This window comes from Suncus etruscus, chromosome 3 (assembly GCF_024139225.1).
Source record: "Suncus etruscus isolate mSunEtr1 chromosome 3, mSunEtr1.pri.cur, whole genome shotgun sequence".
NCBI lineage: Eukaryota > Metazoa > Chordata > Mammalia > Eulipotyphla > Soricidae > Suncus > Suncus etruscus.
In genome coordinates this window covers 39,175,209-39,296,057 of record NC_064850.1, presented here as the reverse complement: position 1 = coordinate 39,296,057, position 120,849 = coordinate 39,175,209, and the positions used below count along the sequence as shown (strand labels likewise).

General features: G+C 49.2%; 1 protein-coding gene and 2 non-coding genes across 3 annotated transcripts; 1 reads left to right on the top strand and 2 right to left on the bottom strand.

Moving 5' to 3' along the window:
- Positions 1 to 6,677: 6,677 nt before the first annotated feature.
- Positions 6,678 to 89,576, top strand: SYNE3 (spectrin repeat containing nuclear envelope family member 3). The gene is made up of 19 exons (XM_049769815.1): positions 6,678 to 6,733; positions 36,989 to 37,105; positions 52,241 to 52,410; positions 52,988 to 53,160; positions 54,500 to 54,809; positions 66,957 to 67,118; positions 68,749 to 69,156; positions 69,956 to 70,095; positions 71,187 to 71,361; positions 71,653 to 71,835; positions 73,476 to 73,619; positions 75,225 to 75,359; positions 77,376 to 77,537; positions 77,606 to 77,778; positions 78,045 to 78,177; positions 78,528 to 78,689; positions 80,470 to 80,619; positions 82,559 to 82,597; positions 87,650 to 89,576. The coding sequence occupies exons 3-19, from the start codon at positions 52,267 to 52,269 to the stop codon at positions 87,848 to 87,850; spliced, it is 2,994 nt and encodes a 997-aa protein (XP_049625772.1). The 5' UTR covers positions 6,678 to 6,733; positions 36,989 to 37,105; positions 52,241 to 52,266; the 3' UTR covers positions 87,851 to 89,576.
- Positions 22,471 to 22,661, bottom strand: LOC126005396 (U2 spliceosomal RNA). The gene has a single exon (XR_007494502.1). It is a non-coding gene; the product is annotated as a U2 spliceosomal RNA (small nuclear RNA).
- On the bottom strand, positions 70,948 to 71,024 carry TRNAI-AAU (transfer RNA isoleucine (anticodon AAU)). The gene has a single exon. It is a non-coding gene; the product is annotated as a tRNA-Ile (tRNA).
- Positions 89,577 to 120,849: the final 31,273 nt, after the last annotated feature.

The window sequence follows — 120,849 nt, the reverse complement described above, 5'->3', positions numbered from 1 at the left end:
TAAGCCTTTGTCCCCTATGAATAGGGGAACGGGGATGATTGCTGGTTGCAGCAGCCCCTATGTTTTAAGCAAGGCAAGGGGGACCCAAGAGTTGGAAAAGGTATCACCATAGAACATGTGCCTGCCAGGAGCTATTTCTGAGCAGATAGCCAGGAGTAACCCCTGAGCACTGCCGGGTGTGCCCTCCCCCAAAAAAGTGCGGTTTGGGGGGCCAGAGAGATAGCACAGTGGTAGGGTATTTGCCTTGCAAGCAGCCCATCCAGAATGGATGGTGGTTCGAATTCTGGCATCCCATGTGGTCTTTGTGCCTGCCAGGAGCAATTTTTTTTTTTTTTTTTTTGGTTTTTGGGCCACACCCGGCAGTGCTCAGGAGTTACTCCTGGCTATCTGCTCAGAAATAGCTCCTGGCAGGCACAGGGGGACCATATGGGATGGCGGGATTCGAACCAACCACCTTGGGTACTGGATCAGCTGCTTGCAAGGCAAACACCGCTGTACTATCTCTCCGGCCCCCAGGAGCGATTTCTAAGCACAGAACCAGGAGTAATCCCTGAGTGCCGCCACTGCTGCCGCTGGGTGTGACCCGCTCCCAAAAAAAGTGCAGCTTTTGAGAACTCTGGGGTCTTCTCAGGGTCAATGTATGTAGTTTCTCCTCTGTCCCCTGCTCCTCCATATTTCCAGAAGCCCTGGTAGCCACAGACACTTCCCATAGCTGCCGACATGTCAGCTCTTAGGCCCAGCTCCATAGACTTATTTAATTCTCACAAAAGATACAAGCCAAGCTGCAAAAAATCATGGGTACATTGATCTTGCAGTTGAAAACTGAGACATTTTTGGGAGGAGAGGTGGACCAAGACTCCACCTTGCTAAAGCCTCAACAACTGCACCAATAACCCACGAACTGCCATCAAGCCAATGGCCCTACTTCACAGCTTTACCACTGATCTCTACAAAGATGCCCAATAGAAACATAGTCCCGGTACACCTGTATTTGGATTGAGAAATTTGGGTCTTTTCAGAGGGAGGGCAGCAGCCTCTTGCTACTTTTTCTACTTCTGGAAGCCCCAGCAGTCAGACATGTCCCATAGCCACAGTCATGCCAACCACAGAACCTGGAATTCCTGGAGCACATGGCTGTGACATCTTCAAATTTTTCAATGCTGACATCCCAGAAGAAAGAAAGTTAATGTTGGGGTCAGAGACATAGCACAGCGGTAGAGCGTTTGCCTTGCATGCAGAAGGACAGTAGTTCAAATCCCAGCATCTCATATGGTCTCCAAGCCTGCCGAGGGTGGTTTCTGAGCGTAGAACCAGGAGTAGCCCCTGAGTGCTGCCGGGTGTGACCCCCCCCCCAAAATAAAGAAATGTAATGTCAAGATAGCATAGAAGCCTCCTAAAGTCAATCACAAAACCAATTAACACAGATTGACCAATGAGCAACTTAGTAAGCCTCTGACAATGACTTACAAACCCTATTTCACAAAGTGTCATTTACAAAAGTTTTTAAATATATATATAATTACCATATTACTTAGTTGTACACAAGCAATAGAAATTATGTTATGTCTGCCAAAAGGGGTAGAGTGTAATGGAAAACCAGGGACAAGGAGGGACAGAATATTTTACTAGTATTGAGATTATTGTTGGGACACAGAATGCCAGGAACAACCATATTGTGAGCAACTATGTAAACTGCAATGTTTAAAAAAAATAATAAAAATGTTTGTGGGTTATTTTTTGGGGTGTGTGCCCACACCCAACTGTGCTCAGGGGTTACTTTTGGCTCTGCCCTCAAAAAGCACTCCTGGAAGCTTTGGGGGCATGCTCAGGTTCCTAAAATTCTTGTTTTTAGGGCTGGAGAGCTAGCATGGGAGTAAGGCGTTTGCTTTGCATGCAGAAGGATGGTGGTTCGAATCCTGGCAACCCATATGTCCCCCGATCCTGCCAGGAGTGATTTCTGAGTGTAGAGACAGGAGTAACCCCTGAGCATTGCCGGGTGTGATCCCCCAAAATTTTTTTTTTAAAAAAGGAAGGAAAATGTGCAGCTTTGCTTCTGCCCACCAAAAATATCAGTGGTAGAGGTCTGAAGTGTGAGTGTCTGCACAGGGTGGACCCCACAGTGTCAGCAACTCTTCTAAAGCTACCTTTATTTATTTATTTTTTATGATTTTTTTTATTATTTAAACACCGTGATTACAAACCTGATTATAGTTGTATGATTACAGTCATGTAAAGAACACCCCCCTTCACCAGTGCAACATTCCCACCACCAGTTTCCCAGATCTCCCTCCTCCCCACCCCCCCCACACCTGTACTCGAGACAGGCTTTCTACTTCCCTCATTCATTCACATTGTTATGATAAAGCTACCTTTAAGTGTAGAGACCCACTTGGATCAAGTGCTAGGAGCTGTTTCCTACACATGGATGACTGAGACTGCGGTGCTCAGACTAAGAAGAAGATATGTACTTTGCAGGAAAATGAAAATTCAGTCCTGATCCCCTATGTCTTTTGTATGAAAAAATAGTTTTATTGGGCCAGAGTGATAGCACAGTGGTAGGGCATTTGTCTTGCACATGGCCGATTTGAGACAGACCTGGGTTCTATCCCCAGCATCCCATATGGTCCCCCTAGCCAGGAGTGATTTCTGAGCACATAGCCAGGAGTAACACCTGAGCTCACTGGGTATGGCCCAGAAACTAAACACACACACACAAAAAAAAAAAAAAAAAAAAGAAAGAAAGAAAAAGAAAAAGAAAAGAATTTTATTTAAGACATGTGAGTATGGGCTGGGCAGGTAGGGCATTTGCCTTGCACATGGCCCACCTGGGGACAATTCACTGCATCCCTATGGTCCCCTAAGTTTTCCAGGAGTAATTTCTCACTGCAGAGCCAGGAGTAACTCCCGAGTGCTGCTGGTGTGGCCACAAAAAAAAAAAAAAAAAAGCAAAAAAACAAAAAACTGTGAGTGAAGAGACTGGAGCAATAGCACAGTGGGTAGGTGTTTCCCTTGTACGCAGCCAACCTGGCTTCAGTCCCTGGCTTCCCTTGAATTTGCCAGCAGTGATCCCTGAGCATTGCTGGGTGTGGCTCAACCCCACCACCACCACCTCCCCTAAGTGTGAATGCGGAAAGTGAGAGGAGAAAGCATCAAGAAATAACATGCCCTGAGTTGGATGTGTGGGTGAATGAGGAACAGGGTACAGAAAGTTGCCTGGGGAAGCTTATTGTATTAACCATTCCCTGCTCCCTTACTTTGTGGTTCTAGAAGATAAGAGTTATTTCTATGGAGTTGGAGCAATAGCACAGTGGTAGGACTTTTGCCTTACACGCAGCCAAACTCAGGATGGACCAGATTTGATTTTCAGCAACCTGGATGGTCCCCTGAGCCCAACAGCAGCAATTTCTGAGCAGAGTCAGGAGTAAACCCTGAGTGCCACTGGGTGTGACCCAAAAACTAATGAAAAAAAAAAAGAGTTATTTCTAGGGTATTTATTATCGAAGACTTTGAAAATAAGAGTTATTGCTAGCAGGGTCGGAGCCATAGTACAGCAGGTAAAGCACTTGACTTGCACACAGCCAACCTAGATTCAATCCTTGTCATCCCATATGGTCCCCTAAGTCCACCAGGAGTGACCCTGAATGTACAGCTAGGAGTGTGACTTCCCACCTGAAAAAAGAGTTATTAATAAATCGTATTATTATTCTTAATTATTAATAAAGTATTGCCAGGGAACTTTGAACTCTGACATTCTTCTTTGTTCAACATCTTATCTGTGCCTGTTTCTGCTGAGTTGTGTCTTGTGGGCATCCTGCCCTGGGCTGGGGATGGGTCACCTATGTCTTGCAGTGAAGGGCTGGGCAGGGTGGGGTAAGGTCTTTGCAAATCACATCTTAGTTTTATGACTTTTTTGTTTGTTTGCTTTTGGACTGAGTTCAGAGCCAGGTAAGCTCTGAGTAGTGCCAAAACATTAATTTTGGTTTAGTGGGCTGTACCTAGCAGTGTTCTGGGACTATTCCAAGTTTGGCATTTGGGGTTGCTCACAGCGGTACATAGGTGACCAGGCAGTACTAAGATTGGACCTGAACTTCCAGCATGCAAAGTATTTGCTCCAACTCATCTAGACATTTCTCAGTCAGTGCTGGGCCTCTTTACCTGCAAGTGCATCAAATCTGTTATTGCCAAAAAATAAAAAAAAAATTTTTTTTTAATTCCCTGGTTTAGGCAACCAGGACTCAGCCAGCAGCATGCTTGGGATTGTCTCACTGAGCAAATCAACAGACATGCCTTATGCCTAGTTTCCTTAGTAAGTTTACCTCAAGAAGACTTTGTTGATTGCAAAACCTCTGACAAGATTTTTGTGAGGGGCATGTGAGAGCACTGGGGAAAGAGAAGAGCTTTGTGGAGACACTGAGCACTTTAATACTTGCTCATGACTGTCTACTTGCTACTCACTTGTCTTGGAACTGTTGATGAGTCAGGACGATTATGGGGCTTGTGAAGCCATCCCGGACAAGTTATGGGAGAGGCCCTTTGTGCAAATGTGCACTGACCTGAGAATAATTAGAGCTTCATAACCAGGTTCTAAGGAAGGAGGCGCCGCTGACATTCTGACATCTTCATTCACACAGGGTCTGCCCTGGTGGCAGACCTGGGCTTCCTTGCTCTGCCATACAATCCATACACACATTCAAACAGACACGCATACACACACTCACACATAACATATTCACACAGTCATACATACACATTCACACACAACACACAAACTTCTTACATGGTCTTGTTTATAATTTATTTAACTTATATATTATTAGGGGGACATTTTGGGCCAATGCTCAGGGGGCTATTTCTTTTTATTTGTTTGTTTGTTTGTTTTTGTCACACCCGGCAGCGCTCGGGGGTCACTCCTGGCTCTGTGCTCAGAAATCACCCCTGGCAGGTTCGGGGGACCGAATGGGATGCCGGGATTCAAACCATCATCTATCTGCGTGCAAGGCAAATGACCTACTGTTATGCTATCTCTCTGGCTCCTGTTTGGTTTTTTTTTTTTTTGGGGGGGGGGTCCCACACCCAGTGACGCTCAGGGGTTACTCCTGGCTATGCATTCAGAAATCGCTCTTGGCTAGGGCACCATATGGAACGCAGGGGATCGCACTGAGGTCCTTTCAGAATCAGCTGCATGAAAGGCAAACACTCTATGACTGCACTATCACTTCGGCCCTTTTTGCGCGCGGGGGGGGGGGGTTTGTTTTGTTTTGAGGCCGTACTTGGTGCTACTCAGGGATTAATCATGGCTCCGCAATGAGGGGTCATTCCTGGTTGTGCTTGGAGGATCACATGAGATGCTGGGAATTGAATCCAGGTTGGCCTTATGCAAGGCCTGTGTGATATTCCTCTGGTCCCAGGGGCGGGGGTTGGGGGCTATTTCTGGTTCTGTGCTTAGGACTGATCCCTAGAGATGCTCAGGAGACAATATATGGTGTCAGGTATTCAAACCTGGGTCACATTATGCAAGACAAGTGCCTCACCTCCCAGATTAGCTCTCAGCCCATTTTTTAATTGAATCGTTTGCTTCGGACACATTCATCACTTTCTTCAGCCCAGAGGAGGTGCCTGCCTGCTTAAGAAAGATCATAGGAGGGGCGGAGAGTAGGGAGGGAGTTTGCCTTGCAAGACCCGGGTTGGATCCCCTGCACCCTATAGGGACCCCCAAGCCTGCCAGGAGTAATTTCTGAGCTCAGGGCCAGGAGTAACCCCTGAGCGCCACTAGGTGTGGCCCAAAAACAAACAAAAAAGGAAAATGATAGGACACTACAGTGGTAGAAGCGATGTTGGGCCTCCACTGACCCACTGGACTCAGCCTCAGTCTCCTCGTCTGCAAAACGGACAGAGAGCCAGAGCGCTGAGAAGAGAAGTATGCGTGGCACAGGTCTGAAACTAGGTTCGGTTCGTTTTCCCGCGTCCCTCTCATCCATCCTCGTTCAAAGCATGCAAGCAAGTAGTCACTTGTGCTGGAGAGATGCGGGCTTGAAATGCAGGCTGCCAGCACCGGGGGCCAAAAAAAAGTACCGGGAGCTCCGGGCTGGTCCTGCCCGGCGGGCGGCTGATAAGATTTAGACTTTGCGCTGCTGGGGCAAGATTGAAAGCGCTTCATCTAGCAGCCCCTGGGCTTGGTCCTCCCCTGCGGGACGCGCAGGCAGGGGCGAGGTGAAGCGGGAGGGAAGACTTTTGGGGGGCTGCGGGTTTGTAGGCGGTTCCCGGGATAGGTGGGGTTCACTTTCTCGGTTCCCCACCTCTCCACCTCACCGGGGCCTTGCAGCGCCTGTGCTCCCAATCTGGTGCTCAGGTGCACGGGGGGGCCGGATGGGGCTCCCCAACTGTCAGGCCGGCAGGGGTGTCACTTCCTCCGAGGATTTGGCGCCTCCAGCTTCTAGAAAAAGGGGGGTGGCCCTGCATTTCACCCGTCCTAGGGCTCGAGGAGGTCCCCCCCGGAGCAACCCCCAGATTTGACTTTCCAGGGGGAATAGAGAGGGTGCAGGGCGCGGAGGGTGGCGGGGTCCAGGGCGGCTCCCTTGGCAGCTGCGGGGGGCCGGGCCGGGCCGGGCCGGGGCGGGGATGCGGGCGACTATCCCGGCCCCGCCCCAGCCCCGCCCCGCCCGAGTCGCCCGGGCCACCCGGAGGGCCAAGACCCGGCTCGGAGCTGCCCAGAGTCCCGCCGCGCGCACGGCCGGTAAGTGCGCGGGCCCGGGAGGGCCTGGCCGCGGGCGTTCGGCTTCTGCAACCCCACGGTCGTCCTCCACCCGCCGGGGGTCGGGGTCGCCGCAAGTCGTGGGGGGACCCGGGAGGCGCGCCGGGGCGGGGACCGAGTGACAGCTGCGGGCGGGCGGGTATTTTTAGTTTGAACCAAGCGGATCGGCCGCCTGAAAAATCCTCCCTGACTTTGCGCCCTGGCACCGGCCCTGGGAGGTTGAGGGTGTTCTGTCCTCTCCCCTCCAACCCTGCAAGAAAGCCCCTCCAGTCCAGGCAGCGTCCCCGCGGCCGAGGTACCTCCTCCGGCCAGCGGACCTGTCAGCGCCGCGTGTCCCGCGCGGTAGGGAAGGAAGTGACTCCGGTAGGCGGGCCGGGCTGCACTCGGACCCGGTGCTGTGCACTTCTGGGGCTTGTGGTTCAGCTTCTCTGAACCGTTTTCTGCATCTCCACAGGGAGGGAGGTCTGAGAACCACTGCGGGGGTCTGAGCGAGTCCCAGATGGGGGCTGACACCCCTTTGGGTCCTGCACCTTGATCTCAGACCCCCTGCTCCCCATCTCCAAGTCAGGAACTTCCAGAGGGTTGGGATTTCATGAATATTAATGACTATTCTATCAATTCTGCCCTCAGGCTGGAGGTGCTTGAGTCCTCTCCCAGGTTTCTGGGTTTCCCCTAGGAAGGGTTCATTTATCTCCTTTCAGCCTTCTGTGACTGTGACTTTCACTTGGGGGCCTTCTGTCTTCTATATCCATCTCCCCTGGTTGGGGACACAGCGCTGGTGGCTCCTCCCAGTGAAAGGGGCATCTGTTACAATGGCTGGGGCCGCCTTCACCCCTGTCCCAGGAGAGGAAACTCTGGTGGCGGATGACCTGTACCAAGCCATAGGCGGGAACAGACACCCCTGAGTTGGGATGGGGGCGCCTTGAGCTTTGCTGTTTTGTGCCTTTGTAGTGACTGACCAGGTGTCCCATGGAGCCCTGTGACACGTGTGGACATGTGGTCTCCACATTCTTCAGCAGGGACAGCCCTGGGGTGCCCCCTCAGCTGTGCTGCCCTATCAGTGTCAGCTGGAGGGTCCCTCCCGGTGGGCAGCTGGAGTGTTGTGGGCAGGGCGGGGCTGATTTATTTCTGGAACCTGATTTGCTCCCTACGGGGTGGGGGGTTCGAGGCAAAGACCTGAGGATTCGTTGCTTGCCAGGAACTTTGGGGTTCCTGAGTGCCCCTTGGGGTGGCCGCTTCTGTTTGAGGGTCACACTGTATGTAGGTGCTCAGAATGGAATCTGGGGCTCTCTCCTACAAGGTGCACATGCCCACCCTTTGAGCGTCTCTCCAGCCCAATTGGGGGTTGGTCTTAAGCGCTATCCTTATCCAGGAAACACCCCTCTAACTGGGTCCCCCAGCCAACTCTTGCCCATAAACAACTTGATACTCTGCTCCAGCTTGCGCTCCAGACTGTCTGCTGGGACAGTCTACTGGTCACCTCCACATTGGGCAGGTGAAACTTGGCACCTCCAACACACCCAGATCTTCATTGGAGCCTTGTGTTACCTAGATCTAAGAAATAGGGGTGTCTTGTCCTCCTGCCCAGTTCTGCTTTTTACTGTGGGTCTTTTAGTTCCTGGCAGAGGGTACCTTAGCCCCCATATCTTGGGAATGTGGAACTTCCTGTGAAAGCTGGGAGCTGTGTTTTATGGGGTACCAGAGGTGGCCTCAGGGAGCAACCCCAAGGTAGGGGTTGGGGGATACCCATGTCTCCACTCTTTCCTTCCCTCTCTGCCTGGGGTGTCCCCCCACGTGGGCTCTTAGCTCCGGAAGCTGGTCCTGTATCTCAGGGGAGCTGTGGGTGGGGCCTGGGGACACCTTGTCTGTGACTTCCTGCCTGTCACCTCCTGCTAATGTGGTGAGACAGACAGATTGGTGATTAGAACCCATGCTTTGGACCTAGCATGCATCCCCTGACCTGTTGCTAATCAAGCACAGTGTTCCGTGAGCCACCCAGAACCAGCTCCTAAAGGAGATCAAGTCACCCCCTGGGGAAGGGAGGTCCAGTCATCTTTCCACCCCTGTAATGTCTGACAGTTACCGCTTGGGCCTCCTATGGAGGAAATCATGGGACTGGTACAGGTGGAAGTTAGGGGTGTGTCTGCCTCCCTGGGAATCTTGGCCTTGGGAAGATCTTAGGGGGCTGTGCTCAGGGATGGGCAGGAAATAGCTGGGGGATGTCTTGTAGGCTGGGATCTCAATTTTGTCTTTTCCCCATGGGAGATAAGGAACCCCACCCTCCCTGCAGGGGTGCTGTGAGAATGGACCAGTGATAGCACAGGGCTGTGCTCAGTAAAAGAGCTTCTATGGGGGTTTCTATGACACAGTGAGTAGGGCATTTGCCTTGCATGAGGCCAACCTGAGTTCGATCTCTGACATCTAATATAGTTGGTCTCCTGAGTCTGCCAGGAGTGATTTCTGAGCACAGAGCCAGGAGTTACCCCCTGAACACCACTGGGAGTGGCCCAAAATCCCCCCAAATATAAAAGTTTCAAGAGGCTCCTTGCTAGAAACCCCACCCTCTCCTACCAATGCCGCATCTCATCTGTCTGTCTGTCCATCTGCACCCAAGTCTGGACCTCTAAAGACAGATTCACATGGACTATCCCAGCAGTGTTGAGTGATCAATAGGAGTGCTAGGATGTGAGGCCGGAAACACTAGTTGACAGCAGAAAGCAAAGATGGTGACCTTCCACAAGGGTCAGTTGCTCCCTAAAAAGGGCAGTGGCCAGAGAGGACAGAGAAATGGTACAGCAGGACAGGGAGGAAAAAATTTTGACCTCATGATTCTTTGTGAGAACATGGTTTGAATACATGTCTCTCTACTCATATTCTGACCCACTCAAGGCGAAAGCACCATGAAAGAGAGAACAGCAAAATCAGGCAGGCAGCTCAGCCATTGGTGGGGAGCCAGTGTGGGGAGGCATGACAGCTGGGTTCATAATGGTCTGTCTCTTCTGTGGAATGGGGGACATTATTTACAAGTACTACTTTTTTTTTTTTTTTTTTTTTTTTTTTTGGCCTTTTTTGCAACCTGTTGGCACTCAGGGGTTACTCCTGGCTCTGCATCAGAAATTGCTCCTGCCCAGGGCTCAGGGAACCATATGGGATGCCTGGGGACAGAACCTGGGTCCGTCCTGGGTTGGCTGCATGCAAGGCAAACACCCTAAATTGTGCTATTGCTCTTACCCCATATTTTACAAGTACTTTTATTTTTACAAGTATTTTTAAGGCCAGAGCTATAGTACAGTGGGGAGGACACTTGCTTTGCATGCAGTCAACCCAGGTTTGATTCCTTGCACCACACATGGTCCTTTTAGACTGCTGTGAGTTATCTCTGAGTACAGAACCAGGCATAAACCCTGAGCACAACCAGGTGTAGCCCCAGGACCCCCAAAATATTTTCATGCATCACCATTTACTGATAGAAGCTAATATGGGTTTTTTGGGGGAGGACATACCTGGCAGTGCTCAGGGGTTACTCCTAGCCTCCTAGCTCTGAACTCAGAAATTATTCTTGGCAGGGTATGTGGGACCATATGGGATGCTGGGATTGAACCCAGATTGACCGCATGCAAGGCCAGTGCTGTACTATGGCTCCATCCCCTCTATACAATGTTTATAACTACATGGTATACATTGTGGGTGGTGGAATACATACAATTATATGTATCACATCTCTAATGTTACAAACCCAAAGTGCAAGTGAAATGGAAAGATAATCTGGACACTTTTCTTTTTCTTTTTTCTCTTTTTGGTTTTTGGGCCACACCCAGTGACGCTCATGGGTTACTCCTGACTATGCACTCAGAAATTACTCCTGTCTTGGGGAGCCATAAGGGACGCCGGAGATTGAACCAGGTCCCTCCTGAATCTGCCGTGTGCAAGGCAAATGCCTTACCACTGTGCTATCGCTTCAACCCCTGGACACTTTTCTACAGCTCTCTCACAAAAACCTGTTCCTTGCAATGAGACCCCCCCATTAATAGGGTTGATTTAAGAAATGAAACAGAAGCTGAAACCATAACCTAGCAGGGAGGGTTTTTGCTTTGTATGTGCCTAAACCAAATTCAATTCCTGGCATCTCATATGTTCCCCGAGCCTGTCAGGAATGATTTCTGAGCACTGAGCCAGAATCAACTTGAGTGCCACCAGGTGTGACCCTCCCCCCCCAATAGAAATGAAACAGGAACCAGAACCATAGCATAGTGTGTAGGGCATTTGCTTTACACTTGGCGTACCTGGGTTTGATCCTAGGCGTCCATAGGGTTCTCCCAGCCTGTCAGGAATGATTTCCAAGTGCAGACTCAGGAGTAATGCCTGAGCACTACCGGGTGTGGTCCCAAAACAAAACAAAAACAAAATTATGTTTTAAAAATGAAACTCACATCATAGCCCCATGGTCCATGCACATAAGCCCGCACCCTTTCCTCTTTCGAGAAAAGTCACTTCCCTGTGCAGAAGACTCTGTGTACTCTCATGAGCTGGAACGGCAGCCTCCCTGCAACAGAGCTTCCCAGGCCAGGCCTAAGGTTCTCTGCCTATGATTCACAGAGCCCTGGAATGTTGGCGCTGGGAGGAAGTCCAGGCGGCCCTGGCCCAGGTGCTGGTTTTACAAACTGATGCATGCCCAGGCCAAGGTCACAGGAGGCGCCGGCCGGAAAGAACATTCCTCTGGGCTGTCAGACCGGTGTGCCACACCTGTGCCAAGGCTTTGCACACAGAAAGGCTGGATGAGAGTGCCATGTTGGGTGTGTGCTTCTCATTAGGGGTCGGTAATGTTGGTGCTTAGGAGGCAGATTTACAATCATGCTCAAGTTCCTGGTATGCAGGGTGACTGCACACAAATAGGGCACTGAATATGGCCTTGACCCTCCACCCCGTCCCTACGTCACCTCTGTCCATCATTTCTTCCCTCCCCACTCATCCTCTTTCCTCTGCTGATTGACAGTTCGGGGTTGGGGGCAGACTGTTTGCACCATTCTGTGCTCAGACTCCTCCACCGATGTCCCTCAGTCCCTGCCAGTCACTCCTCTGTTCTCTTCACCCCACAAACTGGCACCTTCGAAGCCTGTATTCTAGTATCTGAGGATTATTTTTTGTTTGTTTTTTACTTGAGAATATATTTTTAGGGCCCGGAGAGATAGCACAGAGGTGTTTGCCTTGCAAGCAGCCGATCCAAGGACCAAAGGTGGTTGGTTCGAATCCCGGTGTCCCATATGGTCCCCCGTGCCCTGCCCAGGAGCTATTTCTGAGCAGACAGCCAGGGAGTAAACCCATGAGCGCAGCCGGGGGTGTGACCCAAAAACCAAAAAAAAAAAAAAAAGAGAATTATTTTTAAATTATTAATTATTGTTATTGTTGTTGTTGTTGTTGTTGTTGTTGGAGTGGTATGGATCACACTCAGCCTTGCTCAGGGTTACTCCTGACTGTACTCGGGAATAATTCTTGGCGGGGACTTGGAGGACAATATGGGATGCCGGAGATGGAAACAGTGGTCAGCGGATGCAAGGCCAAAGCCTTCCCCTTGTGCTATTGCTCTGGTTCCTATCCAAAGCTTATTGTAGAGTGTATTATCTGCACTGTTGGTGTTTTTCACTATCCCACAGATGAGGGAAATGATTTTGTGTTTGTCCTTTTGTGCCTCTGGTTATTTTGCTTGACACAAGCCTTTCCAATTCCATCCACGTTTGCCTTGAATTGCATGACTATTTTTTCTTGGGGTTGCATAATATTTCATCATGTATATGGGTCGCAATTTATCTATCCACTCATTGATCTTCCCTCTCCTGGCTATTGTGCAGAGGCAAGTGTATATCTTTAAGTTAATGTTTCTATCATTTCATATTAGAACAACACAAAATCAAACTGACAATGAGATGTCACCTCACATTGGTGAGAATGGCAGATCTTGGAAAAACTTGAAAACCTAGAATGTTAGTGAGAGTGTGTTAAACAGGAGCCTACTTCAATGCTGGTGGCATTGTTATCAGGTTCAGGTTCTGGAGTTTTCATTTTAAAAGTAGAAGAGGGGCCAGAGAGATAGTTCAGTGGGTAAGGTGTTTACCTGGCTTGTGTTAACCTGATTCAATCTCTGGTATCCCAAATGGTCCTTTGAACATTGCCAGGAGTGATCCCTGAGCACAAACCTAAGAGTAACCAGGAGTAACATCTGAACACTGCCAGACTGGAATCACACCCTTTCAGAACTCGCTAGAACAGAAAATATGGGGTAGGGAAGCCCCAAAGAGTGTGGATTCCCTTTCTTACATGGAGCCCCCTGGATAGAGCCACTATTTCTCTGTATATCTCTATTCAGGATAAGCACTAGGATCCAGTTTGTCTTTGTTGTTGGTGGCTTTTGTGGGTTAAATAACCAGCGCTAGGTTACGCAGGCAGGAGTTTTATCCATGAAGATTAAAGTCAATGTGAAACTGTTGAGTGTAAATGAAACTTTCTGAGCCTAACCATGGCCCTGACCCTGACCCTGAAGACCAGCCCCAGTGAATGCTGGGAAAAAGGGCATTCCCAACAGTCACACTTCCTATCTGGTATCTAGGACCTTGGCTCCACTGGCCACTAGGGCCACTGTGCCCTGCATGTTGGGGAGTCCCAATATTTCCAACCCTCTGGGGTCCTGATAACTGGTTCCTAGTGCCATCCTCCTTTGCCCAGCTCAGAGATATCCTTTGCACCTTTTCTCTGTCTGAGGACATTCTCCCAGGGCCAAGGACACACAGAGGGGGATACTTCAGGAATGATGCTGTTTGGCAAGGAATCTCAGGGTCCTCTGAGGTGGGCTCAACGCTTCCAAGTCCCAGGTGTTCCACTAGCCATGGAGCCCACACAGAAACAGCTAATCCCAGATCCACTGGCATCTTGGGGTCTAGTTAGGATATGAGAGTGTATCTTTGGGGTCCGTCCCTTCCAATCACTCTTTTCTAAGAATCTATTTCATGAACGGTGCATGGAGGAAAATTGAGGAGGCTGGTCTGTGAGGTAGGTCAGCTTGGAAATCACCTAGGCAAGGTGGGGACACTGCTGGCTGGACTTGCATGAAGCCAACTGTTGTTTGAAATCTGAAAGCATCTAAGCTATTTGAGAGCCCCTCCCCAGTGACATTTATTGAAATAATACAGCGACTGACTCACACTGCTCGTCCTGTTGTTTCAAAGAATTTGACCTTTCAGGATGAGGGGCGGGGCCCACAGCACATCCATCTCTTTCTCTGCTTTTTTTTTTTCTTTAATGGTTTTTGGGTCATACCCAGTGATGCTTAGGGTTTACTCCTGATTCTATTCTAAGGAATTACTCCTGGCACTCTTGAAAGACTATATAGAATGCCAGGGATCAAACCCAAGTTAGCTGATACTAGGCAAGAGTCCTACCCACTATACTATTGCTCTAGCCCATCCTTCTGTGCTTTTAAAAATAAAGTCACTATTATTTATTTGTTTTGTTTTTGGGGCCACACTTAGCAGTGCTCACTCAGGATTTATACCTGATTCTGCACCCAGGGATTATTCCTGGCAGTTTCTATTTTATTTCTGCTAGGGATTGAACCCCAAGTGCAAGGTGGTCTTTCTCTCTCTCTCTCTCTCTCTCTCTCTCTCTCTCTCTCTCTCTCTCTCTCTCTCTCTCTCTCTCTCTGTCTCTGGATTTGCTTCTGGCAGTAATGAGGATCTATTCAGTGCCAGAACCAGGATCTCCAACCTGTGAAATGCATGCATTTCATCCCATTGAAACATATCCCTGGCCCGTCTAAATGATGACTTAATAAAAAAAAAAAAACATGTAAATGAAGAGCGAGGAACCAAATGATTAGGAGCAATAGGATGGCAGGTAGGTCACTTGCCTTGTACATGGCCAACTTGAGTTTCATTCCAGGCATCCTATATGGTCTCCCAAGCCCATTAAGAGCAGCCCCTGAATGCGGAGCCAGGAGTAAGTCCTAAACATTGCTGGGTGTGGCCCCAAGCCAAAAAGAAATGAAGTAAGGGCCAGAATGGTGGCACAAGTGGTAGGACATTTGCCTTGCACTCACGAACCTGGGATGGACCACAGATCAATCCCCTGTGTCCTATATGGTCTCCCAAGCCGGGAACGATTTCAGAGCATGTAGCCAGGAGTAACCCCTGAGTGTCACTGGGTGTGATCCAAAAACCAAAAAAAAAAGAAAGAAGAAAGAGAGAAGAGAGAGAGAGAGAGAGAGAGAGAGAGAGAGAAAGAGAAGAAAGAAAGAGAAAGAGAAGAAAGAAAGAAAGAAAGATAAGAAAGAAAGAAGAATAAGAGAAAGAAGAAAGAAAGAAAGAAAGAGAGAAAGAAAGAAAGAGAGAAGAGAAAGAAAGAAAGAAAGAAAGAAAAAGAAAGAAAGAAAGAAAAAGAAAGAAAGAAAGAAAGAAAGAAAGAAAGAAAGAAAGAAAGAAAGAAAGAAGAAAGAAAGAAAGAAAGAGAAGAAAAAACAATTCTCAGGCAGAAAAGACGCAAAATAAAGTGAATCTAAAGTTGGGATTGTTAGGGGGAAGAGGGGTGTGGGCACAAGATGTGAGAAGGGAGGGAGAATATTCAGACTCAGGCACAAGCAACCTTGTACATTATTATCATGTAATAATATGTTACATTATAGATAATATGTTACATTACAGATAATGTAACATTATTACTTGCATTTGCTCTGGGAGTGCCGTTGCAGTGGTGAAATAAGATCGGATAGCACTGGCTCTCTTGCCCAACTATAAACTGCACAAAATATAAACAAAAGCAACTCTCTAGAGACTTGTGAGTCTATAGAAACACAGGCAGACAGAAAAGGAGGTTCCTATTTAGAAAAGACATGGTCTCATGTCTGACAAGAGGGCAGGACCCAGTCAGCCCAGAGTGCTATTGAAAAGTGCCTTTCCAAAAGCTAATGTGCCTTTAGAAAACTGGGCAGCTCAGGCTGGAGCTATCAGACAGTAGAGCATTTGACTTGCACACTCTTAACTTTGGATTGATTCCATCGTTCTATAGGAACCCCAAGAACTACCAGGCATGATCCTTGAGCATAGAACCAGAAGCTCTGAGCACTACTAGATATGGCCCCAAAAAGAAAAAAATGTTAAAGATGGGCATCTTTTGGGTTTTCAAAAATTATAAGAGAGCGATGTAACTTGACCCTTTCGAAAGTGAAAAATCAAAGCAGTTATTTCAGTAATCCAAGAGCTAGGAAATAAGGATAATTATAACTAATTTTTTGTGTAAGTATACCTCACGGTACGACAGGCCCCTAAATTTTATACCCGTGAGTCACAGTAAATACCCACTGAACAGAACTTTGCTTTTCTGCCCAAGAGACAGACTTTGTGGTGTGATTGAACAGAGTTTACAATCTGAAAATAAATAAACAAAAAGTGTATTTTTTTTCTCCAGAGGAATAAAACAAAATTCAGAGATTCAGAATAGAATGTCTAAACTACCTGAGATATTATCTAAATTATTTAGCAATAGAATAATTAGGACAACATGACCCACTCTCAAAAAAAAAAAAAAAAAAAAAAAAAAGGAGAAAAAAAGGAAGGAAGGAAGAATAAAAGAAAAGGAAACCAAACCATTAACTATGGGCTGGAAAAACAACTTCAGTAGGCCGAGTACAGGCTTTACAAGTTTGGCACCACATGGTCCTGAGTGCCACCAACCACTGAGAGACCCCCAAACATTGCTCAGGGTGTTGTCCCATCACTATGGGTTTGCACTTAACTTTGGATTGATTTCATCATTCTATAGGGTCCCCGAGCACTGCCAGGCATGATCCTTGAGCATAGAGCCAGAAGTTCTGAGCACTACTGGATATGGTCCCCAAAAGGGAAAATATGTAGACGAGAATCTTTTGGGTTTTCAAAAGATTCAAATATAAATAAAACCAAATATAAATAATTAATATAAATATAAGCCAAATATAAATAAAACCTTGATTTAAGCCAAATGTTGAATTACACAAAATAATACCAAACAACCCTTATGATTTTATTCAATGATAAAGTGGATACAATGCTTGCAAAAAAAGAGGAATGAAATCTCAGCAGAAAAATAAGTTATGTTTTAAAATAACTAGATATGAAAGAAATGGAAGATATGATAACTGAAATTTTAAATGCTCTAGATGTAGCAAAATAGAGATAACAAGGGAAGAGTCAGTAAAATCACAAATAAAAAGCCCCCACTATTGGGGCTGGAGAGGTGATGCTAGAGGTAAGGTATCTGCCTTGCAAAGTGCTAGCCTAGAATGAACCGAGGTTTGATCCCTCGGCGTCCCATATGGTTCCCTCAAGCCCGGGGCGACTTCTGAGCACATAGCCAGGAGTAATCCCTGAGTGTCAATCAGGTGTGGCACAAAAAAAAAAAAACAACAAAAAAAAAAAACACTATTACTTCCCTTTCCCTAGGAGTCTTGCTGCTTCCAAGTAGAGTTGCTTTTCCTTTTTACATATGCCCCTTAATTATTTCTTGGTGGCCATTTAGTGGAGATGAATTCTTTTACCTGTTGTTTGAGAAGTTTTGGTTTCTCTGAAGAATCTGAGGAATCTCAGTGATAGCCTCATCAGGCAAAGTATTATTGGAGTATTTTTTCATTCAGTGCTTTGCATACAGCATACCACTTCCTTCTGGTGTCTATAGAGAAATTCTATATATAGAGTTTCTATAGAGAAGTTTGCTGATTATGGGAGTACACTGCATATAAATCTTTACCTCCGTTGCTTTTAAGGATTCTCTCATTTTATCTATTTTAAGTATAATGAGTCTAGGTGAGTGTCTGTTTGGGCTATGTTTGCTTTTACCTCTTTCTGGATCAGGATTCTCTTCTCTAGTTTGAAAAAGTACTCAGCTATTGTTTTCCAAATAAGAGAACTTATTTATTTGTTTGTTTGTTTTGGGGCCACACCCATTGGCAATGCTCAGTAGTTCTGGCTCTGCACTCAGAAATCACTCCTACAGAGTGGAAATGGTCTAAATTTGAGGGTAAGGCGCCTGTCTTGTATGCGGTTGACCCAAACAGACCTCGGTTCGAATCCCGATGTCCCCAAGGGTTCCCCGAGCCTGCCAGGAGCGACTTCTGACTGCAGAACCAGGAGTAACGCTTAAACAAACAAACAAAAAGAACAAAGAAATCACTCCTGGCAGTGCTGGTGAAACCATATGGGATGCTGGGGATTGAACCCGGGTTGACCATATACAAGGCAAACACCCTTCCTGCTGTGCTATCACTCCAGTCCCTCTCCTTCTGGACTCCATATGATGCAATAATATTATTTCAACCTCACTGCTGCCCCAGAAATCCCTGATGTTATCCTTATTGTTTATAATTCTTTTTTTTTTTTTTGGTAGGTATTTTTGTTTTGGGGCCACACCCAGTTTCGGTACTCAAGGATTACTTCTGGCTCTGTGCTCAGAAATCGCTCCTGGCAGGCTTAAGGGACCAGATGGGATCCTGGGATTGAATCCTGGTCAGCCATGAGAAAGGATAATCCCCTACCTGCTCCATCCCCAATGATCCAGTTTTGAACTGTCCATGTCAGTGAGTCTCTATCTCCTGTTATATCTGGACAGAGAAGGGGGGAACTTGTAGTCATAAATTTCACCCCTGAGTTCAAGCAGGGTCAAACTAATAACCCTCTGGGACCCTCTGGGGCACCTGATTTAAGGACATTGGGGGGGGCATGCAATTTTATGCAGTTATGCAGACTTGGACAGCGACTGGAGAATTCATGCTGGGAGGAAGAAATAGCTTTTCTTTTGGGGTTTGGGGCCACACCACATTCAGTGCTCAGAGTATCATATTGTACTGAGCCTCAACCCCGAGCACCCTGCATGCAATGGTGTTTTCTAGCCATGGAGCCAACTCTACAGCTCCTGGGGTAGGATTTAAAGGAAGCTGGAGCATTAGTTGCCCTGGTGACAGATCAGGTGTGCTGAGCTACCAGGGGGCACAGTCTTGTTCTGGGAGGTCAACTGGGACTTCCTGTCTGCTGGGAAGCTGCTCCTATGCTGGCAGGTGCTATGGATGGGCAGAAGCCAGGGCTGTTTGTCTGCATGGACTCAGCACCCTGGTGAGTGTCTGCCCCAGCTAGCTCAACTATTTGTTTTTATTTTTGGTGTTTTTTTTTTGTTTGTTTTTTGGGTCACACCAGCAGCGCTCAGGGATTACTCCTGGCTCAATGCTCAGAAATCGCTCCTGGCAGGCTCGGGGGACCATATGGGATGCTGGGATTCGAACCACCGTCCTTCTGCATGCAAGGTGAATGCTCTACTTTCATGCTATCTCTCCGGCCCATAGCTCAACTATTTGTGAGAGAGAATGTCCTGTTACTATGATATTGGACTAACTTGTAGAATGGCAGGATCTCATGTTGTGAGTGTAGGAGCACAGGGCTGGGGGTGTGAAGTCAGTGCTCATTGCAATCGCCTCTGCTCCCCTGAGCAAGTTCTGGAACTCACCTTCTGCCTGCATCTTTGTGGAGCTGTCTGGGCTTTGGGGTTCTCTATAGGTTGCCCAAGGTTGGGGTGTTCATTTACTCTAATGGAGGCAGGAGGTCTACAAGGGCTGTCCTCCTACAGCCTAGCTCTTTCTTGGTTTTGTTTGTTTTGAATTTCAGTCATACTCAAGATGCTCAGGGTTTACTCCTGACTGCACGCAGAAATCATTCCGGGTGAAGTTCGAGGCCCCTATGGGATGTCAGGGGTTGAACCCAGGTCAGCAGCGTGCAAGGCAAATGCCCTCTCCACTGTGCTATTGCTCTGACTCTTGAAGCTGCTCTTTCAAATGAGAGATTGGACTACAGTTGTCAAGTGCTCTGAGATCAATGCTCTCTCCCCTCGAAGAACACCACGTCTGGGAAATCTTTAGCCTGCCCACTGTCTCCCTACCCCTCTCCCAGCTGTGAAGTGCTGCCTTCCCACTGAGCCCCTCCCATGCTGCCCCTCCCCCTCCACCCCTGGCCTTCCCCCCCCACCAGCTTCATGTTTCCTGCAACATTGGCTGCCTCCAATCTCACCCACTCATCCTTCCTCCTGCTGACTAAGTGATCCCATCTGAGCAGTCCTCCCCATCCTTCCCCCATGATACCTTCTCCTAGGAGTCCCCCAGAACTCTGTATGGGTTGGTACCTTCTGTTATGGCGCTCCTGTTGCAATTGGTATGCGAGTTCATCTCCCGTTTTTTGTTTTAGGGCCAACAAAAACGGGATCCCGACAGCCAAGAGGCCACTGTTATCATGATACAATGAAAAAGCATTCAAATGGGGTTCGTAGCTAATTCAGGGAAACCGAGGCACACCAGGCCCTGGAGGAAACAGGCAGATAGAGGCAACAGGCCCTTGGGGTAGGCTGGAGGGTAGAGACAGAACTCCCTGTGTAAAACTATCTTCGTTTGTTTGTGTTTGTTTGTTTGTTTGTGGTCATACCCAGTTGTGCTCAGGGTTACTGAGTTCTTCATTCAGGAATCCTCCTGAGTGCTCAAGAGACCATCTGGATGCCAAGGATAGAACCTGGATCAGCCGAGTGCAAGGCAAACACGCTCCAGGCTACGCTATTGCTCCTTCTTCAGTATTAAGTTCATTTTTGGGGGGACACTTTTTAACTCCCTGCCTGTTTTTGCTGGACTCTCAGGGCCAGCTCTAGAACTCAGACCATGTTCCTGGTTCTCTTGAGGACTCGCTTCTGATATTCACTTTCTTTGTGAGGGGGGGAAAGCCAGGATGGTTGATACCTTCAAGCCCAGACTCCCCTGCAGAGTCTCGCTGCTCTCCCATATGGGAATGGCCGCTTTCTAGCCAGTTGCCTCTTTTTTCCTGCTCCATTTCTGCAAGAATGACACCCCATCCTCCCCCAGTCCTCAGCCTCTGATCCTTCTCTGCTTCACAGAGATCTCAGCTCTTCATAGTCAGTGGATTTGCTGCCTGGCTCCTGTCCTATCTCTCAATTGTTCTCTTATTATCCAACTGATAACTGGGACCTTAGAGCCTGTGTTTCTGATTTGCTAGTGGGTTTATCTTCATTCTTCTCAATGAACCTGCCAGTGCAGGTTTTCTAGCCACAGAGCCTGCACGATGGCGGCTGCACAATGGAGCAGTTAGTGAGGGAGGGTTCATGCAGGCATGGTTAGACTGGCTTAGTGGGCCCTGAAGCCCGCTCTCTTGCTCATTGCAGCTCTGCTCTTTCAAAAGACCAACCTGGTGTGAAGGGCTCTGCATTTTTTCTGACAATGCAGCGAGGTGTGTCCTGATGGCTGCAGGAACTGTGCGGGTAGGTAGATGGCTAATCCCTGATCTGAAAATGGAGCCAGGAATGGAACCCAAATGATGGCACCTCCTTGTGGGCAGCGGTGTGGGTAGAAAGTGGTGAATCAGGTGCAAACTTCGACCCTTTCTTTGCATGGGGCACCTGGTTCTTTTTCTGCCTCCCCGCTTCGTTGCCCACCCCTGCCACGCTATTCCTCATGGGAAAGCCTTCCTGTGTAATTGCTGCCTGAGTCTAGCAATGTCCGTCTCTAGAATGTCCGTGGTGTCCTGGCGTGCAGGACCCACCCTGAGTCTCCACCCTAACATTCCCTTTCTGATGGTTCCAGGGAACTTCCCACGAAGCTGGAGGCTGGCGCACTCCGTGTTGGCAGGCTTGGAGACCACAAACTGGCAGTTGTAGGTTGGCCAAGAGCCAGGCTGGGTTGAGGGTGGGGAATGTCTTGACTCAGAACATGAAAGATGAAAGCCAGTAAGCTTTGCTGTTTGCTGAATTTAAATCAAATATGAATTTGGATTTTGGTGGTGTGTTTTTTGTTTGTTTGTTTTTTTGTTTCTGGTTGTTTTGTATGGGAGCTTCGAGTCATGGTGCACAAAGGCAACTCCTGGCTCTGTGTTCAGAGACTCTGCCATGCTGGGGATTAAATTGGAACATCCACATTGCTAAACCAGAGCTTCTGCACTTCGAACCAGCTCCTGGCCTCTGATACCAGCATTTTAGAAAGTGGATTTTTGCTTGTTTTCTTCTTTTGGGGCTACACTTGAATCTGAGCTCAGGGCCATGTGCAAAGAGATTTCCCTACTGTTTTGTCTCTTTAGTTTTATCAATTGGTAATTTTTTGGTGTTGTTTTGGGTTATATTTAAATGTGCTCAGGGCTTATTTCTGCCTCTGCATGGTCCTGGAGGGACTTGCAGGACCATATAGGATGCTGGGACTCCAACTCTGGTCGTCGGCGTGCAGGGCAAATGCCCTCCCCTTCTCTTCAGCCTGAAAGTGGATTTTTTTGTTATTTTGTTTTGTTTGGGGGCCACACCCAGCAGTACTCAGCAGATACTCTTGGCTCTGTGCTCACAAATCATTCCTAGGGCCGGAGTGGTGGTGCAAGCAGTAGGGTGTTTGTCTTGCACATGGCTGACCCAGGATGGACTGCGGTTTGATCCCTTGGTGTCCTATATGGTCTTCCAAGCCAGGAGCGATTTCTGACCACATAGCCAGGAGTAGCCCCTGAGCGTCACCGGATGTGCCCAAACCCCACCCCACCCCAAATTATTCCTGGCAGGCTCAAAGAACCATATGGAATTCTGAGATAGAACCCTGGCCGATCATGTGCAAGGTCAATGTGCTATCGCTTCAGTTCCTTTGGTGGGGGTTTTAGTCCATCTTGTGGTCTTTTTTTTTTTTTTTTTTATTGTGCACCGTTCCTGGAAGTACTGCAATACCAGGTCGATGAGTGGAATGGACGGAGGAAGCTCCTATTCCAGTTTCTAGTGCCAAAAATCCATTTAATATATTGTCGTCCTATAGATGACGTATCAGATATCAAACTGATAAGAACAGATACTACACTTGATCTTAGCCAAAAGGCCGAGAAGCGATATTGTGGTCTTTTTTGAGGGGGGTTTGAATCACACCTGGCGGCGCTCAGAGGTTACTCCTGGCTCTGAGCTCAGAAATCACCTCTGGCAGGCACGGGGGACCATTTGGGATGCCTGGATTAGAACCAGTTTTGGTCCTGAATCAAATGCATGTAAAGTAAACGCCCCTACCACTGTGCTATCTCTCCAGCCCCATCTTTTTTGGACTTCTTATTGTCACTTTCTTCTGGGTAAAACCTGGGAGAAGGTCTGGGGTTGTTGTGATCCTTCTTTGAATCCTTCTTCTGTTGGAGGAGTGGGGATCTGGTGGTGAATTCTCTGCCTGGCCACTCCATAGTAAGCCCGAGTTTCCCTTGGGGAGCCAAAGAAATGGGGCTGTGGCTGGGTTTCTCATTCCTTCCATGCGCTGACAGTGACCAGAATGAGGATGAGTCACAGGGGGGAAGCTGTGGGCAGGCCCTGCTCCGGGGGTAAGCTTGGGTGGGGAGCAAATCTACATGAGAGCCTCAGGGAACAGACAACTGAGAAAGGGCAGTGGAAGAGCCCCTGGTTTTGCAGGGAGCATTGTTCCTCCCAGGCTCCCCACCTGTCCCCCACTCACCACACCATGTCTGACTGAGCAAGGTTGTAACCATTTGGCCTCCCAGCATGAAGTGGACCAAGAGAAGCAAATTTCCTCTCTGCTATGTGGGGCCAGACCCTCCTGGGCAGGGACTTGGGCTCTGCCACCTTAGTTGAGATCATGACAAACAAGTAACACCAATGCCTGAGCCTGGCCTACTAGTAATGGGGAGGTTATTCCTTCCCTGAAGCACCTCTGAGGCTCCTTGTGACCACAGGTAGAGGGACACCCCCTCAGCACCATCAGCAGTTCATCTCTTCACATCCATGTTCTTCATGGGTCACTTAGAAGAGGGAAGGACACTGGTACTGGGTCCAGCCTGGCTGCTAAGGGTTCAATGTGAAGTTGGGTGTATGCGGGGTCATGGTCCAGACCTGAACCCTAGAAAGTCTATGGGATGAAATGAGCAAGAATCTCCCCAGAAAAATGTGCCCACCTGTTCACGATTCTTTTGGTTTGTTTGTGGGGGTTTTTTGGGGGGGACACTAATCTACATTCAGGGGTTCCTCCTGGCTCTGCACTCAGAAAATACTTATTAGGGATCAAGGAGACTGTATGTGATGCTGGGAACTGAACCCAGGTCAGCTGCCTGTCAGACAAATGCCCCACCTGCTATGCTATCCCTCTGGTCCAACCTCCTCACAATTCTAATCTTGGGGCACACAGGACACAAGCCTCCATCACTCTTCACTCCCAGGGGTCCCCCTCACAGCTAGTGTAAACCTTTTCCTTCTTTCTGACCAGTCTGTCTCCTTCCCAGACTGGGGGCCTTGGGAAGGGTCAGAGGTTCAACTGGGTCACATTTGTGAGTTTGGACCTGGAATGAGGAGTAAATGACAGGCTGTGTGTGTGTGTGTGTGTGTGTGTGCGCGTATGTGTGTGAGAGAGACACAGAGAGAGACAAACAGAGAGAGGAGAGAGAGAAAGAGAGAGACAGACAGAGAGAGGTTACAAGCTGTGATTGAGGTGAAGTCACTCCCCATCCTCCATGTTTTGTTCTGGATCTTTCTGATCACCTGACCCGTTTCTCATCATCACCTGAGCTGTGGGTCAGTGGGGTGAACTGTAGGGCCTGCGGGATTCTGAGAGAATGTGGGCTGGTGTGCACTCTAGCTTTTGTCAGCTGATGTCTGTTGTCTGTAATGATGCTAATCTGGTTCGACCAGCTCCCAGCCCTATGTTCTGCTAAACTCTCAGCACCCTCGGGGCACACGGCAGGAACCAGCCCGTGCCCATTATTCTCCACATTCTGTGCCTGGGTGAATCCCCCTACTACCAGCTAGTTAAGGGCAAAATGAACAATTTTCTTTTTTCTTTTTTTCCTCTTTTTAATTTTTTAGCCATACTCCATAGAGCTCAGGGATTACTCCTGGTTCTGCACTTATGAATCACTCCTGGTGTGTTCGGGAGATCATGGGATGCCAGGGATTGAACCCGTGTTGCCCATGTGCAAGGCAAATGCCCTATCTGTTGTACTATTGCTCTTGCTCCTAAAAAAATTCCATCTAAAGTGAATTTAAGTGTAAGTGGATTGCAATAAAGCAACCACCCCTCCCCTGCAAAGTAATTTGAAGTAATATTTTGCTCTCCTCAAATGTGACCAAATCATTCTTGTGCCCAAGCTGTGACAACACAAAATGGGTGAATTTCAGGCGGCCTGAAAGGTACCACCCTTAGATGATCATCCAGGAAGTAGTTTCCAAGGGGCTGGGACCCCTCCCTCCAGCCTCTTGTTGAGACTGGGCTGGTTTTTGTTTCTGGTTTTGGGGTCATACCCAGCAGAACTCAGGTATTACTGCTTCTGGCTCTGCACTCAGGAATTGTTCAGACAAACCCTGGGGGGTTTAGGGGATTATGTGGGATGTGGGAATTGAACCCGGGTTAGTCATGTGCAAGGCAAAAGTCTTCCCCATTGTGTTATATATCTGGCTTGAGGGCTTATTCTTGGTTCTGCACTCAGGAGGTCATTCCTGGCAGTGCTCATGCTTGGGGGACCCTATGGGATGCTGGGGATCCAACCCACTTCAGCTCCATGCAAGACAAACATCTTCCTTGCTGTCCTATTGCTCCAGCTCAGAGATGGGCTGTTTTGAACCAAGTTGGTCTCATCTATTTCATCCTGTGGGGCTTGCCTGAGATGTCTTTTCTTGGGGTAACACACTGGAGCCACACCCACCCCACCGAAGGAGAAGAGGAACTGGAAGACACCAGTTCAGGATTAAGTTGTGATATTTATGCTGTCAATGTGGGCATCGGGCTCCAGAATCTTTCTGCTAGTTTGGATAAAACCTTTCCTTCCTTCAGATCACTGCCAAGCTTGGTCTGGTGAAGAAGCTCTTTTTTCTATTTTGCATCCCTCACACCCAGGGGTGTTGTGCTAATAGGACAGGACGAAGATGAGGGGTTTCCCTGCAGCTAATCAGTACCATGTCACCTTGGTCTTGGAGAACAGAGGGCAGGAACATTTTTCTGCAAAGGGAAAAGCAGAAAAATTTTTGGCTTTTTAAAAACTGTGATTCAGGAAAAAAAAAAAAAAAAAAAGAACTGTGATTCAGATCTTCCTTCCATTGTATCCCAAGAAATCTGTAGCTTAGCAGCTCGGGACTCAGCAGACAAAGGGGTGTGGTGCCCATTCTCCATCTATGCATCCAGGAAGGAGACACAGCTCAGGGACAGAGCTCAGGTTTCATGGCATTGGGCCTGGGTGCCAGCATCTGGCACCACACCCTGCCCAACCCAAACACAATTGATGGACACTGGGATTGGAATTTCATGTCATTACATCTGTCACAAACCATTCCCCTTCTCTGGGCTTTACACAACCACTTAAAATTGGTTTTTGTTGTTTGTTTGTTTGTTTGTTTTAAATAAAGGGCCAGAGCAATAGCACAGCAAATAGGGCATTTGCCTTGCACACAGTCAATCTGGGTTTGATCCTCAGCATCCCATATGGTATCCAGAGCCTGTTAGGAGTACTTTTTGAGCACAAAGCTGGGAGTTACCCCTGAGTACTGCTAGGTGTGGCCTAACTCCCCCACATCAGTCCTTAGAATAGGAACTAAGGATGAGGATTTGTGTGTCATCCCAGCCCTCTCTGGAGAGCACGCTTGGCGACAGAATGGGTAATTATGAGGATATGAGCAAATTACACTGCTAATTATTTCTGATTTTACAAATGTATTTTATTATTTGTTTGGTATTTTTATTTATTTATTGGTTTGGGGGCACACCTGGCAATCTCTAAGGGGTCACTCCTGACTCTGTATTCAGACATCGCTCCTGGCAATCTCAGAGACCATATGGGAATGCCAAGAATCGAACCTGGTCTGTCCTGGGTCAGTGCAAGCAAGGCAAATGCCTTACAACTGTGCTATCTCTCTGGCCCTTTATTTATTTGTTTGTTTGTTGTTGTTATTGTTGTTGGCTACTCCCAGCTGGACTTAGGGCTTACTCCTGGCTCTGTACTTGTGGATCTCTCCTGGTGGGGGTTTGGAAACCATATGGGAGAGCCAGGGATCGAACACAGATCAGCCGCCTATAAGTAACTGCTTCATCCACCTTCTCTCTCTTTCTCTCCAGTTTTTAAATATATAGTTAAGAAATAGGTTTTGGAGGCTGGAGCAATGGCTCAGCACATAGAACACTTACCATGCACAAGACGACCTGGGTTTTTTTTTTTTTTTTTTTTTTTTTGGTTTTTGGGCCACACCCAGTGACACTCATGGTTTACTCCTGGCTATGTGTTCAGAAATCTATCCTGGGGGCCGGGCGGTGGCGCTGGAGGTAAGGTGCCTGCGCTAGCCTAGGACGGATCACGGTTCGATCCCCCGGCGTCCCATATGGTCCCCCAAGAAGCCAGGAGCAACTTCTGAGCGCATAGCCAGGAGTAACCCCTGAGCATCACAGGGTGTGGCCCAAAAACCAAAAAAAAAAAAAAAAAAAAAAAAAGAAATCTATCCTGGCTTGGGGGACCATATGGGATGCCGGGGGATCGAACCACGGTCCATCCTAGGTCAGGTGCGTACAAGGCAAATGCCCTACCACTGGGCCACCGCTCCAGCCCCCAGAAGTGATTTCTGAGTGGAAGGTCAGGAGTAACCCCTGAGCACATTTGGGTGTGGCTCCAAAACAAAACAAACAAAAAAGAAACAGGTATTTGTCTTGTGTCTGCTAGTTAAATGAGAGGATCTAGTGGGAATTCATTCATCATTCATTATTCAGCAAATATGATGAGTCCAGAAATTGAGGGGCAGAAAATGAGGGAAAAGATGTGTCCTCCACAGTGCTGTGCAGCCCTGAGCAAATGGCTCCATCTCCCAGGGCCTCAACTCTTTGGGGTGGGGGGCACTCCAGCACGACATTGCTCAAGGGTAACTCCTGCCTCTGTGCTCAGGAATCACTCTGGCAGTGCTTGGGGGGGGTTATATGGGATGCCTGAGATCAAGCCTGGATTGGCCACTTGCAAGGCAAATGCTTTCCCCACTGTGCTATCATTTTGTCTCCCTGATCCTCGACTCTTGAATCTGTAGAGAAGCAGTTGGAGTGGGAGTGGAATATCAGTGACACAAGAGTACTGGCAGGGGCTGTCACCCCTCTTTCTGCAGCATGTAAGGATGAAGGTGCTGGGAAGGCCTGTCCTATTGTCGAGCAACTCTGCCACTTAAGGGTTTAAAATCGGGGTGTTTATTTTCTGTGTGGGGAGGCAGGTTCGGTGTCCCACCTGGTGATGTTCAGAGACCAAAAGTGGTACCGGGGATTGGATCAGAGTCACCTGCAGTGCCTGATGTGTCCATTACAGAGGAGTGTTGAAAAACTCTGAGCTTGTCCGAGGTCGTGGGTGAGGAATGAATGACAGAGCTGGACAATGGCTGACAGGTGATTCTCGGAATGTTGGTCTCTTGCAGGGACCCCAAGCAGAGATGAAATTGGTCCTTATCTAATTGCATCTTTCTGATAGAGCCAGGTCCTTGTAACCCCTCTATTGTGAGCCCAACCCTAGGGCAGCAGAATGCTTGGGGGGGGGGGGCACAGACCCCTGTTGCTTGGGCATACAATAAGTTTAGGAGTTGAGGCAGTATCTCTGTTGCTTTGTTCTGGTTTAGAAATCCCAGCTGAAATGGGCACCCAGGAAAGACAACACTGGGAGCCAAGCTCTGTGATGATTCTGAAGGGCTGGTGCTAAAAGGTTCTAGAAGACTCTAGGGAGTTCTAGAATGTTCTAGAGGCTTTAGAAAGCAACCGTCAATGCAACTACTTTTCAAAAAGAACTAATTAGGGATTAGTGAAGCAGACCAGAGGTACGCTCTGGCCCAGATTTTTCTGCTTTCTTATTTATGCCGTGTTAGATTGAAATCCAGCATTTCACACACACATGTCTCACACCCCCACCCCTGGCCCTGCCCACGGGTAGGCCTCCCTCAGTTTTGCCTTCTGGAGAATGGGGATGGAAAGCCACAGCAGCCCACTTGCTTGGGCTGGGCACTTGTTTTGGGGGCACCCGTGAACGCTGTGAATGCACAAAGGCAGGTAGTGGGATAAAACTGACCTTGGAAAAGAGAGGCTGCCGAAATAAAGCCCAAAGTCCTGCTTCCCTGCAGGACTCCCAGGTTTACCATTTCGTCAGTTAGTTGGGATTCTCCTTTGCAGTCACCAAGGGGAATCTGGGAGCCCCATTTCTGAGCGAGGGAGAGGAAGGGAGATCCTGTAGGTCACAGTGCATGGGCCCAGTAATTCTTTCTTTTTTTTTTTTTTTGGTTTTTTTTTTTTTTTTTTGGTTTTTTTGGGGGTCACACCCGGCAGTGCTCAGGGGTTACTCCTGGCTCCAAGTTCAGAAATCACTCCTGGCAGGCTCGGGGGACCATATGGGACGCCGGGATTTGAACCGATGACCTTCTGCATGAAAGGCAAATGCCTTACCTCCATGCTATCTCTCCGGCCCCAGGCCCAGTAATTCTTAATTTGGAGTTTCTGGGGACACTTCTGACAACCAAAGATGCCTGGGCCCAACTCCAGACCCCAGTCTTGAGTAATTTGGAGTTGGGGCCACAGGACTCAGGGACCTCTTCTGAGCCTTGAAGCCCACACTGAATTAGTTCCCTCTCCTCTGGGCCCCGATGTGTAAACAGTTTTTGATTTTCTCCTATTAAACAGAGTTGGGAAGTGATCCTGGCTATCTGGGACCTATAGGAGACACCCAAATCTGTGGGCACCCTGGGCCCATGTCCTGGAACCTGGAGGCAGCAGCGGGTGAATGAATGAAGGCAAGGTTCAGAGGTTTCACACATGCTGTCCTCTGAGAACATACCCTTGGCTGTCTCAGACGCTCTGAGTCTCCTTCCTATCACAAGCACAGCACCCTGTAGAGACAAGATTTCCAAATCTCCAATGAAACCATGCTGAGTTCCCAAGTCCTTGAGCATGATGAAGCAGAGAGGCAAGTGTTGCCCCTGAGGGCAGACTAGACCTGAGACTTTAGCTGGGTGGGTGCAGAATGAGACACTGTGGTTGGGAATAAAGCTGAGGCCAGTGCAATGGCCGCCTTACCCTGGGGGTTAAAGAATGCATCTCATCAACTTCCCACACCCCACCTCTCCCCCATGACAGCCCTCCCATAGGAGAAGGCTCAGCTCCAAGAGGTGGCATTTGCTTTTCATGCAAAGCATGCGGGCCATGAGGGAACCCTATTAAAGCCGGCATTGTGTGGACCCAGCTGTGCATCCCTCCCTTGCTCCCCCAAACAACAGGAGGAGGGGCACTCAGTCTCTCCCCCATTCCGCCTGTGTGTATGTGTGTGTGTGTGTGTGTGTGTGTGTGTGTGTGTGTGTGTGTGTGTGAAGCAGCTGAAAGAGTCCTGGACTGTGCAAGGAGTACTGAGGGAGTTCCTGGGGGCTGAGGTTCGGGTGTGGGAGCTTCTACTTTCTCCTAGCCCCAGTGGTCAGTGGCCGGGATGGGCATGTCCTCTGCTGGCTTCCAATCTGCTCCGACTATCACAACAGTGAGATATTGTCCTTGGGATGGGGGAGAGGCAGATCCTGCTGGGAAACACCCACCACTCCCAGTCCTGCCACCTGCTGGCAGCTGCCCTAGCTGGCCTGGGCTGGGGCAGCTCCCTGCCTGCCATAAGTGGGCTCAGTCCTACATTGAGCCCCCAAGAGCAGAGGTGGGAGTGAGTTCCGGGTGTCCTTGGCTCTGCAGACTCATTGTCGCCCTGGCATCAGGGCCTGGCAGGGGCGGGCGTGTCTAATTATAATCTTCGACCTTGGGCTCCAGGATACAAGGGCTCAGGACACCCCATGGCTCCTGCTCTCCAGCCAGGCTTATTGTGGTGCCGGGAATGGACCCTCCTGGACTCCTCCAGAATCCCCTGGCATCCCAGAGGCTGGAAGCTTGAATTCTGCTAAGGGACTTGGGGAGAGCAGGCCTGTCTGTGTGGTCTTCAGAAGGTTCTTGAATCACCCAGAACCCTGATTTTTTCTTTTTTTCCATGCAAGGACAATATTTCCTAGTTTTCAGTGGGTGGAGCTTTGACCAAGCCCGAGTGTAAACTCCCAACATAGCTCAGAAATGCTCCGCCCTTGAAAGAAATCCCTGAGGGCAGCCTGCAGGCAGTGGTCAGCATTGAGGGGGGTATTATAACCTGGCTGAGAAAGGATTCTTGTATAGAGGGGGTAGGGGAGCCTAGGCAGAGGGCTCTGGGGAGAGTAGCAAGCTCCTGTCACTGGAGAGAGAGAGGGAGCAGTGAAGCTGCAGGGAAGCCAGAGGTTGGCCAGACTATCTTTGACATGGAGGGACTATCTCTGACATAATGACTTTCTCTGATGTGAAGTCTATCTCTGACAATACCCATAGTGCTAGGCAGTCACTCTGGGAAGATCCTGCCTGCCACTTTCTGTCAGGGGACTCTACCAGACCAGTGGACTTCCTGGAGTAGGAGTCAAAGCCTCCTCCTGGCCCCGTCTCCTGACCAGGCAAGGCTAAGCTCTGCAGGGTGTGTGTGTGTGTGTGTGTGTGTATGTGTGTGTATGCATATTTAGTGTGTGTATGTGAGTCTATGTGTGTAAGTGTGCATCTCCCCAGAGTTCCCCCCACCCCAAAACCTCTTCTTTGCGCAAACCTCACTATTCCCCCACACACGAGGCTGTTCGCTAACGGAAAGGCCCTTTTGTGTTTCCTGTTCTTCCAGAAAGGAAGCTCCCTCCATGTGGGGCTGCCACTTAGACCCCTGGGCCTAAGTCTGTCTCCTGCCTGGCTCGGTCCCACTTGTCTGTTAGTACCAAGGCCTCCTGTGTCCCAGGCTCAGTGTCAGGTGTGCAGTTGTCCATGCCAGGTCACCTGGAACTGAAAGGTCGGTTGACTCTGGAAGTCACACAGCCAGGAGCAGAGAAGCCAGATTCAGTCATAGCAAGGTTCCAGGTGTCTTTGCTCCACTATGGACCCACATGCTTAGTTTGCATGTTCGGGAACTTTCCAAATGGGGAAATCTCTCTGAGGCTAGAATGGATGTGAGACTCAAGTGCTGTTTCATTCATTTGGGGGGATTCATTCTGTTTGTCTTTTTTTGTTTATTGGTCACATCTGATGATGCTCAGAGGTTATTTCTGGCTCTATACTCAGGGATCACTCGGGGGACTGGAGGGAATGCAGGAGATGGAACCTGGGTTGGCTGCAGGCAAGGCAAGCACCCTACCTGCTGTGCTATCACTTTGGCCCCATGCTTTTTAAAATAATTAGATTTCAAGTCATACCTGACATGCTCAGAGCTTAATCCTGATTCTGCATTCAGGGATCATTCCTGGCTCACCACGCTGGGACCAGGCAAGTACCTTACCTGAAGCCCTTCTCTTAAATGTTGTTTTTTTTTTAATTTATTTTTTATTTTTGGTCACACCCAGCAATGTTCAAAATTTACTCCTGGCACTGCTCTCAGGAATTACTCCTGGGGGGCTCAAGGGGACCATATAGGATGCCGGGAGTTGAATTGGGTTGGCCTGTATAAGGCAAGTTCCCTCCCCACTGTGCTATGTTCCTTTTCAACGCCTGCTTCACAGCCTGGCTCAGTTGGCAAACAGTTACCCACTGACCAGATGCCTCTTGCCTGGTGCAGCCACACTCCTGTCATCTGTTGTCTGCCACTGTTTTCATGCGACTGAACTGAGGAGCTAAGGCATGGAAGGGAGCAGATGATGGGAAATATTCACATGTCTGGTTGGTGCCAACTCTGTCCCAGCAGCTGTGACTCCTCCTCTCGTCTCTTATATCTCCTTTGCTCCACTCCCCTCCCCTTCTCTTTTTTTTTTTTTTTTTTTGGTTTTTGGGTCACACTCGGCAGTGCTCAGGGGTTACTCCTGGCTGTCTGCTCAGAAATAGCTCCTGGCAGGCACGGGGGACCATATGGGACACCGGGATTCGAACCAACCACCTTTGGTGCTGGATCGGCTGCTCGCAAGGCAAACGCCGCTGTGCTATCTCTCCGGGCCCTCCCCTCCCCTTCTGATCTCCTTCTTCCCTCTCCTTCCCTCTCCTCCACTTCATATTTTGGGCCACACCCAGTGATGCTCAGGGATTATTCCTGTCTCTGCACTCAAAAATCACTCCTGGCAGGCTTTGGAGATGCTATGGGACCCTGGGAATCAAACCCAGGTCAGCCACATGCAAGGCAAATGTCTTACCTACTGTGCTATTGTTCAGGCCCATTCTGTCCTTGTCAACAGGGAGAGGGAATCACAAACATTTCTATATCCTTTGTCCATTTTCTTTTGCTTTTTTTCTTTTGGGGCCATACTTGGTGCGCTAGGGGTTACTGCTGGCTCTGCACTCAGAAATCACTCCTGGCAGGCTCATAGAACCATATGGGTTGCCTGGGATTGAACCGGGTCTGTCTAGATTGGCAGCATGCAAGGCAACTGCCCTACCACTGTGTTATCGCTCTGGCCCTGCTTTGCTTTGTTTGAGAACCACAAATGGTCTCTGAGCATTACCAAGAATGATCCCTGAGCACAGAGCAAGAAACGAGCCCTGAGCACAGTTGGGTGTGGCCCAGCACCTGTCCCCTAAAGATATTCATGGAATTGAGGCTGTGGTAGTGTGACATGGATGGTTTTATGGCTCCTCTCAGCCCATCAGGGGTCCCCAAACCTCACAGTAGAAAAAGTGACACAAGAACCTTCTGCCAAGTGAACCCCCTGAGCATTTCCTTGAGAGCATTTGTGGGCGCTGGCCTCCAAGAAAGGATGCTGAAAGTTCGGGAGGGAGGGGGCAAAAAATTAGTAGGAGGAAGGCAGCATGGGCTGAGAGGTTATACCCATCCTCCAGGAGATGAAAGGGAGGTTCCAGTGAGATCAGGGGTACAGGGTCCAGAGTCCAGCCCGAGTCCAGTATGACTAGACACGTGGTGGAATTAAGTGAAGAGATGACACATCACCCACACTCTGCTGGGTGGGGGCCTAGGTGGGTCCCGGAAGGAGCACTGGTGGGGAGGAGTCGGGGGTTGGTTAGTTTTCAGTGCCAGTTCCCAGAGGTTCCTGTTTTGGGTCCCCAAAACAGTTAGGAGAGCACTTCCTGTTTCCCTGGAGCATTTCACGCCAGACCCCTAGAGAGGACGACTTGGCCGATACCCCTCAGCAGACATCCCTGGTGGCACAGCTTTTGGGGTTTTCCGCCCCCACCCATGTTGGGTGTGCCGTAGGAAATCCTGTCCTGACTCAAAACGAACCCCAGCGCCTGGGCACTCCTGATTCACTTCCTGGCTGGGCGTACCATCTGTAGGGTGGCATGAACCGGCATCAGACACAATGGTCCATGCCTGAGCATGGTTCCTCTGAGCCTCAATTTCCCCTTCAGGGGCCGGAGAAATAGCATGGAGGTAAGGCGTTTGCCTTGCATGCAAAAAGTCGGTGGTTCGAATCCCGGCATCCCATATGGTCCCCCAAGCCTGCCAGGAGTGATTTCTGAGCATAGAGCCAGGAGTAACCACTGAGCTCAGCTGGGTGTGACCCCCCCCAAAATTTTTCCCCTCCTGCTAGATGTCATGGTCACTCCCATGCTGTGCTGTTGGTAGATAATGGACATCAGGCATGTTCCTATGGCCTAGTACACAGCAGGTGGGTGTCTATGGAGTGCCTAGTATTGGGCGACATTACCTCCAACTCTCCAAAGTCAAGATCCTTTTTTGTTTTTTTTGTTTTGTTTTGTTTGGGCCACACCCAGCAATGCTCAGGTGTTACTCTGCACTCAGGAATCAGTCCTGGCAGTGCTCAAGAGACCCTATGGGATTCTAGGGAACGAATCTGAGTGCAAAGCAAGTGCCTTCCCCGCTGTACTTTGGCTCTTGCTCCCGTCAAGACTTCTTTGGTACCCTAAGGTCAAGCCTCATGATGAACTTGACGTCCTTCCCAGGCCATCATGCTGTCACAGGCAAGCGCTCTCTAGAGTGCAGAGAGGATATTGCAGGAAACTCAGCCTGCCCTAAGAGATAGCCAAGGGTTGGGGCACTGCTTTGAGTGGAACCCCATTGTGTGGCGGGATGTCTACCAATGGTCCTGAAACTACGGCCCTCGGGCCACTTATTGTATTTATTCCCATTTTGTTTCTTCACTTCTAAATAAGATATATGCAGTGTGCATAGAAATTTGTTCATAATTTTTGTTTTTACTATAATCTGGCCCTCCAACAGTCTGAAGGACAGTGAACTGGCCCACTGTTTAAAAAGTTTGAGGGCCCCTAGCCCACCCCACGATGTTGCTTTTTCATTTGGACAGTTTTTCGATGTGGGGCTTCAGAGTTAAAGGCTATTTCGGAGACATTTCCCAGCACGTGACCTGATTTGCAGGGAGCCCGACTACCAGCCCAATATCATTTCCAGAGATTTGTTAAGGTCTGTCGAGCCTTCCCGCAGGGTCTGACACTGTTGAGACTCTGCTTCCCAATTGTTATGGAACCCCTGCCACCTCATGCCCTCCAAGTTGGCCTCTCTACCATCATAGGCTCTCCCTCTATGCTTTGAGCCTTCTCTGCTCCCAAATCCTTTCCCCACCTATAGTTTTCTCTACTGCTTCTGTTGGTTTTGCTTTGCCTCCATTTCATCTCAATTCCCCCCACCCCACCCTCATGGTCCCTCCTTTCTCAGCCCAGTGTTCTACTACTACCTCTGCTCTGAGCCCTCCCTGGGTCCCCTCACCCACTTCTCTGCCCATCTCTAATCTTAGGAGCTCCTTGTGCCCCTTTACCACTGCAGTGCATGCTAAGAAGGGTGACTCAGTGGATCTCTCTGTGTCCACTGGCAGCTCTATCTAAGGCTGGCGTTTTGCAGACTTTTTGTTTAGTTTTGTTTGGGATCTACATCCGGTGGCACTCAGGGATTACTTATGATTCAGCACTAAGAAATTATACCTAGCAGGTTCAGGGGGGCCCTATGGAATGTTGGGGATAGAACCTAGATGGGCCACATGCAAGGCAAATGCCTTTCCTCACTGTGCAATTGTTCTAGTCTCTGTTCTGCAGCCCATCTCTGTCAGTGATCCAGAACCCATCTGGTGGTAAAAGTCACCAATGTTACTGTCATCTGTTAGACAGACAGGATATTGGGACCTGCTTCTCACACACAAATCTGCTTCTGTGCCCATACAGCAGGGCTGTGGGATGAAGCCAATTCTCTTATTCATGAGGGTTTATCTGGGCAGAAGAGATAAGACAGCAGCAAGTGTGCTTGCCTTGCACATGGTCAACCCAGATTTAATCTCATCATCTCATAGGGTCCCCTGAGCCTGTCAGGGATGATCCCTAGGTGCCAGGAATAAGTCCTGAGCATTTCTGAGTATGTTTCCCAATAAAACAAACAAACAAAAAAGAGGGGCTTCATTGCCAAGGAATTTCCAGCATTGATGCTGCACCAAGGCTGTTCATATACCACCAGGGCCTCATGGACACCTATTTCCCTGGGGCTACCCAGGTGAGGGTACCTGCCTGGATGGCTTCTGCTTTCAGGCCGGCCACCTTCACTCTCTTTGTGGGCAGCAGACACTGATTCCAGTTTGCTTCATTACTCAAAACCAACTTTTCATATTGGTTTTTATGATCTTCTTTCTTTGTTTCCTTGGCTACATCTGATGGTTACTCTGAGCTTGGCTGTCTGGAATTACTCTAGTTTTACTTGTTGAACCCTGCAATTTCAGGGATGAAATCTAGGCCACTGCATACAAACCCTGCCCATAGCCTGTTGAACTATCTTTCTACCACCCAGATCTGCTTCTTTGTTTTGGGAGGATTGTGGGCATCTCCAACCATGTTGCAGTGTTCAGGGGTTATTCTCGGCTCTGCACTCAGGAATCACTCTCAGTGGTGTTTGGGGAACCATATGTGATGCTGGGGATCAAACGGGTCAGTTGTGTTCAAAGCAAGTGCCTTCCCTGCTGTAATATTGCCCCAGACCTTGCTCCACTTCTTAAGCAACAGCCAGGACCACATCTGTGACTTGTTGTTGTTGTTGTTGTTGTTTTTAAATCTTTGGACACACCCAGAAGTGCTCAACGGCTGTTACTAGCCCTGTGCTCTGGGGTCTTTACCAGCAGTGCTGGGAGGGGGTTTGTCTTGGAGTTCCCATTTGTAAAGTGTGTGGTCCAGTCATCGGACCAGCTCTGCGTATTTCATTCCCCAAACATATAAGTCCGGTTGCTTCACCTCCCTAAGCCTCAGTTTCTGTATTTCTGCAGTGGGAATGATGAAAAAGACCTTTGACACTGCCAGAAGATGGATCCAGCAAAGACATGAGCACCTGCAGGTGGAGGAACATATTGACTGACACCGGTGTCTTGCTCCGTGATTGGAAGGTATGATTATCCAATAGGGAAAGAGATCCCCAATAGACCTTTTGCTCCTGTATGTCACAGGCTGAGGTTCAGCTTTGGACCCTGTGGGAAAAAAAGCTTTCTTTCTGCTCTAGCTGTGTTGTGATATATAATTGGCTTCCTGGAAGAGGTAGTGATCTGCCCATCACTGAGGCAAGCAAGTGTGGGAAGCTTATGAGAGCTGTATTTTAAAGGAAATACAAGTGATAGCACAGTGGATAAGGTGATTGTCTTGTACCTGGTCGACCCAGGTTTGATCCCCCAAAATCAGTTATATTATATATATAGTCTTATGGTGCCAAGGATTTGGCCCAAGTGACGGAGCAAGTGCATAACCTATGTGAGAGCTTGTTTGGAGGTTCTAGCAGGGGAATGTGGCTACTCCTATACCCTCGACCGAAGAATGGTCCGTCTCTATTCGGGGAAGGCCGTCCTCTTCGACCGAGCGTGCAGCTTCGGGAGGGATGCACATGGAGCGGTGAGGGAGGAATGGGACACCCGCCTAGCAAGCCATATCAGCCAAATCAACCCTGGCGATCAATGGGGTGACAGATGTCACAGCCAGATCGCCCTCACGTCCGCATAACCTATGTGAGGCCCTGATTTCCACCCCCCAGAATCACATGGCCCCTTCTTGCTAGTATCACTGGGAACAGCCCCTATACAAGAGTAGACTTGTTGGATATAATTCCACCACCCACAATTCAGCTCTTTAACAGATACGTTTATGTGCCATTTTTCTTTATTTTAATTGTGGTATCAGGGATCCTCCATGCAGTCTGTACTCAGCCTCTCAAAACATCTCCCCAGCCTACATTTGTGGACATACTATCTTAGTGTATTCACAGAGCTCTACAAACACACCACAATCTCTATTACTGACACCAAGCCACACCACTGCACCCCAGACTCCATCAGGAAATTTCTGAGGACAGTATCATGGGATCTTGTCATGATCTAAAGCATTGTTTGTTTGTTTCAGGGTCACAACTGGCTAAGCTCAGGGCTTACTCCTGGCTCAGCACTTTAGGGTCGCTCCTGGCTGGCTTAGGGGACCCTAGGAAATGCCTGAGATCAAACCGAGATCAGGTCCTTGTAAGGCAAACTCCCTACCTGTTGTGCTATTGCTCCAGATCCTCTATTTTATTTTGTTGTTGTTTGTTTGTTTTTTCCACACCTGGTGGTGCTCAGGGTTACTCCAGGCTCTGTGTGCAGAAATCGCTCCTGGCAGTCTTGGGGGATCAGATGGGATGCCAGGAATCGAACTGGGCAAACACCTTACCACTGTGCTATTGCTCTGGCCCACTCCAGCTCCTCTGAAGCATTGTTACATGCCATATGACCTCCCTGTTTTGCAGTATAAATGGAGAAAAAACATGGTTTAGTTTGGTTTTGCTGTGGGTGCTATGTGGATGTTTAGAGAGCTTGCTCCTGGTGGTGCTCAGGGTACCAGGGATCAAATCCAGGGCTCCTGCATGTAAATCTTGCACTCTAGCCGTTGAGGCCATGTCTTGAACCCTGGTTAGTGTGCATTCTGTTTGTCCACCATTAGATGATAAGTACTTCAGCTCTTTCCACTTCTCAGCTCACACAAGAATGTTATATGGACAGATGATTTTTTTTTCTCCCACAAGTGTATTGAGCAGTAGAACCACTGTAGCACTTGGCAGCTCAGTTGTGGGCTTTTGTTTGTGGGGGGGATTGGGTTTTGGGGGGGGTGGTCACACCCGGTAGTGCTCAGGGGTTACTCCTGGCTCTATGCTCAGAAATCGCTCCTAGTAGGCTCAGGGGACCATATGGGATGCCAGGATTTGAACCACCAACCTTCTGCATGCAAAGCAAACGCCCTATCTCCATGCTATCTCTCTGGCTCCAGGTGTGGGCTTTTGGTCATCTGCTAAGTACATACCAGTACTCCCAGCTCAGTGAGCACCTCATCCCACAGTAGCACTTAGACACTGCCATCCTCAAGGAGCAGAGTATGTTTCCACTTGGTCTAACGTGGCCTGTGACATAGCGTCTCTTCTCCTGGGCTGTGTTTCTGGGGCTGCTGGCATTGCTGCTTTTGATATCCCAGAAAGAGAATTCTGGTCCAGTGCCAAGGGCTGGATTTGAGTTCTGAGCAGTGTGCCCTCTGCTGCAGAGGGACTACCACTGCTGAATGAAAACTATCCATTATTTTATAAATATATATAATTACTTTATTTAAGCATTGTAGATACAAAGTTGTTTATAATTGAGTTTCAATCTCACAATATACACCACCTTTCATCAGATCACTTTTCCTACCACCATGTCCCCAGTTTTCCCCAATATTGCCTGTCTCTAGGTTAGGCATTTTACTTCTATCTTGAGCAGTGATTCAAAGCCCGGCACCCCATATGGTCCCCCATGCCTGCCAGGAGTAATTTCTGAGTAGAGAGCCAGGAGTAACTCCTGAGAGTTGCCAGGTGGTGCCCAAAATCCAAACAAACAAACAAACAAATAAATAAGAATTACTCCTGGGGCCCGAGAGATAGCATGGAGGTAAGGCATTTGCCTTGCAGGCAGAAGAACAGTGGCTCGAATCCCGGCATCCCATATGGTCCCCCTGTGCCTGCCAGGGGCGATTTCTGAGCATAGAGCCAGGAGTAACCCTTGAACGCTGCCTGGTGTGACCCAAAAAACAAAAACAAACAAACAAAAAAAGAATTACTCCTGATTATAACTTCTGGTAATTGCTACTGATAATTACGCTTGGTGCTTGGGGGACCAATGGGATTCTAGGGATCAAATCTTGGTCAGCTGTGTACAAGGCAAATGCCATTCCAGTTGTGCTATCTTTTGCCACCCCCCACTCTCTTAAGAGTGTTCTCTGAAAAACACCACATTTTAGTTCAACAAAATCCAATTCTTCTTTTTGTTTTGCTGCTTATACTTTAATCCCAGCTAAAAACATCATTGCTAATGGTAAGGCTGGGAAGAGAATTTTGCCTGTTTTGCTCCAAGCTTCACAGTTGTTTTTTTTTTTTTTTTGGTTTTTGGGCCACACCCGTTTGACGCTCAGGGGTTACTCCTGGCTAAGCGCTCAGAAATCGCCCCTGGCTTGGGGGGACCATATGGGACGCCGGGGGATCGAACCGAGGTCCTTCCTTGGCTAGCGCTTGCAAGGCAGACACCTTACCTCCAGCGCCACCTACCCGGCCCCCACAGTTGTTTTTTTTGCTGGATTCTCAGTTGACTTTTGCATATGGTGTGAGGCTGGACTCCCACTCATTTGCCTGAGGCCATCTATAGCCCAGCACCATTGCACAAAAATCTATTTTTTCCCATTGAATTGTCTTGGCCTTCTTTCTTTCTTTCTTTTTTTTTTTTTTTGGTTTTTGGGCCACACCTGGTAACGCTCAGGGGTTACTCCTGGCTATGCGCTCAGAAGTCGCTCCTGGCTTAGGGGACCATATGGGATGCTGGGGGATCGAACCGCGGTCCGTCCAAGGATAGCACAGGCAAGGCAGGCACCTTACCTCTAACGCCACCGCCCGGCCCCTTGGCCTTCTTTCTTAAAAACAGATCATCTACAGGGACTGGAGCAGTAGCGCAAGCAGTAAGGCATCTGCCTTGTGCATGCTAGCCTAGGATGGACCACGGTTCAATCCCCCAGCATTCCATATGGTCCCCCAAGCCAGGAGCTATTTCTGAGTGCATAGCCAGGAATAACCCCTGAGCGTCATTGGGTGAGCCCAAAAACAAATCCAAAACAAACAAAACAAAACAAAACAAAAAACCCAGATTGTCTACAAATGTGAGTCTAAACTGTTGCTTCAACTGTGGAATGTTCTGACAAAGGAAAAAGGAAATGCTTCCTACCAGGGATGTGGTTCAGCAGGAGAACATTTGCCTTGAAGATGAGAGGCCCTGGGTTTGAGCCCCAGCACACACACACACACACACACACACACACACACACACACACACACACACACTGGGTTTGAGCCCCAGCACACACACACACACACACACACACACACACACACACACACACACACACACACACACACACACACACACACACAGCTTCTCCCAGAGGCAGCAACACCCATAATGGTTTGCAACAAGATGTTTATGGTCTGGGCAGGTCTCTTTCTTTCTCCAGCCTCAGTTTCCCCTTCTCTCAGGTGGCACTGCTGGATTAAAAGGTTCCTAAAACATGGTCCAGGTCCTGAGATCCTGTTGAAATTTCTGCAGGTTTACTGGGAATCCTCCATGAGCTCTGCTTCTACAAACTGGTGGGGAAACGGTGTCAGAGCTGAAGACCTTTCTGGTACTCAAACCCTTGTCTCACACCTACAGCAAGTACACTTCACCCCTCAGCTGCAACCTCAGCCCTAACTTGAATGGCTATTTTTAGTGGGGCGGGACTTCTCTTTTCCACCTTCATCCCTATACTCAGAGTCCTTGTGAGCATGCGCAGAGCCCATCTGACTGTCCCATCACCAAGTGGACATCAACCCAAGCAAGTCTAGCCCAGACATTGCAGTGAGAACAAGAGGCTGAGTTCCCAGACACTACTGATTTTCCACCAACAGGGAGACAGGCTCTGAGCCCAGTCTCCCCTGGTGTTTCAGCCCCTCCTTTGCTTTCTGGGACCCCCCAGGAGGAGGGACTAGGACTTCTATAGAACAGAAGAGAACCTCAAGCTTGTATTTGTCCTGCCAGTCTTTGATCCATTTCTAAGTCTTGGCTGTTGCTTTGAGGTGCCCAGATGTGGCCGTGAGAACTGCCTGTCCTGGCTCTTGGCTGGCAGTGCCCTTGGAGTGACTCAGCACCTACTACCCCCCCGGCTGCCTCCAGCTATTTGGCCTGGCACCAAGCACCCCACACAGGATCCCTATTTGAGCTTTGGGGTGCTTGGAGGTGCTTAGCACAGTGTGGGACCCCAATGAGGGGTTATCCCCAGGGCAGGCAGAAATCCAACTAGGTTGACCTCAGAGCTGGCAGATCAAACAGCCAAAGGTTATTGCCAATTCTGAGGAAAGACTAAGAAGGTTCAAGGTGCCACCAATCCCCACGGGCATGCAGATCACTCCAGGAACTGCTGATGGGCACATGAATGGGTGGGGGGGCAGTTGGGGAAATAGTTTGACAATATCTTTAAAATGTCAACTTGGGGGACTGGAGAGAGATATATAACAACAGTAGGACATTTGCCTTGCACGGTGACTAACCCTGGACAGACCCAGGTTTGGTTCCCAGTATCCCATATGGTCCCCTGCACCTGCCAGGAGTGATTTCTGAACTCATAGCCAGGAGTAATCTTGAGTGCTGCCAGGTGTCACCCAAACAACAACAACAACGACGACGTCAACTCAAGATGACAGAGAAATAGTACAGCAGGCAGGGAGTTTTCTTTGCACGTGGCTGATCTGGACTTGATTCCTCACACTTCACATAGTCCCCTGTTTCCTGCCAGGAGTGAGGCCTGAGCACAGAGCCAAGAGTTATTCCTGAGCACCGAGCTAGGGAGAATCATAAATATCCCTGGATTCCCCCCCCCAAAAAAAAAAGAATAGAAAGGAATAGACACCTGGCTGCCCCCTCTAGCCCAGGTGCTCACAATTTGGGGTCTAAGGACATTGCACACCAAGAATATGATGAACACGATATTTCTTTTCTTCTTTTCCCTCTTTTTAAACTTTATTTATTGATTGATTGGTTGTTGGGTCACACCCAGCAGTGCTCAGGAGTTACTCTTGGCTTTGCACTCAGAAATCGCCCCTGGCAGGCTGAGGGACAATATGGGATGCCAGGAATCAAACCCGGTCACTCCTGGGTCGGCTGCACGCAAGGCAAACACCCTATCGCTGAAGAACACAATGTTTCTGTGAGAAACTTAGGAAAGTTTGTCTGAAAAAAGCTGCAAAGTGGGAAATGAGCTAGGGGCGGGCCAGGCTGGCTCCTAGAAGAGGCTGGTGGGCTCAGGAATGCTGCTGGCATTTTCCATTTTCCTGGATAGGTATAGCCTGGTATGTGTGTGTGTGTGTGTGTGTGTGTGTGTGTGTGTGTGTGTGTGTGTGTGTGTGTGTGTGGTCTGTGTGTCCACACCAGTGTTTCTCAGGGTAGCATGCGGTGCTGAGTGTGGAAGCCCAGACTTCATTCACCATGCAAGGTGAATGCTCTGCCAGGTCGCCTCCCAGTCTGGGAACACCAGCTAGTGATGTGCACTGGACCGATGAAGAGTCTCTGAGCTCAGTGCCTTAGAGACTATTTATGGGGTCCCTGGGATCTCCTGGCATTTCCTCTGCCCTGGCGAGAAGCTGGACCGGGGCTCACAGTGTGTGAAATCCCCACACTCTTGGACACAGCGGCCATAACACAGTTGGGAGGGCATTGGCCTTGCATACGGCAGACTTGAGTTTGATCTCCGGCATCCCATATGATTCCCAGAGCCTGCCAGGGGTAATTTCTGAGCGAGCCAGGAGCAACCTCTGAGTGCTGCCAGATGTGGCCTAAAAACCTAAAAACAAAACAAGCAAACAAAAAGAAGTCTACACACTCCACACTCTGTTCCCAGAGACTTAGCAGGATCCAAGGATCCTGAACTCAGCAGCACCAAACTTTCCTTGATGCCACATCAGAGCTCACTATGGCCCCCCCAGTCCTTGCCATCTTCACTTTTGGCCAGAAGCCCTCCCCTTTTCAGTCCCTGATTTGCTGCTTTCTCTGCAGCCTGGGCCAATCACTGGGGTCTCAGGAAGTGTGGCCTACCCGTGCTCCACCCCCACCCAGCAGTCAGTACCCTATCCCGCTTTGTGCCCCCTGGTTCCCTTGGCACCAGAGAAAGAGACATTGGTCTTTGCCCACCTTTGCCAAGACTCGTGTTTCCTGGAGGGAAACCTTGGTGTCCTGTTAACTGCCTGTTTTCCAGTGTTTGAAAAATTCTGAAAAATGCAACTTCACAGTCACCGTTTCCAGGAAGGAAAGTGGCTGTTGCCCAGCCAGGCCCTGCAGCCAGCTCCCAGCACTCCCCAAGAGAGGTGCCCTGGCCTTAGCGGTTGGTGAAGCAGGCCTCAAGCCTGATTCTGGAGATTTGCATTGGAACACCACAAGGCTGCACCCCCACCCTACCACGCCCTCCTGCCGCCTGCCTGGGCTTTGGATGCACTAAAGCCCAGGACTGTCCCAGCATGGGTCAGAGAGGGGCAGTGGGGGTGGGGGGTCCTGGTCTAGTGACCAGTGTGACGGGCACTGTTGAGGGGCCAGTGTCACCAGGGAAGGTACCCCAGGACCCTCCATGCCCCCAGGAGAGGGACCCTGGCCTGCCCTTGTGTTGTCTGCGTGTGAGTAAGGAATCTTCCAGAACCCACTGGGAGGAACCGCAGGGATTGAAACCAGCTGCTGCCCAGACCCTGACATTCCTTCTGCAGAGGAAACTGCCAGGGCTGGACCACGGCCAAGAGGGACAGGGGGCACCGTGGTGGGGGTGGCCTTGCTTTTCCCTGGATTTGGGAGTAGTCCTGGGACAGCAGCTGCCACACCCCATGCTGCCTGGGCCAGTGACTGTTTTTGATTCCTGAGTGAGGTTCAGGCTTCAGCGTCACCATCTGGGACTCAGATACTCAAGGGCAGCACATGGGTCAGCCCTGGGCTGCCTTTGCAGGGCCAGGAATCTAAAAATGCTGGTGGGGAGGGATATACAGACAGAATTGCAGGCCAGGGAGCCCCACAGAACTTGGGGCCTGACACCCTAGACTCGCTGAGAACCAACTCTCCTTTCCCCTCTGCCTTTGGGTGATGTTTGCTGGAACATTCTTACTTGGGTTCTCAAATCAAACGTGTGAGTTTGCAGGGTCAGAGCAATAGCAGTGCCTGGAGGTGCTTATCTTGCACATGGCCTATCTGGGTTTAATCTCCGGAATCCCATTGGGTCCCCTGACCAGGAGTGATTCCTGAGTTCAAAGCCAGGAGTAACCCCTGATCACTGCCAAACCACCCCCCAAACAAACAAAAAGTGAAAGTAGCTTTTGTGACTTCAAACTTGTCACCATTCACCAAAGCATAGACATTTCTTTCCACTGGTTTTCAGAAGACCGGAGCAGGATTCTCACCTGGCACCCCCAACACACATACAGGGAACACAGAGAGACATAAGGCTCATGACATTTGCCAGAATCGACCCCTTTCTCTGACCAGCCTTTAATTCTGCTCAAAGCAAAACCCCAAACCAGCAGTGCCCACGGCTCTACTGCCACATGTCCAAGCATTGTGGTTGGGGTGATCTTGAAATGGCCTGGAGGCCCATCACTATTCAAAGGCTCTGGAGTTTGGGGTTTGGGGGATGGGGAGTGCAGCTCAGTGCTGGAATAACTGTCTGATGCCATTGTGGCTCCACCTTCACCTCTAGGTCCCATTCAACATTTGTAGATCCTTCAGCTTGTGTCAGTCAAAGGTGTGAGTGTGTCAGGATGTGTGTGTCAGTGTGAGTATCTCAAGAATTCAGTTTGGGACCATTTGAGAACAATGTTCTCATATGACTGCTTTTCTCCTCTGCTTTTTATTTCTTATTATTCCTTTATTGGGGGACGGGGAGGCCACACCTGACAGTACTCCTGGCTCTGTGCACGGAGATCACTCCTGGTGATGCTCAGGAGACCAGATGAGGTTCTGGGGGCCAAACCTGAGTCAACCGTGTATAAGGCAAATGCCTTACCTGCTGTGCTATCACTCCAGCTCTGGGAAACTGCCTTTTATTCTTTTTTTTTGGGGGGGGGGGGGAGGTTTATGCCCAGCAGTAGTCTGGCTCTGCATTCAGAAGTTACTCCTGGCAAGCTTGGAGGGCCATGTGGGATGCTGGGGATCAAACCCAGGTCACCTGCATGCAAGGCAAATTCCCTACCTGCTGTGCTATCTCTCCAGCCCCAGTAACTGCCTTTTTTTTTTTCCCTTTGGTTTTTGGGTCACACCTGGCAGCACTCAGGGTTACTACTCCTGGCTCTACGCTCAGAAATCGCTCCTGGCAGGCTCAGGGGACCATATGGGATGCCAGGACTTGAACCACTGTCCTTCTGCATGCAAGGCAAACGCTCCACCTCCATGCCATCTCTCCAGTCTCTAACTCCCTTTTATTCTTGCCATGTAAAGTCTTCCTTTTGATTTTTTGTTTGTTTTTTTGTTTTTGTTTTGTTTTGTTTTGTTTTTTTGGGTCACACCTGGTGGTGCTCAGGGGTTTCTCCTGGCTGTCTGCTCAGAAATAGCTCCTGGCAGGCACGGGGGACCATATGGGACACCGGGATTCGAACCAACCACCTTTGGTCCTGGATCGGCTGCTTGCAAGGCAAATGCCGCTGTGCTATCTCTCTGGGCCCCAAGTCTTCCTTTTGAGAAGGGGCTGCCAGTCAAAGCCATTCTGGCTGGCACCCCACCCCCTATATCCAGGCCACACGTGCCTGCCACTGCTGCTCTGTGACCTGGGGCAGGATTCTTGTGTGTCTCACTACATGAGACAATGCCAACTGGTTTGGCAGAGAAGTTTGAAGGCTCACCCAACCCACAGTGAGTTAGGAGCCACTACTGAGCTGGGGGTATGAGGCCCACCCTAGATACTCTATTCCTCTATCCCCTTGTACTTCATCTGATGCAAACCCCCGGGCTTCTAAACCCCCAGAATTCCAAGGACTGGGGCTTTCTGACCAAACGCTGCCCTACTATTCCCCAGTTCTTCCCTCCATAGCTGCCATCTGAAACCCTGGGAGCCAGCCGCACCTTTGCTCCCCACTTTATAAAAAGAAAAGCCGAGTCTTTGGAAACCAATCAAGTCCCACACTAGAACAGAGATTAAAGCCACAATGAACCAATTTAAAGCCTGCACATTCTAGTGGGAGTTTCAAAAGAGGCATTCAAAGGCAGGGAGTGGCTGCAGGGAACGTATTAAGTTGTTAGAAAAACATCAAAATAGCCCTGCCATAAAAACAACACGTGGGGAGACTGGGCTCAGGACCAGGGGGGCCCTTCTTGGGCACCATCCCCGGGGGCAGGCGTGTCTGGGGCGGGGCTCTCCCGCTGCAGGGTTTGGGGAGGGTCCACAGACTTCCAGGCAGTGCTTCTTCTGAAGAAGGCAAAGGCCAGTGTGTGGAAACTGGTTTATTGTTACAGGTTTTTGTTTGGAGACACGCCTGGCCATGCTCAGCACACTGCTCCTGGCTTGGTGCATGGGGTCTGTCCCAACAGGGTTCCTACAACCCTGCAGTGCCTGTGATCAAATTCCACAATCATTTTTATTACTTGCTGTTGGAAGCCAAGATGTATTCCTGGCTCTGCATTTGGGGCTCAGTCTTGGAAGGTCTGGGGAGACCAGATGGGGTGTAGGAGATTGAAGCTAGGTCTGGTGTGTGCAAGGTCAGTACCCTCCTCCTATACTCTCACTCTGGCCCCTAAAACTAAACACAATTCAGGAGCTATAACACAGCAGGTAGGACACTTGCCTTGCATGAGGCCAGTCTGGGTTGGATCTCCAGCATCTCATATGGTCCCCTAAGCACCACCAGGAGAAATTCCTGAGTACAGAGCCAGGAATAAGCCCTGAGTCCTGCCAGGTGTGCCCCAAAAAGATAAAACAAAACAAAACTAACATTCTATCTTCCAGCCCCTATTTTACTTTTTTTTAGTTAATAAATTTTCAGTGCAGGGGTCGGAGAGATAGCACAGTGGTAGAGCATTTGCCTTGCACGCAGCAGATCAGGTGGATGGTGGTTCAAATCCCAGCATTTCATATGGTCCCCCGTGCCTGCCAGGAGCAATTTCTGAGCGAAGAGCCAGGAGCACCCGGAGTGCTGCTGGGTGTGACCTAAAAAAACCCAAAATACATAAATTTTTATTGCAAATGTGAAAAAAAAAAGAAAAGAAAAGAAAAAAGAAAGAAATAAAAGCCAGAGGCCTGAGCAAATAGCACAATGAATAGGCATTTGCCTCGCATGTGGCCAACCCATATTCGATCCTAGGTGTCTCATATGGTCCCCATGCTGCAAGGATTTTTTTCTGAGTGCAGAACCAAGAGTAACGCCTGAGCACTGCTGGATGTGCCCCCTCCCCCCCCCCACAGGAATAGGGTTGAAGAAAACAGCTTTCTGTACTACATTTTTTTTTTTGTTTGTTTGTTTTTGGGTCACACCCAGCAGTGCTCAGGGGTTACTCCTGGCTCTATGCTCAGAAATCGCTCCTGGTATGCTTGGGGGACCATATGGGATGCCGGGATTCGAACCACCGTCCTTCTGCATGCAAGGCAAATGCCTTACCTCCATGCTATCTCTCCAGCCCACTACAACATTTTTTATTTGCCTGCACAAAGCCCAAGCCTTTTTTTTTCTCTCTTGTTTATACTTTAACGTTTTTATTTATTTATTTTTTTTACAGTTGCTTTATTATAGGTGAGCATGAGAGGCCATAGAAATAGCACAGCAGTAGGGCGTTTGCCTTGCATGTAGTCAATCCATACAGGACAGACGCTGGTTCGAATCCTGGCATCCCATATGGTCCCCCATGCCTGTCACGATCGATTTCTGAGTGCAGAGCCAAGAGTAACTTCTGAAGGCAGCTGTGTAGCCCAAAATCCAAAACAAAACAAAAAAAAATGTGAGCATACACAAGTATATCACATATTTTTATACATACATATATACACAAATTCATACACGTAAAAAAAATTAGAGTGTGAACATGAGATCATCTGGGATCAAATCTAGGCATTGACACCTATAAGTCATCTATTCTACAAATTGAACTACATCCCTAGCCACCACCACCTCCTCCTCTTTATCCTCCTCTTTTCTTTTTTCCTCCTCCTCCTCTTCCTTCTTTTTCTTCTGCAAATGCCCTACCTCCATGTTATCTCTCCAGCCCCCAAAGACTCCTATTTTTTATCTGTTTATATTCTTTGAGTAGTTTTTCCACTGTCTGATCATTTGCTTTAAGGTTCTTTTCCAATCTCTTCTGCTGTACGGAATTGTTCTGCATCTCATCTTCCAGCTCACTGGTTCTGTCCTCAGCTGCTGTTACTCTGTTCAAGAGGTTTTCCATTCAGGTTTTCCGTTCATCTCCTGAGATGTTCAGCCTTGCTGTTTTAGATTGGAGTTTTCAGATTTCTCTCTATGTGGACAGCTCGATCAATGCTTTCTTTCTTTTTTTTTGGTTTTTGGTTTTTGGGCCACACCCGGTGACGCTCAGGGGTTACTCCTGGCTATCTGCTCAGAAGTCGCTCCTGGCTTTGGGGGACCATATGGGACGCCGGGGGATCGAATCGCAGTCCATCCTAGGCTAGCACTGGCAAGGTAGACACCTTACCTCTAGCGCCACCACGCCGGCCCCAGATCAACTCTTTCTTTGAGTTCCATGAACCTCCTCCATATCTCTTCTCTAAACACCTTATCTGAGAGGATAACTAGCTGGTTGGTACTTTTTGGGTCATTGGTGCTGCCATCTTCATTCTCTATGCATGGTATTGTCCTGCATTGTTTCCCCATTGCCACGCTTGTAGTATGGTTTTTAATACGTGTTGTGGGATTCATGAAAGCCCAGGCTTGATATTCGGCGCTGACCCACATGATTTCCCCTGTTCCTATACCCCTACCCTACTCCAGTAAAACTTAGGCAAAGAAAGCACCATTGGGTTTACTGGGTTTATGTGGCCCTTAAGCAAACATAAATAAAATGAAAAATAAATTCAGGATGACCCTGACTCACAAAACATCTAGGAAGGAAAAGCAGGCGCAGAAAAGCTCTAGCTTTGGTTCCCGAAGCCAAAGACATTACTCGGCTGAACTGGACTCTCAGGGACTGTGGCCAGAAAGAGGGGGATTGGGACCACAGTACACCCCCTTCAGCAGCAGGCACGAAAGTGGTCTCCAGTTCTTGTGCCTGACTAAGGATAAAGAAACATACAGCTGCAACTGTGGAGTGAGGTTTTGCTATTATTTGATGCCGAGAAAATTCTCTCTGAATATTAACGTGGGGCGCTATGATCTCTACACCCCATGGATCCTCCATTTTTGGTCCATTTTCAATCCTTTATGTTGGTCATGTGACCTCAGAATTGCTCACATAGTTGAAAGAACCCCCATTATCAGACTTGTATTGTTTCCAAGTTTTGTGTGTGTGTTTGTATTTGTGTGAGTGTGTGTGTGTGTGTGTGTGTGTGTGTGTGTGTGTGCGCGCGCGCGCACGTGTGTGTTTGTTTTGGGGACACACTCAACTATGCTCAAGGTTTACTCATTTTTTTTTTTTTTTTTTAGTTTTTGGGTCACACTCGGCAATGCTCAGGGGTTATTCCTGGCTCTACACTCAGAAATCACCCCCGGCAGGCTCGGGGGACCATATGAGATGCCGGGATTTGAACAGTGACCTTCTGCATGTAAGGCAAATGCCTTACCGCTGTGCTATCTCTCTGGCCCCAGGTTTACTCTTTTTAAAAAAAAATGTTATTTAAGGAAAATGCATCACATGATTGATATAGTTGACTCTAATACATTTGTTTTCAGATAAGTAAAAGTGAAGTTATTGAAAAACAGAAAAAAAAAGGAAGAGAAGAAAGTTTATATATATATATATATATATATATATATATATATATATATATATAAAAGGAAGAAAGATGGATCAGAGTGATAGCACAGTGGGTAGGGAGTTTGCCTTGCACGTAACCAGCCTCCCATATGTGTCCTGAGCATGCCAGGAGTAACTTCTGAATCAGAGGCAGGGGTAACCCCTACACATCGCTAGGTGTGACCCAAATCCCTCCCAAGAAGGAGAAGTACAGTAGCAAGCACATTTGTGAAAATTCTTGTATCTTTAATAAAGTCATTAATACAATGGCAGAAAATTTAGTAAGCTCCTATTGTTAGCTGTCCATTCTGTTAAATTGGTGTGTTCCTATAGGGATGACAGCATCAAACAAATTAAGTAGTCCAAAAATTCAAAGCACTGTACTGATACTGTTTTGTAGAGCCATTTTAGCTGAGACTATGACCGGTTGGGGCATTCCCCTCTTTCTTTTTTCAACCACTTGGGCCTTCCATTAGGGGCCTGATTCCACCATGCAAGGTCTGCTGGGAAATAAACCATGCTCAGTCCCTGCACACCTGACACAGTTCTCAGCAATGAACCTAAAAAAAGCCATTACAGCGACAAGCAGACAAAATTGGAGTGCAGAAGACTCAGTCTGAACCCCAGGGAGTTTCCCAAAGCCCCCGAAGAAACCTATAGCTTTGTGCTCATGGCTAGATGGCAAAGTAGCTGTGAACCTCACTATGAAGGATATGAGCATAGGAGACACCTGTGGGCAGGTAGATGCCACTAAGTGGGCCAGCAGGTAGAGACATGACCCTCAAGAAGTTAGTTAAGGGGGTCATGAATATACAGTGGGTAGGACGTTTGCCTTGCATGCAGCTGACCAGGTTTTGACCCCAGGTAACCCATATGGTTTCCTGAATACCACCAGGAGTGATTCCTTAGTGCAGAGCCAGGAGTAATCCTGAGCACTGCCAGGTATGGCCCAAGCACCCCATTTCCCAAAAAAAAATAACTAAGTCAGTGGTTGCCAGGAGGGGAGGTTAAGGGGTTTTGTGTTTCAGTGGAAGAGACATTTCCATGGCTTCCGAGGGTCTGATGGGTGGAGAAGTGACCAGCACGCCCATCCTGGGAGGTGGGACTCTGAGGAGCATGGGAGGGGCACTATCTGCTGAGCTGACACTCAGACCTAGATCCCTTACCTGGCTCAGGAACCACATTGCATGCATGAGGGGTTAGTTTCCATTGTGGAGATGCTGTGATACACAGAGATGACAAAGTGGCCCTTGCAATCTAGAGAAGATCAGCAGAGAGCTGGAAATGAGTGTCCTCTTAGGATGGCCAGTCCTAGAAGAGAGGCCACACCTGGTCTCTCTGTCTTCTGTCCCTCCAGCCAACCCCATTGCCTTGGGCAGTCCTGAGTCACAGCTGTGCCCAGATCGTGGCTGTCCCCTGAGTCACTGCTATCCCTTGAGTCAGAGTCTATCCCCAGGTCAGGATTGTCACCTGGATCTCAGACGGTCCCCCATGTCTTCAGACTGTCCCCTCGGTCTTCAGACTGTCCCCTGGATTCCCCTTTCACAGGCCCCATCCCCAGCCCAACAGGTGCGATGACAGAGCAGCTGCAGGCCAGCTTCGACAGGAGCTTGGCGGAGGCCCAGGCATGGATGGAGGCAGTGCAGGAGCGGCTGCGGGTCAACGACAACACGCAGGGGCCCCGTGCAGAGCTGGAGGCCAGGCTGAAGGAAACGGAGGTGAGCCGGGCACCAGCACCAGTGTCCCTTGGATCACCACTGCCCCCTGCACTCCTTGCTGCAAAATGGCCTCTCCATACCCCATACTATAAGGGTCACTCAAGAGGCCTGGCCAATCCCCACCTCAGGCTTCAGCCTGTTTGCTGGGGAACACCGTGTGTGTTGAGGATGGGTGCAGAGGACTAACTTGGGGGACTTCTGAGCCTGAGCGGGTCCTTGGGTCCGGCTGCTTCCCACTGTGCCCCTGGAAGGCACATGGTCCCACACCATTTTATCTGCACATCTTCTCCTGGGGGGAGAGGGTACAAGAGAGCTGGTGGCCCTCTTTCCCAGGCCAGAAAACTGAGCCCAAGGTCAGGAAGTTGATCTGAGCTCCCACAGCTGGAGAGTGGCCACATGGGGAAGTGGGGGTGTGTGTGACTCTCTGTCAGACAGCCCCCCAATCCCAATCTCCCCTTGCCCTCTCCCATTCTGGCTCTCAGCACAAGGGGCCAGGGCTTTGTGGTCCTGGTTCCCGGCCCTGCCTCCAACCCTCCCAGCCCTTACTCCCAGGCTTCTGTTTTTGTGTCCACGACAGAAAATATGCAAGATGGAGCCCGAAGGGAACATGAAGGTGGAGCTAGTGGTGCAGATGGCCCAGTCCCTCCTGGACTGCTGCCCTGAGTCACAAAAGCCCAAGATCCAGAGCCAGATGCGGAACATCAAGGACCAGTGGGAGGACACCAGCACATTCATGACACATTGTCACAGGTAAGCGCTGCTGCTGTCCCGGCCTGGCCTCCTGCTCTAAGAAAGGTGGTTGAAGGACGCTGTTGGGGTTCTGGCCAGTCCTGCTCTTGCTAAGTATTGTGTCTGTGATGCTCATTGCATCAGTCCTCATGGGACTGACTGGTAATGCCTGGTGGAGGGGCCCTGACATCCTTGACAGGAAAACTGTGCTGTCCGAGTGGTCGGGCCAGTGGTGGCCAGTGACCTAATCTATCCACTTTTGCACTGGCCCCACCAACTCATGGCATCTGTGCCTCTGCCCACATAGACCACCACACCAACAACTGCATGGCCCCGCCCATCCATGGCATCTGTGCCCCATCCACATTAGCCTGACCATAACCACACCTGCATGGTCCCAACCACACGTTGATTGAGCCCACCCACACCAGTCCAGTCACACCCAGAACTGTATGACCTTGCCCACATCCTCACTGGCTCTGCACACCCATGGTATCTCTATACCAATTTAACCACAGCCAGATCTGCACTGGTCCCAACCACATCAGCCTAGCCACACCTGTATCTGCATGGCCCCACCCACACCTGCATTGGCCCCGCCCACCCATGGTAGGGGTGGAGGAGAGTTGCAGTTGTTCACCACACCTGGGGCCTCCCATTCCTCTGCTTTCATGCTGCATGACCTGGACTGACTTCTTTTACCTCTCTGCTCAACTACCATGGGTATCCACTAGTTCGAAGTTATCAGTAGGATGAACTGGAGGAAGGCGGGAGGATAAGCTGATGCCGAGAGCAAGTAACAGGCTCACAGTGGGCAGAGCTGCCACCTGCCCTGCTCATTTGTGGAACTGGGGTGCTGCATTAGTTGCGGTGCACAGGGCTGTCTGCCTTTTGTACCCCTTCACTTGAAACCCCAAACCAAGTAGCTTGATGTGTGTGGTCTGGACATGATTGTTGCTCTATGACAATGGGTAAACTGAGGCAAAGGGGGAGGCACCGGTGGGTCTTGCCCACAGACCCCTCTCTGATGTTGAGGCTTGTGTCTCATGGCTGGGCTCATGCCTAGCAGCCGGGAAGGGAGAACCCTGGGGTACAGGCATGGCTCCCATTCATAGGGTATGGTGCAGCCCTTCCATCTTCCCCAGCAACTGTTTTTGGGTGAGGTGACTGGTGGCACCCAGGGAGAAAGAATGATAAATAAGGGATTTGGGGCTCGAAGGAAGGGTGCTTAGGTCTCCTCAAGATAGAGAAGCGAGGCTGGTGCTTCTCCAGGCAGATGTGGTAGGAACCCCCACAGTTTAGGGACCAGCAGGGACCCAGTGACCAAGGCTCTAGTCCTCACATATATGTCCCTCTGCAGCCGAATTGAGTGGGTGTGGCTGCAATGGAACGAATACCTGTTGGCCCGGGACAAGTTCTATGACTGGTTCCAGAAGATGCTGGTGGCGCTGGAGCCCCCGATCGAGCTGCAGCTAGGCCTGCGAGAGAAGCAGTGGCAGCTGAGCCAGGCGCAGGTGCTGTGGGACCACGTTTGCTATCAGACTACACACCTGGAGCAGCTACTGGATGAGGCCAAAGCCCTTTACAGCAGGATCGGGGACCAGAGTGTGGACGAGTTCACGCAGAAGCAGATGAAGGCCCAGTATGACTTAGTGAAGGCCAAAGCTCAGGTGAGATGCCGGATTGCCCCATCTGTGTGCTCATGAACCACTGTCTACACCCCAGATATTACCCACTGGTATGTCTCCTATGCATGTGCTTGCTAGCCACTGTCTACACCCCAAATACTATCCACAGGGATTCCCCCATCTATGTGTGCTCACCAGCTACTCTCTGCACCCCAGACACTACCCACTGGGATTGCCCCCAATTTTGTGTTCACAAAAGACTGTCAACTCCGCAGAGTCTACCCACAGGGATTCCTCCCACATGTATTCCCGAGCCACTGTCTACACCCCAGAAACTAACTGTCCACCCACATTTACTCACCCACCCATATGCCCACCAGTCTCCCATCCTCTGTTGCCACTAACCCACCAGACCTCCACTCACCTTCCATAGTCACCTCTATACCCCACCCATCTCTCCCTCATCTCTGCCTCCTGGCAGGAGTCTCCAAGTCTACTCACCTCCACAGCCACCACACCCCCTCTGCTCTTTTACCTACAATCAGCACCACCTCACTTATCCATCCACCATCCATTTCAGCACCCACTGTGCCAACCTTCCTTCCATGCATCCTTCCACCCATCCTCCACTGTCTACTTACCACCCAACAAAATCCCCATGCCCATGGGGCCAGAGGGATAGCACAGTGGGTAGGATGTTTGCCTCGAATGTCACTGACCCTGGTTTGATCCTCAGCATCCTATATGGTCCCCTGAGCACCACCAGGAGTAATTCCTGAGTGCAGAGCCAGGAGTAACCCCTGAGCACTACTGGGTGTGGCCCCCAAATCAAAACAAAACAAAATGTCCAGTTGTAAAGTATCTGTGCTGTAAAATCCTTTGTTGGGTGTTTGTGAATCTACGAACAGTCTCCAGAATGAGAAATTATTTCCCATCCCCTTGTCCCCTTTCGGGGGGAGACCTTGGTAATATTCTCCGCAGCAAATAATAATCCACACAGACAAGAAGGTTAGGGTGTAAAACATTGGGCAAAGAGAGAGAGAGAATCCTCTTGCAGCCTGCAACCAGCTCTCGCAAAAGGACCCCTCTTCCCTGTCCATCAAGCTATTTTTGTCAACTCCACAGCGCCCCCACCTGGAAGGTCTAGGTGGGGCAATAGTCACAGAACAATCCTAAGGAAATATTTTTTTTTTTTTTTGGTAGTTTTTGGGTCACACCCGGCAGTGCTCAGGGGTTACTCCTGGCTTCATGCTCAGAAATTGCTCCTGGCAGGCACGGGGGACCATATGGGACGCTGGGATTCGAACCGATGACCTCCTGCATGAAAGGCAAACGCCTTACCTCCATGCTATCTCTCCAGCCCCCTAAGGAAATATTTTTATATACAACAATTCCAAGACTAATCTTATGGAAACTTTTTCATATACTACATCCAGTGTTGCTGGGTGATTCACACACATGATGCACAGTTCATCAATGCTGACCAGCTGCTGGACTTAGATGCTGTATTCTTCCCCTCAGCCCCTCTTCTCCCCTTTTACATCTTCTGCTTTGACCTTTCTGCCTACTTCTCTCTTGTCTTTTTTAACCCCCTGCTTCACTCCTTCAACTTGTTCTTGCTTTGATTTTTAAAAACCTTTAATTAATTTTTGTTGACATTTAAAAATTATAACATCATGATTTACCAAGTTGCTCATAATACACACGGTAATTTCAGGCATTCAATGTTTAAATGACCACCAGTGTGACTTTCCCTTCACCAATGCCCCCAATCTCCTACCCACCATGCTAGCCTACCCCTGGCAGGCACAAACAAACCTACTTCTTATTGTTTGTCACAACATAGAGGCAAATGGAATGATCAAAACTTAGATCAACACGGGTTAATTTGAAATGATGGTTCTATCTCTCCAAGGTGTTACTAAAGTCAGTGTCTAAGGATTTACTGGGCTGTGGTTGGTGGTAGTTGAGCCTGCTATGTTACTCTTATTTGGAGGGGGGTTTGGGCCACACCCAGTGACACTCAGGGGTCACTCCTGGCTATGCGCTCAGAAGTTGCTCCTGGCTTGGGGGACCATATGGGACGCCGAGGGATCGAACCGCGGTTCATCCTAGGCTCGAGCTGGCAAGGCAGATACCTTACCTCTAGCGCCACCGCACCGGCCCCCTACTATGTTACTTTTTAGGCTCCTTGAGCTTGGGAGATTTCTATGGAACTTTCCCATCAATTTAGCTGTGATCCTACTGGGGTGATACTACTATGAAATCTTGAGGAAGTGGCCACAGAGTCCAAGATCTATAAATCTGAAACAAATTTGGTATCTTGGCAGTTTGATGAGGTTAAGTTGTGGAGTTGGACTGTTAATGTTGGAGAATTATGGGGGTGGCACTGGGCTGCTGTAGCTCATCAGAAAGGGGAATCTTCTCCCAACAATCTGAGAAGGCCCCAGAGAAATCCAGACTCTTTGGGAAGAGTTGGCAGTCATCTTTTATTTTAAGCCTTAATTTTTTTGGGGGGGATGAGGGTCACACCCGGTGGCACTCAGGAATAACTCCTGGCTCTGCAGTCAGAAGTTGCTCCTGGAAGGCTCAGGGGACCATATGGGATGCTGGGATTCAAACTAGGATTCATCCTGTGTTGGCCACATGCAAGGCAAACACCTTACCACTATGCTATTGCTCCGGCCCCTTAAGCCTTGATTTTTAAACAGTTCCCTAAATTGTGACAGCCAGTTCTTTTTTAAAAAATCTAATTTGGATTTTTATGTTTGCCATTCATTTATCTCTGCTTGGACACTTAAGTTTTTCATTCCTTTCTGATACTGATTATACCCACAATAATTTTTCATAACACAGTCTGTAGCTAATTATTGAAGTAGCTGAAGTTCTGAGGTTTAAAGCTGCTATCTGTTGAGTGCCAGGGGTGGACTATTTTGAGGAGATAGAGGGAGGCTTGAGCTGTGAGTTCCTCCTAACCAATTTTCCTCTATAGAATTTTTTTTTTTTTTTTGGTTTTTGGGTCACACCCGGCGGTGCTCAGGGGTTACTCCTGGCTGTCTGCTCAGAAATAGCTCCTGGCAGGCATGGAGGACCATATGGGATGCCGGGATTCGAACCAACCACCTTTGATCCTGGATCAGCTGCTTGCAAGGCAAACGCCACTGTGCTATCTCTCCGGGCCCCATAGAAATCTGTGTATCTGTGTGTGAGTGTATTTTTCTGTTGCAGGAGCAGAGACAGTGGGTCTCTGAGTAATGCTCTTGAGAGTATTCCTGAATGCCCAGGTTCTTTAATATTTTCATGGTTGAAAATATTAATAATAAACATGCTCGACTCAGAGTGAGGAAATAGAAAAGTTTATTGAAAAGTAGAAGAGAGGGGCCGGAGAGATAGCATGAAGGTAAGGCGTTTGCCTTTCATGCAGGAGGTCATCGGTTTGAATCCCGGAGTCCCATATTGTTCCCCGTGCCTACCAGGAGCAATTTCTGAGCCTGGAGCCAGGAATAACCCCTGAGCACTGCCCAGTGTGACCCAAAAGCCACAAAAAAAAAAAAAAAAATAAAAAAATAAAAAAATAAAATAAAAGTAGAAGAGAGGAGCCTTAGGGTGTTTGCCTTGCATGCAGTCGACCCAGGAGGGAACCGGTTAAATTCTGGGCATCCCATATGGTTCCGCAGCTTGCTAGGAGAGATTTCTGAGTGCAGAGCCAAGAGTATCTCCTGAGCATTGCCAGGTGTGGCCCAAAAAACCAATCAATCAATCAAGTTTTTTTTTTTTTAAAGGAAGGTAAAAGATAATTTCCCCAGCAGGGAATTTCTTAGTATAGGACTAAGTTATGTATGGCTCGTTTGGAGAAGTTTTTATAGGAAAACTGGGTCTTTGTGTTACTTATCAAACAAAGTAATCAGCAGGTTCCCATTAGTTTCTCAGGGATGTCTTGACAATTTAGAGCCATTAGTGTTGCTAAGATCAGATTACCATTTTGCATCCCCACTTATGCAGGTGGGGATTATTTATTTAAGATGTTTGAGATTATGTATTTCACCATATGCTCAGGTACTGTCCTCATTTTCTCTTAGTGTCCATGCTGTGAGCCCAAGATCTGAGTCAGGAATTTATGGTCTTGGGAAATAATAAATTTCCCCTGCCCCGGAAAGAATCCAGGACTTTGCAGGAATGTATAAAATGTGGAACGAGGACAGATAAAATGAAGTTGTTGATAGCAGCTGACAAGAAGAAACTGAGGTTTTCTCTTTCATTCCTGTGAGTCTGTGTGTGTGTGTGTGTGTGTATATGTCTTTGTGTGTCTCTAGATGTGCATTTTGTGTCTCTGAGTGTCTCGGTGTTATGGTGTGTGTTTATGTGTGTGTGAATAGATGTGTGTGTGATTCTATGTGTCCATGTGTGAATTTATATGTTTGTGTGTGTTTCAGTGTGTAGAGGTGGATCTGTGTGTCTTTATGTAGTATATCTAAGTGTATGGTATGTGTCTGGTTGTGTTTGTATACTTTTCTATCTGTATGCCTGTGGGGGGGGCATGTCTGAGTTTATGATATGTGTATTTGTTTCTGTTTATGTGTGTCTGTCTGCATATGTGTAGGTGTCTGTGTGGAGGTGCATCTGGGGGACGTGGATGATTATATAGTATGTATCTATATGTGGTTGTGTTTCTATATTGGTGTCTTGTGGAGGTGTGCTGTATGTTGAACATATCTGAGCATCTGATATGTGTCTGTATGTGTTTGTGTGGTTGTGTTTCTACATATATCTATATGGAAGAGTGAGTGTATGGTACTTGTATGTGTAGTTATATTTCTGTATATGTGTGGGTTTGTGTGTCTATTGTGGGGTGTGTCTGAGTATAAAGCATGTGTTTGTGTGGTTGTGTTTCTGTGTGTGTGTCTGAGAGTATGGCATGTGGCTGTGTGTGTGTGTTTGTATGTGAGGTGTGTCTGAGTGTATGGTATATGTCTGTATTGTTGTATTTTTGTCTGTGTTTTTGTGTATCTGTGTTTCTGTGTGTGTGTGTATGTTTTTGTGTGTGTGTGTGTGTGTGCACATGCACCTGTGCTGTCCCTCACAGCAAATCTCGTTTGCCTCCCTGGGATCTGGTTTCTGGAAGTCAGTCTATGTCTGGCTCAGGGCCTCCAAGTCTACTCTTGTCCTGGCCCGAGTCCTGCACTAGCCCTGCTAGGCCTGCAAAAAGAGACGTTCTTGTTGCCCCACTGCTGGGGAGTTTTTTTGTTTTTGTTTTGTTTTGTTTTGTTTGTTTGTTTAGGCCTGGTATTTGGCTGGGGAAAAGTTCTACTTCTTTGTAGCTACCTCTGCACCCCCAGACCTCACTGAGTGCCCAAACTCTGCACAGTCACTCTGACCTCTGCTTCCCAAGCCTCAGGCACAGCACAGGCAGTGTCCTGAATTCCTGCCTCTTCCTGCCACCCTTCTTCTCTGGGTACAAATGAATATTCCTTTGCACCAGTTCCCAGGCTGCCTCCATGTTTCTGGCATCTGCTGGGGGAAGGCCTTCAGGTGGGTTAGTGTGGGCTTCAGGCTAGAGCTGGAAGTTTCTTAGGTCCTACCTGTTTGCAAGGAGGTGACCCTAGGACTCTGGCCTCTGAAGATTTTGAATGAGGCCTGGTGAGGTCTGCCCCTTTGCTGCCCAGTTACAGTGCTGGGGCAGCTCGACCCCTTTGTAAGAGAGAAAGGGTAATACCAGCTTTTTTCTGACCTCCCAGCCTATCTGCTGGTGGGGACCAAGATATGGGCACAGTGGGGTACGAAGACACTGAGTGATTATCAGAGAATATAACCCTTGATATCTATTGGATTTTGTTGTTGTTGTTGCTTTGATTCATACTTGGCAGCACTCAGGTGTTACTTCTGACTCTGTGCTCAGAAATTACTCCTGGCAGTGCTTAGGGATCATATGAGAAGCCAGGGGATCAAACCCAGATTGGCTGTGTGCAAGAAAGACACCCTAACCATTATACTATCACTCCAGTCCTGGATTTTTAAAATTAAATTTCTTCATTTTATTTTATTTTTGGGGGATTGAGCCATATCCAACAGTGCTCAGGGGTTACTCCTGGCTTTGTGCTCAGAAATTGTTCCTGGCAGTCTCAGGAGACCAGATGGGCTGCCAGAGATCAAACCTGGATTGGCTGTTGTATGCAAGGCCTACCAACTGTGCTATCGCTCCAACCCCAAATTTCTTTATTTTAGACACTGGCTACAAAGTTGTTCATGATATAGTTATTTCTAGCGCTCAGTATTCCAATACCAGTCCCACCCCCTGTGTAACATTTTCTCCTCTCTTGTCATTAACACCACCAAAGCCTGAACCTTGGCATTTATGAAAATTTACTTCATATTGTTTGGTACAACAAAATAATAATAGAATTATTTTAAAACATTTATTAATTGGGGCTACAGTGTAGGACAGTGGGTAGGGTGCTTGCTTTGCATGTGATCTATCTAGATTCAATCCTTGGCATCTCATGGGTACCCAGAGCCTGGGTAGAACCAGGAATAACCCCTGAACTTCACTGGGTATGGCCCAAATACAAAATTTAAAAACTTAAAAGAAAATTTGTAAAAATTGTCATGTCTTACCATGGGATTTTATTTTAAGGTCTACTAAGCTGTATATTAGTAGTTGAGAGTTCTATTGTTGTTGTTTGTTGAGTTGATGTGGCTTCTATGATAAATTTACATCTCATTTGGTGTATTCCTACTGAGACATCAGTATTAAAATTATGGGTGCTATGTGGCCACATAAGCAGCCATGTGATCCATGACTTTGGAGATCTGTGGATCTGGGACCCCTAGAATGGATGGCATCTGACACCCCCAGCCCTAGTGGAAACTGATTGGAGGTTCTGGGGTGCTGTACAAGGGTAGACTGGATGGGTTGGTGGGCATGGATGGATTAAGACTCAGCAGTGTGTTTTAGTGGCCCTCTCCCAGGGTTTAGGCTCCGGGGATCAGGGCAGGACAGATGGGCAGAGTCTCATTGGGATCTCCCAGAGATGGACTCCAGCCCTGTGTCTCTTTTGTGGCTCCCTAAGTGATGGCCCAGGGCAGTCATCAGAATCCCCAAGTAGAGATGGACAGGATTGCATATTTGTGTGTGTGAGCAGGTGAGGGATACTAAGGTTAATGACTGAGTTCTGTCCTGACTGGGAGCACAATTGATCACCTCCATGACTCTCCTCTACCTTCCCTTATAGAGTCTCATGGACTGGCATCATCTTTCCCACAACTCTTCATGCCTTTGACCTTATTTTATATTCCCAATATTCTGACATGACTCTGAACCTATTTTTATTTATTTTGAAATAAAAAATAATTTTTTTTGCTTTGTTTTGTTTTGAGTGATAGGCTCTTGGTTTTTTGGATAACACCTGGTTGTATTCAGGGCTTATTCCAGGCTCTGCTCTCAGGGATCCCTCCTGGAAGGTTCCAGGGACCATATCGTATGCTGAGGACCAAACCTGGGTTGTCTGCAAGACATGTCATGCAAGACAAGTACCCTACCTGCTGAGCTATTCCTCTGGCCCCCAAATTGTTTTCTAAAGAGCAAACATTCTTATTTATTTATTTATTTTTTGTATTAAATGTCCTTTTATTCTTTTTTTTTTTTTTTTTGTCCTTTTATTCTTTTTGTTTTGTTTTGTTTTTGGGTCACACCAAGCTTCGCTCAGAGGTTACTCCTGGCTCTACACTCAGAAATTGCCCCTGGCAGGCAAGGGGGACCATATGGGATGCCGGGATTCGAACCACCGTCCTTCTGCATGAAAGGCAAACGCCTTACCTCCATGCTATCTCTCTGGCCCCATTTATTCTTACAGATTTGTTTTTGCCCTGTGCATGTGTGCACGCGCACACAGACACAACCAAGGAGATAATAGAAGGATAAGGGCAAATGCTTTGTGTCTGTCACACTCAGATTCAACCTAATCCTTCCTAGCCTTCTGACCATTTCTGGAGGTAGCCCTGATGGCCCTTGAACACCTCCAGGCCCTTCACCCAAAAACCCCTATATTTAATTTTATGCATAAGAAAAACCCCCTCCTACTTCCTCAACAGCCAAAACCCCAAGCCTAAGGCCAAGTCTGTGCTGGGGGTGGGGCTTGGGAGATCATTCAGGTCCTTTGGGGTCCCCATAATAAAGCATGGCAACTGGGGGGCTTAGACACAGGGGAGATTTGTATTTCACAGCTCAGGGGGTCTCAGGGCTGAGACTAGTGGTACTGTTTGGATACAACACTAATCCCCAGGGTCCATCCTCAAAGGTCACCAGGTACTGCCAAGGTCACCTGCTGGGACCTGGTGCTTGTGACTACCTTCCCTCTTGCAAGAGAATCATCCCTCACCCCTCCCGGGCTGCGCAGGCCAGTACCCAAGATGCTGCCTTCATTTCACTGCCACGTACAACTAACTGTCAAAGCTTTGGGTTGACATGGCCATAGGAACCCCCTATCAGACACCTCTGCACTGTTCACCCCAGGATGCCCCTGGCAAGGAGATGCACCCTGGCCCAGGTTGGGGGAACACAAGCACCCCAACAGCCTAGAACCTGTAGACATTAATACAGAGAAGCCAGTTGGTTTGCTTTGCTGGTAATCACAAACCATGCAGTCTCTGTAATCCATTCCTGGCAGTGGGCACACCCTTTCCTGCCTCCCAGGCAGCAGCAATGGGCCCCAAGTCAACACAGCCTGGCCATTGACTGAGCATGAAAATGCCTGTCGGAGTGCCTGGGGTTCTGCCTGTCCTGCCCACTGCATGGAGCTTCAGCATTCAGCCTAGAAGGAGAGTGAACCAGTGACACGGTTCCCTCTGGGGTACCCACTGGTGTCAGGTGAGGCCCTACTCTGCCACTTTCTCTCCATTGGGTCCTGCAGGTCCTCATGGGGCCAGAGCGATAGCACAACAAGGAGGGCATTTGCCTTGCATGCAGTCAACCCAGGTTTGATCCCTGGCACCCCATATAGTCCCCTGAGCCTGCCAGGAGTGATTTCTAAGTTTCTAAGTACAGAGCCAGGGAGTAACTCCTGAGCATCTCCAGGTATGGCCTAAAATTAAAAAACAATTAGTTATTTAAATTTGCCCCAATGACGAAGCACCGGTCTCACCCATCACTGCTGAAATCACATCCCTGCATGGGTCATTGTGGAGTCAATCAGGTTTATACTTGGCTTGGGGTGCTTGGGAAAGGGGGTGATGGTGTTAACTCAGGGAATGGGGAACTGTGGGGGAAACTAGGACACAGCCCCACTCATCGTTCATACCAGTAGCTGTGTATCCCCATGAGGCACTGAGTCCAGCTCCTAAGGTGCAGAAGAGGCATCTCAGCTGACTCAAAGACCCTCACTCCTGTGTCTCGTTTCTTGGGGAACTATACATTTTCTCCTGGCTTGGTTGCATACATTAACTCAGTGAGTTAACCTGTCACCACTTGGTGCCATGCCTCTGGGGGAGGAACAGGCAGGGCAATTTAACCAGGTAAGGTTTGCAAATCATCCTGCCTTGCCGTGAGCTTCAGATTTAAGTTTGTGGAATGTCCAGGCACTTCTGGCCATTGGCCAGCTGTGATCCAGGGTCCAGAGTCCGCCCCCTCCCCCGCAACTTTGCATAAATTGAGCCCTCCAGGGGCCGGAAGATAGCATGGAGGTAAGGCGTTTGCCTTTCATGCAGAAGGTCATTGGTTCAAATCCCGGCATCCCATATGGTCCCCCGTACCTGCCAGGAGCGATTTCTGAGCGTGGAGCCAGGAGTAACCCCTGAGTACTGCCAGGTGTGACACAAAAACAAAACAAAAAAAATTGAGGCCTCCAGGTGTAGAATAAAAATATAAAATATAAAGTATTGGGCCAGAGTGGTGGTGCTAGAGGTAAGGCATCTGCCTTGCACGTGCTAGCCTAGGACAGGACAGACCATGGTTCGATCCCTGGTGTCCCATGTGGTCCCTCCAAGCCAGGAGCGATTTCTGAGTGCATAGCCAGGAGTAACCCCTGAGCATCAATACGTGTGGCCCAAAAGAAACAAAAACAAAAAAATATATAAAGTATTAAGTTCATGTATTGGGTGAGGCTGCCCCAGATACCGTGTTTGTCTTCTTTAGCTTTTTTTTTTTTTTAAGTTGACAGGAAAAGCAGCAACAAAATCTTTGGTGCACTTTCATGGTCCATGTTTGTGTGTGTGTATATGTGTGTGTGTGTGTGTGTGTGTGTGTGTGTGTGTGTGTGTGTGTGTGTGTGTGGTTTTTGGGTCACACCCGGCAGTGCTCAGGGGATACTCCTGGCTCCATGCTCAGAAATTGCTCCTGGCAGGCACGGGGGACCATATGGGACGCTGGGATTTGAACTGATGATCTTCTGCATGAAAGGCAAACGCCTTATCTCCATGCTATCTCTCCGGTCCCAAGGTTCCATGTTTAAGTCCAAGGGCCAAATACCCAAGTCTGAACTCGCTTGTCAGGGTTACAGCATAAGGGCAGAGTCTCGGGCTCATGACACTGGCTTATCTAGAGATCTTGGGGTGGAACATTAGGGCAGTGTGATCCCAGAGCAAGGTGCGAACTGTTTCTCCCTGGACTCTTCTAGCACAAAGGGTTTGTGATTGTAGGAAAGGTGACACAAGATTGGGTCGGAGTGATAGCATAGCAGGGAGGGCAGTTGCCTTGCACACAGCTAACCCGGGTTTAGTTCTCAGCTTTCTATAGAGTCCCCTGAGCCACCCCGAGGAGTGATTCTTGAGCACAGAGCCAGGAGTAACCCCTCAGCACCACCAGGTGTGGCATAAAAAAACAAACCAAACAAAATAAAAAAAAAGATAGCACAAAATGTTGCTCTTCAAGTTCCAGGCTTGTGAGGTGTTTGTTAAATAAAGACACCTTCCCCCCTTGTTCCCTCCTAGGACAGGAATCTAACAGGCAGGCTGGAAGGTCCTCTGGGTTACACTAAGTTCCTTTCCAGATAGAGGGGCCCAAGTGGGGACCAGGCTCACATGGCATGCTCATGTGGCAATCTCCTGGGTCTCAATCACTACGGGGTGCTGGGGAGCAGGGGAAGCGTGACAGGGTGTATTCCATGCTGGGGTGTGTTTGGACAACCTGTCATTGACAGAGGTGGGGCTCCTGGCTAGCACTCTAATCCCAGCCTTAAACCCTGCCCTGGCTTGTGTTTAGAGCCGCAACACATTGAGGAAAGCAGTGGAGACTGTGGCATCAGCGTCCCATTGTGTACCCGCTGAATATCTCACGTCACGGGACTGGCTGCCACCGCTGCTCCCTGGCTCCCTGACCCCGCGTGTCGGCGTCTGTGATGTTGGGGCCAATTGCTTTTGCAGAGAGCTGCGCTGCCTTCTTAGCTGGTCAAACTGGGTTAGAGCGGCGCCACCTGGTGGATATCTAGGAAAGTGCATGGGATGGAACTACTCTGCCCCCTTGGGTAGGGTTAAACCGCAGAGTTAAGAGGACCAGACAACGATTCTATCTCCAGCATTCCATATGATCCTCCGAATGTGCCAGGAGTAATTTCTGATCACAGAGCCATGAAGAACCCCTGAGAACCGCAAAGTGTAGCCCAGCCCCCAAACAAAAACAAAACCTGCAGAGTTGATGCTTGTGAGCATACCCGAACTTGGACAGGACGAGAGAGAAAGTGCATGAAGCTGGCATGCCTGGAACTGTTAACTGGCTTCCCAGGACCCTCTTGGGTTATTGCTAATAAGAAGTTGGTCCCCAGCAAAAGGTCTAAGAATGAGTTACGGGGCCTGAGAGATAGCACAGTTGGTAGAGCTTTTGCCTTGCACGTGGCCAACTTGGGTTCGTTTTCTGGCATCCCATGTTCCCCTGAACATGGCCAGGAGTGATTTCTGAGTGTAGAGGCAGGAGTAACATAACTAGGTATAGCCCCAAAATAAAAAAAAAAAAGAGTAAGCTACAGCTTACACACACAGAAGCACACAAGACACACAAATACATACTGAACCATGCACACTGCAATGTTACACATGCAAATGTATACAAAAATGAATGCACATGTGTTGCACATGATACACATACATGTATACCTGTGCACACTTATGCAAAACTCATTCATGTCCACCTGTACACAAACAGGCCTCCAAGGCCATGGCAGCCAGAACTGGGGCCCTCATGGCTGGTGTCTCTCATCCCCACAGGAGAGAGTGGAGCTGCTGGAGCAGGTGACCAAGGAGCATGCAGATTTCCAATCCTGTGTGGAAGAATTCCAGCTGTGGCTCAAGGCCTCAGTGGACAAGGCCAACAGCTGTCTGGGGCCCGACTCCACACTGACCACCAAGGACCGACTCCTGGAACTGCAGGTAAATCTTCTGGGTCTCCACCAGTTGTGTGCAGTGCCCCTGGGTGCCAGAGTTTTGGGGTCTATTGATTTTCTAGGCTGCTGTTAGAGACACAGGCTGGAAGGCACCCACAGAGTCTTGGTGTCTTGCACACTGTGACACGTGGGACACCTGGAATCAAGACAGAGCAGCATGGCCCGACCTGCAGCCTGGTCTGCGGAAGGAACAACTGCCACATCTGGAGGTGTTTGGGATCTCAGAGTGGGGTGGGGGCTGCTGTCATCTAGACAGTGAAGTCAAAGATGCTTCTAACTCCAGTATGCAGGATGCTCCACAGCACAGCATGAGGAGACCCGCCTCAGCATCTGGCTTGCAGTGGGAAGACTTGGGGTCCTCTCTGACCAGCTGGACTCCTTGTATGACCTTGACTCATTCCTGGCCCAGTGCTGAGGGATTGCTTCCAGCAGTGCTTGGACACCATGAGGTGCTGAGGCTTGAGTCCAGAGAACCCGATGCAAAGCCTGTACTCCAGTCTTTGGGCTCACTCAGGCAACTTTTTGTTTTGTTTTTGGGTCAGACCTGGTTGTGCTCAGGGCTTAACTTCTGGCTTTGTACTCAGGGAACACTTCTGGTGGGGCTTGGGGAGACCTTTTGGGATGTCAGGAATCGAACCTGATGTATAAAGCAAGTGCTGCAGGGCATGGCTTGATCCCCTGGCGTCCCATAGGGTCCCCCAAGCCAGGAGCGATTTCTGAGCACATAGCCAGGACTAACTCCTGAGCATCACCGGGTATGGCCCCAAAACCAAAAACCAAAAAAAAAGGGGGGGGACTGGAGCGGTGGCGCAAGCATTAAGGCGTCTGCCTTTCTCGCACTAGCCTAGGATGGACCGAGGTTCGATCCCCTAACATCCCATATGGTCTCCCAAGCCAAGAGCGATTTCTGAGCACATAGCCAGGAGTAACCCCTGAGCATCACTGGGTGTGGCCCAAAAACAAAAAAGCAAGTGTTCCAGTGAACCATGACTTGCATAAAAACCTATCACTTGCATAAGAAAGTTCACAGCAGGGCCGAGCGATAATATAGCAGAGTAGCCTTGAGCACTGTGCCAGGAATATCCCCTGAGCACTGTGCCAGGAAATACCCACCGAGCACTGTGCCATGAATAGCCCTTGAGTACTGCTGGTTGTCCTCTCAGCCCTACACCCCACAAACCCAGCAAAGTCTAAACAACAGCCCACCCTCACCATCAGAAACGGTGGTTGACGGAGAGAACCACCCCATCGGCGGGGTTCTGCGTGCCACTGCATTGTCAGCGATGGCTCTGCAGATGGGGGCTGGGGACGGCTTTGCAGGAGCCACCGCCCACAGAAGGTCTGAGCAGATCACCTGGTCCATGCACCAGCATTGCCCTTGGCATCTTCGGCTCTGAAAGGACCTGACCTTGAGTGTGGCTCAATATCTTGCCTGCATGGCACCTCCTGGCTTCACACTCTGGGTCCCGGGTCTGGGGTTGCAGGTTGGCATCGTAAAGCTGGACACAGCCCTGAGCGCTCCCAGGGGGCAGGAGACATATCTTTGGTGTTGCTGTTTCCTGGAACGGGCCCTCTTGCTGCTCCAGTTCACCCGTTTCCTTGCTCTGCCCTGGCAGGTCCTGGCCCAGGAATTCCCCAGTGGCGAGGAGACTCTGAGCAGTCTGGAGGAGCTGGCGGTGGGGGTCATCCAGAACACCTCTCCATTGGGCGCGCAGAAGATCACAGAGGAGCTGGAGAGGATGCGCATAGTACTGCAGAAGCTGCGCCTGCTCTCCGCGGAGGAGCAGAACCGGCTGCGGAGCGTGCTGGAGGCCGAGGAAGCCTGGGAGCTGCGGGCCAGAAAGCTGGAGAAGGAGCTGCAGGAGTTCTGGAAGATTCTGCAGAGGCTGTCCCAGCAGAGCGTGCCGCCCGATGCCCCTACGACGGGAACCGTAAGGACAGAGGCCACGGAAGGGGGGACCACGCAGCCCGACACTGAGGCCTGCACTGAGGACGAGCTGGTGGCCCGCTGGAGACACTACTCGGTGAGGATCTGGTCCTGTCCCATCACAGGGCTGTGCGTGTCACCGACGCAGCAAACAGCTGGCTGGACTGGGCCCTAAAGGGTTAGGCTCTTCCCCAGCCCTGGTTTCCGCTTCACCTTCTCTATCTGAGGCCCCACCTCTCCACTTTAGGCCCCTCCCCTGGTTTAAGCTCCTCCCTCTGGTTTAGGCCCCATTCTCTGTCTTAGGTCCCACGCTCTGTAATTTAGGCCTCTCCTAATCAGTCTAACTCCCACCCTCTTTATCTTAGGTCCATTCCCTGGTTTAGGCTCCTCCCCATGGCCTTAGACCCCTCCATCTCTCTTAGGTCCATCCCTTTTTTGGAGGGGGTTCTTTTTGTTTTTGGGGTCACACCCGGAGGCCCTCAGGGGTTACTCCTGGCTCTGCGCTCATAAACCGCTCCTGGCAGGCACCAGGGACCTTATGGGATGTCAGAATTCGAACCACTGTTCATCCTGGATCAGCTGCATGCAAGGCAAATGCCCAACCACTGTGTTATCTCTCTGCCCCCTCCCCACCCTGGTTTTAGGTCCCTCCCTCTTCTTTAGGCTCCTCTCCTTGACTTAGGCCCTACTTTCTGGCCTTCCTGGCTGGGAAATCTTAGTCCCCTTCAGTACCGCTGATAGGTTAGAGCTGTGAAATCCAAGCTCAAGGGAATAGCAGCCTCTGACCTTGGTGACCGTTTTGCCTGCTGGCACCTTCTCATGCTCCCACTCACCCCCTGCACATCCCTGTCCTGTGCAGCCTCTCACCAGCCCCATGGGGCACTTGTATGTTGCAGACCATGCGAGCAGCACTGGCGGTCGAGGAGCCTCGGGTGCAGCAGCTGGAGACCCAGATGAAGGAGCTGGCAGGCCTGCCCCATGGAGACCCCGAATCGATCACAAGGGGGGTGGTAACTGCTATCCAGGAGTTCCAGAGGTACTGGGCTAAGCTCTACTGCACCTTTCTCCAGTATGTGTGTGGGGGGCATGCTTACCCGGATCCCCTCCCTATCCCGTCCCTCTGGGGCTGGTCCCTTTTCTCTGGGCAGGGGGCTATCCCTGTCCACAGTGCAGCTGGCACCCAGGAAGTGGACTAAACTTCACTTCCTCTGTGCCAAACAGCATATTCACCCATTTCTGCCAAGTATCTGGAAATCTTCGGCAGATGGGTAGGGTGAAGCTGTTGTGCTGACCCCGAGGGAGGGAAGGACAGATTCCATTTCCCCATCTGCTAGGTGAGCAGACAAAGTCCTGACCCCCTTCTCAGACTCTGCCTACCCCCCGCTTTGGAACTCAGGCTCACAGGGGCCTCCATTCCCCACATTAAGTGGACCTGAGCATGGGGCAGAGTCAGAAGTACCCCGTAGCCCTAAAGGGTTTGGTGGTTTACAGACTCCCGGAGCCTCATTCTCCTGCCCCATTTTCCTGCTCAAGCCGGTTCTATCTACTTCAAACTCAGCCTTGGCTGTTAAGAAGCTGGGAATAGGGGGACAATGGACAGTAGGACATGGCAGTCCAGGGACCACCCCACCCAGTATGTCTCACTGAAGTGTCCTGGGACTGAGCACTGACATATCCTTTGAGTATCCACATAGGAACCCCTAGTCCTGGCATGAGGGTGTCGTTCTATAAGAATTGTAGTTCCCTTCTTCTAGGTCTGGGTTGGGGAGCAGATTGGATTCATCGGGGGGTGGGGGGGCTTTCCAAGTCTTGGAGAGTCTTGAGTCCATGAAGTCTGTTTTGTTTTGTTTTGTTTGTTTGTTTTGGGAATGTTAAAATGAAGGATATGTGGCCCGTACAGGGATCGAACCCGCGACCTTGGTGTTATTAGCACCACGCTCTAACCAACTGAGCTAACCGGAGTCCATGAAGTCTGACTATGCGAGGCTTCCTTCCCACTTTTATCTGGAGGGACCTATATACACCTGCTACTTTGGGATGGGAGACTCAGACCCATCCCAGCCAGCAGCACCAGCTAGGTTCCACCCACACACATAACCCTGACCCCCTTCTCCCTGGTGCTTCCAGCCTGAAGCGGGCCAGCACCCAACTGCGCAGTGCGGCAGCCAGCGGCCTGTGGCAGCGTTTCCAGCGGCACCTGGAGTGCCTACAGCCTTGGAAAGACCTGGCCCAGAAGCTTCTGGATATCACCACAAGCCTGCCCGACGAGGCCTCCATTCACACCTTCCTGCCCCAGATCGAGGTAACCTGGCTGCCTACGCTCAGCCGCTACAGTGGTCACCATAGGTCTCAGGATGAAGGCAAAACCTGTGTCTGGTGGGACCCATCTCAGGACTCAGAACTGCCCTCCCAGCCCCTACCCTGTGGGGTGATCCACATGGGTGACTCTGGGAGTGTCAATGGCCTATAGATTCCATGCTATAGTGACAGCTAAAAACTTGGTGGCCTCCTTCAGCATCGCATTTGAGCTACTTAGGCCCCAGGCTCTGTCCTGACATCTGTCTAGGGGTTCATGGTATCATGGTATTTGCAGGCCAGCCTGCTGGAAAGCTGCTTCCTGAAGGAGCGGTTGCTGATGCTGCCCCTGCAGGCCGAAGTCTTGGACAGTGTGTTTGGCCTGAATCAAGCCACAGTACTGCTGGAGCAAGTGACCAGCTCTCTGAGGGACCGGGACTTGCTGCACAACAATCTCCTGCAGAGGAAGAGCAAACTGCAGGTGAGCCAATACCATTAGGCGGGGCGCTGAGTTCTAGGCACAGATTCATCCCCTCCTGGTGAGGCTGGGCCCTGCATTCCTGACTCAGCTGTGCGCCCCCTTCTGGCGAGGCTGTGCCTTGCATTTCTGATTCAGCTCTGCCCTCTCCAGGTCAGATATAGCTCTGTATGCCTGATGCAACTGCACCTTCTCCTTATGAATTTGGGCCCTGAATTTAGGGCTCAGTTGCACCTTTTCTTGTTGAGGTGGAGGGCTTGTACCCCCTACCTCATATGTAGTTATCTGTGGCAAGACTTGGCTTTGCATTCCCTACTTCAACTGTGACCCTTCTGGCAAGGCCTGGTCCTGTGTGCTTGATTCAACAGCACCCTCTACTGGCGAGGCTGAGTCCTGCATTCCTGACTCAGTTGCGCCCTCGCCAGGTGAGGCTGGGTCTTGCATTGTCTCAGCTGTGCCCTCTCTTTGTGAGACTGGGTCCTGCATGCCTAACTCAATTGTGCCCTCTCCTGGTGAGGTGTGACTGGGTCCTGAATTTATATCTCCGCTATATCTTCTCATGGTAAGGTGGAGGCCTGTACCACCTGCTTCAGCTGTGCAGCTTTCTGGCAAGACTGGACCTTGCATTCCCCACCTCAAATGCACTTCCTGGTGAGGCTGGATCCTGCATGCCTGACTCAACTGCACCCTCTCCTGACAAGGCTGGGTCTTGCATGACTGCATGCTGACTCAGCTGTTTTCTCCTGACAAAGCTGTACCCTACCTCAACTGTGCCCCCTCCTGGCAAGGCGGGGTCCTGCATCCCAGTTTCAGTCCCTCCCTAGGAGGACCAGCCAGAGCCTGTAGCTGCCTTCTAACCCCCCTCACCCACATCTCTAAACAGGGTGGGACATTCATCTACTTTCTCATGCTTAGTTTGTTTGTTATTCTCTTTGTTCTTTTTTGTTTTGTTTTTGTTTTGTTTTGTTTTTTTGGGTCACACCCGGCGGTGCTCAGGGGTTACTCCTGGCTGTCTGCTCAGAAATAGCTCCTGGCAGGCACGGGGACCATATGGGACACGGGGATTCGAACCAACCACCTTTGGTCCTGGATTGGCTGCTTGCAAGGCAAACGCCGCTGTGCTATCTCTTCGGGCCCACATTCATCTACTTTCTAGCTGCTCTCCTAGATGGGAGCTCCCATCTGTGCAGCTATGACAAAGGTCAGGTGCTCTGGATGAGGATCCTGTGTGGGAAGACAGAATCTAAATACAAAGGCCTGACACACACTTTTGGGTTTTCAGGGTGTTGGTTCCATTGCACGACTCATACTGTCCTTGTGACATGAGAGCATGACATGGTGAGGCTTTGTGCCAACAAAACATTTTTTCACAGAACTGGCCTGGGGTAGGAGTTTGAGAAACATCATAGAAGCCCCTTTTCTAGAGGCCAGAGAAACTCTCTGTGAGCATACTAGTGACACCAGGGAGGGGCAACCAACCTCCTCAGGGTTCCAGAAGGCTTGCCTGAAGAAGGTGGCCCTTGAATATGAGATAGCCAGGAGCTAGTTGGGAGAGAGCAATTGGACATGAGTGTTGGGCATGAGATCTACAGCTGGGACCCCATGCCAGAGCTCATCTGCGTGTGGCCTGTGTGTCTCTGTAGAGTTTGCTGGCCCAGCAAGAAGATTTTGCCACTGCTTTCAAATCTCTGAAGGGGAAGTTTCTGGACCTCGAAACCAAGATCGAAACCAGGAAGGGGCTTCAGCGGGACCTTCCTGGGAAACAGGTCCAGATGTTGAGGTTGCAGGTAAGGGCATCTGTGGGATCTAAGTGCTTCTGCTCAGGTACGCAGAAATGTGGGGTCTCTTCCAGACTGTCACCCCTACAGCAGACCCCAGCCCAGAGTCTTCTCTTCTCTCTTGTTTTCTGGTTTTCTCCCAGCAGCCTCTGCCCAGCAGCTGTTGAGCCATTTGATGTATGAGCCCATCCAGACCGGATGCCATCTTTTGCTTTATGCCGTGTGTTCCTCAGCCTCACTTTGCTTTCCTGTACCCACTGTATCTATTCAGTGTCCACTCAGTCCAGAGGCCTCTGTCCCAGCTGTGAGTGTATCTGGCCTTTGAGCTGTGTAAGGCTCATGAAACCTTATGGTCTGGCCCTGGTACATGACAGAACAGACATGGATGCTTGCCCATGGCCCATCTGCATTTCACTCACATATAATGTTACAAAAACCTTAAAGGTGGGCTGATGCGATAACACAGTGAGGAGGGCATTTGTCTTGCAAGTGGCTGACCTGAGTTTAATCCCAAGCATCCCATATGGTCCCCTGAGCCTACAAACAGTGATTCCTGAGCACAGACCCCTGAGTGCTGCTGGGGGTAGTTCAAAAACACATATATGTGTGTGTATATATATTTATATTTATATATCCCAAAGGCCTTTGAAAGGATAAAAATTCCCTATTTAGGGGTTAAGAATAAATGTGGGCCAGGAAATAGGAGAGCAATTAGGGTGTAGGCCCACCTTGCACCTAATCAGGGTTTAATTCCTAGCAGCACCAGGTGGTCTCTTGAGCATCATCAAGTAGAGCCTTGGAGCCCCTTGTTCTGCCAGGCAGCACCCAGGTCTCAACACTGCAGAACCCAGGCAACATTGCACCCTTAGGTTTTTGCACAATCTTGTTGACTAAGACTCACTGGTGGGGCTCCCCATGTCTGGGGTCCCCAGACATTTGTGAGCATCCTCAAAGAAGAATGAAGACTTAGGGCTAGAGTATAGCACAGTAGGTAGGGTGTTTGCCTTGCATGTGGCCAACCAAGTTTTGATCCCTGAAATCCATAGGGTCTCCCGAGCCTGGCAGGGATGATTTCTTTTTTTTTTTTTCCCTTTGGTTTTTGGGCCACACCCGGCGGTGCTCAGGGATTACTCCTGGCTGTCTGCTCAGAAATAGCTCCTGGCAGGCACGGGGGACCATATAGGACACCGGGATTCAAACCAACCACCTTTGGTCCTAGATCGGTTGCTTGCAAGTCAAACGCCGCTATGCTATCTCTCCGGGCTCAGGGATGATTTCTGTGCATAGAGCCAGGAGTAACCACTGAGTGCTACCAGATATTTGCTCCCCTAAAAAATGAACACTTAGAAATGTATGGGTTGTCACCATGGATCCCTCTGAACTGGACAAGGGACCTGCTGATCCATGGGCAACAGTTTGTGTGGGGTTATGGAAGGTGAGAGGAGATAGTGGGGGCATGGGGCATGCTGGGTCACTGTGCCCCAACATCTGGGAGCCCTCCCCCACCCCAGTTCTTCCACTGAGAGTCTCCAATTGCCCCAGCCTGAACAGCTCCACCTCGAGAGGCAGGAAGACCCCCTCCCACCATCTCCCCTTTTCTTTCCTGCATGGCAGGGGCTGCAGGAAGAGTCGCTGGACTTGTGGGCGCAGGTGGAGGCCACAAAGCCCCTCATCCAGGGGAACCCCCAGCACCAGCAACTAATGGACCAGCTATGCATCGACTGCCAGGCCCTGCAGCGGTCTCTGGATGTAAGTGCTGGGCTCTCCTGCCACCTGCCACTCCTGACTGTGAAGCCCCGTGCCTGCCCTTCTTTCTCCTGCTGTCTACAGTTTGCTCCTGTGCCTCCCCTCCCATGCCGGACACCCATTTAAGGCTGAGCAGGAATATGCAGCTCAGACCCTTCTGAGGGTGGACATGAGCAGCAAGCAGCCTGCCAGATCAGGGCTCAGCTAGAGTTTCCCACACTGCTGGTCCATGCAGGCTCCTTCAGTGCCTCACCTGCAGCGCCCCCTGGTGGTCGCTTCTGCTGTCTGTCTGTCTACCTACCTTGATCCCCTTCTGAGCTGCAAGCTCCTCCCAATTGGGCCCAGCCCCAGCCCTCCCCCATCACACACACATGTATGTGCACACACGTTTGGAGGGACTCCCAGGTTTGCATTGTGTCAAAGGCCAGGGGAGCACAGAGCTGGCTCTGAGCCCCAAACAACCTAACAGATACCATGTGGCAGTCGTGAAATTTTTAGGGAGTGTCGTTTACCCACCTGCTCAATAGCACCCTCTAGTGTACGTTTGTAGAAAAGGGTGCTCAGACGGAAGGAATGAGAATGCAAGGGTGGTGCTCCCAGGACTTGGGGTGTTGCTCTGTGCTCTTCTTCTTCTTTTTTTTTTTTTTTTTTTTTTTTTTTTTTGTGGTCTTTGGGTCACACCCGGCAGTGCTCAGGGGTTACTCCTGGCTCCATGCTCAGAAATTGCTCCTGGCAGGCACGGGGGACCATATGGGACGCCGGGATTCGAACCGATGACCTTTTGCATGAAAGGAAACCGCCCTACCTCCATGCTATCTCTCCGGCCCCGCTCTGTGCTCTTCTCTGTGGCACAGCCCTTGGCACTTAATCACAGCTTGTTCCACTGTTAAATGACATTTCCTGAAACTGTTTTTTGTTTTTGTTTTTTGTTTGTTTTTGTGCCACACCCGGCGATGCTCAGGAGTTACTTCTGGCTCTGTGCTCAGAAACCACTCCTGGCAGGCACGGGGTACCATATGGGATGCCGGGATTTGAACCACCGTTGGTCCTGGGTTGGCCGCTTGCAAGGCAAACGCCCTACCACTATGCTATCTCTCTGGCCCCGGCTTCCCCTAAGTGAGTCGCTTATCGGCTCTTCAAATCAAGAAGAATCATCTCTCTTCAGGTTCCAAATGAGACACGTGCCTGGAAAAATATATGTGCATTGGGGGGGGGGCATTCCTATGGATGCTCACGGGCTCTGCACTCAGGAATTCCTCCTGGCAGTTCTAGAGAAGCCATATGGAATGCTGAGGATTGAACCTTGGTTGGCCATGTGCAAGACAAACACCTTCCACATTGTACTATTTCTCTGACCCCTTGTACGGGTTAATAAACCAGCAGAATCCTCTATAAATGCACAGGGTGAGAGTCAGAGTGAACTTGTGCTCCTGAGGCATGCTTTCACCATGGGGAGTATGTGGGAGGAACTCAAGGCGTCTCTGTGCCCTTGGACCAACGTGTCTGGAGCAGGGCAGGAGCAGGATACTCTCCATGTATCTTCCAGCACCCATGTGGCATCATTAAAACAGAAAATGCTGTTGTGCCCAGCACGGTGGGAGAGGACATCCCCATCATGACCCAGCACAAATCAGCAGTAGTTTTTGCAGTGGTTGCAGGCAGAGGAGTGCCTGAAGGATCCTCAGAGCCATGGTAGCAGAGTTCAACTCTCAGGCTCCCTGCACCAGACACACAGTTATCATCAGGAAGTGCATTAACAGTTAGTAGGGGAAACACTGGTAGCCGTGAAGCTGGAGAGCTGGTAAGGTATGCGGCTGATCTGGGTTTGATCTCTGGTCCCCTGAGCCTAGTCAAGAGTGGCCCCTGAGCACAGAGCCAGGAGTAATATCTGATCTCAGCCAGGTGGATATCCACCATGAAAAGGAAAGGTTGTGGGGCTGCATGCCAGCCTGGGGGTCCAGCGAGTTGCAGTGGCTCAGGCTCTCAGGATGGCCCGAACCCCTCGGGATTGTCGCGCAGGACCTGGTGGACAGCTGCCGGCAAAGCGTGCGCAGACATTGCACCTTCAGCCACCAACTCCAGGAGCTGCAGCAATGGGTGACCGTCACCACGCAGAAGCTGGAGTCGTATCAGGAGGACGTGGGTCTGTGGGCCGCTGGGCCCCGAGAGGCCGAATTACAGGTAAGGGAGCATCCTGGGCACCCCCCAGCAGGCCCCTTCCCAGCCCTGAGGGTCTTGCGTCTCCACAGAAGCTGCTGGCTCAGTCTCCTGAGAAAGAGGGGGAGCTGTCACTGCTCCAAGCACTCAGCGGCCTGGTGGTGGACTCCACCTCGCCCGAAGGGGTCATCCTGGTGCAGAAGGAGCTATGGCAACTGCGGGAGTCGTGGGAGGCATTGAGGTTGCTGGAGGAGAAGCTGTTAAGGTGAGGACCCCCTTTCCATCTCCAGCTTCCAGGGAGCGAAGACCTGGAGGTGCAACCCTGGGGCATCTCAAGGAGGATCAACTTGGGGGGTTCATATCCAATGCCTCCTGGTACTGTCTCATGATTCCCCCACCCCTGAGTAATACTCCCAAGGTGGGAGCCAGGTCTAGGGCATACCAGGTGTCTGCTCGGGGAATGTTCTGGAATGTTCTGATGCTTCACATCCTGCATACGTCCATCCAGCACCCTCATTACCTGTTTTCCAGCCTCCTGCGGAACCACAAGTTGCAGGGGGCTCAAGAGGGTTCCCCCAAGAAGAAAACCATCTTTACCAACAATATCCCCAAGGGTGGGTTCCTCCTGGACCCCACAGACCCTGTTCCACAGCCTCGCAGGCCAGTAAGTATCCGGATCAGGCACAGGGACGGGTTGGGGCTCCCTGCAGAGACACCCCACACCTGTGTGGGGACCACTACTCAGCTCAGTGCTAGGTCTTAGGAGCGCTTATGCTCCAGACAGAGGAAGTTCCTGAGACACTCCCAAGTCTGGCTTCTGGGGTCCTTTGCCCCCACCCTCGAGTACTGACACATGTGTATGGCTTGTGGCTCAGAGCCAGAGCTATGGAGCAGGAGGCTGGGTGCAGTCACATCTCAACGGGGACAGGAGAGGCAGGTTTGTGCACCCCATAGCCTTAACCCAGGCCTAGGAGGGACAATGAAGGAGTCCAGTTCATTCCGACGTCCCCACAGGCTCATCCACTCCCCGAAGAGGCACGCGGCCGTGAAGATTTCTCCCAGCTCCTGAGAAGCTTCGAGCAGTGGCTGCAAAATGAAAATGCCAAGTTGGCTAAAGCCATCGCAGCCAGGACAGCCACAGCCAAGTACTCAAAGACCAAGAAGACCAGGCTGAAGGTGAGAGGGTCCCAGGGACAGTCCCAACTTAAAGGTCCCTGCCAGGACAAGTCTCAGCCTAGAGAGCACCCAGGGTTCCAATGAGTCTTCACGGATCTCTTGTATGTGTGTAATAGTGGTGGGGTGGTTTGGGGGGTTGTTTTTTTTTATTTTGGGGCCACACCTGGCAGTGCTCAGGAGTTACTTCTGGCTCTGCACTCAGGAATTACTCCTGGCAGGCTCAGGATTGCTGGGGATTGAACCTGGGTTGGCCACGTACAGGGTAAACACCTTTTCTACTGTGCTAGTGCTTGGCCTCCTAGAGGTTGCTTTTATTTATTTTATTTTATTTATTTTTGGTTTTCGGGTCACACCTGGCAGCGCTCAGGGGTTACTCCTGGCTCTACCTCCATGCTATCTCTCCGGCTGATATTTTTATTTTTTAAAGAAAAGCACTTTGGGTGTTCAAAGATTTTAGGAATTTGGAAGAATTCTTCCTCCCCTCCTTTTTTCTCATCTCTTTTCTCTTCTCCCCTCTTTTTTCTTATATATCTTCCTCTCCTATCCCCATCTTTACATTCCTATCTCTTTCCTTCTGACTCTTAGCCCATGTCCTCTAGTTCCATCCATGTTCATGAAACATTACAAGTTTCTTCCTTTTTAAAGCTGAGTAGTATTCCATTGTGTTCATATACCACATCCTTGGGATCTATTACCTATAGTTGGCCTTTTGTGTTGTTTCCACACCTTGGTTAAGTGCTGTGGGAACTGTGTGTGTGCCAAGGATGTTTGGAATGGACGCTTTTGTGTTTTAGGGCAAATGCCTGATGCCATCTTGCTGGGCAGGATGAGAATTTTACTTCCATCCCACTCCAATCTCTGTGCTTTCCTAGAGGTTCTAAGTGTGTCATTCTTGGAAAGAAGTTGGCCTCGATTAGTTGGTTGACAGGCTCCAAGATGTCTTTTCTGTCCCCTTCCCTGTTCTGGTCCTGCCCTTCCAAACTCTTGCATTAACTACAGCCTTCTGGACACTGATAAGCAGGCCTCAGCCTCCTTGCTCTGGAGCTGACACTGTGCATGCTCTAAAGGACTCAGGGACCTATTCACGTCACACAGCTAGAGGTAGGGTGAGTCAGGGTACAAGGCTGAACCGACCCTCAGACTCACACGCCCACATCACACCACCTTGTGAGTTCTTGAAGGAGACTTCTGGGGAACACATTGGCATGCTCTGAGCCCCATCTGTCCTGCTTAAAAATATGCCCTCAGGGGCCCTAACTATGGTACAATGGGAAGGCATTCGCCTTGTGTGTGGCCAGCCTAGCTTCAATCCTCAGCATCCCATATGTTCCCCTGAGCACTACCAGGAGTGATCCCTGAGTGCAGAGCCAGGAGTAAACCCTGAGCACTGCTGGTATGGCCCCAAAGCAAAAATAATACTCACATCAGCCCAAACTATAGTGCAGTGGGTAGGATATTTGCCTTGCACATGGCTAGCCTGGGTTCAATCCGTGGCCTCCTATATGTTTCCCTGAGCACTGCCAGGAGTGATGCCTGATTGCAGAGCCAGAAGTAAGCCCTGAGCATCAATAAGTGTGATCCCAAAACTAAAAAAGCTAAAAACTAAAAAAATAACAATGCCCACAGAAGACATTTCACGAGGCTGTGTCAGCTCACAAGACCTTGTTGGAAGTCTCTGTTGGAAGTGATCACGGGGAGTCCATAATGCCGCTAATGGAACATTCTGGAAAGCCTGGCCTGAATGTGCTCTGGAAGAGCTCACAGCACTACTTCTGCACAGGAGTTGAAGGCTCGGGTGGCCGAGGGTCAGCGTCTCTTCGAGAACCTTCTTGGTGCCAAGCCGGAGGGCGGCAGTCCCAAGCAGCTGGAAGACCTGAGTTACCAGTGGATGGTCTACAAGTCCAAACTGGAGGACGCCGGCCACCTGCAGGTGGGTGCTCAGGGTTCAGGACTAGGCTGGCAGGGGGCTAAACCTCACAGGGGTCTGGGGACTTATAGATAGGCAGGCCCTATCTGTGGTGTGCTAAACCATCCTGGGGTGACCTCTCCAGAGGGAGACCCACAGAACTAGGAAAGATATTCTCTGGCCAACCTGCCATGGTAGGAGGCTCTATCCCCAGAAACAGCAGCTATGGGAGTGATGGACCTGAGGGCTCAGTGTGGGGATCCTCACACAGTGGGGACTCTGTGGGGAAGTCCTGGACCTCCTCCAGTCTCATGGTGTTGATTCATGGTGCCCCACTGGCACCACTGCCTAATGTTATAGAGAGACAGGCTGGATGGGGGCTGAGATCCTGCAACTGAATCCCACTTCCCATATTCTTCTAACTCTGATTTCCCTTGGCTCTGATTCCCCATGTGGCTCCCACCACATGGACAACAGGAACCTTATTTTTGTTTTTTGGAACACATAAGGTGGTGCTCAGGGCTTACTCCTGGCATGTTCAAGGGACCATATGGACTTCTGGGCATTGAACCTGGATTTACTGCTTACAAGGCAAGCACCTTCCCCTCAGCACTATTGCCCTGGCTCCAATGACAGACACTTTTTTTTGTCTTGTTTTTGGGCCACACCCAGCAGTGCTTAGGGGTTACTCCTGCCTCTGTGCTCAGGGATTACTCTTAGTGGGCTTGGGGGACCATAAGGAATGCCAGGGTCCGTCGTGTGCAAGGCACACTGTACTATCTCTTTGGCTCCAACTAAAGACACTTTTTTTTGGTTTTTGGTCCACACCTGGTGGTGCTCAGGGGTTACTCATGGCTCTGTGCTCAGAAATTGCTCCTAGGGGTTGGAGCAGTGGCTCAAGTGGTAGGCCATTTGCCTTGCACGCGCTGACCTAGGACGAACCACAGTTTGATAACTGGGTGTCCCATATGGTCGCCCAAATCAGGGGCAATTTTTGTGTACCTAGCCAGGAGTAACCCATGAGCATCATTGGATGTGGCCCAAAACGAAAACAAAAAAAGAAGAGAAAGAAAGAATTGCTCCTAGCAGGCTAGGGGAACCATATGGGATACCGGGGATCAAACCCAGGCCCATCCCAGGTCAGCCACATGCAAGGGAAACGCCCTACCACTGTGCTATTACTCTGGCCCCTACAGAAACTTCTAAGTGAAGAAAGTCACCAGCTCATTGCTTAGAAGTTTGATATCCATACCTGACAACACCCTATTGTTTTTGTTTGGCTATTGAGCTCACCTGGTGGTGCTCATATACTTCTGGCTCTGAGCTCAGGAATCACTCCCAAAGGTGACTTGGGGACCACATGGGATGCCGAGGATTGAGCCCAGGTTGGCCACGTGCAAGGCAAGCGCCTTAATCCCTGAAGAGTCTTCCTGTTCTGAGGCTTCAAGTCCAATCCTCTGAGCACTGCCATTTGTGTCCCTCGGGGTTCCCAGCACCACATTTCTGTGTTCAATTACTGCTGAGAGGTGTACACCCTGAAAATCAGAGGCACAGTCTCCATAAATACTTTGTTTTCCAGCCCCCTGAAAGTGTAATTATGCTTCTCTGGAACCTCTGGGGATACTAAGGCACAGGGAGATAGTGGGAGCATGGCCTCGGAGGCTCCCCTAACATAGGCACCCTTTCCCAGGCCCTGCAGTCTCAAACCTTGAGCTTGGTCACAGCAGCCTTGCTTTGCTCTCACTGGCCACTAGGTGTCAGCTTGGCCCAGCCAGGTGGATGAGACCCTGGGCCCCCAGCTACCTTCTCAGACAGACCCACCTGGCTGGCCAGCGGGGACCCTTATTAAAACAGTACTGTGCAGGCCAGAAAGAAGGAAACATGAGCACATGAATATTCCATTATGGGCCCTGCTGGGACTGGCCCTGCTCACCCCCTTTCCTCTCTTTCCCTAAAATAACAGACACAGACTTCTCCAGGGCAGCCTTCTGGATTCCAGGAGGTACATGTCTGCCATCTGCTCACCATGGCTGAGGCGGGTGGGACTCTTGGGCTTTCTGGAAGGTTTTGTGACAGTTAAGAAACATTTGTGGGGATCAACCCAAACCCCCCCCCCCCCGGGTATTCAGAGGGTGTGCAAAGGTGACAGGACGTGGTATGGGAGAAACCTGGGGTCTGTCATCCCAAACAGATGCACTATTAGTGACATCTCAGGAAATAAGGTTGTCCCAGTTCATCCCAGAAGGTTACTTATAGTCCCTAAGGGGCCCCTGAGGGGTGTTCAAAACCTATGTCCTTCCTCCATTTAACCCCCCCCCTTTACTCATCCATTCACCCATCCACTCATCCATTCTTCATTCCATAATCCATGCATTCATCCATTCATCTATTACCATCCACACATTCATTTATCGTCCATTCATCCATCCACCCACCATCCATACACTCATCTGTTCATCTATTCATCCATACATCCACCCATCCATTCACCTATCTGTATGTTTATATACCTATCCATCTACCCATCTGTCCATCCACTCATCCACCATCCATTCATCTGTCCATCCATTCATCCATACATCCACCCATCCATCCATTTATCATTTGTCCACCCATATATATACCCATCTACCCATTCATTTATCTTTCATCCATCTATTCATCCTCACATATATCCATCCATCCATCTATCTGCCTACCTATTTGTCTCACCATCCATTCACCTGCCTGCTCATCTACCCACCTCTCCATCTGCTCACCCATCTGTCCATCATCTATACTTCTTTTTATCCATCTGTTTACCCATCCAACATTCATCCAGCCATCCACATACATCTGATCGCTGCCTGTGCCAAGCATTGATTGGTTTTTGGGTCACACCTGGTGACACTCAGGGGTTACTCCTGGCTATGTGCTCAAAAACAGCCCCTGGCTTGGGGGACCATATGGGATGCTGAAGGATATAACCACGGTCCGTACTAGGTTAGTGCGTGCAAGGCAAAGGCCTTACTGCCTGCTCCACCATTCTGGCCCCGCCAAGCACTGTTTGGAACAGGTGGGGCTTATCAGGGGACAGAACAGCACCTGGGTGGTTTCTACAGCCTGCCTAAGAGAATAGGAGTTTGCCTGTGTGGAGGTCTCTGGCTCTGGATAGCTGTGGCTTGGGCTCTTCATAGTTTCAGGGTAAGTGGCATTTTCAGGACTCACACAGGCCCACCCCTGCTGTGTGCAGGACAGGAAAGTAGTCAGCAGCTGAAGAACTCAGTTTCATTGGTTCTGTTGAGAAGCATGAGACATGCAGACATGTGAACTGATTGCTGGGTGTCCTGGAGCCCACACGTTGGCCTGTACCCTGGCCACCAGGAACCCTCAGCCCCAGACCCCTGTAGCTTGTCAAAGCACAGATGCTGATCCAGAACTCAGCTCCCCCTGAGTTTCGGGTTCATTAAAGCCTGGAGTGGTCCACTATCTGACCTAGCAAGTCTTTAGGTGCTGCTGTGGATGGTGGGCTGAGTCCACACTTAAAAAGTTGCTGCTTTATTCTTCAATTCAAATTCCTGCTCCACCATTCCACATACAAGGGCCCTTGGTAGGTAACTTAGCCGATTCTGATCAGTACATGGTAGCTTCTCCCTTGTCCAGCCAAAGAGTCCCTTTGACTCAGCCCTGCTTTTCCTTTGGATAGCTAAGGAAGTGGGAACTATTGGGGGGCCAGGCCAGTAGGGCAGGGCTCTGTGTTTTTAGGGTCGCTGTGTTTGCAGAAGATGGGATGTGCACATGAGCATTGCCATGAGTGCCCACTTGTGGTTACACTGGGTGGGATGTGTGCGTGCATGTAGCCATAAGCATCTTTTGGTTACACTAGATGGGATGTGCTCATGCGCCTAGGCCTAAGTGCCCACTCGCAATTGCACTGGGTAGGATGTGCACATGCATATAGCCATAATTACGCACCTATGTTTGCACTGGATGTGATGTGCACATGCGCATAAGCCTAAATACGCACTGTTTTTGCCCTGGATGGGATGGGAGCCCTAAGCATGCACCTGTGTTTGCCCTGGATGGGGTGAGCTTACATGCATAGACTTCAGTGCTCATAAATTTACTCTCACAGTACCCTCAGGCCTGCCAGGCAGAGCGTAGGGGCTTGTCTGCAGAGGTTGTAATCTGGCTGATTGACGAACATTCCATGTATCATTTTCAGTACCGTAGCTAAAAGGGTCGGGCCTGAAGGAGGGTTCTTGGCCGGCTCATTTTTATGAGCGGTTGGTTCTCCAGCACTCTCCTCCCTGGGTACCTCATCATTGCGAACCCCAACTACGTCAGTGCCTGCTCATAGGCATAAACAGAGTAATCCAGATTTATTGGATCTGCAGCTGCCTACACTCGCCAGCGCGCAGTGTGCAGAGGAGAGAAATGGAATTGTTTTTCCTGTGGTGATGGGGTCTGGAGCCCAGGGTATCTGGGTCTCCCTCGAGGGGGTTAGAGCAGGGGTTCGAGCTATGCCTGGGCTTCTGTCCCTGTGGGGATGTGGGCAGTCTAGGTGTTGGAGTGAGCCCAGAGAGGCCTGTGTTTCACTGATAATGAGCAACCCTGGTGCATAGGTCCTGAGAGTGTCTTGGGTGGCCTTCTCGGGATGGGAGAGGCCCTGTGTGGCTCATGTTTTGCCGCCTGGGTTGGGGGATTCTAATTCCATCATGCCTACAGCTCCTTCTTTCGTTTGGGTTCACTCTGGGCCCAACTGACTTGCACATCAACTCCTGCTCCACCCGGGGTCCTGGGAAGGGTGTTCTGGGGAAGGTATGGTCCCATTTGCTTTTCTGTAATCCTCCTCTCTTCTGAGTGGACCCAGCAGCCTTTTGGGGGAACCCATATTTGTGGGGATCTCTCCAATTCTCGGGGCCAGCTCAGCTGTGACTTTATTTATTGATTTGATTTTGGGGCCACACCCAGTGATGCTCAGGGATTTCTCCTGGCTATATGCTCAGAAATCGCTCCTGGCTTGGGGGACCATATAGGATGCCAGGGGATCGAACTGCAGTCCATCCTAGGTTAGCCATGTGCAAGGCAAAGTGCCACTACTCCAGCCCCTCAGCTGTGGCTTTAATACAGAGCATCTCACCACCAGTCTCTGAAATCAGGAAGATGCTGAATATAGACACGCAGAGCTTCCACTTTCATAACAACCTTCTCACAGCAGTCTGGCCCAAGAACCTGGATCCCCAAGGTCCTCCTGATTTCTGGAGTTCCCAAGCTTATTGGTTTTATTGGAGTTGTTGTCTCCCTCTGTCTGGGAGGGGCAGCTCAGGCCCCACGGTCTGTGGACCTCCATGTCTCCCCATGGCCAGCAATAATCACCAGTTTCCCAGGATGGGGATCTAGGCTCAGTGTTTCTCAAAGTGAATGATAAACCTTCTAGGGGTTCTGGAAGGATGGTTGGAGCAATATTCACAGGGGCATCTATTCCCTGGAGGTCGATTTTGGGGTAGGAGACATTGAAGGATTTATCGATTTCTGAAAAGGGGAAGTTATCAAATACATTGGGAGGTTCTGGCCTAGACACTGGGTGACTGGAGCTTGAGTTCGAGACTCAGGGTGGCAGATGGGGAGCCCCCATGCCCATACCATCACTTCCATTATCCCTATCATCATCATTAGCACCAACATTACCACCATTACCCTTCCCATCACTACCATTATCACCATCATCAGCCACCATATCCTTCCATCATTACCATCACCACCACCATGTTTCCCATCACTATCACTGTCATCACCATCACCATTATCCCTATCATCATCAACGCCATCATCACTACTATATCCTTCCATCACTACCATCATCACCATAACCACCACCATCTCCCTTCCCATCAGTGCTCTAACATGATAATCAACAGCAGCAGCATTGCCACCATGACAACCCCAACAACCCTCTCACTATCTTTGCCTTCTCCCCCCATTCCTCCCCATGGCCTCCATTTCCATCCCCGGAACCACCTTCATTGTCTTCAACACTGTCAGCCATCCTCATCCTCATCCTTCTTTTTTTAACCATTTCCAATCTCACCATCGCTGGCACCATCAGCTTCCTCATCACTTGAATGTAGCATTTGATGCCCTGGCTGGGGATTCTTTGGTGATATTAGACATTAAGTGGCACGATTAACAAGTGCCCCCCTACTTTCTATGGTATCTGATGGTTACTTTTTTGTTTGTTTGCTTGATTTTGGGCCACACCTGGCAGTGCTCAGGGGTTACTCCTGACTTCCTAGCAGTGCTCTGGGGACCATATGGGATGCCGAAGGTCGAACCCCCAGTTGACTTTGTACAAGATAAACACCTTCACTCTGACCCTGAACCTACTTTAGAGACCAAATCACAGCCCTGTGAGCAGGGCGGATGATTTGTCCCTGTACCACAGAGCATGAGGCAAGGGCCCAGAAAAACTACCGCCTGGCCAAAGTCACACAGTCAGCTGCAGCAATCCTCACTGGAAGCTCAGCTGCCAGTTTGCTGGTTTGAGCTGCACCTGGCTGTAGGGGAACCTGGCTCCCTTTCTCTGAGCACTTGCCTTTGCCCCTGTAGTGCCCATTTTGCTCCTAAAGAATTTAGGAGAGGCCATGGGGTCATTGATGCAAGCGCTACAGCAGTCAACTGGGTGGTTAGACACAAGAGCCTGCACTTTAGGGATTCTTCCCTATAGGGGTGAGGACAGAGGCGGAACAAAGATGGGACACAATGAGGGATGTGCAGGGAAGTAAGTGGGGTGACTGCAGCGATCTCAGAAGCATGAGTCAAGGGGGCTGCTGCCTGTCCAGCCCCTCCTGTGTGCCAGGCTCCTGTGTGTTCTGGCGCGGGGGGTGGGGTTCTGAGATGCAAAAGGGGGGACCTGAGAGACACCCCAAGATCTACACCAGGAAAACAGCATCTAGCATCTGAAACTGAAAATGTCTCAGCAACAGAGAATGTCTGGGCCCCCCGGACGGAGCTGGCCTTTTCCTGGGTCCCCCACACATCCACACCCAGCTCACACCCCTGTTTGCTCCTAAAGGTGCGGCAGCCACGAACCTGGAGCTCCTTCTTGCAGAGGGTCTGGCACACGGCGCTGCCCCTGCAGCTGCTGCTCTTGCTCTTCCTGCTGCTGCTCTTCCTGTTGCCCGCCGGAGACGAGCGACGCAGCTGCGCCCGGGCCAACAACTTAGTCCGCTCCTTCCGCCTCATGCTGCGCTACAGTGGGCCCCCGCCTACCTAGCCCCCAACTCTGCCAACAACGGGGGTCTCCCCGCTGCCCCTCAGCCTCCCTCCTGATTCCCGGATGCCTGTGATGGTCATCCACCTATGGGGCTCATGGACTCTAGATGTACTCCTTGCATCTAGAAGACGTTGCCGTGGCCTCCCTCTCTGGAATCAGGGAAAACACCTGCCATCTGCTGCCACGTTGCTTGTCCCCACTCTGAGGTTTGGTCTGCAGTTGGCCCTGGACAGCAGGAAAGCAGGAAGAGTCACCTCTCAGAGCCCTCCAAGGCATCCCATGCCAGTGACAAGACCCTCAGGGACTGGGCATCGCTCTGCGCCCCTACACTAGCTTCAGCCCTAGCGAGAACATCGCCCATGGGGCCCTATTGCAGGGGTCAGACAAGGGAGGGAGGAAGGTTCCAGGGCAGGTGCAGGACTGGCACAGCCGAGGGGAGTTCAGGGGGCCCTGATGCACCTATTCAGCTGCGATGGGACAGATCAGTAGGGACCACCTGTGGCCACCACCCTCCCCCCAGTCCATGAATGCCCCATGGTCTCTGTGTACCATTCTCGAGAGGTGCTTCCTTTCCAAGATGCCCTTTGGTGCTGCCCACACGACAAATGCCAGAAGGACATTCTGGATCCCCTGCTCTCGGTTCCTAGTTTTTATTGGGGAGGCCACACCTGTTGGTGCTTAGGTTACTCCTGGCTCTACGCTCAAAAATTATTCCTGGCAGGTTCCAGGGACAGCCATGTACAGTCCATGGGGTTCCTAGTTCGGATTGGGGGGTTCCCTGCCATGTCAGGGGGCAACAGAAAGGTTCCCCAACTGGGACAAGTTTATTCTGCCGTGCCTCATCTTAAAGGGGACAGGGAAAGAGGCAGGTCCTCTGAAATGTGCCCCCAAGTCCAGAATGGGCGCTCTGCCCACCGCATACCAGGCAGAATCTGGAGCTGTGCTCACAAGGGCGAGCTGTGCTCACCTGGGAAGGGCCGGACAGCTCTGCCTCCATCTCTGAGAAATTTGGGGTTTCCCAGCGACTGGAACCAGGATTCACATTTCCTGTGAGAGAAAAGTTGCCTTGCCCTTGCCCACTCAGTAACACATAGACACAAGGGACATCCCCGGGCCCTGGAAGCCAATGTTGTACAGCCCAGGAGGGTCTTTCTTCAGAGGGAGAGTCAAGTGGGGGTAAGCCCCACTGTACTTTGAGATGCACCATTCCCCTTCTAGCGCAGGGACATCCGGGTCTCCTGGAACCAGGGGAGTCAGGGAGAGTTCTGGGCAGGCTCTGGAAGCAGCTCCTGAGGCAGAAGAAACCCAGTCTCCAGCGTGGTCTGGCTTTCAGGCCATCAGGCTGTGCTGCTGTGGTTCTGTCGCAGCAGGCCTGGGGTCTGGGGACTCCTTTCCACACTCCCATTTCTTAGGCGTAAAGACTGAGACTGGGAGGGGGGTGGTAAGTCACCAGGGGAACCCTGCTACAGTGCTCTGCCTCTGGTGGTCCCTCAGAATCCCCCAGGTCTGTGACTTCACCTTCTTCCCCCTCAGGAAGGCAGCCAGTGTTGTCCACTGGGGGGAGGGAGACCCCCATAGGAGGTGGGGCCCTTGCGTGTCTGTCTTTCTGTGTTTTTCAAAAATAATGCTGCCAAAAGATCTGCTTGTTTGCAAACCTTTTTTAAAAAAAATAAGAGAGTTGATATTTTCATTACTTTGATATAAATACAGTTGTAATATATTACAACCCTCCGGTGCACGTGTGCTCTTTTGAGTCATGTGGAGGAGTGTGTCCATGACGTTCTAGTTGTTCCAAAACAGCTGACCAGGTTCACAACATCCTCTGAGGGTGTTGGACAGTGGGACACTTGTCCGATTGTTTGTTTGGTTGGTTTTTGGGCCACACCGTTTGACGCTCAGGGGTTACTCCTGGCTATGCACTCAGAAATCGCCCCTGGCTTGGGGAGACCATATGGGACGCCGGGGGATCGAACCACGGTCCGTCCTACGCTAGCGCTTGCAAGGCAGACACCTGACCTCTAGCGCCACCTTCCCGGCCCCCGATTGTTTGGTTTCTGTGTCCAGCATGTCACCCCTGGCCCCGGGTCTGTTCTTGTGCTTGTGTGTGTTTGTGTGAGAGCTTGTGTGTGTCTGAGTGCTGTATACATTCTGTATGCATGTATATATGTGTGTTTACATGCCTGCATGTGTATTTGCATGCAGGTATATATGTTTGAGTGCATTTGCACACATTTTGCCCGTGTTTGTATATGTATGTGTGTGTTTGCTTATATGTTTATTTGTATGTTTATGTGTCTGCCTGTGTGCGTATGTTTGTGTACCTGAGATACATAAAAATAGTGGTGGAGGGGCCGGAGAGATAGCATGGAGGTAAGGCGTTTGCCTCTCATGCAGGAGGTCATCGGTTCGAATCCCGGCGTCCCATATATGGTCCTCCCGTGCCTGCCAGGAGCAATTTCTGAGCCTGGAGCCAGGAATAACCCCTGAGCACTGCCGGGTATGACCCAAAAACCACAAAAAAAAAAAAAAAAAAATAGTGGTGGAGCAGCTGTCAGCTGAAGAGGACAAAGACTAAAGGAGGGACCAGGTAAGTGAACAGGAAGCAGCAGACCCCACCTGGTGGCTCACGTGGGTTCGGAGCAGCACCTTGGATCCAGATCCAGGGTGTATCTAAAGAGGAGATAAAAGTGGGAGTCTTGAAACTTAGCAGTGTCTAGCAAGAGCAAGGAGATGGAAGCTAGGCTAACCCTGAGCTGTGCCGGAGTGTGGGGTGTTTTTCATTTGTTAGGGGGTGACACCCTGCAGGGTGTTTAGGGGTTACTCCTGGCTCAGCTCTCAGGATTCACTCCTGGCAAGTTTGAGGGACCATATGGGAAACAGTGTCACTGACCTCTGTGAGCTGAGACACTGATGACAATAGTGTTCATGCTAGTCTGATTTACCATCCCCAGCAGCCAGAAGTTCTTTGTGCCTGCAAGGAGGTTAGTTTGCTACAAGGAATTAATACAAGAGGAGTAAGGGGGCCCCAGACATATTGGGGCTCTGTCTGAAGACATTACCAGAAGATACTGGTCAAGCCCCTCACCTAATTAATTTCACAAACCCCCATTGTAGTGACTATTCTGCAGACTTTCCCAGGGGTACTCTGCTCTTGGCCTTGAAGAAGGCCCTTTGAGCAGATATTGGAAACCTCCATGTTATATGTAGGATCCTCACACTAACGATGCAGTATCCCTGTTCATCCCTTAGAAGTGTTCTTAAATCATCACAGTTTCAGGGCTGGGAGATGCTCAAAGTGTTGGTGGGAGTCCCAGGAAGTCCCATGTCTATCCTGACATCACGACTGAGCCTGGAGTACCACAGAGTCAGGAGCACAGAGCCATGAGTATCTCTACATGTGATCCCCCCAAATGAGAGACCCTTGGTCTAGAGATGAATGACCAACTTCACATCCTTTTCTTTGAACATTCCAGATTTGAGGGACCCCAGCCCTGGCACAAGACAGTTTTCAAATTTTTAAGAATCTCTCCTATTGTGGCAGGATGATTCATTAGTTTTTCTGGATATTTTTTCCCTGAGGAGGTGTGTGATGGAAGTATTTATCTTTCCTGTTTTCATCTGATGCAACCAATCCTAGCTGTGGCATGTTTAATGGGGGTCAGTCTTCATGTGTGTGGCAAACCCTCTGGGGGGATACATGGTTCAATTCTCAGCCTGGGAGTCCCCCAGGTCACCACAGCACCAGCCCTGGCTCACTCAACCCATAGTGACCCCCTTTTAGCCCATTGCTGTGAGGAGGAAGCACCCCAATTTCCGAGGGGTGCCATCACTTAGTGTTTTAAGTTCCACTTTCATTCTGGCTCAGATCTTTGTCTCTGATCCCAGCTCCCAATTGTTTTGTTCTGGGGCTCCACTGCCAAGAGACAGAAGTGAGGTCTGACCCCAGCAATCCTGCCACTCTGCCTGGCTGGGTTCACTTCTGGTCCATGAACTTGGGCAGGCCACTTAGCTTTGGGATGCTAGAGGACCAGGAAAAGACAAAAGTGCCAGGTGCTTCCCTGGCGATTATTGGGATGGTACAAGCACCACAGTGGAAAGGGGAATGCAAAGGAAACCTCAGTCTTCTCCTCAGTATGGGCACTAATTTCTTGGTAGTGACAAACAGTCCGTGGCTTGATAGGATGGTTTTAGGGGAGAGGCATATGGGAGTTTTGTACTTTGGGGTCACTTTTAGCAATTTATTCTGAAGTCATTGGATCACACTCTACTGTGTTTAGGGCTTACTCCTGCCTCTCTGCTCATGAATCATTCCTGGTAGGCTTGGGGGAGCATGTGGGGTGCCTGGGATTGAATTTAGGCAAATGCCCTCCCACTGTAATATCTTTCCTGCCCCCTAGAGTTTTTATATTATCATTTTATTTATTTATTTATTTATTGGTTTTGGGGCCACACCCAGCAGTGCTCAGGGGTCACTCCTGGCTGTCTGCTCAGAAATAGCTCCTGGCAGGCACGGGGGACCATATGGGACACCGGGATTCGAACCAACCACCTTTGGTCCTGGATCAGCTGCTTGCAAGGCAAACACCGCTGTGCTATCTCTCCGGGCCCTATTTTATTTTATTTTTATTATTATTTTTGCTTGTTTGTTTGTTTTTTTGGGCCACATCTGGCGATGCTCAGTGGTTACTCCTGGCTATCTGCTCAGAAATAGCTCCTGGCAGGCTCAGGGGACTATATGGGACGCCAGGATTCGAACCAACCACCTTAGGTCCTGGGTCAGCTGCTTGCAAGGCAAACGCCACTACACTCAGCTATGTCAGGAATATTTCTGGAGAGCACATGACTGAGCTCCTTCAACATGCAAACACATACCAGCCCCTCCTCATGCATGCCATGTTTTGTGTCCTGTTGCCAGCATTGCCTCTGGGCCTCTCTCTCAGTGCCCCATCCCAGCTCCAAGAGCAAAGACTCCCTTAGCTTCACTCATTTCCTCCAGGACCTCCAGGCTTACAGGTAAAATTCAGCAACTGCCCCTTTTCCTTACAGACAAGAAGTTACAATTGATTTATTCCCCCTATTGTCCTGTGACTATTTTTCAGTGGTACATGGTCCCTCATCTGTACCTCTTAGCCTAGAAAAGACTGAAAATATTTCCCAGCAGTCCTTCAGGTGGTGTTTGCTGAATTCTCTGGCTGGGTTGGTTCTCAGGCTGCTTATACTGGAGGCAGGGTTAGAGAAGGCTGTCCTGTCTCTCCTACAGAAAAGCAGGTGGGTGGATGGTGGCAGCTCGGTGCCCAGAACTGCTTCGGTGAGACAGGAAAGATCTGGAGGAGATAAGTGAGGGAAACTTGCAGCAATGCCACAGACTAGGTGGTGGTAGGATCTTTTTTTCTTTTTGGTTTTTGGGTCACACCCAACAGCGCTCAAGGATTACTACTGACTCTGCACTCAGAAATCACTCCTGGCCAGGCTCAGGGGATCGAACCTGGGTCAGCTGCATACAAAGTAAATGCCCTATCACTCTAGCCCCTGCAAGTGGGAATCTTATAACATAGCTAGGTTACTCTATAAGCAAATAATGTAGCAAAGTCCTGCCAAGCACTCATATCTTGCAAGGTGTCTATAGGATGCAAGAATCAAATTATCCCTGGCCCTTACATGTTCCCAAACACAGATATGTGTCTCCTAGATGGATGTAATAAGGTTAGAAACCAGCTCCTTCTGGGGATCTGAGATTCTCAGAAAGGGACTCAAAGTTTTTGCTAAGGAGTGGTGGCTTCTCTGTGACCCATATGGGGTCCCATCTGTAAAGTCTGGCTTTATTTTGTTTTGTTTTAGGGCCACATCCAACAATGTTCAGAGCTTCCTCCTGGCTCTGCAGTCAGGAATCACTTCTGGAGGTATTTGGGGACCATATGGGTGGCTGGGAATTGAACTAGGCAAATGTCTTACTCACTCTGAACAATCTCTCTACAGCCTCAAAGATGGATTTTTTGCCCAAAGGAACCCATTGAGCCTTCCCTGCTCTGGCCCCCAAAACAAAACCAAAAAACTGGAGACCAAGCATTTTTTCTGTATAGCATGTGCATGTTGCTTTCCAGTGGGTTTAGGCTGCCACAGGACAGGATGAAATCCTGCCATTCCTGCAGCTTGGATGGAGCTAGAGGCATTGTGTGAAGTGAACTATTTTAGTCAGAGGGAGAAGAACAAATGCCAGACAATCTCACTCATCTGTGGTACAGAGAGAAAAGGCAAAGGAACAGAAAATAACCAAGAAGACAAACTCAAATCCCCAACTGAGGTGATTCAGAGTGAGAAGATGTGGTGCATAAGTAATAGAAGAACATTTGATGGAGGGTTTTTCTATAGACTTTTCTATGATGGTACAGGGAGGAAGTGAGATCAATCAAAGCCATAAATGGGGGGAGCTGGAGCAATAGCACAGTGGAGGAGGAGGGCGTTTGCCTTGCACTTGATCTCACAACACATGGATTTTATTTTACATAGAGGGTCTTCACTTGTTCAATGAACCATCAGACTAGTGTAATCAGGGCTGGGCTTCAGCCTTCCAGCTCATAAACCTTCCAAAAGGACTGCCAGTGGGTGGAGGGTGGAGAGCTGGAAGGCGGCATCTTGCTCCCCCTTTTCTATATTATGCTGCTATTGTTTCATGCTCTCTATTGTACCAAGTAACACAATGAAGCTCTTCATTTGAAGTCCTGTGAGTGACAATGCTGGTGAATAAGTAACATACTTACATTCTCCTAAAGGGAAGGATGGAAAGATGAATAGACTCTCACCCACATTGCTGAGTGGGAGATGTCTTGAGGTTGATGGAAGCAGGAAACATGACAGTTTTAGGAAGGGAGTGAGAAATGGGGATGCTTCCCAATGGTCTCTGTCAAGGACATGAGAACCTGGAGGAGACAGAGAACATTTTGAATATTTAAATTTTTATTTATCCATGAGCCATTTACCTTCCATCTATCATCTATTGATCCAGCCATCATCATTCATCTCCCCACCACCCATTGTTCATCCATCCTCATCCACTGTTCCCATCTATACATCCATCACCCAACCATTATTCATTAACCTATTCATCTATCTCTCCACCATTCACCCATTTATCCATTTGTTATTATCTACTATCCATACATGGTTATTCATCTATCAATCCATACATCCATTCAATTCGTCTACCAATTTACTATCTCCTCATCATCCATAGACCAGGACCATCCTTTCACCCATCAACCTAATCATCTATCATCCATCCCTCATCCACCCATAATCCATCCATTATTCATCCATCATTCACCCATCATCCATCACCCATCACCCTCCTTTTACACATTCAGCTATTCATCCCTGTATTTTCATTCTAGTAAGGGGCCACAAGCCAAGAACAACCTTTTACTTCTAGAAAGCTAAGAAATGGACCCTTGTAACTTAACACATAGATTTTAGCTTCACTTCTAGATTTCTTATCTCCAGAAGTACAGAAGAAACATGTCTGCATTATGATAAGGCATCAAACAGCTAGTCTGTTACAGCTGTCATGTAAAGTGCTCTCTTACAGAAACATAACACACATCCTCACGGTGTCTCTGTGAACATGAATGACCCAATACATGGAAAGCCTTTGGCATGATTTCTGGGCACATAGTCAGTGCTCCAAAAATAATAGCTGCTCTGAATTTCAGTATAGTAGGAGAAACAGACATATGTAACTTGACTTGAGTCTGGGAGAAGGGAAGATCCAGAGACTAAGACTATAGTACTGGAACTGCACCAGTCATGAGAGCAGTGCCCCTCCCAGATGGTGAGGGAGGTCCATCACCATCTCATCTGAGCTTCCTGGGTGATGTCTCAGCATCTTGGAGTCTGAGGCACAGCCAGCTGCAGGCCGGGTGGTGAGAAGCTCTTCCCAATCCCCCTCCCCCGGGGCTTGATTGTTGGCAAACATCCTTGCAGGCCCCCAGCTGTTTGCAAAGCATTTACTCAAGTGTTGACATTTAAATCTCATTTAATCGGCAGAATATTCCTCTCATATTTTCTAAGCCATATATTTGTGGCAAAAGGGAAGGAAATAGCTACATTTTGTTGTTGTTGTTTGTGTGGTTGATTTTTTTGTTTTGTTTTGTTTTGGTTTTTTGTATAGGGATTTAAAAGCGGAAAGGATGCTCATCGAAACAAATTTGGTAAAGACTGTAATTTTGTTGTCTTGTCAAGGCTACTTGTGATAGCTGGGTGGATGGTATTATTTACCCCCCAATATACTTTCTTGGGCATATGACTAGTCAGAGTTTCCCGTTGGCTCCGTGATTGGGCTGTGCTCCGTTGGATCTAGGCTTACTCTGCTTGCACAAGGATGGTAGCAAAGATGACGCTGAGCAGACAAGAAAGTCCTTGTAAGTCAGTCATCCTGTGAGGGTGCCTAAGCCGGTAACTGAAAATGACAAACTTACCGTCTGCTGTCTAAGCTGACAGCCAGGTTGGACACAAAGAACCACCCCGCTGAGCCCAATCACTGCACCCACATATTGAAGGACGAAAGAAATAGTTGTAAGCAGTTAGGTTTGGGGACATTTTATCACATACCACTGCTGCTCTAGCAGAAACTGATGATCAATTATTAATTATCAATGATCACAGCTACCATTTTTCACAGGACTTAAGTGTCGGGCTCAGATCACAGTTTATTCCTGGAATTCTTATATGAGAATCATCAGAAGTGGGTTCTGGAGGATTGTCCAGAGTCCTAAATCAGTTTCTCTTTGTCAGAAAACTCTGAGGTACCTGAGATCCATATGATTTGGGGGAGGGGGGGGCTTGGGAACCACACCTGGCAGTGCTCAGAGCTTACTTCTGACTCCTGGCCTTACTTTTAACTCTGTACCCAGGAATCATTGCAGGCAGAGATGAAGGGAACTTGCAGTGCCAGGAATGCAAGCCTGGCCTCCTGCATGTGCTCAGCCCTTTGAGCCATGGTGGACCTTGAAGGTGGTGTCCTTTCCTAAAAAGGAATGCCCCTATTTAATGACCTGCCAGGACTGCTCTTGTTTGCTTATTTTGGATGGCTTTCCCAGCAGTGCTGGGGTGTAATGAAACCTCAGGCTCCAAAACCAGGACCTGGAGAAATTCGAGTCTGGAAGCATATATTTGTTGAGACTGGACTACCTAGTATGATATGATATGCTATATGATAGAGATATGACAAGTAATAGTAGCTGATTATAATCCAATTATTAATCAATTTTACTCAAATGTAACTGTTATAACTGTTATAGATGCTTAAGATGCTCATGGTGCCTGCAGTTCTTGCCTTTGCCTCCACTGTCCCCCTTGTCTCCTACCCCCTTCCACCCTTGAAATCTTTCCAAGCCATGAGCAGGTCGGCATGAACTTTAAGCAGGTTATTCCCATCCCAATTGACCGATAACACACATCTGGCAGGATGTGCAACTCATGTCAACAAGGTTGCTTAAACTTAAAGAATGAAAACACCAGCCAGAGAATACCCACCCTCAGAGGGGACCTGCCAAAATTGGAGTGGAAGATGGGCAGACTGTTAGATTGGACACTATGTTTAAACCTCGCATTTTACAAACCTTGCTTTTCATACCAACCCTCCCCTTAAAATCCCTTAGGTTTATATAAGTTGCCTCCCCAAGTTGCTTAGGACCTCCAGTTTCATCTGCAAAGCAGATTCAGTTGCCCCAGCTAGCTGGGATCAATAAACCTGCTTTGCTGTTTGCATTCCTGTTGAATTTGGAGTCTTCATTTGAGGCAGTGGGCTTTCACAGACCCTAACACATTAATACAGGAAATAATCCACACAGTGAAAGGGGGCAGGAACAGGTTCAGAAATTTCAACATGCGGACTGGGAATTTCAACACGCAAGCCTTCTGCTCCTAAGAAACAGGAAATTCAGTGAAGGAAGACCAGAGAATAATGCTCTGCCTTCCTAAAACCCAGGCTTTTTATTAGCAAGAACCAAATCACACCCTAGGGTGGAGAACAGATTCTAAGTAGGGAGGACCCAGTAAAACAATCACCAAATCAGACCCTAGGGTAGAGAATGAACACTGAGTAGGGTCAAACCCAGTAATACAACACTGGGGGTCACCAGGGTTACATCCAGCAGCCATGTGGAGTTAAGATGGAGCTTTGTGCATACCCAGTATATGGAACCTCTATGCATGCCAAGCACATGCTCTGGCCCCGTGAGCCTGGTCCCCAGCTCCCACAGCTACACTTGGATGAGCAATTTCTAGCCCAGATCCTATGAGCTTGAAATGTGCATCACTCCCAGAATTAGCCCTCTTTCCCTCCCCGAAGACACTACCTGACACCTGACCCACAACCCACCCTCACCCCCGACTCCTCCTGCCTTTAATTGGTGGTGCTTCTGGGGAATGAGACCTGCCACATTCCTGTGAGTTGCTGCCTGCACCCACTCTTGGTTCCTGCCATATCAATCACTTCTCTTTTCTGCTCTCTGAGCAGTTCTCCTTCTTTGAGTCCTGGTACAGGGTCCTCATGTCCCTGATGGCTGTGGCCCCCTCACTAGGCAAGGTCGAGGTGTTCCTTTGAGCCGCTGTCTGGGCTGCCTCCTTCTGCCCAAGTACTTCTCTGCTCCCAAGTTCAAAATGAAGCTGTTCTCTTTTCAGCAGAGCAATGGCAGGGGCCAGAGGTCTTTGCTGTTCAGGCTGCAGCCCAGTCCCTCCCAGGACATCATCTGCCTGTGAAATCAGGAGTGGCAGAGAATGAGACAGGCTTGGTGCAAATTGGTTCCTGTGTTCAGTCAGGCCTGTCTTCTCACAGACAGACACTTACAGATGATGGGATGCAAGTCCCAGCTGGGTGGAACCATGGACTGAGGGAACAATGAGTTTAGTCACCATACTGAGCCCTGAGCTGTATGGGGTGAGTTGAGGTCATCTTTAGTTCCAATCACTGGGTCTTGTTTACTCTCTCAGACCCAAGTTCATCCCTTCTCCCTCCTTTTTTTATTTTGATTATCTTGGTTTTGGAGTCACACCTGGTGGCGCTTTGGGTCACTCCTGACCTTATGTTCAGGAACCACTCCTTCTAGGCTCTGGGGACCATATGGGATGCCAGGGATCAAAATCCTGGTCAGCCATGTGCAAGGCAAACATGCTCCCCACCTCTCCTTCCTCTTGAGTTCCCAACCTTTTCAGTCTTTAGGTCTTGCTAAGCATCAGCCAAGGATTATTTGCTCCCTTGCCCTCAGGACTTTGGCAGAGTCAGTCTTGGGACTTTGTGTATCTCACACCTGCGGGTTTGGGGGTGGCACCTTAAACAGCCCCAGAGATCAGAGGTCCTTAATCAGAGGCACCTTAAACAGCCCCAGAGATCCCCAGAGGTCAGAGGTCAGAGGTGGTCTGGGAAGAATGAAAATCACCATCTTTTTTTTTTGGTTTTCGGGTCACACCCGGCAGTGCTCAGGGGTTACTCCTGGCTCCATGCTCAGAAATCGCTCCTGGCAGGCACGGGGGACCATATGGGATGCTGGGATTTGAACCAATGACCTTCTGCATGAAAGGCAAACGCCTTACCACCATGCTATCTCTCTGGCCCCGAAAATTACCATCTTGAAGCCATCACCTTGTCTCGAAGTCAACTTCCAACAAGCTTTGTTCTGACCTGACTCATTCCTTGGCCCTAATGTGAAGGGACATTCCCCCACATCACCCCCTTGATGGAGTCTCCTGAGATCTCATTCCCTTCCTGTGGCTACTCAGACACCTGCTGCTCCTAATTACTTGTCCTCAGGGCCACCTGCTCCCTATCTCCATGGCCACAAGCCACAAACTGCAGACAACAGCCCCCACTATGCAGCCCCCCACTTGCCCTCCCAAAAGGCCAGTTGCTCCCGGGAGTCCTCTGAGCTGCATCCACCTTTTCTGCAGAGACACAGCATGGTCCTGGATGAGGCTTCTGCTTGGCCACATGTCTCTGTTTTCTGCCCCTACTTCCTGTTAGAGCTGCTGGTACCAGGCATCATTGGTCCTAGAGTTCGGGGGTGGGGAGCAGCAGGGTGGGAGGAGGTAAATGAAAAGGCTCAGTGACCCAAGCCTAAAAATAAAAATATGATTCGGGCCCGGAGAGATAGCACAGCGGCGTTTGCCTTGCAAGCAGCCGATCCAGGACCAAAGGTGGTTGGTTCAAATCCCGGTGTCCCATATGGTCCCCTGTGCCTGCCAGGAGCTATTTCTGAGCAGACAGCCAGGAGTAACTCCTGAGCACCGCCGGGTGTGACCCAAAAACCAAAAAATAAAATAAAATAAAATAAAAAAAAAATAAAAATATGATTCAATTCTCGCGTCTGCCTGATGCAGAGGCAGACCCATGGCAACAGCCCCTACATGAAGGAAGCTTCCAGTGGGTGGAGGGAGTGGATCTAGATGGCTCTGGAGATGGGGGTGCAGATTGGCATCATCCCAACTTGCTGGATTCTGGACTTGGAGGAGTCAGTTACAGAGACATGGGGTAGCTGTGTCCCTTTGTATGGACCCCCAATTCAGGCTGTGTCTCCTCAGGACACAGAGTCTGGCCTAAGCAGAAGGCAGTATCTTACTATACTGAGTTAGATATGGCAGGAAGTCAGGGTACTACATCTGGGTCCCCAGTAAAGTAATCCTCTGTCTTTTGGTATCCATGAGAACATCTGAGCTCTGCTCTAGGCAGATGAATTCATGTCCTATGCTACCTCCAATCACCTCAAATACTTTTTTTTTTGGTTTTTGGGCCACACCCGGCATTGCTCAGGGGTTACGCCTGACTGTCTGCTCAGAAATAGCTCCTGGCAGGCACAGGGGACCATATGGGACACCGGGATTCGAACCAACCACCTTTGGTCCTGGATCGGCTGCTTGCAAGGCAAACACCGCTGTGCTATCTCTCCAGGCCCACCTCAAATACTTTATTTACTTGTCCTCACTACCTCTCCTTCCTGCTGTTTCTGCACAACTAGCTAAAATACCCTTTCCTCCAGGAAGAATTTTCAGGTTTTTTTGCTTCAGCCAATCTTTCTCAGACCTCCCAAAAGCAGTGAGGAGTCTCTGTTGATCCTGAGCACTTTATCCTTGGTGGCATCACAACCCTTCCTTCAGCCTATAAGAGCCAGCAGCATATTTGGACACAGTTATCCTGCTGTCTCTTCTTTCTGTAAAATTCTAATGCCCTTTTCATAGCCTCTCATTTCCTTGAGTTAGTTGGGTAGAGCTAATGTGTCAGAAACTAGGACATTATGGCAATAACTTCATTCACCTGTAAGGCATTTTGGCATCAAGTACCAGAAACCAATTCTGCCTACCTCAAGCAAGATTTTATTACAAAGTCCAGCAGCAAAACCCACTGGCTTAAACAAATAAGTATCCATGGTTCCATGGTTTGAGGAGGCAGAACATTCCCAAAATATCCCCAGGTGTAAGATGAAACCCAACTATTAACAGGAAAAATAAAGCCATTTCCCCATCTTCCTCTTTTCTTTAAACCTATCCCTTTGGTATATTAAAAGCCCACCTGGACCACTCAACCTTCCCCTGCCTGGTGAAAATTTTGTACTGGAAAAACAAAGAAAAGGACGTTTTGGCTTGGTGTGCAGAGAAGTCACAAGGCAAGAAGCAAACTGACTCCATGATTTTTTCCTGACTGGCTTGGTTTATTAGTTCTTCATGGCTACCCTACCTTCTTCAGTTCCATCTACCTGAAGGTGAAAATATGGCATGTGGGGTGATCTCACAATGTGATATTTATTTTACATCCACACATAAAATTAAAATGGATGAATCAGAATCAGGTATCTGACCATGAGCATATGTGCTGCTAGAGGCTCAAAGATCCAAGAGAGTGGATGCAACTGATCTACCTCAGACCATGTGTCAACGCTTTTCCTGTGCTTCATTTCATGGTGAATGTAAGAGGGAAGCTCTGGCTATAGGAGCTCCAAGTGTCCTTGGGTTTCAATTAAGTTGTAGGTGACATCCCACAAGTCTACATAGTATGAAGGGCAGGAGAGCACCCCAAGGAGCAGAGACTGTCATGTCAACGTCTTCACAGCAAGGAGGTTGCCCATCTCCCTTCAGAGTCACCTTATTCCTTTTTTCTGGCTCCTGGTCCAGCAGAGAAGGGAGAGTTCAATGTTCTGGGTTCTTGTTGCTGACAAATGATATACAAAGGAGCCACTTCCCTCTGAAGGAGGAGGGGCAGAAGACATGATGGACCCTCAGGGCAAGATAGGGAGACCCAGAGGCAGGGGTCCTCAAACTTTTTAAACAGGGGGCCAGTTCACTGTCCCTCAGACCATTGGAGGGTCTGACTATAGTAAAAACAAAACTTATGAATGAATTCTTATGCACACTGCATATATCTTATTTTGCAATGAAGAAACAAAACGGATACAAATACAATATGTGGCCCGCGGGCCATAGTTTAAGGACCACTGGTAGAGGACAAAGCCAATCCTGTCTGGAAGAGGAAAGGTTTCTCTGTCCAGAGGGGACAGGAAGAAACAGGTGCCACAAGCAGAGACTCGCTATATGTTGACTAGGCCAGAATGTCCAGATATTCGACCAAATACTCTCTAGATATGTCTCTAAGAATGCTTCTGGGTCACAGTGACATCAGTTAGCAGGAGGACAGACTGTTCATGTTGCCGACATAGGGCCTCACCGAGTTATTTGAAAGCCTCAGAAGAATACAAGGGCTGAGTAAGAGGGGACTTCATTTGTGTCATGGAACTCCTGCCCTTGGGTAGAACTCCTGCCCCTTTCATCCCCAGACTCAAACCAGAAATCCAGTTTCTTCCATCCCCAGATTCAGACCAGAAATCTTGCCCTCTTCCCCCAGACTCAGGCCAGTACTCCTGCTATGTCCTCCTGGTCTTCAGACCCTGGACTCAGACCAGAAGCAAGTGTGGCCCTTCTAGGTCTCCATCCTGGGAGCTAGCAGTTCTCTGGACTTAGCAGCCACAACTTGTATGAACTCACTGAAGGCCCAGGCTGGTGAAACTAAACCCTAAGTGTCTCCTTGAACTCTGGACACTCTCAGTTCCCAAGAACTAGTGGGATAGAGAACATTTATGAATTATTAGGAGAATGTCTGTTTTGAAGTGCCAATGGAACTTGCTTAGAACTTCCAATGGACACAGACTCAAAAGACCCTGAGACTCTGAAATGTTTCTAAAGTTGATTTTGCTATTTATATCATGACTTAATTAGTTGATTTAAGTTCTGACCCAATCTGGGTGAGCTACATCGACCAAAGACACAGAGCCCCCAGAGACCACACTTGAACAAGGGAATCATTCTGCTCCCCTTTTCCTAGGGTGCTCCAGGGATTGATCTCTGGAGATCCCCTTTTTTTCCCCAGTGCTACTTCCTGCCAAGTTCTCTGACAATCGGTGTGTGTCTGCGAGGCTTCACATTCTCCTGGACAATGAGGGCGACCCTTTGATCTTATTTATCACAATTCCCAATACATACAGACCTCAGTGATAGCCCAGTTGGATAAAGATTGCAACACCAATTGCTACAGAGCAACAGCAAAGACCTCGAAGAGGAAAGCTTCACACAAGAGCATCCGGGGAAAATAAATCCACTCTTAAGAGATGCAGATCTGATTTGGGATCTGGAGAATAAAATTAAAGCCAGAAGCAGAAACTATATTTCTTTTCTATTTATCTTGCATGTGTGAGAGCATTTTCAGAAGAAAGTGATATGTTCCTCGTAGGATTCAACTTCCAGTCTCGTCCAAACATGAGCAACTGGAACTTACTTCATGGACATGAAACAAACTTCAATTTTGAAGAAGAATTTCCATGACTACACACAACTGGTTGTGTCTGTTCACCAGCCTTAAGCATGAGACAAAACTCTGAGAGATTTATCACCTATTTGCCTAGTCAATTAATTAAGTCATGATATAAACAGCAAAATCAACTTGGGAAACATTTCAGAGTTCCAGGGTCCTTTGAGTCTGTGTCCACTAGAAGTTCTAAACAAGGTAAGTCCAATTGGCACTTCAGAACAGACGTTCTACTAATAATTCATGAAAGTTCTCTATCCCCACCAGAATTCAATGGCTTACAATCTAGTGACCACAATTCATTGCATTTCATTGTCTCAGAATTTATGACAAAATATTTTTTTAAAATATGTGTAAAACAGAGCCAGAGTGATAGAACAGCAGTTAGGGCATTTATCTTGCACATGCCAATCTAGGTTCGATACCCAGCATCCCAAATGGTCTCCAGAGCCTGCCAGTTGTGTTCACTCTGCTCTGTGCCTGTTACCCATAGGTGTCCCCCAGCTGCAGAAATTATCCATTCAAGGACCCGGAGAGATAGCACAGCGTTATTTGCCTTGCAAGCAGCCAATCCAGGACCTAAGGTGGTTGGTTTGAATCCCGGTGTCCCATATGGTCCCTCGTGCCTGCCAGGAGCTATTTCTGAGCAGACAGCCAGGAGTAATCCCTGAGCAACGCTGACTGTGGCCCAAAAACCAAAAAAAAAAAAAAAAAAAAAATTATCCATTCAAGGTGAGTTCAAGGCCAGGTGTCTGTGTTTTTGTTTGTTTGTTTGTTTCTGGGGCACACTCGGCAGCGCTCAGGGGTTACTCCTGGCTTTATGCTCAGAAATCACTCCTGGCAAGCTCGGGGAACCATATGGGATGCTGGGATTCAAACCACCATCCTTCTGCATGCAAGGCAAAAGCCTTACCTCCATTATCTCCCCGGCCCTGTGTCTGTGCTTTTCCAGCTGAGTTCTAGAAAGTTCAGAGGGAAGACCTCTGCAACCCCTCAGACAAAGCACTGCTCAAAGGGGAATTGAAATGAAGTGATGCTGGAGCAATTAAAGCGATGGAAAGAGAGAAACAGAAAAGTAAGGAGAGAAACAGAGGCAGAAATCCCTGACAGCCAGATGCCCAATTTTCAAATAGGACAGGAAAGCATCAGAAGTCTGTGAAGTCAAGACCCTCTGAAACAGATTTCCCTATAAACATTTGTGAAAACAAAATGAGCTAAAATGGGCAATTAGAAATTATCCAAGAGGGGCCAGAGTGAGACTATAGCAGGTAGAACATTTTCTTTGCATGCTGCCAACCAGGTTTTGATCACTGGCATCCCATATGGTCCTCCGAGCACTGCCATGAGTGACTCCTCAGTGCAGAGTCAGGCATAATCCCTGAGTATGGCCGGGTATGACCCAAAACACAAACCAAAAATGCTATCCAGGACAATTTTATACAAAGTTAATATAGGAATTAAGGGGTCAGATAGATAGTACAGTTGGTAAGGCATTTAGTTGTCTTGTATATGGCCTACCCTGGTTTGGTCCCTAACACTCCATATAGGCCCCTGAGCACTGAATGTCTCAGAATGCAGTCAGGAGTAAGCTGAGTGTTACAGCTGAGTGTTACCCTCCACCAAAGAAAAAGAATAAAGGAAAAAAGAAATGTCATAATATATTTACAGACAATAAAATATACTATACAAGCTGACAGATTAAAGTCAAAACTTACTATTTTTAAAAACTAAATGTCACACAAGTTATAAAGCACAAAATAAAAATACATTTTAAATGGGAAAAAATAAAGAGATTTGAATCAAGATTTGGAAATTAGAACAAAAATTTAGAAATAAAGGTAAATCTAGAAAAATATGTACCCCTTCAATAACAATATTGCAAATTACACCATCTAAAAGGAAAAAATAGGGGAGGGGAGAGAGAGAGAGAGAGAGAGAGAGAGAGAGAGAGAGAGAGAGAGAGAGAGAATGTTTGACATAGAGGCAGATAGAGAGGAGGGACTGAGAAAACTAGTGACATTGGTGACAGGAAATATGCACTGGTGAAGGGTGTTGAGAATCATATGACTTTAACTGAGTATCTCACAGTGATTCGATAAAAAGAATATTAAAAAAACTATTGAACACGTCAATAGAAAATTCTATAAGAGAATTAAGACAAAAATTTTTATATAAAAAAATGGGGGCTGGAGAGAGCACAGTGATAGGGCGTTTGTCTTGCAAGCAGCCGATCCAGGAAGGACAGTGATTTGAATCCCGGCATCCCATATGGTCCTCTGTGCCTGCCAGGAGCGATTTCTGAGCACAGAGCCAGAAGTAAGCCCTGGGCGCAGCTGGGTTATGACCCAAAATCAAAACAAAACAAACAAACAAAATATAACCAAAATTTTTATCGGTAAGATAAAAAGGAGATACATTTTATGGGGCTGGAGTGATAGTGCTGCAGTAGGGTGTTTGCCTTGCACGCAGCTTACCCAGGACGGACCTGAGTTCAATCTCAGGCGTACCATTTGGTCCTCCAAGCCAGGAGCGATTTCTGAGTTCATAGCCAGGAGTAACCCCTGAGCATCACCGGTGTGGCCCCTACCCCCCAAAAAGGAGATTCATTTTTAAATTAATCAGAGAACAGAGATTTGATACACTTTTTTAATCTTTTTTTTTTTTTTTTTTGGCCACACTCGATGATGCTCAGGGGTAACTCTTAACTATGTGCTCAGAAAACGCTCCTGGCTTGGGGGACCATATGGGACTCTGGGGGATTGAATTGCAGTCCACCCTACACTAGCGTGGGTAATGCAAATGCCTTATAGCTTGCGCCAGGGCTCCGGCCCCAGATCTGATACATTTTAAACATTTAAAAAAGTGACTGTGACAAAGTAACAAACACTAAAAGTAAAAGAAATTACAGTAAAATGATAAGAATCTCAGACTTAAGAACTCAAACTTGAGCAAACCAAAGCCAGAAAGCAATCAAAGTACCAAGAACCCAGACTAGAATGATAGTACAGTGGGTAAGGCACTTTGCCTTGCATGTGGCTGACTCGGTTCTATCCCCAGCATCCTATGAGCACCTGTGCACCACCGGGTGCCTTTTGGTGATTCTTAAGTACCATCAGGAGTGATTCCTGAGCGCAGAGCCAAGAGTAAGCCCTGAGCATTGCAGGGGGTGCCCCCCCCCCAAAAAAAAAACAAGAAGAACTATCATTCAGCTCATATCTGCCTGGAAGACAAACAATATTTAGTTTCAAACTCTTCAGGGGCAGAGAGATAATACAGCAAGTAAGATGCTTGCCTTGCCAACCCTAGTTTGATTCTCAGCCTTGTCCATAGATCCCTCAAGAACCACCCAAGAACCACCAGGATTGACCCCTGAGCCGGAGCCAAAAGCAAGCCCAGAGCATTGCTGGGTGTGACCCTGGAGCACAGAAATAAATTAATAAAAGTGTAGTACACTGAAAACCCAAGACTATTGACCAAGAACAAACAACGCTGAGGGGGTTGCTCCAAAGCAGACTTTAATAAAGGAGGAAAAGCCTTGGGTCTATTGACATAAAGAACACGGGATTTACAAGGCAAAGAAAATTGGATTAAAGTCTGATTTTTAATATCAACAGTCTATTCCGCAAACAGAATAATTTATCTAAGGTGAGGAAGAGAAACCTAAGGCAAAGATTTTAAATGCAAGAAAACACATCTTTAAGTCTAGAGGTCACCCCATCAGCATGAGGAGTTCAGATATTATTATCCCCTAGGGTCCCTTATGAAGAAGCAGGCTGAGCAGTGAGCTTCCAGTGATCCTAATAGCAAGCACAGTTGGGGAGCAGTACGGCTGTAATTCACTGACCATTGATTACCCATTCATTGGTTTCACAATCCAGCCACAGAGAACCTGGAAATATTTTTTTGTTTGTTTGGTTTTTGGGTTACACCTGGTGGTTCTCAGGGCATTTGGGGTGGGTCCCTGACCAGCTGGGATCATGCAAATGTCCCAGATTTGAATTACAGAGTATGATTATTTTTTCAAATTTTGGGCCACACCCTAAAGTATGTAGGGGTTACAATTGGTTCTGTATTCAGGAATTACTCCTGGAGGGCTCAAGTGACCATATGGGATGCTGGGGACTGAACCCAGATTGGCTGCACGCCAGGCCAGTGCTCTACCCTCTGTGTTATCACTCTGTCCCCCTGAGCCTTGGGGGACGCTGTAGAACATAGTCTTTAAAAATTATTTTGGTAGAGGCAGGAGAGATAGCATGGAGGTAAGGCATTTGCTTTGGATGCAGAAAGTCAGTGGTTCAAATCCTGGCATCCCATATGGTCCTGTGTCTGCCAGGAGCAATTTCTGAGCATAGAGCCAGGGGTAACTCCTGAGAGCTGCCAGGTGTGACCCAAAAAGCAAAAAAAAAAAAAAAAAAATTTCAGTGGGATCAGAGTGATAACACAGAGAGTAGGACATTTACTTTGCATGTAACAGACCTGGATTTTATCCCCAGCATCCCATATGGTCCCCTGAGTGGCAAAACACCCAGCAGGCTGGATAGATGTCCTTAGTGGACAGCATGTGGCCCACAGGCCAAAGCTTGAGGACCCCTGTCCTAAGCACTGTTTGGAAGATTTTCCCCCTTAAAGAAGAGGTTAGAGAATTTTTAAAATGTTAGATTAAGTTTTCTTACTACAATTTTCTACTAATGTTGTAACAAAATCCTTTGTTGGTTTATTTTCTTTCAGGCCACGCCAAGTGATAACTCAGAGTTTACTCCTGGTTCTGCACTTAGAAATCACTTCCAGTAGCCTCAGGAGACCAGATGGGATTGAATCCGGGTCAGTCACATGCAAGGCAAATGCCCTATCCACTTAACTGTTGCTCTGGCCTCTGTAACAGACTTTTAAGGGTTGATTAAGTACAGAGTTGCAGAAACAGATCTTTAGTTAATGGGGCATTTATTTTTCAGTTGGGAGTGCTCAGAGGTTACTTCTGGGAGACTCAGAGGATCATATGGGATGCTGGAGATCGAACCCAGGTCCATCCCAGGTCAGCAGTGTGTAAGGCAAATGCCCTTCCACTGTGCTATTGCTCTGGCCCCTAGTAGGTTATTTTTAATAAGATTTTTGGTTCCCCAGAGAATTTAAGTATACAATGTTTTTCCTATCCTTGACCAACCAGCACATTCCTCCTGCTCATGTTCTTGACTATTTTGAAAGTTCATCATGTTTGTTCCCAAAATTAATGTTTATAATAGGCCAGAGAAATTTCTTGGTGGTAGACCACTTGACTTGCTTTCATGAGGCTCTAGATTAGCACCCAGCACTGCAAATAAATAAGTAAATATACAAGGAAAACTTGTATTCATAATTATTGCAGCATTAGGGAATAATAGACACCCAATTTGAAGTCAATTGGTTGATATTTTTCCAATATATAAGCATGAAAGAGAGTCCAAAAGACCTGTTGGAATTGCCCACTGGATCTTTAGGAATGAGTAAGTCCCAGTGCAATGCCTAGTTTGTGTCCTTGCTGCTGGGTGGGTAATGTGATAAGACAGTCACATGACTGTGTCATGTGACAAATACAGAGATGACAGAAATGACATTGACCAAGGCCAGGCCAAAGCTAGAAACAAATACCAGGTTCTGGGTGACCGTGAAGGTAGAAGCTGACCATTAGGACCTCTCTGATTCATTCTTGTCCTCATTGTTGGAACTTTTTTTTTTTTTTTTTTTTTCAGATCACACCCGTTTGATGCTCAGGGGTTACTCCTGGCTAAGCGCTCAGAAATTCCCCTGGCTTGGGGGTACCATATGGGACGCCGGGGGATCAAACTGCGGTCCTTCCTTGGCTAGTGCTTGCAAGGAAGACACCTTACCTCTAGTGCCACCTCGCCGACCCCTGTTTGAAAATTTTTAAGAAGTATGTTCTTTATAATGATTTGAACAGATATTTCTATTAAAATCACACATTCAAAACAAAACAAAACTAGATGTCTTTCAATGAAGAAATTTAAGGATAGATGAAAATTCTGGGTTATAATAGAAGGCTGTGGTGCATAGATTGTACCTCAATAAGGCTACTAAAAGATGAAAAACAAAAAAAGATGAAAATGCCAGAAGAAGGGGTCGGAGAGATAGCATGGAGGTAAGGTGTTTGCCTAGCAAGCACAGAAGTATGGTGGTTCGAATCCTGGCATACCATATGGTCCCCTGAGCCTGCCAGGAGCGATTCCTGAGCGTAAAGCTAGGAGTAACTCCTGAGCGCTGCTGGGTGTGACCCAAAAAACAAAAAACAAAAAACAAAAACAAGAAAATTCTGCAGCCTTTTCTCCATTATGTTGAAAACAACAGTGGTGCCCTTAGGACATTGAAAAGAAGAAATTAGGGCCGGGAGAGATAGCACAGCTGCGTTTGCCTTGCAAGCAGCTGATCCAGGACCAAAGGTGGTTGGTTTGAATCCCGGTGTCCCATATGGTCCCCCGTGCCTGCCAGGAGCTATTTCTGAGCAGACAGCCAGGAGTAACCCCTGAGAACCGTTGGGTGTGGCCCAAAAACCAAAAACAAAGAAAAAAAGAAAAGACGAAATTAGTTGTGGAACATTGATTTGGTTTGTGTACTATACTCAGAAAGTAGATAAGCCTCCAGCTCAGTAATGAGGAAGGAACAACCCATATTTTACAATGAACCCTTCTCCCCCCAGAGATGGTATAAAAGTACTACAGAGATGCCATGGAAGTACAATCACTGAAATTAGAGGTGCTGGAGATGCTGGGGAGCACGTGGTGTAAAATCACCCCACTTACCTGAGTGAACAGGTCTGAAGCAGGGTAACTTCAAAGAATTAATAAACCAAGCTAGTCAGAAGAGAATCATGGATTCAGCTTGCTTCCCGTCTCGTGGTCTCTCTCTGCAAATCAAGCCAAAAACTGAAACCTCTTTATGAACCCATACAAATGCAACTGACAGTGAGAGCCAGGTGGACTTTTACATATCAAATGGCTAGGTGAAAAAGAAAGAGTAACTTGGGGTAATGCCTTTATTTTGGGTAACAACTGGGTGTCATCTAACACCTGGGCCTTTTGGGGTCTGTTCACTGGGGGTGGGGAACTCTTCTGAAAACAACATGGATATGTCTTCCAAAGTTGACGCAAGTGACTCTGTCTCACCTTTCAGCCCTGAGGTATTTTCTGGTGGAAATGAAAGTACATTCCTGCTCAGAGTTCTGCGATTGATGTGACTTGTTCTGAGGCAAGGAGCCATTCTGAAGGCAGCCTGTTGCTGAGATAACATTCTATAGGCTTTTATCGCAGGCAGCTAGCTGTCTCACAAATGGAACTGTCTGGTAGTGTCTAAAGTCAAGGGTCACTCCATGGTGAGGTGGAGGGTATCCTGACTGGCAGGGCCTGGGCAGGAGGGGAGGCCCTAGGGGAAGAGATGTTTGTTATCTTGACTGAGGTGGGGTCTTCACTAGCTCACTCACTCCATAATTTCTGGCCCCTCATCTGAGAAACCAGGCCCTCTCCTGGGGGACCCCAGGACATTCATGCAAACTCACATACCCCCATGCCTACAGTGACACAACCTCACACTCTCACATTTGTCCCCACACATCCCCACTCGTATCCACTCATACCCCCGCATGCTCACACATTCACCCACACCTCATACCCTACATACTCACACACTCACACACTCACACACAGACACACAGACACACAGACACACACACACATGCATACACCCCATATCTGCCACTCCCACCCACTCATATCCCAACACACTAACTACTCCAGGAAGGAAGGGAGGTGACGAAAATCCCAGCAGGGCAGGACTGAGAAGAGACCTCAGCTTCTAGGAGTCTGATAATGAAAACACTGCCTCTGGACACTAGACCCCCTTCAAAGCTCCCCTAGTCCCCCAACTTTTGGGAAGCAGGTAGGTCTGGGGGAGAAGGAGAAGGACTGTCAGCAGTCCCAGAAAAAGGGCATTGAAGCATCCACTAACTGGCAGAGTAATGTCCATTGCCCACCGGGTCAGGAATGCTATGTGAACAAACTATGGAGGGCTGAGCTCACTCCTCTGTCTTTTCTGGGCAAATTTGTTCTGTTCCTGCTGGTCGGGACCAGCCCTGGGGCATAAGCTCTAGCCCTCATACGTGACCTGGGCATTGGAGAACACTGTGTTAAGGACCGCCTCACAGAGCAGAGCTGAGCCATGACCAGGTCTCCCACTCACTCTCAGCCACAAATAACCCTCTCCTGCCCCTGCACACACCCTGTTTCAGAACCCACTTGAGACAACATCATGGATTTTAACCTATGGGGCAACCTAAAACATTAGAGAGTGTTGTTTTATGTTTAACTACATAAAGGATTAAAAATGTGCAAGTCATGCCTGTTATTGTTATTTTGTTTGACTTTTGAGTCTCCCCAGCAGGATTAGGGAAGATCTCACACTCACAACCCTGAGCCTCTCCCAGGCCAGTTTCTGTTGTTCTCAAATCCCTGTTCTTCCGCTGTGCCCCCAAGAAACAAATCTTCCCCCACTTACCATGGAAGACATGCCCCATGGTCCAAAGAAGTCACTGATGGGAAATGCATGAGCCACACCTCCCATAGGTAGTGAACACTTGAACTGGCTAAACTGTGGTCCTACCCCCAGGCCTGCTCACACATGTCTGACACAGTTCCACCAACTGGGCCACATGGCCAAGGAGTACATAGTCTATTGAGCAGCAAATATCATGAAGGGTGAAGGCCAATGTATGGTGAGGGTAGTCAGATCTGGGGAAACAGTGCAGGATCCAGGAGCTCCCCAGATTCCTGAGGGCATCATACAGAGCATCGTGCTAGTTGGTGGGAAGGTCAAAATCTTGAAACTTCAAGTACAATTTTGACCTAATGCATATGTGAGTGAATCTTTGTAAATTGGGGATGTTGGGTCAAAGCGATAGCACAATGGTAGGGAATCTGCCTTGCATGTGGTTGACCTGGGACAGACCTAGGATTCCATCCCCGGCATCCTGTATGGTCTCCCAAGCCTTCCCCAGGGAAATTTCTGAGCACAGAGCCATGAGTAACCTCTGAGCGCCACCAGGTGTGGCCCAGAAGCCAACCAACCAACCAATAAATAAATTAATAAATTAATAAAATAAATTAGGGACATTCAGTGAACAGAGTCTGTGAGGGGGTATCAGAGAAATACAGGTCCACCTGAGATTCTGGAGTGTCTCTTTCCCTTTCACTATGCAGCTGAGCTTGGTTGCACCCCAAATCTGCCTTCTGTGGGTCCATGTCAGAATGCAAGGCCCAGGGTAGGGAGATGAGCTGAGTGCTGGCAGTCGGGATCAATGAGGTGGCCTGAATGGACAAGAGACATGGACTAGAGATGAGCTGGGCCTGTTATGTTTTAGGGGACTTCTGTGCGTGTGGGAATTTGCCCATCTCTGGGTGAGCCAGCTGATCTGATAACCGAGCTCATGTCTTCTTGGTAGCCAGCAAATCTGTTATGGAGCTTGGAAGGAGATGACACTCCTAAACAGTCAGGTGAGGGTGACGGTGTCCCCTGGCTCTGCCAGGAGGGAGGATGGTTTCTTCCTCTAACACAACTGTACCCACTGTGAGGTTCCCCACAGAAGCTCAGCCAGATTGTGTAAGTGACTCTTCTTGTCCCCTGTCCCCTGAGATGCGAAAGTCAAAACTGAGAATTGAATGAACAACCTGATTAGGAGGCGGCCCTGGCAGGAGTGGTTCCACACACAAAAGGATTCCCCTGGGAAGGGAGCCAACTGGGGATGTCTGATACCAGCGGCTTCTTGGCATAAGGATCAGAAAGACGGACCAACCACGGAGGTGCCAGCCAGGCGTTGGTGGGTGCTGTGGGGGCGTAATCCACGGTGACTGGCTACCACTTTGCAGACTTTCCAGCAGGGGGCACTGTTGCCATCCTGCAGGCGGGGCTGACCCCCTTTTGGGTTTTAGTGGGGGACGGGTGCAGGCTCTGCGTTTGGTAACTGGGAGTAACTGGCCATGCAGCTGACGCCCCTCTATGACAGCACTTCTGGCTTCTAGGGAAAGAAGTTGTCTGTAGCCACCCAACCACTCTTTCTTCAGCATCTACTAGACACCAGGCCTGTTACCTCCCAGAATTCTCAGAGTCCAAGAGTGAGAAACTCAGATCTTCATTTCACTGCATTTCTCCCAGGGCTCTGCATCTCACACTCCCTCCATGGTGCCCCCCACGAAGTCCCCCAGATTCTGAACCCCTGATGAGAAACTTGGTGCTGAGAGGCTGTGTGATGTTTGTGAAGTTGGTCCCCTTCTCTGTTTGAACTTCAACCACTTACTCTCCCACATGTCTCCTAGGAGAACGGAGGCTGACTAGGGTCTGGGTCTTCTTGCAATGGGGATATTCATGGGGACCTCAGGATTCCCAGGCCTGGGCACCTGGTGTCACTCACTCCTCCAGGGGGTACCAGAAGACTGTAGGGGTACCAGAAGCCCTGCTTTGATGGACAGGGTCCTCTGCTGTCAAGGTCATGGCAATGTGTGAGTGCAGAACTTGCCACTGGGCAGGGCTGGGGGATATTGCATAATGGGCCGAGATTATAGGGACAGCTGGACATGGCAGTGTGTCCCAGGCAGCTCCCCCCAACCTCTATGTGACCCCCATGTCTGTCATGGTCATGGTGAGCAAGGGAAAACAGCGTAAGTTTGACTCTTGACCTCCTAGTGCCCTGCAGGTGGGTGACTGTGCTGGACTGAGGGAAGAGAGGACCAGCTGGCAGAGTTGGGGTCCACACATATCAGATCCTCGAAGATCCTGAAAGAGTCTCTGTGATCTTGGCAAAGGAATGAGCAGGGCACCCATGGTTGGCTCTGTGCACAGGTAGGATATTGCACCTTTTGTCATCCATGCCCCAAGCTATGGGGTGGGAACCCAGAGAGGGTAGACAGGCTGCCTGAGGTCACACAGCCTAGCAGAACCCAGATTAAAGCCTAGAAGTGAGGGGTTTGCCTTTACCCTGGGGCCTGGCCCACCTCAGCACTTTACCACAAAGGAAGTCCAACATGCTGGTTTTCATCCCTGCAAACTAAGGGTCTCCAGGACCCCCAGGACTGACCACACAGGTGACCTCATCCAAGCTCTCTGGCTGCTCACTCTGGCCCATTCAAGCCTCAATTTCCCCATCTGCAATGATGTCCCTGGTGCTGTACTGAGGGACTGGACTGGTCTGTCCTCCCCACTGGAGAGATTTTCACTGCTAGGGAAGGGGGCAGTCTTGGGAATCCCTGAGTGAGGGGCTCCCAGCTTGCCTGTCCTCTCAAGGGTCATGTGTGGCCTTGAGCATGGTCCCAGACACTCAGTCATGATGGCCCTATGGGTCTGGCCACGTAGATGTGAGGGCATGCATGGGCATGCTGGCACCTGAGGAGGATGAACCCCCAGACCAGGGCTACTGGGGCTTCTAATAGGAACCTCTGCACCCCTCTACCCTCCACATCTCTACATCTCTCTGTCCCCTAGGAAATGTACCCCTACCACCGGGCAAACTGTCCTGTGCCCTCATGGTGCTAGGAGAGCAGCTCCACCTGCCCAGTGCCAGTAATGCTGCATTGTAATTCCTCAGGGAATCCTAAACTCAGCTCACCCAGGAAGCTGGGGTGGCATGACACACTCCCCCACCCTCTCCCTGAGTCAAAGTTTCTGTTTCTACTGAACCAGAACATTCTGGAAGGCCATCTGGAGTCACTCAGCACATCTGAGCCTGTTCGTTCTCAAACAGACACTCCTTGAGGGCTGCAGACTCCAAGGTTCAGACAGTCCCAGGATGGGAGTTGGGGGAGAATCATGGTGTTCCATGGAAGTGTGGAAACAGACAGGCTGACACAGCCTAGATTGGGGGCTGCATTGGCATTTCTAGAACATCCCGGAGCTTCGTTACCTCAAGGAAGAGGAAAAGGGAGGAAACAAGAGAGGGTCTAGTGTGTTCTCTCAGAGTAGTATTGGACACTAAAGGAACAGGATGGGGGGAAGGTTGCTCCTTCTTCCCCAAAGGCAACCTGACTTTGACCTACCCCGTCTTGTTGGAAGTAAAGGCTATGGAAACAATGAGGTATGACCAAGTTTTCAAAAATCCAGAAGCAAAGGTCCTGGACAAAATACCAGGTTGTTTGTTGATAAAGGTACATTCATCCACTCATCTATCCATTTATCTATCTCTGAGCATAGTCTGAAATAATCCTTGAGCACCATTAGGTATGGGCCCAAACCAACCAACAAAAACAATTCAGACCAAAAAGGGGGCTGGGCATGGGACTCAGCAGAGCACTTGTTTTGCATATGTGACGCCCTAGAGGCTATGTCCCCAGCACCTCACACAGACAAAACTCAAGTGCAAAGAATAAAAAAAAGTAAAGAACAAGAAGTATCAAAGAACAAGGAACAACAAGGTACATGACTGATTCCATTTACATGAGACACTTACTTCATCTAAGCAGAACGATTTTTCCAACACTATATCTGCAATCTAGTCCAAGACAGGACCTTCTGGAAGGCAGAACACTATTAAGTAAATGCCAAGGTTGTCCTGTTCTAGAGGAAGAAAGGAAATAATTAGAAACCCAGATCTAAGAGGCACCCAGAGAACTCAGAGTGTTAGGAATTAAATTATCTTTTAAGCAATTCACAGACAAAGGAACAATTCAAAGGGAAACTAGAAAGTACTTTGAATGATTCCAACTTAACCCGAGATCTGAATCTTAGGACTTGATTGTGGAGATTCCTCTCTCCATTCCTCCAACTGAAAGGTGGAAGGACACAGAGGCACATCCTGAGAGGAGAGGAGATGGTCAAAACCACAGAGCAGCAAATAGGGAGAGACCCTGTAGTGGCCACCTTGAGAAAGCGCCATTTCCCACCTAGTAGAACTGGTAAACCAGTAGCCACATGGACTCCTATAAACCCCTGTGAATATCCACCCATCCACCTACTCACCCATCTATACTTTCATCTCCTTCCTTCCTTTCTTCTACCTACCCATCCGTCCTTCTGTCCATCAGTCCATATACTCCACCCATCCATTTTTTCCATCTATCTTTCTCTAATCCATCTACCAACCCATCCATCTATCTATCCATCTACTCATCCATCCATTCATTCTTTCATCAATCATTTCATCATTCGTCCATTCTTCCAGCTAGTCACCTAGTCAACTGTTCACCAATCTGCTCTTCCATTCATTTATCTTTTCTTCTTGAATACATCCATATATTCATCCATCCAAACTTCTATCTATCATTTATCCATTCACTCACCTACTAATCCATCCATTCACCCACCCACAATTTCAGGAGATGGGTTTCACCAACCAGTATTTCAAATCAACCATATGGTTTCTCTGAGAGAGACACAGACAAATACCAGTAGTCAGTCCTTGAATCTGGGTTATGTTAGTGACAAATGAACTGATTTAGAATAATGTTTTTCAACCTTTTCCCCACCATAGCCCCTGCCAACTCTGCTTCCTTCCTATGTCCTCCCTCTCCTACTAGTTATCCTTCAGTCTCATGTTGTGGCCCCATTTACAAATTTTTTTTTTTTTTTTTTTTTGGTTTTTGGGCCACACCCGGCATTGCTCAGGGGTTACTCCTGGCTGTCTGCTCAGAAGTAGCTCCTGGCAGGCATGGGGGACCATATGGGACACCGGGATTTGAACCAACCACCTTTGGTCCTGGATCGGCTGCTTGCAAGGCAAACACCGCTGTGCTATCTCTCCGGGCCCCCCATTTACAAATTTTACACCAGATCTTCCAAGGAGTCCTGTCTTGAAGTAGATTGCAGAGTGTTGGAAAGATCACTCTGCTTGGATAAAGTAACTGTCAAATCCAAATGGAATCAATCATGTTAGCAATGCTCATTGTTTTTTATTCCCTTTTTATTATTTGTACTTGAGTTTTGTCTGTATAAGGTGCTGGAGACAGAGCCCAGGATTTCACACATGCAAAGCAAGTGCTCTGCTGAGTTCTATTGTTCAGCCCCACTTTTGATCTGAATTGTTTTTGTTGATTGATTTGGGGACCATATCCAGTGATGCTCAAGGTTTACTATGGTCTCAGAGATCACTCTTAGTGGGGCTTAGGGGATTTATTTTGTGGTACTGGGAATTGAAGTTTGGTTAACTACATGCAAGATAAGTGCCTTATCCCTGTACTGTCCCTATGGTCCTTTAATTCTTTGATGGGGGAGACCACACTTGACACTGCTCTTAGAAGTTACTCCTGATTTCATATTAGAAATCACCCCTAGCAATTCTCAGGATCCTACGGGCTACCAGAAATCAAACCTGCATGTGCCATATATAAGGCAAACACCCTCCCCACTGTTCTATCACTCTGGCTCCATCTGGCCCTCAAGTCTTTATAATTCTGTTTCATCTTTGATACAGTTTCTTAATTCCTTGTCTCCTCACAGGGCCACCTTACGGTTATAATCTGCATTTAACTTATCATAGTTTACCTGCAAGTGATATGCCCTATCACTTCTCCTGTGATATCAACTCCTAGTCACAGAACACCGCCACTTATCCTGTCTCGTGACTCATTTATCAGTCATGTTAGTCCTGTTGATGCTACAATTGCCTGGATAGAGAACAAGAGATTTTATTTTAATAAATTTTAAAGAAAAATATAATTTAGATTTGTCCAAACATTTCTTTCTTTCTTTCTTTTTTTTTTTTTTTTTTGATTTTTGGGCCACACCGGTAATGCTCAGGGGTTACTCCTGGCTATGTGCTCAGAAGTTGCTCCTGGCTTGGGGGACCATATGGGACACCGGGGGATAGAACCACGGTCCGTCCAAGGCTAGCGCAGGCAAGGCAGGCACCTTATCTTTAGCGCCACTGCCCGGCCCCGTGTCCAAACATTTCTTCTTGTTTCTTTGCTTTTATAATTTTTGGGGCCACAACTTATGGTACTCAGAGGTTCCTCTTGTCTCTGCACTAAGGAATCACTCCTGACAATGCTCTGGGAGGAATGGGAGGCCAGGGATCAAAGCTCAGTCAGCTGCATGCAATGCAAGCACCCTACCTGATGTACTCTAGCTCCAGCTCTGTCAAGACTGTTCTGTGCCTAGGACTCTGCATTCCTTTCAAAAGATTGTCTATGCCAGTCAATAATGAGGCTGTGGCACTGTGGGAATAGGGAATCTGTTAGAAAGAACAAGGAGCAGCACAAAGCATTTGGGGAAACAGTTTGGTGGTTTCTGAAAATGCTACACAGGGAATGGAGAGGGCAAGGGAGCTTAGTGTGAGCCCCTGGGTTCAATTCTCAGCACAAAGAGACAGACAGAGAAGAGAGGCAGAGAGACATGAAGAGGAGAGAGAAGAGGAGAGGAGAGGAGAGGAGAGGAGAGGAGAGGAGAGGAGAGGAGAGGAGAGGAGAGGAGAGGAGAGGAGAGGAGAGGAGAGGAGAGGAGAGGAGAGGGGAGGGGAGGGGAGGGGAGGGGAGGGGAGGGGAGGGGAGGGGAGGGGAGGGGAGAGGAGAGGAGAGGGGAGGGGAGAGGGGGAGGGCAGGGGAGGAAAGGAGAGGGGAGGGGAGGGGAGGGGAGGGGGCAGGAGAGGAGAGGAAAGGGGAGAGGAGAGGAGAGGGGAGGGAAGGGGAGAGGAGAGGAGAGGAGGGGAGGAAAGGAGAGGGGAGGGGAGGGAAGGGGAGAGGAGAGGAGAGGAGGGGAGGGGAGGAAAGGAGAGGGGAGGGGAGGGAAGGGGAGAGGAGAGGAGAGGAGGGGAGGGGAGGAAAGGAGAGGGGAGGGGAGGGAAGGGGAGAGGAGAGGAGAGGAGGGGAGGGGAGGAAAGGAGAGGGGAGGGGAGGGGAGGGGGGAGGAGAGGAGAGGAGAGGAGGGGAGGGGAGGAAAGGAGAGGGGAGGGGAGGGGAGGGGGGAGGTGAGGAGAGGAGAGGAGAGGGGGGGAGGGGAGGAGAGGAGAGGAGAGGAGGGGAGGGAAGGGGAGAGGAGAGGAGAGGAGAGGAGAGGAGGGGAGGGGAGGGGAGGGGAGGGGAGGGGGGAGGGGAGGAGAGGAGAGGAGAGGGGGGGAGGGGAGGAGAGGAGAGGAGAGGAGGGGGAGGGGAGGAAAGAGGAGAGGAGGGGAGGGGAGGGGAGGAAAGGAGAGGGGAGGGGAGGGAAGGGGAGAGGAGAGGAGAGGAGGGGAGGGGAGGAAAGGAGAGGGGAGGGGAGAGGAGGGGGGAGGGGAGGAGGGGAGGGGAGGAAAGGGAGGGGAGGGGGGAGGGGAGGAAAGGAGAGGGGAGGGGAGGGGAGGGGGGAGGGGAGGAGAGGAGAGGGGAGGAGGGGAGGGGAGGAGAGGGGAGGGGAGGAGAGAGGGGAGGGGAGGAGAGGAGAGGGGAGGGGAGGGGAGGGGAGGAGAGAGAGGGGAGGGGAGGAGGGGGAGCGGAGGGGAGAGGAGAGGGGAGGGGAGGAGAGAGAGGGGAGGGGAGGAGAGGAGAGGGGAGGGGAGGGGAGGGGAGGAGAGAGAGGGGAGGGGAGGAGGGGGAGCGGAGGGGAGAGGAGAGGGGAGGGGAGGAGAGAGAGGGGAGGGGAGGAGAGGGGAGGGGAGGGGAGGAGAGAAAGGGGAGGGGAATAGAAGGGAGGGGAGGGGAAGAGAAGGGAGGGGGGAGGAGAGGAGAGGAGCGGAGAGGAGAGAAGAGGAGAGGAGAGAAGAGGAGAGGAGAGGAGAAGACAGGGAGAGGAGAAGACAAAGAGAGAGAAGACTGGAGAGATAGTACAGGGTTTAAGGTGCTTACTTTATACACAACTGACCCAGGGTCAATATCCAGCATCATGTATTGTCCCTTGAGCACTATCAGGAGTGGTCCTTGAGTGCAGGAGTACAGAGCATGGAGTAAACCCTTGTTATCACACACACACACACACACTCTCTCTCTCTCTCTAATTTTAAAAAGCTCCCCTAAAATGCATATTTTTATTTGAATTACTTTATTTAAACACCATGGTTACAAGGTGTTCACAATACAGTTGATTTTTGTCATAATTACCAAATTATTCATGATTGAGTTTCAGTCATACAATGTCCAACACCCTTCACCAGTGTACATTTCCAGCCACCAATGTGCCCAGTTTCCCTCCCACTCTCCCTCTAGAGCAGACATTTTTCTTCTCTCTCTTT

Excerpts from the sequence above, each read along its gene's own strand:
- SYNE3 (XM_049769815.1), top strand. The coding sequence starts at position 52,267 with ATGACAGAGCAGCTGCAGGCCAGCTTCGACAGGAGCTTGGCGGAGGCC. Across the intron at positions 52,411-52,987 it reads CCAGGCTGAAGGAAACGGAG|AAAATATGCAAGATGGAGCC; the intron begins GTGAGCCGGGCA and ends TGTCCACGACAG. Across the intron at positions 77,538-77,605 it reads CCCGAGAGGCCGAATTACAG|AAGCTGCTGGCTCAGTCTCC; the intron begins GTAAGGGAGCAT and ends GCGTCTCCACAG.